Source organism: Mixophyes fleayi, chromosome 4 (assembly GCF_038048845.1).
Source record: "Mixophyes fleayi isolate aMixFle1 chromosome 4, aMixFle1.hap1, whole genome shotgun sequence".
Lineage (NCBI taxonomy): Eukaryota > Metazoa > Chordata > Amphibia > Anura > Limnodynastidae > Mixophyes > Mixophyes fleayi.
Window position 1 is genome coordinate 301,176,152 of NC_134405.1, and position 144,179 is coordinate 301,320,330.

A 144,179-nucleotide genomic window follows, 5' to 3' on the forward strand; every position below is an offset into this window, starting at 1 on the left:
TAAAGGTACTTCAAATATACCTCAGAACTACTCTATACGTGGTTAAATTGTGTTAAAGACTGCTGTAGATTGTGATTAGTCCTTTATGTCCAATGCATTCTTTTGTCCGTCCATTCTTTTTCTTCTTAAAACATCACCGCTTCCATAGTGTAAAATCAATTTCATTGTAAACATTACTTTTTAATCATGCCCTCTATTCTATGACTGAAACCTTGCATTTAGTAAAACAAAAATGGATGTGGAGACTTAAATAGCTCCCTTTAATCTGATGATAGAAACAAAGCCAAGGCATGATCAGAAAGCCAATAAACCATGTTTTCACTGAAAACTCTTCTGAGCAGTTTATCCAGTAGGTTCATACATGTACAGGTAATTATTAATTAGAGGTGAATTAATACTCATCGAAGCAGAACACATTAAAAAACAAAGATCGAGAAAGGGACTTGACGTAATTTTCAATTGCGACTTGTGTCTCAGTGTTTTTAAAGCGGCAATGACGCTTGTCATTCTACCTATTACACTTAAGCCTTTGTGTAATAGGTGGGATGAAAAGCGGCATTGCCACTTTAAAATTACTGAGAGACAAGTCACAATTGAAAATTATGTAGTACCAACATGCCAGTTAGTGAGGATCGTGATTTCTTATCAGACTGCCAGACACTTCATCTGTTATTCTTAAGGACAGTCCTCCTTTCTTGTAAGTCGGGTAAACATTTTTGTTTTGCTGCCTTCATGGTAGTCACTATCGTGTTATCAGCACCGTTAAAGTGACTACCACCGCTTGGCCCAGTTGGCTTCAACAATCAGTATTATAAATAACTTGTACCCACATTCAACACAATAGTAAAAGGTGTTTCTAGACCCACAAGTATTGACAGTGCACATCACACTAGTTCCCAAACCAAAGACCCAGCATACTGTTACCTCCCTATTTTCTCCCTAAACTGTGAAATAAAATGATTTCATACAGGCTTAAGTTATATTTCCCTTATCTAATCCACTGTGACCAAGTGTAGTTTGTAAACAAAACAATTTTCACCGCACCAAGCCTAACCCCTTATAGATTAGAGATACCTTATCATCTCATCATATGGGGAGGTGCTCCTACACAGTATAAACATGTATACTAGAAAAGGAAAAAGGGGAAGGGAAAAGGAAAGTGTGTATTAAGGGCACTCTTTTGGTTTAAACAACCAAAAGAGTGCCCTTAATACACACTTTCCTTTTCCCCTCCCCTTTTTCCTTTTCTAGTATACAAGTGTAGTTTGTCCCAGATATGGAGGGTAAGGAAAATTTGATAATGTACTATACACAGATCAGCCACATTAAAACCTGCCTAATATTGTGTAGGTTCCCCTGGAGCCCCCAAAACAGCTCTACCCCTTTGAGGTATGGACTCCACAAGACCTCTGAAGGTGTCATGTGGTATCTGGCACCAAGATGGTAGGAGCAGATCATTTAAATCCTGTAAATTGCAAGGTGGGGCCTCTATGGCTCGGACTTGTTTTTCCAGCACATCCCACAGATGCTCGATCAGATTGAGATCTGGGGAATTTGGAGGTCAAGTCAACATCTGCAACTCTTTGTCATGTTCCTCAAACTATTCTTGGACAGTTTTTGCAGTGTGTCAGGGCACATTATCACGCTGAAAGAGGCCATTGCTATCAGAGAAAATCGTTGCCATGAAGGGGTGTACTTAGTCTGCAACAATGTTTAGGTAGGTGGTACGTGTCAAAGTAACATCCAAATGAATGCCAGGACCCAAGGTTTCCCAGTTGAACTTTAACCAGAGCATCACACTGCCTCCGCAGCCTTGCTTTCTTCCCATAGTGCATCTTGGTGCCATCTCTTCCCCAGGTAAATGATGAAAATGTGATTCATCAATCCAGGCCATCTTCTTCCATTGATCCATGGTCCAGGTTTGACACTCATGTGGCATGCGCTTACAGCAGTTGATAGTTATCAGCTTGGACATTCTGACCAATCTGCGGCTACGAAGCCCCATACGCAGCAAGTTGCGATGGAATGTGTGTTCTGACACCTTTCTATCTTGGCCAGCATTACATTTTTTAGCAATTTGTTCTTAAGTAGCTATTCTGCAGGATAGGACCAGACAGACTAGCCTTCGCTCCCCGCGTGCATCAATGAGCCCGTTCACTGTTTGTTCCCTTGATTCACTTTTGGTAGATACTAACCACTGCATACTGGGACCACCCCTCAAGACCTGTCAAGTTGTAGATGCTATCACCCAGTAGTCCTGTAGCCATCAGAATTTGGCCCTTGTCAAAGTTGCTCAGATCCTTATGCTTGACCATTTTTTCTGCTTTCAACACCTTCAAGAACTGACTGTTCACTGCCTAATATATATATATATATATATATATATATATATATATATATACCACCCCTTCACATGTTCCATTGTAACAAGATAATCAACGTTATTCACTTCAATTGTTAGTGGTTTAATGTTGTGGATGACCAGTGTACATGTAGCATGCAAAATTCCATATGCAATGCATGTGCTGAAAAGGCTTTTGATAGGATACAATCAATTTATTGTGGCAGTTTGGAATAAATTGTAAATTTAACAACACATGCGCTTTCGTTTTTCAGAGCTCCTTCTGTCAGGATATGTGTAAGTGGTACTTTGTTAGATGGATTCAGCATCTATAATGGTACTAAACAGAGATGTCCTCTTTCACCATTGATCCTCAACCTCTGTATGGAGTCCATAGCAGCCTCCATCTGAATAAATCCAGATGTGATAGGCATTCATCAAGGCCATAAATAGAATACATTGATGTTATATGCATTGTGCTTGTTCTACAGACTCATACATATCTCCTGTGATATTGGAAATCCTGGGTCAGTTTAGCATCTAATATTAAGATTAACCAGTCCAAATCTAAAGATTTGCGTATTAATTTGTCTGCATTCAAGGTATTAAGATTCAACATTCACTGGAAAAGTAATAATATAAACCATTTAGGGCTAGTGATCCTGGTGAATCCTGCAGATCTGTAACAACACAATTATATCCCAAGCATGGTTTAAATTGAAAAAAGCGTAACATCCTGGAGATTGCCTCACAAATCTTGGGTTGGGAGAATCATTATTATTAAAATTAACATTGTATCCATGCTATTGTATTTCAAGTAATACTGATTTTAAGAAAAAATTTAACCAGTAATATTTGTAAAGGAAAAAAAAGCATAGGATTAGCTTTTGCACACTGTGCTCCACAATTAATAAAGGAGATGTATATGCTTCTGTTATACACTCATACTATCTACTGGCTCATATTATTATGATTCTCTATCTGCACCTTCATACCTCCACTAAAGTATTCCTGGAAATGGAACAGTCTTTTACCCCTGTACCGCTTCACCTCTGTGCGGGAAGACATCGCCAATGTACAGATCTGCACAGTTCTGTTCGCTTCATTGGTGTGAGTGGAGAGTTCACGTAGAAAAACATTTCCACAAATCTTGGAGAACCTCTTAGAATGGAGGACTTTGCATACCAAGAAACCTGCAACATTTAGGATGGTCTTGGAGAACACGTTAAAGCAGCAAGGCCTTCAAGGAAACAATTATTATTATTATTATTATCGTAGATTTGTAAGGAACAGTACAAACATAAAACAGGGACATACAAGGTAGACAAAATAAATGCAGACATGAAAACAAAGGGTATGAATGACCCTGCTCATTAGAAACCTTATATTCTAAGTGGAAGAGGACACAGCTGAAACAAGAGGAGCAAATGTGGTTCATAGTGCAGATTGGGACAGTTGTGAGGGTGTATTAGTGTGAATAGTGCTAACGGGGGTAAGGTCACCTCTAAAAAAGAGATGGGTTTTCAAAGAGCGGTTAAAGATTTGAAGGCTGTGCGAAAGTCTGATTGAGTGTGGTAGGGAATTCTATTAGTGGGGAGCAGCACAGGAGAAGTCTTGTAGGCAGAATGAGAGGTGGTTTCCAGAGACGAGAACAAGAGCAGCTCAGAGGTAGATCTAAGAGGGCAGCAGGGAGAGTATTTTGATATGAAATTTAAGATGTATGCAGGGGTAGCGTTGCTGAGGGCTTTGTAGGTAAGGGTGAGTAATTTGAAATTTGATTCTGGCAGACACAGGAATAGTCAGGGATTGTGCTAGCAAGGATCCTGACAACCTCCTCCCATGGATTCATCAATCCTTCTACAAGAATGAATCTCATCCATGTAATATCCCTACCATCAAAGTATGGACATTTCTCCTCCGTTACAATTTGCTATCATCTTTTCACTCCCTGGTTATTACGAAGACACACAATTCGGATATCATCTCACAGATCATGGGACTCAACAGGGGATTTACAAATACCACATATCATCAGAGTCACTTGCCTGACCCCTTTCCCAAACCTTCAGCAGACTTTACACCTTCCTTTTAAAGCACAGTAGCAATAATGCAAATTAAACATGTTCCCAATTTTGAGCATAAACATGTAATGTTCTACTCTCTGACTTTTATTTTTACAAGAATCTGATTCCGCTCATGCCAGATCCTCTGCTATATATTGTAAACAGATGCCCAACAAGTTACTTAAAAATGTATGTTTGTATGCTGTGCACCTATCCCCTTTTTAATATGTCCTATGAATATATTAGGGTCCAATTTGTCAGAAACCAATTAACCTACCAGTATGTATTTGGACTGTGGGAGGAAACCAGAAGATCCAGAAAAAAAACCCACAAGACAGGGAGAACATAAAAACTCCACACAGAGTTGGAAGCCAATTGTATCTTATTTTTAGTGTATCTAGCGTAACTGTTACCACGACCTAGCTGTACAACCTTATAGCTACATTAACCTTCCCCTGCTATTTTCTGAGTCAATTTTCCAATTTGTCAAAATCATCTTGTGTTTATAATCCTACAGAGTTTAGTGTTATCTGCAAATATGGATAATATCCATTGATAAGTCATCTACAAGATATAAATATAAAATATTAAAAATAGATCAAATCTTAACATGATCCATTACAAACAACCTTCTGTTGTCTATACATACTTTTCCCTCAGGTTTTCTTATTCTCATCTGATGTGAACCACATATTTATGAAAAAATCTAAGTATATCACATCCACTGAACTACCAAGATCCAGTCTACAATTTTCTTCCTCAAAAAAACTATAATCAGATTGGTTTGGCATGGCTGAGCCTTCATACTGACACCGTTATACGTTTACTTAGCTATTTGTATATTTCCGAATAGCATCCTCTATCAGGGCCATCTTAACAACATTATGGGCCCCCGGGCAAAGCAGTGCACCGGGGCCCCTAGATATAGATATATAGAGATAGATAGATGTACTTGCTCAGTGACCATTGTAGTTTTTTTTTGCAGGTTTTTTTATTTTGCAGGATTATTTATTCTTAATATGAGCCGTGCCTATGGGGCCCCCTTGCCTGTGGGACCCCCGGGCAGCTGCCCATCATGCCCAATGGAAAAGATGGCCCTATAATTCAGTAGCAGAACTACCACCACTGCAGGTGGCATGGCTGAAGCTTGTCCATGGAGGGTAGTTCTTTAATATGAGGAACTCTTCTAGGCTGTACTGCGCATGTGCCAGACTCATGCTCAGAAGAGGCCCTTACGCTGCTATTTTAGGAGCAGCATCACGTGCCTTTACCCAAATCTTACTATGGTGCCTGGCGATGCCCTGCTAGAATTCCTTTAAATATTTTACCTACAATTTACGTCAGGCTTTCCGGTCAATAATTTCATGGCACTTATTTTGGTCCCTGTTTAAATAGCAGTACCAAAACTTGCTTAGGCCAGTGATATGTTACAGAACCTGATATAAAAGAGTCTACAAATATCTCTTACAAAATACTAGTTTAGTAGATATAGGAAACACCAGCCCAACACGTTGCAAGCACTGATAAGCAGGCCATGCTGGTGCTTCCACATTCCCACAATTAATGAAAGAACAAGCAGGTGTGAGCCTCTATAGCAGGCCTGACCAACCTGAGGCTCTCTAGGTGTTATGAAACTACAAATCCCAGCATGCATTGCCAGCTATCAGCTAGCAAAGCATACATGGGGAGCCACAAGTTGGCCAGGCCTGCTCTATAGCATATAGCACCACATGGCTCCTGTGCCACGCTTTGCTACCACTTTCTCTATATCACTAACTTGTACTGTTTTTGGTTATGGGCTGTTCAGAAATATATAATCCGTCTTCCCTGCAGGACCTCATCCCTGTCCAATTTGGCAATACAAGTAGTAATGCAATAAGATTTTTATCGGGCATTGCAGTTGCTTTAGGCCACAGTTGCAGCGACATTTAATCAATGACCTGATATTTTTCTATGGGACCAACATTAGTATTGTAAACTTATTATGACCACTAGCCCAATATGCAGCATATGTTGTGTACAGTGCATTCAATCCATCTTCTGCCTTGGGGGACCTGCAGTAATGGTAGATTATATATTACTCCCCTACCACTTAACACCCTAGGATGTGAAGCAGCCCAGAGTAGACTTGTAGCCATGAATGTGACATATTGTATTTAAATGGTCTGTAACATGCAGTGGCAAATAGTGACATATAATGAAGGATAGCTGAAACAGAACATCGCTTTGCTTGACTATATGAAATATCTTCCAACTATCCCATTTTTTGGCCCAGATCTTTGTTCCTCTTTCGATCTAAATTGTGCTTTTAGATTTGATATATAAAACAGCATGGATAAACACCTGCATTCTATCCAACAAGTGCATGTTTTAAATGAGCAGCCAAGCACTTTTATGACCATTTGAGGTCAGCTGTGGTAAATGAACATGTCTGTAAAGACAGTGTCACAATATCACATTACTGGGAATATAAAAATTGCACTTGCTTATCTTGCAAGACATCATGTAGAGCTTATGAAGCTTGATGACCAGATAAAAGGATATTATAGTGTACTTTAAAAATGGGCCATATCCCGTAATCATTTTTGCTAAATAAAATTGAACATTCCTAAAATGGTAATAATTTTAGGTGCATTTGACAAGTGTCTGGCCTTGTATATTCAATCTTCATCTCCTGCTCATCCGGAATACCTATAGTTCATCACAATCAGATGATCAGAAAATTCACAGCCGCAGAGGATGAGTGTACTGATCTTGTGGGAGACAGTGACCTGTCCAGTCATTATGTTTTGGAGAACAGTGCTGCATGCGACAGGGGCAGCGCTAATATGTGATGAGAAGAATGATGGTAAGAAGGAAGTAGCAGTAGGTAGTGAAAGAAGCAGGGTTCCCCACCAGTGCAGTAGTGATGTGAAACTCCTGTCAAACTGCTGTATGAAAACGTTTTTTTTTTTTTTAAAGTTGCATCTTCTTCCAAAATAAATATAGCCGTAAAATGTACTTTAATATAAAATTTAACAAACATAAAACACTTTTTCCAATTCCTATGTCACTTTACTATACTGTATGACATTTAAACCACCTTTCCACAAGTCATCAAATGGGGAAAGTCTTTTTTGAATTGAGAGTTTGGTTAACAGTTTATCTAAGCAGCTCTGCAAAACCAAAACATTAGTATTTCATACAGTATTTCTGAGCAATGGTTAGGTGAGGGGTAGATAATTGGTGGTATATCAGCTGGCCACATTGAGACTTGTAGTTCCACAATTGCGAGAGAGCAATATATTGCCTACCTTTGGGTTAGGTGAGACTAGGAATGCAGCAATTGCAGTTTACACCAAGCAGCATAAAAATGACTTTGTCCAAATCTCACCCAATATTTGTCTGTATGATCAGTCAGGCAGAGTGGGAATGACAAATCACTGATGCAAATTCAACAGTACCAGGGCATAGTTACATTTATTGCAAACAATTACCAGATAACAATATACTTAACAACTGTGCAAATGTTGAAAGAACTTGAGATCCTGAAATTGCATCAATGTTGAGGAGTTGAAGTGCAGGATTCTTCTTTGTACCCCTAAAATGTCATGGAATGTTATCACAGATGTTGCTACTGCTGTCTAGTTTGTTATATCGGACAGTATTGTATAACATTAAATCACAATGAGGTGACATTCCCCATCTCACTTGGAAAACAACTTGTATATGTTCATAAATCCGTTGAGCATATTTATAAAGATAAAAGTAGCATACTATATTATACACAGTATAATTGAGAGAAATTATTTTATTTTCACAGTTCCACAAAGCTCTGAAGCAGAATATACAAATGTGTGCAGGTAAAGAAAAAACACTCCGCAAGCTGCTCTGTAGATTCCCCATAACCCAATTACTGTCCAAGAAATGAGGCCATTGGATCATCAGGCCTCTGTCTTTTCATTCTGTATGCCTCCATTTCTTCCTCTGTGGGCTCCCGTGTCTCATACATACTGTTGTATGCTCTCTTCCGCTCATCCATTTGCAGTACTTCTTGTACATGCTTAAGACGTGCTTCTTCAGCATTTAGTGCCTGGAGTGAGAAATTAGAAATTACGGGTGTGTTACAAACCACCAGATGTATTGTAAATAACCGGATTCAGAATCAATGAAGATTTTCAGATATAACCGACTGGGGGATATGAGGATTATGAAATATAGTTTCCCTCCCTGATTCAGATGACTTCCCTTTCCCCTGTATGTGATAACAATGTGAGAGATACTCAGAAAAGTGCATCTTATTAGATTTGGAATATGGAAGTAACAAGATTTCCCATATGATGAGCTATTGGTTCAAATGGTGCTTACAGGCAAATTACATGTGTATCCTTTTTAAAAAGGGGTTTACATCCATCTATTCCCTATTTTTAAATCAATAAGTGATAGTTGTGAAAAGCAGCATCGGCAATGGACAGCGTACAAGCCTTTTAAAAGTTTGGTAAACAACTAAAGCAATAATTGTCCCAGCTGATAGTAAAGACCTGATTCAACGAGTAATGTAATGGGTCCAGGAACCATACGAACAATTCCTAGCCTAAAAGACCAGTAACCCTAAATTTAAATTATTTTTATTTATTAGTGTTTAAATACCCCCCCTTCCTTCCTGTTCCCCTGTACCTTACTGAAGCCCTGCAAAGTGAGGGGGGTTAGATGTAGGGGAGACTTTTAAATACAAATAATTACTATTTCTATTTAATGCTGCCATTATCTGTGGGGTCAAGCGTGCATGTCCTCTGCAATCTACACTTTCTGAAAATAGAATCCATTTTGCGGCTAAATTATAAGCTACCAAACAAAACAGGCATTTAAAAAAATGGGTACTTCTCATTTGTACAAGTAGCTCACTCAAAACAGATTTGAAATTTCCAATTATTCAAATAACCCATACTATTTTTACATTACTAAAATGACTGCATATTTTCAATTTCAGAATACAGTAGTAATTTGAAAGGACACTGAAATAATCGTTGCTGCCACTAGGTGGCTGCTGCAGTTCATTCACACAATACATTGTCCCCTACATTGGCTTTGTGGAACACAAGACATAATTTAAATCATCTTTTTGTTACCTCACCACAAAAATTTAAGTTAATGCATAACTTAAATAATTACTTATCACACGAGGAAAATGTAAACACTATTGTCAGATACTGGACATAAGAAGTAATAGATGGGAGGTCAGTGTAATACAGAGAAGCCTGCCTTACCTTCTTTAGTTTGTCCTTTTTCTTCTCCTCACTGTCACTGTCAGAATCGCCACTTTTACGGTGCTTCTTCTTCTTTTTCTTTTTCAGCTTATCTTGATGAATCTGTAAACAACAACTCTAATGTCTAAACATGTATGTGCTTAATTGACATATGACTTGTCCAGTCGTTTCCCACCCCCAATGTCATAATATGGAGAGGATTATAACGACTTCCTACCACTACTACTTAAATACAAAATGGAAATTAAAATCAGGGCTTTAAAGAAATCAACCTAAACAACTAAAAATGTAGATTTAGGAGATTGCCTCCAAGATATGAATAGAATCAATTTGGAGTTACCCTGATCTGGCCAGTCTCCCAGATAGCTCACATAGCACTAAAGCTATCAACTCTACCACCAACAGTTGCCTCATTCAAAACTGGCAATTTAGTCAACGACCCCTTCTGTGAGCTTCCCATTTATGCAAATTGAAAGTTTTTGAAGAGGGGAGATCAGCAGTGGGCTGTTGGAGTCCCCCCCCCCCCTTTTTTTTTTTTTTTTTTTTAGGGAACTGCCAGAACCCCCCCCCCCCCCCCCCACACACACCAAAAAAACCCCAGCACATTCAACCCTCAAATTCTTGTATTCCTGCTTTTTCAAACAAAAAATACTTTTGAGTTTAGAGCTCTTCTTTGTTAGGAATCCCTAATTACACGTAAACATTTCCAATTAGTTACACCACATTTTACATACCTCAACTAAGGTCTTTGGTTTGGACAAATCTTCGGGCATGATCAACTCCTCTTCACAAAGGTCAATATTCTAACAAGAGATTAGATGTAACCATGAATATGCCAATTCATAATAATTCAGCTAGTTTTGGTGTGTTACAAATGCATTGATTTACATAGCACTTAAAAAAAATACACACATATATTTAAAGATATGGTGATGATAGCACAGATGTGCAGCACTCCATAGCAACCACTTAAGATATTAGTTGTCAGCAAGAGAGAAAGAACATGTGACTGGTTACAGCACATTTGAGATATTTACATCATTATTAAATAACATATAGTAAAACTTACATCAACGCTTTTACCAGCTTCCCCGGTGCAATAAGACATCTTGACAAAGGAGTGGCAACATTTATAGCCCCATCTTCCATCTTTCCAATACGAGCCCCATATACACTAAACAGAGGAGACATGACTTAGCTACTGACATGACTGGCAAGATATAAGGATCATAAAAAAGGCGTACTAAAGGGATACTCATGGAGGTTTTATACACAGTTATTTGTAATATGAAGACACTTACTGTGTGGTTATTAATGAGAACATCTTCCTCATACTTAGAACGTGCAGCTGCTTTCTCCTGGCCCTTAATGACCGTGCCATGTCTGGAGTACTCCACATAGTCCTCCGTCTGAGCTAGAAGCAGCTCCACAGGTGGGGTGTCCAAGTGCTCCTGTCCTCCGTACTGCAGAACACAGCAAACACAATTGCAGCCTTAAAATACATTCTATATTCTTTTGTATGTACATATTTTTTTTACATGTTTCCCTTATGTTTCTGCTTGCATCAAATAACTTACTCTTTCCAAGATGCTCTTTTTCTGATCTTCCTTAAAGTCCTCTTTCTTTACTTTGAATGACTTGCACAGAACTTCCAGTTTGGTGGGATCAGCCTGCAGGTGAACATCAGAGCCCTTCTCATAGGCTTCCCAGGCAAACACTGAGCAGGAGAAAAGAAGTTCTCTCAGATATACTCTAGCAAACAATGGACATTACTTGCAGTTTCTGGAAATTTTTTGCCATCAATGGTAGAATCATATTCTCTTGCTCTCTATGTGTTCAAGCAGTATACAAGCTTATAGTTCCATTTCCACAATTGTTAAATGGGAGGGCATGGGCATTATCTACTTATATATCTTTCCAGATAAACAAAATGATCTTTAGAAAATCTACGTATTCTTATATTACTTTGACGTGCACAACAGCAATGTTCTTTAAATATTAAACAACTAATAGACAGTTATTTGATTTAATTGATGAATTAAGGTGCAATGCCTCACATATTCAATCTGTTCACCATATTTATCTATAGAGTATAAAGACAAACTGTGGCCAATTAGCTACAACTCAGATAAAGGTCAGACAGACCCTAACTTTGGTAACAGACATTGCTCCCCTTGAATTTATAGATGCGCAATGGCCGATGTGGACAATGTAATGGGAATGTAAGTGAATGGAATATAATAGTTTTACAATGAAGGCAGTAGGAGAAGTGGTGGTATAGGATACCACTGTATACACTCCCACTTCCACCATTGTAGACGCTAAAGAACACCAAACAACCGAGTTGGTTTACTAATACAATATCCATAAATTGGTATGAAACACTAAGTTACTAAGAAATCTGGTGGAGATACTAATTACTAAATAAAACCCTCTCTACTTACACTGTGTCTGTGCCATAGTGATTGTGTCACCGGTATATCGGACAAAATTATCTCCAGCATAGCTGACACTGCAAAACAAAAAAGCCAACGTGAAAATAAATACTAATACACCTTTATTATAAACATCCACACAAATTTTTTCCAATTTATGAATCTATATTATGCAGGATACGACTATAGAGGACTCATTGCTTCACACCACACCTAGTCTGTTCACTGGTAATGCGGCCTAGTTAGATAAGAACGTCGCGTGCGGTCATTGTTCTGGTAGGATATGAGCACAATTGCGCCATTTGTAAATCAGACTGCGTGTTATAATCAATGAATCATGCTTTCACCGACTTTCACGAAGGTGGTAATTATTTAATTAAAGGGACGGACTGCATCATAAAGAGCTCCCTGACTCTCTTTCATAGATTGCGTTACCGGAATCAATAAGACCTTCAAGGATCTTGTGCATTTGAACACGCTTACCAATATTATCACTACAAAGGGGACTTTGGTGTACATTATAATAGTTACATGGAAATTATATACACAACAGATAGGAAACCTGCAATTCTCTAGCAATAGTGAAACCACAGTTCCAAGCATATCCGGCAAACATTTGGCTAGGACAAGAGGGCTCCTCTAGTTCTACAGATCCCATAGTCTGTCTTACACCATTAATACTGAAACTTGTTACATACTCATCAGGATTCTTTCCTGCATCAGAATATGGATTCTCCCTCATGGCTCTCGTTTTTGGATCGTAATATGCAGAGTTTGGATTCAAATTCCTTAAGTACTGCCAAGAAAACAATATTTCAGTGTGAGACCAATATACCAGAACAAAATAACTAGTGGAATATTGGCACATTTCAGTTAATATTGTCCTGAAATAATCCACAATACTCCACCATCCACATGAACTGCTCTCAGTCCATACAACCCTCCACACAATAATGCTAACAGACAATAGGATTCACATCTTACTTTGGCAGTGTCTTCTCGGATACGCAGGTTCCTGACTGTAATACGTCTTTTGGAGTCAAAGTTCTGTCCCGGCATATCAATGTCATCTGCATATTTATCTTCATCCTCGTCTTCGCTGTTGCGATCTCTCTCCTAAAAATCACAGTAAGCTTGCTTAGGGCTGTATATTATACTGTCAAGAAGCTATTTCTAATAGTTTAGCAAAAATTGCAGATATTTTGACTGATTGAATGGAACTTTTTACATGTACTATAAACAGAGACGAGGAAAAGAAAAAAAAAAAAAAAAGCTATACATCTCTTCAAAAGCCATCTGCGTTGACAACCTACCAATACACTTCTCTAAGCGGTTTTCCCTGTAAAAAGGACCACATGCAGGTGGGGAAATCTCCTAACCATGGTAGTGATTGCAGAGGTAAGGAGCTGCACGGGAAGGTTTTTGCCATTTCAGATACGATGCAGTAGCAACATAAATGTATTAGAGATACCCAATAATTTAATAGTTAATGCAATCAATACGACTACTATGGCCGTAATACGCCAAAATAAGAAGACAAGACACTATATTAACGTGCCAGTGTTAACATTAAGTACATGTCCACACTAGCGACACATGTTAAGTGCATGTCTGCCTTTGGATTACTGAACCTTATGGTCATTACATGTGCCCAACGAGCTGAGTGTTCTCAATGAACCAATCTTTGCGTGTTGGACAATGACCAAAGGAATCATTTTTCCATACAGATCACTCTTTTCATGCATTAGACATGCAGATACTATTAGATAATAATTATGTAAAGCACATTGAAAATATTTATGGCAACAAACCCAAAGGGGACCATATACATATATTTTAACTAATTGCTCATGGGCTGAATACCATTACAAAAAATGTAATACAATAGTGTTTATGGATATTGTTGGGAATAGTATAGTATACACTGCCAAATCAATTACCCTTTTCTACAATAGAGTCGACAGAAAATCAGGACATATACAAAACTTAAATATATAATTCTATAATAATATAATATTTTAGTGAATACTCCCTGTGCCTTCTGTCTGCTAATCCAGGGCAGGGTTCTTCTGAGCTGCAGTACCTAAGAAATCAGTACTTTGTAAGAGCTACAACTACATCCAAGGCCATATACAGGGCCCTTGGTTACTATGTTTCTTACATTTGTCATTTTGTATATTTACTTTCTAATTAATGCATACGCTATATTAGGATAACAAAACACATAAAAAGCACAATGCTCTTTTATGATCTCCATGACTTCACAGAACATGGCTATTCAATTGCAAATATACAGGCCAAAGCAGGTAAAGTGGTCTACAGATAAAAGCCGGGGGAAGAAAACCGCTTACTGTTTGGGCGTTCTGTTCGTCATCCCCCCACTGGTGCCTTGGGGAGCTCTGGAGTAAAGAAAGTAAGATAGGCGACAAACAAAAACAGATCAGTTTAAGTAAAAAAAAAAAAAGTGCACTTTCTGCTAAACGAATATGCTGTGGGACCAGGGTACAATAAATTGTATATAAACATTGTCCAGCTCTCTTAACTCTGCATGCTGAGGTGTTTCATGTTGCCAGTATTCACCACAAACCTGAATGCAATGCAGTAGCATTGCTGATATTAACAAACCTAGTTTATTTTTTACAAAGTGATTGCCACTATGTAAGTGAACCATAATCAGCTAGCATAAAGGCATTTCGACAATTAAAGTTTAATTGGCAAAAGGTTGGTTTGTAAGCTAATGCTTAGCAACCAAATTGTTTTAATGAGCAAAGGTAGCTGTGAGCAACTCACAAAGGCATCGATAAGGGATCTGGCAGTGCACAGTATTATTGCTTACCCAGATCCCACATTAGTTTAGCCAAAAAGTTCTTCAGATTTTTTTCCCCCAGAGGCAATTTAACCCCTTCACCACTGAGGCTTCTCATTAATGTGCTAAACCTTTTTGGGTTGTTCACATTCAAACATCGATTTCAGTCATTTGTTTATACAGTACCCACACACATTATAACCTGGTTTGTTCAGAAGGATTTGAGTTTACAGGGAATACTATTAGTATACTTATATCTCCTAACACGACAAAGATGATCTAACCAAAACATCCAGAAAAGGCAAAGTGAACTAAAAGAATTTACTTTCCCTGAAAACCACCAAAAAATACTTTGTAGTTATTGCTTTGGCATCAATCCACTTTTCAAAACATCAACAAGCAGGATTCTATACATAGGTTTTCATAATAAAATCTGCACTTGAAAATGTATTATTTTTGTGCTAGTTTGCATGGTCTTGAATTAAATGCATAAAACGTGTAAAAATGTTATGGGTAGCCAACCAACCACATCAAATAAGGGTACCCCAAGTTTATTGAGGCCAGTATCAAGGAGATCTAGGCATTATAAGCCACCACAGCTCTGGACTTTCTAGCTTTCTACAGCATAGGCTGTTATTGACTGGTGATCACCGGACAATAACTACTAAGTAAGGTACATCATTTGAAAGAGGGGACTATCCTATCAAATGACGGTTCCGCATTGTTTAAGAGAGAGGACACCCCCTCTCAAACGAGGGTGTCCCTGAATGTGGAGGTGTTAGGATAAGGGAGATACCCCATCCCCTGGCCCTGTATGTTTTTCTGTAGTGCAGAGGCCTGAGCGCCGGTGTGCTCAATGACGCTATCGTGCACTGGCAGAATTCTGTTGCTTCCTCCCCTGGTGGTTATTTATGTAGCGCCACTAATTCTGCAACGCTGTACAGAGAACTCAATCACATCAGTCCCTGCCCCATTGGAGCTTACAATCTAAATTCCCTAACATAGACACACACACAGACTAGGGTCAATTTTGAGTGTGGGAGGAAACCGGAGCACCCGGAGGAAACCCATGTAAACACAGGGAGAACATTAAAAACTCCACACAGATAAGGCCATGGTCGGGAATCGAACTCATGACCCCAGTGCTGTGAGGCAGAAGGGAGTAATACGCGTCTTTAGCACTAAAGGGGTTAAATGAACACCACAATAGATAACATAATTTGGCATTTATAGTGATATATAAGTGTTCGCCCCATAAAATTTTGCCAATCGGGTGCCATTAAGAAGTAGCCGGGTGGGGGGGCAGTGTAATACTTTGCAGTAATAAAAAATGTTGGTGGTTATTGCTCACACCTGCCAGGACTTGTCAGACTGGAGATCAGTGGTCTAACACACACTGCTGGCTGTAGTGTTCACATAGTGCATTTTCTAATTAGAGAAACAATATTGTATCATAATAGGACTCGGTTGGGTCCAAGAGCTGGGTGGCAAGTAAAAATAGCTGGGTGGAGTACTCGGAAAATAGGTGCTGGGGAGAACACTGCTTAGGATTATCCACCTTATGATCATACCAATATTTGCAGCGTGTTGGTTTTCCTGTACTGAAATCCATGTAGAATGTATACATGTTTCTCCTTTTTTGGGGGGGAGATAAAGCTTTTTTTCATTATCACAGGCAATAAAAATTGTTTTTAACTCATAGGTATTCGACAGGGAGAAAACAAGAACAAATGTAAAACATACACAATTCCTTAATTACTTCTGTGCAACTAGTTCATGAAATAGACACCCAATGTTATTCCGCTGCACTGATATATTACCAGGCAAGTCTGCCTACTGTGCAATGCTTTTACAGAGATATAGTGGACTTTCACATGCAGAAATACAATATCAGTTGTTAACATTGAATGCACCTATATTTGAAAACATACAACACAAAACATAAAAATAATAATAAAATACATATTTTCTCATGAAGAAAGACATTTCTCAACTGACAGAACATCTGTCAAAATTCCCAAAACATATATATTAATGAATGAATTAAAAAGGCATTGTTAGTCAGACATTATAGACTCAAAGTGTTAGCAGTATAGCATGCAGTGACAAACATGATCAATGGAGGTATGAGTCATTATCTTCCTTTTCTTACCACTTTTTCCAAAAGTTTCCCAGAAGCCAACTCTTCCTGCAGCTTCTGAGCCTTCAAGGTACGTTTTGCCTGGAAGAAGAAAGTCTACTTTCAGCCTGTATTATATGTATATGCTTTGTCAATCATGGAGTTACACATGAAGCTATTTAACAGTTGAAAGCACTATGTGATAATGGTTTTGAGGGCCACAACATTTGGACTAAAACTCAAGGCTATTTTGTGACACAAAACTACTGTGGCATATGATTCCATTAAAAAGCATCCATTTCTAAATGAAACCACTCCCATGAAAGGTCATAATATAAAAGTGTGGGCAGGTCCGAATTTGTTTAAAATATCTCAATATATCTAGAATGCCTGAAAACACAAACCACACACCAAGTCTACTTTGGCATGCTCCTCGACAATCCTCATGTGTTCTTCAGGGTTATAGCCATTCCACCGGTCTCTCTTCCCATCATAGTCCAACATAAGCGTGGGCTGTTCGTATTCATCAGGGGCTAGGTTAATGCCACTGAACTTTGCCGCAACTCTCCGGGGTCTCTGTAAAGAGTCCATTGTAAACCGGTAGTGCACAAAAACACATCATAAATCTTATAGTGAATGGATAAGTCCATAATCAAAATAAAACATATTAAAAGGGTGCTCACACTTAAAAGTTTCCATTTCAATCCTAAAAAATGAAAAAAGTGAGAAGCACATATAGAGCTTCTAAAATGGAAAAAAAAAATATATATATGGTGAACAATAGTAATATGAAGACTAAAGGAACTTTAATAAAGGAATGCATTAAGAAAAAAAAATTGGAACAAAAAACAATATGGATTCAATCATTTTCTAATTAGCGATACCACCAGGAACTTTTGATTTAAATTGAAGTCCAAAGGTGTCAAAGTTCAGTCCTCAAGGACTACCAGCTGTTCATGTTTTCGGGATTTCTTTAATTGTGCACAGATGAGTTAATCTATTTGGCTGGGTCAGTAATTATCCCATATGCTTTAAATCCTTTAAGTATAAGCACTGTTGCCTCCATGAGCTTGAGAACTAAATAACAAAAAGAGGACTCCTTCTGTAGGCCATACTCCCAGGCATGACACTAGCTAACCAGTCAATCCCATAATAAATTTAATAGGAGAGTAAGAATGACAACAAAACAACCAAATAAATAAGTAAAAAATCTTAATTGACCAAAGGACGTAAGCAAATGGCAAAGCCCAGTGTATCCCAAAGTACGTCACAAGAAAATCGATTCAATGCCAAGCACACAAATCCTCTTTTCTCATGTGTTACATTGGGCAACACAGGAATAAAGAGTCCTAAAGCAGCCAGCAAGAACCACTGAGTGGGAACTAGAAGAACAGAACAACACAGACAAGACACTGCCAACACACATTGGCATGCAGCACCTCACAACCAAAGTTGACGCCACAAGGAATTTTGTAAATGTTGCTAAGGGTGCGCATGGAAGACCATGCGGTCTCCTTACCCATCTTTTCAAAGCAGCTTGATTCACAAACGCCAAAGATGTGCTCGCAGCTTGGGCAGAGTGAGCTTTCAGCTGGAGGCGACCTATCCACTGACACTACTTAGAATTACTCACTTTGTTATGTTATGATGGAAGTTAAAATATTCATTTTTGTACTTAACATAAAATCTATTTCCCTAAACACAGTTGGAGGATACTGCTGAGCATTGGTAAAGAGGGCGCTGTGGAGTAAACACTACAAACTTATCTAGCCGACTCCTTCCTCTCTATGCCTGAGGCTGAAAGAGGGGCTGCGGGAAAGAGAACTCAGTAGCACGCTATGGGTGAGTTTATACTGGTGCTCCTATGCCATTCGATCAATGGTTCTCAGGGATGTTAAATGAACCAGGAAGATGGGTGCTTTATTCATCAAGGTTCTCCTCTACAGGGGGCCCAAAAACTGTATACAGCCTTATAATGAAGCCAGGGTAAAGTTAAGGGCAGATCTCTAGCAGAACTCTTCCAATCCAAAGCAGGGTACAAGTGCGGTGTAACGTAAAAGTAAAATAAAAGGTTTACTGGTACAACATCTAAATACATTACGCTAAAACTGGTTAGCTAATGTCAGACACAGGGTTGGAAGAAATGGGTGAATGAGGTATGGCCTGAATGAAAATAAATCTTATCCTTGGTGTCCATCCCCTGGAAACAACAGGGCTATACCTACCATACCTGTGTGTCTCAATGTAACAAATGAAAATAAGTCTTACCTCAAAACAATCTTTCTTCTTATGACTCATAGCACCACAGTTTTCACAAGCTCCTTCGCGATATTTTGTTGCAATTGTCCCCTACAGAAAAACACATAAAACATGTTGTTCCACTTGGTCTTAAGACACAACATATTTTCATTTTGTGGCCAGTTTGATAACTTATTGCACAACTGATTTTTTAATCTATCTGCACACCATGAAACACTTCTGACTAGCTAAGGGTAAAGCGTAGGCACACACATGAATGTGAGGTATACAGTCCATCTTGGAGAACCACTAAGGTATTTTAAAGCATCAAGTGAGCTTTGTAGATGATCTCTACAGAGTGGAGCCTCGAGTTGCAATACTCCACTCCTATCATCAGCTCTGTAATTACTGAACCATATTTTAATCATAAAATGTTGCTCTGTTCACCATGTAAAGTAAAAATAAACATAATATAATAATGTGTCCTCCCTCATCTCACTCTATGTGGCCAACCAGCTTGCAGTTAGAACATGTAATTACAATAATAAAGTGAATCAAGTTGCTAAATTAGCAAAAATAATGATTACTTTAAATATTCTAAATTACAGCATAAACTACCCTATATCAGTGTTGGCTAACCTGTGACACTCCAGGTTTTTGTGAAACTACAAGTCCCAGCATGCTTTGCCAATATATAGCAGCTTATTGCTGGAAGGGTATGCTGGGACTTGTAGTTTCACAAACACCTGGAGTGTTACAGGTTAGTCAACACTGCTTTATATTCACCTGTTTAACACCTTTCTTGTACCAATCTACCATCGAGGTGAACTCTCTCTGCTTCTCATCCTGTGGCCTTTGATGCTTTAAAGTAGGCCGCTTGGAAGGATCCACATACCATGGGACAGAGGAGATGTACTGAGGGATGTGAGGATTAATGTCCCTAGAAAACAAATCAGAAGTAATTGTAGCTTATTATGTAACAACTGCATTACAATAACTTTATTTCTACCAGAAACATTTCTCTTTTCTGTCCTGATGTACAAAAAGTGTAATGGTAAAGTCAGGAAACCAGGGATCAAAAGTGATCTTTCACAGTAAAATCCGCTCTATCCAAGTTTTAAAAAGCATTATAAGCATCCTAACACCAGCATGTATACAGATATTAGGTCAGGATTTAGAAGAAGAATTTCTGAGTGGAATAAGCAAAGACGTATTAATTTTTTTCTGCTTGTTGTGTTTTATTCCTATGCAAACCAAAGAAATACATATGTGTATACCAAAATATTTAATATTTCAACAATTTTCAAGAAGAAAATAATAAAAAACTATCAGAAAAAAAAAAAAAAAGATTAGCAAAAATGCAAGGATGATAATATTTTTGCACCTATTTTAAAATATGCAATTTGTTTTTTGCTGTGGTAAAACATTTTACTTCCATTGAACAATATTTTGGCAGTGAAAGAGTGTGCAGTTTTCTTGTGAGCAAAAAGTTTCACTTTTGTCCCATATATGTATTATACTTCGCTTGGCTTTACCTTTAAAATAGATTGATGAAGTAAATTCCATGCACAAATCCTGTATTAATTTCAGGAACTAAGAATGTTTACATTTGTATAGTTAAAATAGGTATTTCATATGAGCTCACTCATCACAAAAAGAGTGATACAAACTACCTTTATAACTATTACTAATGCTCTGCTGCTGTTTCAAACAGGTAGTTTTACATCTGGATGGTCAGGATACAGCACAGAAAATACGAAGAGCACTTGCAAAATAGTCCAGGAGTTTTTACCCTAAGTCTATGTTTTGCCTCAAAAGTAAAAACATTTCTAAGCTAAACAGGCTAAACCTTTTTAGTGACACACTGATTTACTGGGTTAATGACACTTACTTTCCTTCTTCATCCACTTCAGCTGGGGCATTACCCAATTTTCGTTGTTCTTCCAACTCCTTTTTCTTTCTCCAATCTTCCCTGGTCATCTTTTTCGGTTCATCCAATCCAGAAGGATCTCCCCCTGGAGTAACTGCCATTATATCGGTACCACCCGACATTTTAGAGTAATACTGTAAAACAAATATCAGTGATGTTTACTAATAATGTAACACATATAGATAGAATAAATGTGTAGATAAATGGAAAGGCTTCAACTTATAAGAATGTTTTGTGTCACTACTTATCTTTATTCACTACAATTATGTTTAGTCTACATACGAATGTATATGCACCAACAGATTATAAAGCAACACTCACATGACTTGGAAGAACACAAACACAGTACAGTGATTATTAAGCAACATTTCTGTAAACAGCTGTTTTAAGAAAGAGGTGGGATGCTGCACCACCATATTGTTATACCAATACAGTTAGCCTGCCACAGTCTACCCATTAAAACACCCATACCACCAGACTGCAACCTTCTGCTCCTAATATGTACCCATACCTCCAGTCTGTCACCTTCTACTCCCCAATATACCAACAGTATGTCACCTTCTAACCCCTATTACACCCATATGGCCAGCCTGCAACCTTTTACCCCCTAATATACCCATACCAGCAGCCTGCCACCTACTACTCCAATACACCCATACCAGCAGCCTGCCACCTACTACTCCAATACACCCATACCAGCAGCCTGCCACCTACTACTCCAATACACCCATACCACCTGCCTGCCACCTACTACTCCTATACACCCATACCAGCAGCCTGCCACCTACTACTCCAATACACCCATACCAGCAGCCTGCCACCTACTACTCCAATACACCCATGCCACCAGCCTGCCACCTACTACTCCAATACACCCATACCAGCAGCCTGCCACCTACTACTCCAATACACCCATACCAGCAGCCTGCCACCTACTACTCCAATACACCCATACCAGCAGCCTGCCACCTACTACTCCAATACACCCATACCAGCAGCCTGCCACCTACTACTCCAATACACCCATACCACCAGCCTGCCACCTACTACTCCAATACACCCATACCACCAGCCTGCCACCTACTACTCCAATACACCCATACCACCAGCCTGCCACCTACTACTCCAATACACCCATACCGCCAGCCTGCCACCTACTACTCCAATACATCCATACCGCCAGCCTGCCACCTACTACTCCAATACACCCATACCTCCAGCCTGCCACCTACTACTCTAATACACCCATACCACCAGCCTGCCACCTACTACTCCAATACACCCATACCACCAGCCTGCCACCTACTACTCTAATACACCCATACCACCAGCCTGCCACCTACTACTCCAATACACCCATACCACCAGCCTGCCACCTACTACTCCAATACACCCATACCACCAGCCTGCCACCTACTACTCCAATACACCCATACCACCAGTCTGCCACCTACTACTCCAATACACCCATACCAGCAGCCTGCCACCTACTACTCCAATACACCCATACCAGCAGCCTGCCACCTACTACTCCAATACACCCATACCACCAGCCTGCCACCTACTACTCCAATACACCCATACCACCAGCCTGCCACCTACTACTCCAATACACCCATACCACCAGCCTGCCACCTACTACTCCAATACACCCATACCTCCAGCCTGCCACCTACTACTCTAATACACCCATACCACCAGCCTGCCACCTACTACTCCAATACACCCATACCACCAGCCTGCCACCTACTACTCCAATACACCCATACCACCAGCCTGCCACCTACTACCCGCTAATATACACACAATTCTCCTGCCAGCTTCTCCTCCAGGTTACAGACTCCCAATAGACGGTATAAGGCAGCAGACTCACCGATCACACGATATCACACACTGGCCCACGACGAACGTAAACAAACCAGACTATAACGGACCCCGGAAGTAGATCAGTGACCCGGTTGTGACGACACAACGCATATTGTAACTAGCGTCACGTGGCCTGGGCCCCCGGACACTGCCAAGTGCGCGGTTTCCATGGTCGGGTCTATGGATTAGATAAGAGCTAGACAGCGCAGGTCCCTCCATAGATACCGGCCACCCCCCCTGCTGGTAGCCCCCGAGTGCCTATGTCTGCTCTGTTCTTACACTTCCAGACTGTAACCTGAGGCTGGAAACATGTTCTGTAGAATAATGTAAGAGAATTGAACACTCATACAAATGGTTGGCCCCTCTATAATTATGTCTGACTCAAACTAGTATCCTTTATTATATATATATATATATATATATATATATATATATATATATATATATATATATATATTTACACAGCAGTGTACTTTGAGGGTTTCATGATACAAATAACAAACCACTAATGTACAATGAACAATATTTATGAGGCTCTTGCACTGATAACTAAATAAAAAAAAATTGTGCATGAAAATAGTTCTAGAGATCAGTCATAGAAATCCTTTCACATGAATTACAGTAGCTGCACTTAGTGCAGTTACAGGGGTTTGCATACATCACTATACAGGTGTCCCATGCATGTCTACTTGCATTGTGACCTCACTAAGACATTACTCCCAACCGTCATGATTTGAAGGCTCTGTCCCACTATCCGGATCGGGACAGCTTTGTCTCGTGGGTGGGAAAGTTGGGAAGTATCCTGTTCACTGCAGTGTGCATGGCAATGAAGGTGTTTAGATGGGAGGAGAGATCAAGGCAGCCTATATCTTGAAAAGCACTAGGCACACCGTCCTCGTTGTGGCCACATCCCCAGCATGACATTTGCCTTTCCCAATGTCTGCTACCCGTATGTTGGTAGTTATGATAGTAGATGAAAGACGTGATAAAGTCAATTTATAGGGAAGTTAAGAGTATTGAAGGAAGCAAAGGTGTTATCAGTTAGGGGGACTAGCTACATTCACCCATTCACCTAATGGCCCTAAGCTACAGGTATGTAAAATTAATTACTGTGTGTCCACTGCAGGCAATTACTGGTAGAACTGAAAAGTCTTGTATAGGCACAATTTCCATCCACAATGCCCAGTAAAATACAAAGGGAAACCACACCAAACTGGTTACAGAAGCAGCAAATTAAATTAAAAATTATATGGCACATGATGTCATGGAGAAAACGTACTGTATTGTACTATATCTGCTCTGTCCACTCAATACAATGTGTGTATAAGTGGGGCAAGCATAAACAGACTCAACTTGTTTGACATAAACTTGCCCCATCTATGTATGTTTGGTGCCAATGTAATGCGAAGTGCACTTGCATTGATTTATGGAAACCATAACTAGTTAGTTATCTTTTTACTAAAGGTAAATATTGTTATACACTGTATCTTACATGACCTTTTTTTTCCAATGGTATATTACATCCACTCTAACCCTGATGCCCACCCCGAGTTACTCCTCTGTAGAATTAACTTACATTTTTTTGGAACAGATACATAGGGCTAGATTTACTATCAGGCGTGATGCATGGCGGCTTCAAACCGCCATGCATCGCGGCGGTTTTCCGGCGTGTTTGCATTGCAAACAGACGGATTTACTAATGGGCGCATTTCAGCTTCAATTTGAAGCCGCCGGCGATGTAACGGCGGGATGTAATGCTCAAAGCCGCCGGCGGCTTTGAATAGAACATGGCGCTTTTGCTTTAAATGACGGCGCTTTTGTGTAAAGGCGGTTTTTTTGAAAATTACACCTGTCTCCTGGCCTGTTACTATTGGCTATTTTAAAAATCAGGAGATTTGACATCACAAGCCCTATATAAACCACTGGCCTGACACTTTTTCTTTGATAGGGGTTTGAGGAGTTTTGTGAGAAGAGTTTGGAGGATAGTGGTTTGCTGAGAGTTGGAGTTTGGTGGATTGGTGGAGCGATATCTGTTTGAAGTGTGAGTAGTCCTGTGGTTTTTTCCTGTTTTGTACATTTATTTTCTCATTTATTTTCTGTCTTGTATTTTTTGTATTTGACTTGTCCTTTGTCTGTGTTACTTGTGTGTGACTGTGTGGAGAGTGTGTCTGTAGGTAGTGTAGTTTGTTCTTTGTGTTTGTAAGTCCTTCAGTGTTTTGTGTTTTTCTGTCTTCTGGGTAAAAATGTCCAGAGATAGGAGGGGAGAACAGGCTGAGGAGAGGGAGATGGAGGTTGAGGGGTCAGAGGAGGGAGAGGTTGAGGAGACAGGGCAGGAAGACCAAGACAGGGAGGAATGTGCGCTTCTCACATGATGAGAATTGTGTGTTGGTGCACAACATCATTCCCTGCTACGAGGTCATCCTAGGGAACCTGGCAGCCCGGACTCCTCTAAGGCGGCGTCACCAACTGTGGGGGAGAGTCTGTGATGCCGTGAACGCGGTGGGCCCACTGAAGCGGACAGTGGCACACTGCCGCAAGCGCTTCTCTGATATTAAGAGGAGGCTTAAAGAGAAGATGGCCCAGGAAAGGAGGTCGACAAGGCGCACGGGTGGTGGCCCCCCACTTCGTATGGAGTACACCACGTACGAGGAGGAGCTGCGCCAGATAATGCCGGCTGAAATTGTAGAGGGCATAAATGTCCAGGACACAGATTCGCCCTCTTTTGGCCAAGTAGTTGGTGAGTTATTTGTTTTTTTTACCCTAACAGTATTTTAACTGCTTTTCTCTTTGCAAAACTGCTTTTCTCTTTGCAAACGTTTTTTCTTAAACATTTTTTTTTTTTGTTTTTCAAAGTGTATTTTTGCCTCTAATAGTTTGTAAAGGTTTTTTTTTCTCATAGAAAAAAAAACAAAAATTGCAAACACATTTGTGCAATAAACAGTATATTTGGAAATTGTTTTTTTCTGGAAATACATTGTATGCTTTTTCTAATACATCCAGAATCGCCAGGACCGCAGTTCAGTCCCAGTGCCAGACCTACACCTCCACCTTCAGCGAGAGATTCGGGCACAGACGAGCAAGCAGGTGCGTGATTTCTGTTTAGGAGAGAAATAATGGAGTTACTTGATTTTCTGTGCAAATGTTGCTGTCAATGTTGTTTTTTTTTTTCTTTTTATTGTTTGCAATGAGAAGTTAGGGCTACATTTTACTCAACTGATATGTTGCCTATAGAAACCCATCAGAATATACCTTTACTTTATTTATTGCATTCAACAAAATGACAGCTAAAATCTGATTGGTTGCTATAGGCAACATCTCCACTTTTGATAGCATGCAGTTTAGTCAAAATAACCCAGCATGTACTACACAGTCCAAATGATAATGGGTATTAAAAGGATAATAAGTGCATCCGTAAGCAGGTAGCATAGGACTAGAAATCAGGAATGCAAACATTGTGAAAGAATCTGTAGTTGCTAAAGATTATTCTTTCCTATCCAGTGTTCAGAATGCAATATACAAACATATTATATACTATATACTTACCGTCATTTTTCATACACAGGGCCCTCTTCATACCAGCCACCTCAGGCGGAGTCCCTGGAAATGTCCCCTGAGCCAGAGGATCTAACAACCATCACCCTGGTAACAGTGGATGCCCCTGTGTCTGGCCTCCAGGAAGTTTCACCTGGCCCTGCTGAACCATCACACCACCAACCTGCACCTGCACCTATGGACCCAGCCAGAGAAATGGCGCTGTCTATTGGCGCATTCCAGCAGCAACAGACATTATTCATGGACAGGCAAACTCGTCACATGTCCCAAATTGCGGCCCAGTTGAGGCGGATACACCGCTCCAATAGTCAACTCCCTGCTGGAATCAACCGTCTGGCAACAGCTTTAGAACAGACCAATGTGCAGCTGGCCCAAATGACTGGGGCTGTGGAGGCCTTACATTACACAGTACGTGAGGGGAATGCCAATGTGACCCGGCTGGCAGGGCAACTACATTCAGAAATTGTAGCCCGTTTACCGGCACCTATGTCTTCAGCCACCACCAGTACCGCTAGTACGCCTAGCACATCTGTACAGAGTACTCCTCCAAGGAGAGGTGCTCGCACCAGGGGTGGGCGAGGGAGGGGAGAGAGTGGCACCAAGCATTGTGATATGCCTGCAAAAAGACGTCGGTAGTGCAATAATTATTATTGCTTCATGTTTTCACAAGTTTGCATAAGCATTATACGTTATTATTTATTGTGTTCTGCAATAAATGCAGTTAAATTTCTATGGTGTCAGTGTTTCTTTTCTGCTAATTAAACAAGAGTATACTGATGTTTTAAAAACTATGCACTAATTTCACTTAAACATTGACCTCTGACCGTCACAATCCAGGGATGTTCATATTTACCACATGAGGAGTACACACTATCCTGTTTTTAAAGGTTCCAATTTACAAAACATTTAAAATAAAATATAAAAATTGCACTCACATAAAACACATTTTTGAGCAAAAAATGTTTTTCATACTATGTACTTACATGTAAAGTAGTTTGCAATTAGACGGTCTCTAATCTCCCTTCCGCCCTCTGTGCTCTGCACATCACCAGATGTGACACGGACCCCTTCTTCTTCACTGTCTACTGCAATAATCGGTGGGGTAAGTTGATGTATTGCTAGATTATGTATCAAACAGCCAGCCAGGATAATATCAAACCCCTTTTCAGGTGCATACATAGCCACCCAACCAGATTATTCTAGTAACCTGAACCTAGTTTACCAAAGTACAAAGGTACGCTATAACACCCCTCTACTAAATCAGTAAATAAATTGCATGGTGGGAAGACACAAGAGAAAAAGAAACCAAAACAACACTGCAATTACAAGACACTGGCCTTTTAACATATACAATCCCAAAGGAAAAAACTTTGAACATGAAATGGCCCTTTTCCTTCTGTTCTGATTGCCCAAATATCTGAAACAGCACACTGTTTGAACAATCTCGCCGCTCACAAGCAGCGCTTTCATTTTGGTCTTTTGAATGGCGGTTTTCCGGCGGCTTTATAAACCCCCTAATAGTAAATCTGGCTGTTTGTATGTTGAACATTGTTGAAACCGTCATGGCGATGTATACAGAGGCGGGTTTGGAAACATCATTTATGGCCGTTTGGACGGCGGGTTTAGCCTTAGTAAATCCGGCGATGGCTAAACCGCCGCCAAATCCGCCGAAAGTCGGCGGGTTTACAAACACGCCTGATTGTAAATCTAGCCCATAGTGTCACTCACCGGACTGTGAGTGCTACTTGTAAGGTAGCTAGGAACCGTTTCCGTCCATTATAATGAGGTACTGTGCATGTGCAGTCCCTTCTAACCTTCAGTTCTGTTCCTTTAACTTAATTGGCTGATCAGGCAACACTCCCTATATTAAGCACCTTTGGTCAATACTACGTTGCCTGATCTTGGAGTCTCATTCCTCATGAGTCTCTGAAGGTGTTCCAGTGCCTCCTCGTGTGTTCAGCTTATGCTGATTCCTGTTAGCCGTTTGTAGTTTCCAGACCACTTCTACTCCTCATGTTCCTAGTGACTTCAGCAGCTGATTCCTATCCGCTGCCTCCGTGTATCTACAGTTACAGATTACTGCAAACTCTCCTGTGTTTCATCGTGACTCCAGCAGCTGATTCCTATCCGCTGCCTCCGTATATCTACAGTTACAGATTACTTCAAACTCTCCTGTGTTTCATCGTGACTCCAGCAGCTGATTCCTATCCGCTTCCTCCGTGTGTCTAACAAGTTACAGATCTCTCCAACTCTCCTGTGTTACATCGCTACTGTTCCAGCTGATTCCTGTTAGCTACTTCAGCGTGTCTACAGAGTCCTGCTCGTCTCAGCGCTCCAGTCTGCATTCTACCTGCCGTCAGCTGAACCGCCGCCTACTGCTTCTACAGTGTGTCCATTTGTGTCAACTTGCCTGTTAGCATCGAGTCTACGCTCCTCGGCTTCCAGCTCTGCTACATCGCTTCAGCTCTCCCGTGGTCTCCTGCTGTTCAATTCGATATACTACTGCTTCCTGAGTATTTTGTTTTCCTTGCTGGCCTACCTACAGTGCGCTGCACCTACCTGCCGCTTCCATTCTGCAAGGACTTCTCATCTCGTCAGTTCCCTGCCGCTCAGGTATCCCTGCAGCTATCTCTAACAGCCTGCTCATCTGAACCACGGTATGCATACTTCTCATTGACTGTGCTGGTGTATTGCATATCCATCTGGACTGAGTTGTTCTCCTCCGGAGTTTCCATCCTCTGAGACTATTGCTATTATTGACTGTGTTTCCTTTTGCTGGACTGTTCTAGTGACTTTGTTTATCTGTGCAGTGCTGTTCATTCATTATTATTATTGTGTGCAGTTCAACGTGGGATCAAGTTCAGTGTACCCGTGTAGACTCTGCATTGCATTTATCTCCTCGTGTCCTTCCTCACATATATATTCAGTGGTACAACTTGCTAGAGGCAGACCACTGATTCCTGTTTCCCTGTGTCACCAGTTGCATATATCCTCTCACATAAGCAGTGGTTCAACTTGCTACAGGCAGACCACTGACTTCCCTGTTACCTTCACCTGGATTCCATTCCTTCACTACAGACAGCGGTACAACTTGCTATACGCAGACCGCTGACTTCCACCTCCTTATTACTCCTGGACATTCTTTCTCACTATAGCAGTGGTACAACTTGCCGTGCGCAGACCACTGACTACCCTCACGTGTCCTTGTCCATCCAGATCCTCGTGTTCAGTTACCTATTGTTTACCAGTGCTGCTAGTCATAGACTTTCTGAGCATTCTCTAACCATCTGCTGTTTCCAGCTCCATTATCACCCTGCCACCGGAGTATCATATACCAACTCTACTGCTCTGATAAAACCATCAGCGGGTGATACTGGGTAAAGACTCCTAGTGCCCGTGACAGTAAGATCAGGCCATGACAGACCCAGATTCGGAACCCACAGCTAAAGAGATGCTGCAGCATCTGGTCACCCGTGTGGAACAACAGGATGTTCGTCAACAACTATTACTACAATGTTACCAGACGTTAGTCTCCCAAAGAACGTCTGGGCAGAATATTACAGCTTCTGTTGATGCTTCTGTGCTTTCCTCCGTTTCCCCAGTGCCATCCCAGGTGTCTACGGCTTCCACGCTTCACCTGCCAACTCCGTCAAAGTATGATGGATATCCCAAAACATGTAGAGGTTTCCTCAACCAATGCTCAGTACATTTTGAGCTCCAACCTCAAAACTTTTCTACTCATCGTTCCAGAGTGGCCTATCTCATTTCATTATTTTCCGGACAAGCTCTCGCATGGGCTTCCCCTCTGTGGGAAAGAAATGATCCGTTGTTACAGGATAGTACCAAATTTATTTCCATGTTTCGTAATGTATTCGATGAACCAGGTCGTGTTATTTCCGCTGCCTCTAGCATTCTTCGTTTACGACAGGGTTCTCGTACAGTAGGACAGTACGTCATTCAATTTAGGATCTTAGCCTCTGAGCTTCAGTGGAACACTGAAGCGTTAATTGCCGCCTTCTGGCAGGGGCTCTCGGATAAAATTAAAGATGCACTGACTACTCAAGAACTCCCTACGTCTTTAGAAGATTTGATTTCTCTTTGTCATTGTGTGGATCTCAGATTTCGTGAGAGGGACTCTGAGAGAACTACTTCAGCTAAAACATCTCTTCGTTCCACTTCTCAAATTCGTCCTGCTTCACCTCCGGTAATACCGATGGAGATTGGACGTTCCAAACTAACCTCTGCAGAGAGGAATCGAAGAATTAAGAATAGACTTTGTATCTATTGTGCTGATGCCACACATATGCTCCAGTCATGCCCCAAAAAATCGGGAAATGCCAGGCCCTAACTAGTTCTGGAGAGGTGAAGTTAGGGTCCCTGGAGTCCTCTCCATCTTCTACGAAATCAAAAATCTGTGCATTTGACGTTACCATTTCATTTGCTACTAAGTCTTTTGAGTCCCAAGCTCAGGAGCTGTGGGAAATTTCATTTCTGAATCCCTTGTAAATCAATGTCCCCTACCAGTTATTACCCTGAAGACTCCTATTACGGTGACTGCTATCGATGGATCACGTATTATCAACGGTCTCATCACCCAAAGTACGTCTTCAGTGACCCTTCAGATTGGTGTTCTACACCGAGAAGAAATTTCGTTTTTAATCCTTCCTGTTAGTACAAGTCCGATTGTTTTAGGCCTTCCATGGCTTCAATGTCATTCTCCCCAGATTGACTGGCGCACTCCTCAAGTTACGTCTTGGGGACCTGAATGTCACCAACATTGTCTTTCTCGTGTTGTTCCTCGTAAAATACAGCAAACCTCCATTTCACCTTCCTCACCGGGACTTCCTCCTCAGTATGCTTCATTTGCCGACGTCTTTGATAAAGCTCAGTCTGAACGTCTTCCCCCTTATCGTTCATGGGATTGTCCGATTGACCTGTTACCTGGCAAGACTCCACCTAGGGGTCGTGTGTATCCACTTTCATTACCTGAGACTCAGGCTACTGCTGAATACATCCAAGAGAATCTCCAGCGAGGATTTATTCGACCTTCTACTTCTCCCGCTGGAGCTGGGTTCTTCTTCGTGAAGAAGAAAGATGGATCATTACGCCCTTGCATAGATTTTCGTGGACTTAATGCTATCACTATCAAAAATCGGTATCCCATTCCTCTGATTACTGAGTTGTTTGATCGGATCAAGGGAGCCCGGATTTTTACTAAGTTGGATCTTCAAGGTGCCTACAACTTGATTAGAATCAGGTCCGGTGACGAATGGAAAACAGCTTTTAACACCAGAGATGGGCATTATGAATACTTAGTAATGCCCTTCGGGTTATGTAATGCCCCTGCTGTTTTCCAGGGCTTCATTAACGAGATCTTTCGGGACTTGTTATATGTATGTGTCGTAGTATATCTGGACGACATACTCATCTTTTCCCAAGACCTGCCTTCACATCACCAACAAGTGGCCGAAGTTCTTTCCAGACTCCGGAAAAATTCATTATTCTGTAAATTAGAAAAATGTTCATTTGAGTTGCCCCAGGTTCCATTTTTGGGTTATATTGTTTCCGGAGTTGGTCTACAAATGGATCCAGAAAAGGTGAATGCTGTGTTACTTTGGCCTCAGCCAACTACTCTTCGTGCCATTCAGCGTTTTTTAGGCTTTGCCAACTACTATAGACGCTTCATTCAAGACTTCTCTTCAATTGCATCTCCCATTGTGGCTTTAACTCGCAAAGGGGCCAATACTAAGCAATGGTCATCTGAGGCTCTCCAAGCCTTTCAATTTCTTAAAGAGTCCTTCTCCTCTGCTCCCATCCTTCGACAGCCTGATGTGACGCTTCCCTTCTTCCTAGAGGTAGACGCCTTTAATGTTGGTTTAGGAGCCATTCTCTCCCGGAAATCGGAGCAACAGGGATTCCATCCTTGTGCCTTTTACTCTCCGGGTCTTCTGCCTGCAGAGAAAAATTGCACCATCGGGGACAAGGAGTTGCTGGCTATTAAAGTAGCATTGGAGGAGTGGAGATATTTGTTAGAGGGAGCTCGTCATCCGGTGACAATTTTTACGGATCATAAAAATTTGTCATACCTACAGTCTGCTCAATGTTTTAATCCTCGTCGGGCAAGATGGTCTCTTTTCTTTTCCCGTTTTGATCTAATCATAACCTTCAAACCAGCTGCAAAGAATAAAAAAGCAGACGCTCTATCTCGAGCCTTTGTGGCGTCCTCAGACGTTGAAGAGATTCCTAACCACTTTATATTAGACCCCAAATGTGTTTCTCTGGCTGCTTCTTCCACTAAAGTGCTACCATTTGGGAAGACCCTCGTGCCTCCTGCTCTTAGGAAAAAAATCCTTTCATGGTTTCACTCTTCTCGTTTCTCTGGACACGCTGGTGAACGCAAGACCTTTGAAATCCTCTCTCGAAGTTATTGGTGGCCTTCTATGAGGAGAGATGTCAAAGAGTTTATCGCGGCATGCGATTTATGCTCCCAGTTTAAGACCCCCCGCAGAACTCCAGCGGGGTTGCTTCAGCCACTACCCATTCCATCCAAGCCTTGGACCCATATTAGTATGGACTTTGTTACTGAGCTTCCTCCTAGTAAGAATTGCAACACCATTTGGGTAGTGGTGGATAGATTTTCGAAGATGGCGCATTTCGTTCCCTTGTCTGGTTTACCTTCATCTTCTACCCTGGCTGAACATTTCATTAGAGAAATTTTCCGTATTCATGGATGTCCGTCCGAGATCGTGCCAGATAGAGGAGTACAATTCGTTTCCAGATTCTGGCGGGCCCTTTGCAAGACCTTGGGCATACGATTAGCACTCTCATCTTCCTACCATCCTCAATCGAACGGACAAACTGAAAGAGTCAACCAAGATCTTGAGACTTTCTTAAGGATGTTCTTGTCAGCCAATCAAGACATCTGGGTAGAATTACTTCCTTGGGCTGAATTCGCTCATAACAACATGTACCATGAGTCATCGTCTAAAACTCCATTCTTTGTGGTTTACGGTCACATCCGTCTTTCCCGGAATTTCCTGCCCTCCCGCCCACCCAAGTTCCTGCTGTTGAGACTTTGTGTCAAACCTTCAAAAATATTTGGGCTCAGGTAAAAACCTGTTTAAAGAAGACATCTGCCAGATATAAGTCTTTTGCGGACAAAAAGAGACGGGCTATTCCACCATTGAAAGTCGGAGACCGGGTGTGGCTATCTACTAAGAATATTCGTTTGAAGGTTCCATCCATGAAATTTGTTCCCCGTTTTATTGGTCCATATAGGATCATTCAAGTTATAAATCCAGTTTGCTTCAAACTTTTACTTCCCAAGAGTCTTCGTATTTCCAACGCCTTCCATGTTTCCTTGCTCAAACCTCTCATCATCAACCGTTTCTCGGTCCCTCCTTCAGCACCTCGGCCACTTCAAGTTCATCAGGAGGAAGACTTTGAGATTACTCAGGTTTTGGATGCTAAAATTTCGCGAGGAGTTCTTCGTTTCCCCGTGCATTGGAAAGGCTTTGGTCCTGATGAGCGTTCATGGATCAAAGCTGAAGATCTCAACGCTCCAGCCCTCTTGAAAAAATTCTATACCAAATTTCCGGACAAACCCGGTTCCAGGTGTTCTGTGCCCACCTTTAAAAGGGGGGGTACTGTCACTCACCGGACTGTGAGTGCTACTTCTAAGGTAGCTAGGAACCGTGTCCGTCCATTATAATGAGGTACTGCGCATGTGCAGTCCCTTCTAACCTTCAGTTCTGTTCCTTTAGCTTAATTGGCTGATCAGGCAACACTCCCTATATTAAGCACCTGTGGTCAATACCACGTTGCCTGATCTTGGAGTCTCATTCCTCATGAGTCTCTGAAGGTGTTCCAGTGCCTCCTCGTGTGTTCAGCTTATGCTGATTCCTGTTAGCCGTTTGTGGTTTCCAGACCACTTCTACTCCTCATGTTCCTAGTGACTTCAGCAGCTGATTCCTATCCGCTGCCTCCGTGTATCTACAGTTACAGATTACTGCAAACTCTCCTGTGTTTCATCGTGACTCCAGCAGCTGATTCCTATCCGCTGCCTCCGTATATCTACAGTTACAGATTACTTCAAACTCTCCTGTGTTTCATCGTGACTCCAGCAGCTGATTCCTATCCGCTGCCTCCGTGTGTCTAACAAGTTACAGATCTCTCCAACTCTCCTGTGTTACATCGCTACTGTTCCAGCTGATTCCTGTTAGCTACTTCAGCGTGTCTACAGAGCCCTGCTCGTCTCAGCGCTCCAGTCTGCATTCTACCTGCCGTCAGCTGACCCACTGCCTACTGCTTCTACAGTGTGTCCATTTGTGTCAACTTGCCTGTTAGCATCGAGTCTACGCTCCTCGGCTTCCAGCTCTGCTACATCGCTTCAGCTCTCCCGTGGTCTCCTGCTGTTCAATTCGATATACTACTGCTTCCTGAGTATTTTGTCGTCCTTGCTGGCCTACCTACAGTGCGCTGCACCTACCTGCCGCTTCCATTCTGCAAGGACTTCTCATCTCGTCAGTTCCCTGCCGCTCAGGTATCCCTGCAGCTATCTCTAACAGCCTGCTCATCTGAACCACGGTATGCATACTTCTCATTGACTGTGCTGGTGTATTGCATATCCATCTGGACTAAGTTGTTCTCCTCCGGAGTTTCCATCCTCTGAGACTATTGCTATTATTGACTGTGTTTCCTTTTGCTGGACTGTTCTAGTGACTTTGTTTATCTGTGCAGTGCTGTTCATTCATTATTATTATTGTGTGCAGTTCAACGTGGGATCAAGTTCAGTGTACCCGTGTAGACTCTGCATTGCATTTATCTCCTCGTGTCCTTCCTCACATATATATTCAGTGGTACAACTTGCTAGAGGCAGACCACTGATTCCTGTTTCCCTGTGTCACCAGTTGCATATATCCTCTCACATAAGCAGTGGTACAACTTGCTACAGGCAGACCACTGACTTCCCCGTTACCTTCACCTGGATTCCATTCCTTCACTACAGACAGCGGTACAACTTGCTATACACAGACCGCTGACTTCCACCTCCTTATTACTCCTGGACATTCTTTCTCACTATAGCAGTGGTACAACTTGCCGTGCGCAGACCACTGACTACCCTCACGTGTCCTTGTCCATCCAGATCCTCGTGTTCAGTTACCTATTGTTTACCAGTGCTGCTAGTCATAGACTTTCTGAGCATTCTCTAACCATCTGCTGTTTCCAGCTCCATTATCACCCTGCCACTGGAGTATCATATACCAACTCTACTGCTCTGATAAAACCATCAGCGGGTGATACTGTGTAAAGACTCCTAGTGCCTGTGACACATAGATTTGCCAGGACCTTTTTAATTTTACTGTTGATAGATGGTTAGATGTATTTAAAATAATGGAAAGTTAAAAGTTGATTTTTTTTTTGCAATTTAAATTATACTATCCAACTTTCATTAATCAAGACAGACAAAATATAAATTATATTGGGACATCCATTGTAACTATAGGATAGATAGCCAAAGGGCTTTGCTGTAAGGTTGGTCAGGCTGTGGAATTCCCTACCGAGGGAGTTTGTGACGACAGATACACTAACTTGATTTAAAAAAGTATTGATTGCCAAAAGATGATATAGCCATAATTAGTAGAAGGCAATATGGTAGTGATTGATGCAGCGAATACATCCTACTGAATAGGATCATAACTTGTTATGTAGCAATGTTGTCACACACCAGGCTCTCAGGTTTCAGGTCTCAGGTCACTTACCTCTTCACTGCCTTTCCAAGTTGTCCATGCGCTCTTCAGGCTCTGCTGGTTTCAGACCTCTCTATAAGATACTGTCCAGTCTGTCTCCACTCCGGAGATACCTCCAGAATCAGACTATGGGTGCAGCCATCTTGGATTTGGTCAGATGATTCCTCTCAGCCAATCAGGTGATAACAGTCTCCATTTCAGATTCCCTCCAAAACCAGTTCATGGTAGCTGCCATCTTGGATATAGTCACCTGATCCATCTCAGGAATTCAGAGTGCTGCTTCTGCCCAGCTGACTGTAGTCCCCAATCAGGAATCAACAACAACTATAAAAGGACTTCCGGGAGCCCATACCTGTTGGCAGTGCAACAATGTATTTCAGATGCCATCCTGGTTCCCAGCAGTCTTGCTATTAATCCAGCTCAGACAGTGCAGTCTGCATTCTGGCTCCAGTCCAATTTAATCCATTCTGGTTCCAGTGATCCACTTCCAGCATTTTGTTTACAGCATTCTGGTTCCTGTCCGGTCCAGCAGTCCAGTTCCTATTTGCTCTCCTCTGCTAGTGTAATCACCATCTGCACCAGTCCATTCACTACATGCAGAGGAACATTATCAGGCCACCCAGCTTTGTCCATGTAGTCACTGGTCCAGCTCCAGAGACACAACCCAGTCTGGGTACAGACAGATCCTCAGGCATGACAGTTTGCACTGGCCTAATGAATCCCGCTGGTGATCTGCTCCAAGGAGCGGGCTTAATGCAAAGCCTGGTGAATTGGCTTGTGAGCCAGGAAACCGCACAGGGACAAATCGTGCAGTTCCTTCAAGAATTGTCCTCCCTCCTGGATAGCATTCAATCTATTCTAAGTTCAGGTGACTCTTCTGTTTCTGTACAAGCTTCATCTGTTCAAGTTCCTGCCACAGCTTCTTGCCTTTATCTGCCAACTTCTGCCCAGTTTGATGGCGATCCAAAATTGTGCAGCGGGTTCTTGAATCAATGTGAGATCCATTTTGAGCTACAGCCCAGCAATTTCCCTACGGAGAAAGCAAGAGTTGCATTCATTATCTCCCTCCTATCGGGACAAGTATTAATCTGGGCATCTCCATTATTATTAATTTTATTATTAATTATTATTATTATTAATTTTTATTTATAGGGCGCCACTAAGTATCCGTAGCGCCGTACAGGGACAGACAGAAACACGATACAGGGTGAGACAGCACAGTACAGTTAACAGAAATCACAGTAACTCAGAAGCTCAATAAACAGCTAGATTAGAGGTGAGAGCCCCCAGCGGGGTAGAGACAGGGGCCGGAGGATCTCGCGGAGGAGACAAGGAGCTGAAATGCAGAGTTAAGGTGGTGGAGAACAGAAGGAGAGGAGGCCCTGCTCAGAGGAGCGTACAATCTAAGGGGAGGGTAGGACGGACAGAGACACAATGGTAGGAGGAGGGAATGGGGATAACGGAGGGGGGGAGAGAGGAGAATGAAAAGGAGGGAAGTAGGAGGGGGACAGGAGAGGGGGGTAGGGGGAGACTGGGAGGAGGTCAATGGGTGGGGGACTGAAGGGCTTTAAGGAAGAGGTGGGTTTTTAAGGCCCGTTTGAAGCTGGACAAGTTGGGGGAAGTTCTGATGGAGCGGGGGAGCTGGTTCCAGTGGAGGGGGGCAGCGCGGGAGAAGTCTTGGATGCGAGCATGGGAGGAGATAACCAGGGGGGAAGAGAGGCGGTGGTCGTTAGCCGAACGAAGAGGGTGGGATGGAGCGTGAATGGAGATGAGGTTGGATATGTAGGGAGCAGTGGAGTTGGAGAGGGCCTTAAAAGTAAGAGTGAGGAGCTTGAACACAATTCTGTAGGGGATAGGGAGCCAGTGGAGGGATTGGTAGAGGGGGGAGACAGAAGAGGAGCGGCGAAAAAGGAAAATGAGCCGAGCGGCTGCATTGAGTACGGAGCGAAGGGGAGCGAGATGAGAGCGGGGGAGGCCAGTAAGGAGGAGGTTACAGTAGTCCAAGCGGGAGATAATAAGAGAGTGGACAAGGGCTTTGGTGGCCTCTTGGGAGAGGAAGGGCCGAATGCGTGCGATGTTGCGCAGCTGGAAGCGGCAGGATTTGGCGAGAGAGAGGATGTGAGGGACAAAGGAGAGAGAGGAGTCCAGGGTGACGCCGAGGCAGCGAAGTTGAGAAACAGGGGAAATAGAGGAGTTGAGAGCGGTGATAGAAGGGTCGGAAGGGCAGGGGGAGTGAGTGGGGGGAAAGACAATAAGTTTGGTTTTTGTGAGATTGAGTTTGAGGAATCTAGAGGACATCCAGGAGGTGATGGCGGACACCCTGGAGAGGATCCGCATCTCCATTGTGGGAAAGAGCAGATCCCCTACTTTCCTCATGTTCTGGATTTACAGCAGCTCTCCGTCGGATCTTTGACCAGCCAGACAGAACCATTTCAACGTCCTTAGATAGACTAACGTCTTCGACAAGGCTCTCGTCCTGTTCGCCAATACCTGGTTCAGTTCCAAATATTGGCTTCTGAATTGAAGTGGAATGAAGAGGCCCTGATCGCAGCCTTCTGGAGTGGATTGTCTGATAAAATTAAGGACAAGCTATCTACTCGTAATCTGCCTTCTACACTTGATGAACTAATTTCCCTGTGTACTAAAGTTGATTTACGCTTTCAGGAGCGTGTCCTGGAGAATGAGCCCATGCAAGTGAGTCGCTCTCGTTTAACCAAAGAGGAGCGTCAGGGACGCTGACTGGCGAACTTATGCCTTTACTGTGCAGCATCGGGACACTTACTTGATTCCTGCCCCAAGTGTCCGGGAAACTCCCGCTCCTCACTGGTGATGGAGAAGCTAGGTTAGGAGTAGTCAATTGTTCTCCACAAAATACTGACTATGTACTAACAATCACTCTTGAACATGCTCAGTGAACCAAGAACCTCTCAGCTGTTCTTGATTCTGGTGCCACTGGAAACTTCATTACTGCCACAGTGGTTCAAGAGTTGCGGTTACCCACAGATTCGTTACCTCAACCTTTCTACATCATTGCAGTGGATGGAAGTCGCATCTCAAATAGTATTATCACCCACCCGCCTCAACCTCTGAAGATTAGAGTGGGGTTTCTGCACTGAGAATTGCTTAAGCTTTTTATCATTCCCAAAGCTTTACATTCCTTAATCCTAGGTTTACCTTGGCTCTGGTTACATAACCGCCAGATTGATTGGACTACGTGTCAGATTACATCATGCGGTGTATTTTGTAAGGACTCCTGCCTCCAGCGTGTCATACCACTTCAAACCACAGTCTCCTCTGGTCAAAAACTTCCACCCTTACCTTACAGGGACTTCTCCGATGACTTCAGTAAAGCTAGTGCTGACGCTTTACCACCACATGGAGAGTGGGATTGTACTATTGATTTGATGTCAAGGAAAACACCCCCTAGGGTGCGTACCTACCCGCTCTCTCTCCCTGGGACTAAATCAATGTCTGAATACATCCAGGAAAACCTTGAGAAGGGGTTTATCCGTCCATCTTCCTCACCTGCTGGAGCAGGTTTCTTTTTTGTTAAGAAAAAAGATGGTGGTCTCCGCCCCTGCACTGACTATAGAGGTTTGAACGATATTACCATCAATATTTGTTATCCATTGCCCCTAATCACTGAATTGTTTGATTGTGTCACAGGAGCCACCATTTTCACCAAATAAGATTTAAGAGGGGATTACAATTTAATTCGAATTCATGCAGGGGACGAATGGAAGACCGCTTTTAACACTCGGGATGGGCAATATGAGTACTTAGGCATGCCATTCGGATTAAGTAATGCCCCAGCAGTATTCCAGCATTATGTCAACTAAATTTTCCGTGACCACCTCTACAAAACAGTTGTCATCTACCTAGACGACATCCTTATCTTCTCCAATAATCTGGAATCACATTGTGCCCATGTCAAGGTGGTTGTCACGAAATCTGGAGAATTTAGTGAGTCCTGTATACCTGCAGATGATATCTGCTCGAACTGGGGCGCGGAGTCTAGCGGTAGGTGCTTTTCACCATGACCCTAGGAGAGGGCATGGGCTTAGAAACACCTATTACCGCAGGTCGCGGTTCCAAGAATGAGTGAGGCAGAAATATAGGTGGAGCCAGATATAAAAGGAATATGACAATAACAGGTAAAGTTCACTGAGGACAATAACAATGAGGAAGTTGATTAGTTGAGAAGAGCAGTCCAATGGAAACAGTATCAATGAAGAACCAGTAGATCTGTTCAGATGGTAACTCAGAGCAACAACAGCTGAATTACTTATACAGCGACAGTTCAATAGAAACAAATGTGATGAAGAACAAGCTGATCCGTTTAGATGGTAAACCAGAGCAACAGCAGATGAGTTACTGGCACAGCAGCAGTTCAATAGAAACAAATATGTAGAAGAACTAGTTGATCCCTTTAAGTGGTAACTCAGAACAGCGGTAGAACAATAGCTGGTATGGCAACAGTTCAGTAGAAACGGAAATGATAAAAGAGTTAGCTGATCCGTTTAAAAGATAACTCAAGCAACCACAGTTGGATTGCAGCAATAGTTCAGTAGAAACAGCAATAATGAAAGGCTTGGTTGATCCATTTAAGTGGTAACACGGGACAGCAATTGAGTACTGATACAGCTACAGTTCAGTAGAAACAGCAATAATGAAGACTTAGCTGATCCGTTAGCTGGTAGTTCAGTGCAGCAGGTGTAGGAGGTTCCTAGTGAAGTTTGGAGTACAATAGTTAAGCGGATAAGTCCAATGATTGAAGCTGTAGAAGAGGCACTGAATGCTTCAGTGGAGACTTGATAAAACAAAAGTTCCAATGAAGGGACCATAGATTAAACAGAGCAGATCTTGAAGCAATGATGCACAGCAACCATGGGAAAGTCACACAAGGAGAGCCCAATCCTGACAATAGTAAGTAACTTGAATAACAGGATCCAGAGAGCAGGAACTGGGAGGTTTAAATAGTGCTCCAAAAGCATCAAGGCCAATAGGAGCGAGTGGGAGGCAATGAGAGAATAATGATTGACATATGTGTAGAATAGAACCAGATGGAGACTAAGGTTAAACACTGGATCCAATATACCGTGGTCACCGTTTATGAGGCAGAGGTAACAACGCTGGTACTCGTCCACGGGGCCCGTGTGTGACAGTACCCCCCCTGGCCACTGGACACTTAGCAGAAATTTTGAGCGAAAATTTAGCATAACATTTTCGTAATAATACAGGTGCGTTGATATCAGAAGCATTTACCCAGGATCGCTCTTCAGGGCCAAAGCCCCTCCAATCTACTAAATACTTCACCACACCTCTGGAGGTCTTAACATCCAAAATTTGAGTAATTTCAAATTCCTCCTGTTGGATGAAACTGGGCGTAGTAGAGGAATGTTTAGCTGAAGAGAATCTATTGATAATCAGCGGTTTCATAAGAGATATATGGAAAGAATTAGAGATGCGGAGTGAAGAAGGAAGCTTCAATTTGAAAGAGACTGCGTTAATGACTTGCAGTATTTTATATGGTCCAATAAACCTGGGAGCAAATTTCATAGACGTACTCTAAGACGGATGTTCCGGGTAGACAACCATACTCTGTCTCCAATTTTAAGAGCAGGGACAGCCCGACGTCTTTTGTCCGCCACTGTTTTATAACGGACGGATACTTTCTTGAGCTGAGTAGCAATTTGAGACCAGATGGACGAAAAATCTCGTAGTAGCTCAGTAGCAGCAGGAACATGGGTGGTGGGAGGGCAGAAAACCTAGGAGGATTAGGATGAAGCCCATAAACTGAAAAAAGGAGTGGAGGAGGTAGATTCGTGAAACAAATTATTGTAGCCAAATTCTGCCCATGGTAACTGTCAAAGTCGTATAATTGGATGAACGAAAGTATATTGGTTTAATATTGGTTTGCCGTGCGTATTGCGAAGCGTACGCCACGTGTTACGTGACGTGGTGCGTTCACACGGTAAAATACGCACGCACACACTCGCATTACAACAGTTAGTTATTTATATAATTTCATAATGGTTCTGTTACACTGTAATTCAGGAGCAGATAGTATTCGGTTTATTATTAGTCTATATATATATATATATATAGAGATATATATATATATATATATGTGGTAGGTGCAACAGAAGGAGGGCGCAATAGTGATGTCAACAGATTATACTGAACAAAGTGGGTACAGAATAGGTTGGCATAAGGATGTGATACAAATCTCTGGGTTGGTATCCAACAATAATGTAGTTGAACCAGTTCACAAATCCAAACGCTAGACAGAATATTCAAGCATGACAGTCACTGATGTAAAGATAGTCAATTTCTAATGCCACAGTATGAGGTGTGCTAGCTAACCATATGGAGCTCGTTGAACAGAAGTAATACTGTTTGCGATTCAACAGATAGACAGGATTAAGTGGAATTGCGTGTAACGATACAGTTCACCAGATAACAAATCAAATAGGTGGGAGCGTACCAGAAAGTAAAATAAAACCAGCTTATCTGTATCAGGGTCTCCGACAGGAAATCTCAGCTCCGTCTGGTGTGTCAGGAACAGGCAAAACAGCAACTGCAGTATACAGTAGTTCTTAGCCTCAGGCAGCCGTCCCCATACAGTCACCGCTCACAGTCTTAGACAACTAATCACGTTCTTCGCAGCATCTTCAGTTGTACAGCATTTTTCGTAACTAATAACAGGAATGTAAACGTTGGAGAAGATAACACACTTTGACACGCTTTCAAGCTTGTCAGCTCCTCAACCTCACTCGGAACTGAAATTCTGTGCCGCAAATCTGGCAGGAGATGCGGACCGTTGGGCTGCGCGGGGAATGAAGTTAGTGAGCACGGACCGGAAGTGTCAGAGTTAGGCACGCGATGTTGGCATGAGAGCACTGGTGGGGAGGTGAGATATATATGTTGATTATATGTACATTGTAGTGTTATTAAAGGTTTAGGTAATAGGAAAGGTGTCATGCCTGATATCATATTGAAGCCCTATTCATCAGCAGCTGTCCGGTGCAGTCGGCGAAGAGATCGCACATTGCATACTTTAGTTATTGATATTAGAGAGTAAACCTTTGTATGATACTGTGTCACTCACCGGACCGTGAGTGCCTCTTCCCGGACATTTAGGAACCGTGGCCGTCCACCATCCTGGGGTCTGCGCATGCGCACCCCTTTTCTATACTTCAGTGTATACCCCTTTAACTTAATTGGCAGATCAGGCAACCTCCCTATATTAAGCACCTGTGGTCACCACCACGTTGCCTGATCTTGGAGTCTCATTCCTCATGAGTCTCTGAAGGTGTTCCTGTATTACTTGTGTATTCAGTGCTGCTGATTCCTGTGGTTTCCAAACCACTTCTACTACTGTGGTTCCATACCACTTCTACCATCAACTGTATCATCATGACTGTTTGCTGATTCCTATCCGCTGCCTCCGTGCACTACAGTCTTCTACACCACTTCAACGTTATTTTATATCTATGTGACTGTTTACTCATTTCTATCCGCTGCCTCCGTGCACTCCAGCTTTTACCTCACTCACCTGCTTCTCATCAAGTCTGTTTGCTGATTTCTATCCGCTGCCTCCGTGCACTACAGTCTCCTGCTTGCAACTCGCCTGTGTTCAACATCGTGACTGCCAGCTGACTACTATCCGCTGCCTCTGTGCACTACAGTCTCCTGCTTGCAACTCGCCTGTGTTCAACATCGTGACTGCCAGCTGACTACTATCCGCTGCCTCTGTGCACTACAGTCTCCTGCTTGCTACTCGCCTGTGTTCAACATCGTGACTGCCAGCTGATTACTATCCGCTGCCTCCGTGCACTACACTCTCATCTCATCTTTGCTGTGACTTCCTCGAGACTGCCGCTTTTCATTACCATCTGCTACACTTCGTGATCTACAGCTCCTGCCCTGCGCTGCACTCCTGTTTCCCATCGCTGTTGGTTCCTGTGGTTGCTACTGGTTACCTCCGTGTGCCGCTGAGTCCTGCCGCTGTGGTCAGCGCTATCGTCCATCTCCTGCTGATCCACTCTCCACGCCTTCACGTGTTCCACTGGCCTCTACCCTCCTGTCAGCATTGGATTTGTATCTCTTCTACTACCCTCTGCTGGATCATCTCCATTCTCCTGGGTTTCCTATGAGTCCAGTTCCACGTGTTGCTGACTCCTGTGGATTCGTGTCCCTGTCGGTCTACTCACCTGTGCGCTGCACCTGCTAGACCGCTGCTTCTCCTATCCAGGGACTTCCTATCCAGTCGGTCTCCAGCCGCTCAGGTACCGCGGCAATCCCATCTGACTGCTACTCCTGAACCACGGTATGCATACTTCTCATTGACTGTGCTGTGTATTGCATATCTTGCTGGACTGTGTTTGGTTCTCTCTGGAGTCTGCTATCCGCTGAGTCTATTGCCATCATTGACTGTGTTATCATTGTGCTGGACTACTTCAAGAGACTTTCTAGATTGCAGACCTGATCAGTCATTTACATATATATATACCTATATTGTGCATATTACTGTGGATCGTGTATAAGGTGCCTGTGTATATCCTGTGTTGCAGTCTTCCCCCGTGCACCTCCTCACATATATATGCAGTGGTACAACTTGCTGATGTCAGACCACTGATCCCTGTTTCCGGTATCACCTGTTCCATTATCCTCTCACATAGCAGTGGTACAACTTGCTACCGCAGACCACTGACTACCTGGATACCTCCACTTGGATTCCATTCCTTCACTCAGACAGCGGTACAACTTGCTACCCGCAGACCGCTGACTCTCATCACCTCCTTGTTTCTGTTGGACATTCCTCCTCACTATAGCAGTGGTACAACTTGCTATCGCAGACCACTGACTACCTTCACGTGTCCTTGTCCATACAGTTCCTTGTTTATCATTACCTCATTATTACCAGTGTTGCTAGTCATAGACTTTCCTGAGCATCTCATCGGCCATCATTTCATGTTCCGTGATCACCCAGCTACCAGAGTACCCTATTACCATCTACATTGCTCTGGTAAGCCTACCATCTGGTGATTCCTGGGTAAAGACTCCTAGTGCCCGTGACATACTGGCTATGAAAAGGAGCAGACCCCCTGGAGAGAAGACCCCCACCTTTGGATTCCTTAGATTGAATCAACCTATTACCTGTCTGGCCTGGACCCACCCAACGTCTGGACCTATAGAAACAATCTACGTCATCTCTTTTGTTCACAATGAAACACTGACTGTATATATATTAGCTGCATCTCACTGGGGCCTCAGTCAACTCTGACACAATATTCTATACAGAATATTGTCCATCGGGTCCGGTGGGTGCGCAGCGTGCGCAAGCGATTGCATTTGGTATGTACTTATCTTTTGGTATTGGCTGTGCTGTACTGTACTTTATCATGATATAATAATGTATTGAATTGTTGACTATTTACATCTGTTAAAAATAAATCACTTTGTGCTTTGGACACACATTCAATTAATTGGGCAATGCTTATTTTAAAACGATAAAATTACTTTAATAGTAACAAATCGATCCAATTGTCCTGGTTAGCGGAGGAGAATATTCGGATGAAGGTCTCGAGATCTTGATTCACCCTCTCCATCTGGCCGTTGGATTGGGGATGGTAATCGTAAGAAAAATTATGTTGTACACTAAGAGCCGTGCATAATGCTCGCCAGAATTTGGATGTAAACTGAACACCTCTGTCAGACACAATTTCCAGTGGACAGCCATGTATACAAAATATTTCTTTGATGAAATGTTGTGCTAAAATGGAGGAGAAAGGTAAACCTATTAAAGGTATAAAATGAGCCATCTTTGAGAAACGGTCCACCACCACCCAGATGGTGTTATATCCTTTGCAAGTTGGGAGGTCAGTCGAAAAATCCATACTGATATGGGTGCAAGGTCTAGATGTTATAGGAAGTGGTAACAACGGACCCATAGGAGCCAGGCGAGAGGATTTGTGCTGAGCACAAACACTACATGAAGCGACAAAGTCCTTGACATCAGAACGGAGAGATGGCCACCAATAAGAACGAGAAATCAATTCAAAAGTCTTGAAGCACCCAGAGCGCCCAGCGAATTTGGAAGCATGATGCCAGCGAAGGAGTTTTCTCCGATGGGCCTTGGAAACATAGGTCTTCCCTGGAGGGGGAGATGGAGACGTGAAAGTGGCAAAAAGGCATTTAGGGTCCAAAATAGGATGAGCAGCTGGTGGATCTAGATCCAAAGTAAAGTCAAAAGCTCGGGAGAGCGCATCTACTCTTTTATTCAATCGGCCTGGCTTAAAGGTCACATGGAGATTAAATCGAGAAGAAAAGCGACCAACGGGCCTGCCGAGGGTTAAAACATTGTGCAGTCTGTAAATACAGGAGGTTCTTGTGATCTGTAAATATTGTTACTACATGTTGGGCTCCCTCCAAAAGATAGCGCCATTCTGACAATGCCAATTTCATAGCCAATAGCTCCTTGTCACCGATGGTATAATTTTGTTCGGCTGGTAAGAACTTTTTGAGAAAAGAAGGCACAGGGTAACAATCGGTTAGATGATGAACGTTGAGAGAGGACAGCTCCGACGCCAATCGCTGAAGCGTCTACTTACAAAAAAAAAGGCAACGATAAGTCTGGTTGTCGAAGAATGGGAGCAGAAGAAAAAACTTTTTTGAGAAACGAAAAGACCCTCAAAGCTTCACCTGTCCAGTTTTTAGATTGGAACCTTTCTTAGTAAGGGCTGTGATGGGAGCAACGATGCTGGAGTAGTTAGAAATTAATTGACGATAATAATTTGCAAATCATAAAAAATGCAGGACCACCTTAAGTGTGGATGGAAGTGGCCAATCCAAAATAGCTTGAATCTTCTCAGGATCCATGTGAAGACCAGTTCCAGAAATGATGTAGCCCAGAATTGGCGTGGATGTAGTCTCAAAGGAACATTTCTCAAGCTTGCAATAAAGATGTTTTTTACGGAGTCTGAAAAGTACCTCAGCGACATGTCTTCTATGGGCATTGAGAGTTTGAGAAAAAATGAGGATATCGTCCAGATAAACGACTACACAAACATAGAGTAGATGCCGAAAGATTTCATTCACAAAACTTTGAAAAAACGCTGGGCATTACACAAACCGAAAGGCATCACTAAATATTCATAGTGCCCATTACGGGTATTGAAGGCAGTCTTCCATTCATCACCGGTCCAAATACGAATGAGATTATATGCGCCACGCAGGTCTAATTTTGTAAAAATAGTAGCGCCTTTAATCCGGTCAAATAACTCGGTGATGAGAGGGATAGGATAATTGTTTTTTACAGTTATTAATTAAGACCATGATAGTCGATGCAAGGCCGTAATGAGCCATCTTTTTTCTTTACGAAAAAGAAACCTGCGCCAGCCGGAGAAACTGATGGTCTGATGAAATCTCTCTGAAGGTTTTCTTTTACATACTGTGACATAGCCTGGGTCTCGGGTTGAGAGAGAGGGTAGACTCGACCCTTAGGCAGATTTTTCCCCGATATTAATTCTATAGGACAATCCCAAGGACGATGTGGTGGAAGTATCTCAGCACGTGCTTTATCAAAAACGTCCGCAAATGACTGGTATTGAGGTGGTAACAAAGGTGAGCTATCAGATGATTTAATGGAAGAACTCTGAAGAGGTCTAACTTTAATTAAGCATCCAGCATGACAATGAGAGCCCCAAGCCAGGGTATCAAAGGTATTCCAATCCACTTGAGAGTGTATTTGAAGCCATGGAAGACCTAAGATAATGGGAGTAGTAGTACAGGGCAATACTAAGAAAGAGATATGTTCAGAATGCAATGCTCCAACACGAACAGTAAGTGATTTAGTTTGAAGCCTAATGACACTTCCGGGAAGTTGGGATCCATCAATAGCAGTAATAACAATCGAAGATTTTAAAGGGGGCGTAGGAATAGACCATTGAGTCACCAAGGCTTCTGAAATAGTACAGCAGCGCTTGGGTTTCAATAACAGAAGATCCATAGAATAATGAGACAGGAATATTACAAACAGTAGACGGGAAGTCTCTGCTGGTCCCTAATCTTACCTCCCCAGTACAGATCAGGGTTTAGCAATTACCGGGTCTCATGACAGGAAATGACCAGACTCGCCATAATAGATGCACACGTTGTCTCGGCGTGTTTTATCACGTTCCTCAGGGGTTAAACGAGACCTCCCAATTTGCATGGGTTCATCGACAACACAGGCGTGTGAAGATGGTCGTGGAGTTGGTCTAGATGTAAAGCGCCGAGAACCCTCTTTCTCTGCCGATCTCTCCTTGAAACGTAAATCCACTCTATTACATAGGGAGATAATGGCATCCAAGGTGGTAGGTAGTACATGGGATGCTAATACATCTTTAATACGTTCTGAAAAACCCTGTAAGAAGGCAGCCACCAGGGCATCATTGTTCCAGGATAACTCTGAAGATAAGGTTTGGAACTCAATGACGTATTGCGCCACAGAATAGTTTCCTTGACGTAGTCTGAGAATACCAGCAGAAGCAGAGGTAATCCGACCAGGCTCATCAAATATCCGACGGAAGGTAATTAAAAATGATACATAGTTACTAAGCAACGGGTCATCTCTCTCCCAGAGTGGAGAGGCCAAGGCTTGGCCAGTTAATAGAGACATAATGTAAGCAATTTTAGTTCTATCCATAGGAAGGTTATGGGCCAATAACTCAAATTGAATAGAACATTGATTGAGAAATCCACGGCAAAATTTTGGGTCCCCATCAAATTTAGCAGGAGTAGGGAGTTTAAGTGCTGATACAGATGTAGAGGAAGATTGGTGACCAGGAAGTTGCTCAGGTGGAGAAACTGACACGACAGGCTGTGCAGCTTGAAAGGCATCCAAGCGACCAGCCAAGGTCTGAAAACATTGAAACAGCTGGCGATGAGTACTGTCTTGCTGTTCAGCCCAGGTAATAAGGTGTTGTAACATGTCCTTTGCAGAGGGCTCCATCGGGGGCTCAGACATTTTCGATCCTGTTCTTACTGTCACGAAATCTGGAGAATTTAGTAAATCCTGTATACCTGCAGATGATATCTGCTCGAACTGGGGCGCAGAGTCTAGCGGTAGGTGCTTTTCACCATGACCCTAGGAAAGGGCATGGGATTAGCAACACCTATTACCGCAGGTCACGGTTCCCAGAACGAGTGAGGCAGAAATATAGGTTATATGACAATAACAGGTAAAGTTCACTGAGGACAATAACAATGAGGAAGTAGTTGATTAGTTGAGAAGAGCAGTCCAATGGAAACAGTATCGATGAAGAACCAGTAGATCTGTTCAGATGGTAACTCAGAGCAACAACAGCTGAATTACTGATACAGCGACAGTTCAATAGAAACAAATGTGATGAAGAACAAGCTGTCCGTTGAGATGGTAACTCAGAGCAACTGCAGATGAGTTACTGGTACAGCAACAGTTCAATAGAATCAAATGTGATGAAGAACAAGCTGATCCGTTTATATGGTAATCCAGAGCAACCGCACATGAGTTACTGGCACAGCAGCAGTTCAATAGAAACAAATAGGTGGAAGAACTAGTTGATCCCTTTAAGTGGTAACGCAGAACAGCGGTAGAACAATAGCTGGTATGGCAACAGTTCAGTAGAAACGGAAATGATAAAAGAGTTAGCTGATCCGTTTAAAAGATAACTCAAGCAACCACAGTTGGATTGCAGCAATAGTTCAGTAGAAACCGCAATAATAAAAGGCTTGGTTGATTCATTTAAGTGGTAACACAGGTGACAGCAATTGAGTACTGATACAGTTCAGTGAAAACAGCAGTAAAGAGGACTTAGTTGATCCGTTTAAAGAGTAACTCAAGTAACAGTAGTTGATTTACGGATACAACAACAGTTCAGTAGAAACAGCAATAATGAAGACTTAGCTGATCCGTTAGCTGGTAGTTCAGTGCAGCAGGTGTAGGAGGTTCCTAGTGAAGTTTGGAGTACAATAGTGAAGCGGAGAAGTCCAATGAATGAAGCTGTAGATGAGACACTGAATGCAGCATTGGAGACTTGATAAAGCAAAAGTTCCAACAAAGGCAAAATAGATTAAACACAGCAGATCTTGAAGCAATGATGCACAGCAACCATGGGAAAGTCACACGAGGAGAGCCCAATCCTGACAATAGTAAGTAACTTGAAGAACAGGATCCAGAGAGCAGGAACTGGGAGGTTTAAATAGTGCTCCAAAAGCATCAAGGCCAATAGGAGCGAGTGGGAGGTAATGAGAGAATAATGACTGACACATGTGTAGAATAGAACCAGATGGAGACTAAGGCTAAAACACTGGATCCAATATACCGTGGTCACCGTTTATGAGGCAGAGGTAACAACACCGGTACTCGTCCACGGGGCCGGTGTGTGACAGAGGTTCTGTCACGACTCCGTGCCAACTGGCTATTTGGTAAATTGGAGAAATGCACCTTTGAAGTTCCACCCATCGCCTTCTTAGATTTATATTATTTCTAGTACTGACTTCCAGATGGACCCAGAGAAGCATAAGGTGATTCTGAACTGGCCTCTTCCAACCACTCTCAAGACGGTCCAACACTTTCTGGGTTTTGCAAACTATTTGTTAGGAACCCCTCTAGCCGGTACAGCACAACCCGGAGTCTGCCCTGCCAGTCAGGTGTTCACTGGAGCCCCTAGTGGTGGGGACAGACTTGGCCGCAGACTAGCAGAGGGTGGTGAAGTGCGTACCAACTAGGGAGAACCCAGGAAAGCGGAGTAGAGTCCAGGCAGTGGTCGAGGGCCAGCAGCAGACAGGGAATCCAATACACAAGCCGGGGTCAAGGGTCACAGGCACGGTAGCTAGGTCCAGTTACAGGCAAGAATGTCAGGGTCACGAGAAACACGAGCAAGGTCCAAATCCATACACAAGCAATCCAACACGATATCTAAAGGACAGAACAAGGCAGGAAACAGGTCAGCACACTGGCAAACAGGAACTATAACCGGCAGTGAGGCTACAGACCTCACTGCCCTAAATACTGGCTGCCACCAATCAAAGCCCAGATCTGTAAAGGCCCACAGGGGGTAGTAATCACTGGGCCAAGCCCCCTTCATCAATCAGCCCACAGGCTGCCTATTGCGCGCATGCGCCCGGCTTCCAGCACAACCGGGACGCAGCACTATAGAAGAAGCATCCGGCCGTTGCCTTGGCACGGCTGGGCAGGAAGCGGAGATGACGTCCCATTCATCAAGGTGACGGCCGGGACGCCAGGGGGAGCCAGAAGAGAGACGCGGCGGCTGTGAGAACCGCCGCGGCTCGTGACACTATTACAGAAAATTCATTAAAAATTTCTCCACTCATGTGGCTCATATCACAGCCCTTACCAAAAAGAAGTCCAATCCCTCCAATTGGTCTGAAGAAGCAAAAGCAGCATTCCATTGCATTAAACAACTTTTCATTTCAGCTCCAGTTCTTCGCCAGCCTGAATTATCCCAATCTTTCATCCTGGAAGTGGATGCCTCTGCAGTAGGTGTAGGTGCTGTTTTATCCTAATGTTTTGAAGATGGATATCTTCATCCCTGTGACTATTTTTCTCGCAAATTTCTGCTGGCAGAGAAAAACTACTCTATAGGAGATCAAGAATTATTAGCCATTAAGTTGGCTTTGGAAGAATGGAAACATTTGTTGGAAGGTGCCAAATATCCTATCTCTGTTGTCACAGATCATAAAAACCTTCTGTACCTAAAGTCAGCCTAGTGTCTCAATCCAAGAAAAGTGAGATGCGCCTTGTTCTTTTCCAGGTTTGACTTCAAAGTAACCTACCGGCCAGGATCCCAGTATTGTAAGGCCCATGCTTTTTCTCGTTCCATGGTTCAAGATAAGGATCTTTGACTCACTCAAAAAAGTCCCATCATCGATCCTGTGTCCTTTTCTACCACCAATATTGTTCCTACCCCGCCTCTGGGAAAAAAATTTGTAGCTCCAGCACTTCGCAAGAAATTGCTTCAATGTGCTGATGCCTCCCGATTTTCCAGACATTTTGGAGTTCAGAAGACTTTCAAATTTCTCCATAGATCCTATTGGATAGAAAGAGTTTCAAATTCTCAAGCACCGCAGAACGCTCATCACTGGATATAAGATAGTAATTTGGTTTCTATAAACAGGAGCAAGAGCCCCCACAAATCATGGAGTAATAGCAGAGATTGCTGAGTTCTTGTTTTAATATCCTATTAAACTCTACTGATATATTGCAGCACAGTGGCTAAGTGGTTAGCACTTTTTCCTTACAGAACTGGGGTCATGTCACTCACCGGACTGTGAGTGCTACTTCTAAGGTAGCTAGGAACCGTGTCCGTCCATTATAATGAGGTACTGCGCATGTGCAGTCCCTTCTAACCTTCAGTTCTGTTCCTTTAACTTAATTGGCTGATCAGGCAACACTCCCTATATTAAGCACCTGTGGTCAATACCACGTGGCCTGATCTTGGAGTCTCATTCCTCATGAGTCTCTGAAGGTGTTCCAGTGCCTCCTCGTGTGTTCAGCTTATGCTGATTCCTGTTTGCCGTTTGTGGTTTCCAGACCACTTCTACTCCTCATGTTCCTAGTGACTTCAGCAGCTGATTCCTATCCGCTGCCTCCGTGTATCTACAGTTACAGATTACTGCAAACTCTCCTGTGTTTCATCGTGACTCCAGCAGCTGATTCCTATCCGCTGCCTCCGTATATCTACAGTTACAGATTACTTCAAACTCTCCTGTGTTTCATCGTGACTCCAGCAGCTGGTTCCTATCCGCTGCCTCCGTGTGTCTAACAAGTTACAGATCTCTCCAACTCTCCTGTGTTACATCGCTACTGTTCCAGCTGATTCCTGTTAGCTACTTCAGCGTGTCTACAGAGTCCTGCTCGTCTCAGCGCTCCAGTCTGCATTCTACCTGCCGTCAGCTGACCCGCTGCCTACTGCTTCTACAGTGTGTCCATTTGTGTCAACTTGCCTGTTAGCATCGAGTCTACGCTCCTCGGCTTCCAGCTCTGCTACATCGCTTCAGCTCTCCCGTGGTCTCCTGCTGTTCAATTCGATATACTACTGCTTCCTGAGTATTTTGTCGTCCTTGCTGGCCTACCTACAGTGCACTGCACCTACCTGCCGCTTCCATTCTGCAAGGACTTCTCATCTCGTCAGTTCCCTGCCGCTCAGGTATCCCTGCAGCTATCTCTAACAGCCTGCTCATCTGAACCACGGTATGCATACTTCTCATTGACTGTGCTGGTGTATTGCATATCCATCTGGACTGAGTTGTTCTCCTCCGGAGTTTCCATCCTCTGAGACTATTGCTATTATTGACTGTGTTTCCTTTTGCTGGACTATTCTAGTGACTTTGTTTATCTGTGCAGTGCTGTTCATTCATTATTATTATTGTGTGCAGTTCAACGTGGGATCAAGTTCAGTGTACCCGTGTAGACTCTGCATTGCATTTATCTCCTCGTGTCCTTCCTCACATATATATTCAGTGGTACAACTTGCTAGAGGCAGACCACTGATTCCTGTTTCCCTGTGTCACCAGTTGCATATATCCTCTCACATAAGCAGTGGTACAACTTGCTACACGCAGACCACTGACTTCCCCGTTACCTTCACCTGGATTCCATTCCTTCACTACAGACAGCGGTACAACTTGCTATACGCAGACCGCTGACTTCCACCTCCTTATTACTCCTGGACATTCCTTCTCACTATAGCAGTGGTACAACTTGCCGTGCGCAGACCACTGACTACCCTCACGTGTCCTTGTCCATCCAGATCCTCGTGTTCAGTTACCTATTGTTTACCAGTGCTGCTAGTCATAGACTTTCTGAGCATTCTCTAACCATCTGCTGTTTCCAGTTCCATTATCACCCTGCCACCAGAGTATCATATACCAACTCTACTGCTCTGATAAGACCATCAGCGGGTGATACTGGGTAAAGACTCCTAGTGCCCGTGACAGGTCATGAGTTCGATTCCCGACCATGGCCTTATCTGTGGGGAGTTTGTGTGTACTCCCCGTGTTTGCGTGGGTTTCCTCCAGGTGCTCTCCTCCCACACTCCAAAAACATACTGATAGGTTAATTGACTGCTAACAAATTGACCCGAGTCTGTGTGTCTGTCTGTCTGTCTGTGTGTGTTTATTAGGGAGTATAGACTGTAAGCCCCAATGAGGCAGGGACTGATGTGAGTGAGTTCTCTGTACAGCGCTGCGGAATTAGTGGTGCTATATAAATAAATGATGATGATGATATTGACTAAGATACCAATTCTCTAAATGGTGGGCACCTCTACACCTACGCAATTTGATTTGAATTGAATATCTACACTATATATATATATATATATATATATATATATATATATATATATATATATATATATACTATATGGGCAAAAGTATTTGTCCACACCTGTTAATTATTGAATTGTGGTGTTTCAATCAGACCCGTTGCCAGAGGTATATAAAATCAAGCACCTAGCCATGCAGTCACGGCCAACTGTAAGTGATATTATTAGAAAGTGGAAGCATTTAGGAACAACAGCAACTCAGCCATGCAGTGGAAAACCACACAAAATCACAGAGCGGGGTGAACGGCTGCTAAGGCGCATGGTGCGTAAAAGTCTCAAACGCACTGCTGATTCCATTGCTGAAGAGTTCAGGACTTCTACTGGCATTAATGTAAGCACAAAAACTGTGTGGCAGAGGCATAATGGAACGGGTTTCCGAGGCCAAGCAGCTGCATGCAAGCCTCACATCAGACCAATGCCAAGTGTTGGATGGAGTGGTGTAAAGCACACCAACACTGGGCTGTGGAACAGTGGAAACGTGTTCTGTGGAGTGAAGAATCACGCTTCTCTGTTTGGCAGTCAGATGGGCAAATCAGGGAAGAACTTGACTGGCCCGCACAGAGCCCTGACCTCCATCGAACACCATCGAGATGAACTGGAACAGAGATTACGAGCCAGGCCTTGTTCAACATCAGTGCCTGACCTCATAAATGCTCTACAGAATGAATGGGCACAAATTCCCACAGAAACACTCCTAACATCTTGTGGAAAGCCTTTCAAGAAGAGTGGAAGCTGTTATCGCTGCAAAAGTGGGGCCATCTCCATATTAAAGTATATGCATTTAAATACAATGTCATTACAGTCCCTGTTGGTGTGATGTTCAAGTGTCTGAATACTTTTGTCAGTATAGTGTATATCTATATAGAGGGTCAAAGTGGGCTGGTATTCGGTCGTAGTCGTAGTCACTTTAACGATGTAAACACCAACAGTCTTTACAGCGACATAAATAATCCGAATGTAAACACGTAAATCTGTGTTTTTAACATGTCGCTGTGTTTACATTCTGATTATGTCGCTGTAAACACTTTCGGTGTTTACAGCATCATGAGCACGTACTACACCCATTGGTCTTATGCCATACCGCCACTTATATAGTGCCTATAGAAAATCGGCATACTGTGCCAATATCATTACCTTTGTCACATGTAATTACTAAAATACCTGGTTTGTATAAGTGATCACCAGTATAAACTTGCTCAGGTAAAGCCAATGGACTTCCAGATTACACAAGAGGCTAAATGGCCCCCACCTGACATCAATTATAGTGGCTCTGATTTCTTCAAAACCGTCCGTTCCTTGAGGATTCCACTACTAGTAGTGCATTGTAAGGCAAATTATTCTCCATGATTGGAAACGTGCTTTCAAAAGGTCTCTGGGATAATGTTGTGAAAAGGCACATGTTAGGAGAAGAATACAAAAAGATTTCAAAGGTTTTTACTCTCCCAACAACACCTTGCCTAGTTCGGGTTATCCCTGTAAACTGGATGATAGAGCCAGAAGGATATTGATCAGGGAAGGTACCAAGAGACCAGTGTCCACTTTGAAGGACTTACAAGTCTTTATGGCTGAGATGTCTGTGCATGTGACAACTATCTCACAAGATTTACACAAAGCTGCCCTGTATGGCAGGGTTAAAAGGAAGAATCCTCTTCTGAAAAGTGCCACAGTCAGCTTCATTTGCGCTTTGCAATAAAACACGAGATTGTGATGCCATGTAGCAAAAGTTTGTATGTTCAGATGAGACCAAGATACAACTTTTTGGACTGAACTCCAAGTGCTATGTTTGGGCCAAATCAAACACAGAACACCACCCAAAACACACCATACCTACTGTGCAGCATGATGGTCGCAACATTATGTTGTGGGGGTGTTCCTCTTCAGCAGGGACTGGGCAATTGGTCAAGATTAAAGGGAAGATGGATGCTGACAAGTACACCCAAAGTCTTGAGGAAAACCTGAGGCCCTCTGCTAGATAGCAACGACCCTAAAAATATTGCTTAGAAAACAACACAGTTTCTTAAGAATAGGTAGGTGAATGTCTTTTACTGGCCAAGTCAGAGCCCTGACCTTAATCCACTAAAAAATCTGTGGATGGACTTGAAGAGAGCAGTTCTTCGCCGCTCACTACTGAATTTGACTGAACAATTCTACAAGGTAGAGTGGGCAAATATTCCCCAATCTAGGTGCGCAGAGCTGGTAGAGACATATCCAACAGACTGTTGGCTATAATTACAGCAAAAGGTGGCTCTACAAAGTATTAAATCAGGGGACTGATCACTTCTCCGACCCTGTTATTCTAGTTTTTAATTTTTTATTAATTTTCAGAACTATTGCCTCTAATCTGATCTAACTTTTCAATCCAGTGCATTTGAGTCAACAATTCTTCCTTACATTTCTGTTACTTATTTGCATCAGTATTGTTGACCCCTGTCTTAATAAAGTACATGTTATTTTTACTATGTTTTATGGTCATACATTTACACTGTAGTTTGTTCTATAAATTAGTCTAATTTCCATTTATTGGATAAGTGAATATTCTTTTCCTTTTGAGGTTAAATTGGTAACTAAAGGTAACTGCCTTTTCTAAAATTAAAATTGTTTGACAGTATTAAATATGTTTAGATAATACATGATGCTTACTTAGGACAGGTCTGACAGAGTTTTATTGGAAACCCACCGTTGATTTAGAAGTCATAAACTGCATTCCATTACAGTAATAGCTTAACTCAACTGAAGGACTTTCAAGGTTCATGGAAATTAACTTGTGCTGCTTCTCATCAGCATCAGAATGATTACAAGATCCATATTCATATTTGTTTATTGGGTGTTCTGGAGTCCATCTAAATCAGGTTCATTTAAGGTCCACCGTTATTTAGGCTGATGTAATTTGGGAAATCCTCCATCCATGTTTAACCAATCGCTGGAAATAATTTCTGATATTTTTGTTTTCATTATTTTATCCTTTTGGATCCTTATACAAGACTAATCAGCCATCAGTTTTCTATTCAAGCTCTATATCCAAAGAGAACTGAAATGATAGTCTGAAAATTATGAGCCCAATGTCAAATTTTTTATTATGTAATGAGGATATGTTGTAAAGTCACCAGTAAAATAATGACACAGTCATAAACTTAATCTGGCAACACACACAATTATATTTTATGTTTTTTTGTCAAACAGTTGCATTTCTGTTCAGTAATGTTATTATATATTTGAGGCACACATATATTAGGGTCTTATCATTTGTAATCCTATTATTTCTACTCAGATTGTCAAAAACAAATGATTAATTCACACATTACAAGTTTAAAGCAGTGATCAACAAAGCTGCACCAACATACATCTCTCTTGTCACGAAATATTTCCCAACTCGGCAACTCCGTTCTGCACAAGATCTGCGTCTCTCATCCACACTCATTACATCCTCCCATTCCCGATTACAGGACTTTTTCCGGGTGCACCTACTCTATGGAATTCTCTCCCTCGCACAATAAGACTCTCCTCTAGTCTACAAGCTTTCAAGCGTTCTCTGAAAACCCACTTCTTCAGACAAGCTTATAATGTTCCTCAACCACCCTCTTAACCTCACTACATTACCCTATTGCTACCTATTATACAACTACCCCTTGATCACCATTGCTGTGTGACAGGATCATTAAGCTTATGAGTCACTTTTACCTTTGCAGTCTGGCTGCGCCGACTGCAAATGTAGACTTAACCTCATGTGTCAAACTCCCATTGTCCAATAGATTGTAAGCTTGCGAGCAGGGCCTTCTCACCTCTTTGTCTGTTTTACCCAGTTTGTTTATTAGTTTACTATGTTTCTCCCCAATTGTAAAGCACTAAGGAATATGTTGGCGCTATATAAATAAATGATGATGATGATGATGATCCAATGTAGAATATTTTTTCCTTTAAATAGCAAGTTAAATACTTTTATCTTAGCAATTCTTTTACAAATCATTATCTCTTTTCCAAAAGCTTTCTGGTTGACCATCAAAAATGGCTGCCAGGCACAGACGTTGTCAGTTTGCTACAGACACAGGCTCTCAGCTCTCATCATGTCATGTGATGGAAGAGGGGGGAGAATGAGGATTTCACAGTGCAGAAAGAGCTCAGAGTGGTGTTCCCAAACCTCTCTGCTCCCTACATCATGTGTCAAGTGACTGTGTTTGCCATGATAGTCCAGAATCATTAATAGCAGTCATAGTTTAAGTGGAGCAGAAAGACGTTTGCTGTGCATGTGCAATATTTTTAAAAGTCAATAAGGGGCCCGAGACGCCGTGACTCAATCTTCACTACCCGGCTACTTCCCGGCTGTCACCTAGGGAACATCACTTCTCCTTCCGTCCCAGCCATCACCTAGGGAATAGCCAAGGTGCTCTGCAGTTTGCGCAGCGTCCCAGCATTAGGTAGCAGCCTGGTGCCTGCGCAAAATAGACTAATTAATTAGGCTTAGACTCCCTAACGGTTATAGCCTTCTGTGCTGTGGATTGCTGACCTGATTTGTAAAGTCCTCTGACTTCTGATTGTTTTCTGTGTATGACCCTTGGCTTGTTTTGGACTCCGATTGTATGCTTATTTCCCTGACCTCTGGCTTGTTATTTGGATATTCCTGCTCACTGCCAGCGCTGATCTTTAGCCTGTTTCTGACAATGAGATTTGCTATGGACCCCTGACCTTGGCTTACTTCTGACTACCCATTATTATTCTGTCTACTAACTCCTATTTCCAGCTGTGCTACGACCACCAAGGATAAACTTTTACTACACTAGAGCTTATATGGCGATAGGGCTGATTGTCTAGAAATTCACTAAGCGTCATAAATTACTATTAAAATCTTGCAGAAGCAGTTGAGTGATGCTAGCCCAAGAGTTAACCTGCCGCTTCACCAGGCCAATTTGCGGTAATATGCTCATGTGTTGACCCGGCTGGCCGGTTCACGCGTACACAGTGGAATTGAAAGACCATACTTGGGCTTTCAGTTCCACTAATAAAAACAAAATAAAAAAATATATAGTAAAAATATTTTAAAATATCTTTATAATATATAACAAAATATTTGGCAATTGAAAACATGGTTTATCATAAGAATATTTTTTTTTTACATTCATTCTGTTATGTTCGTCTAGTCGCTATCAATAAAAATTGTCCGCTGCGATCAAAGTGGTTCCAACGCACAAAAAGATTTAATAGCAAGATGCAACAAATAACAATTCAATAAAATAAAGTACAGCCGATACATATGCAGCGCCCTGGATCCAGCATACAGTCATTCAAACCTGAAGTCTGTGGTCAAAGTGGACTGTATGATGATCTCAGTGCCTGGTTTATATACAGTTTGTGGTACATAAAAACAGTAGTGATGTCATGGCATTTTTCCATTGGTTCAGGATTCAGGACAGTCCAGTATAATGCAGGTCATAGGTCGGTTCAAACAATGCCCTCCAAGGGTGGGGGTCAACTCTCCAATAGCTGCCTATGTGTTTTACCTAAGAAAAGCTGGTTCAAATTGGTCTGTTAGCATTACAAACACAATATCATTTGACCATTTATCCTTTATCATTCATAACTTGTGTACACAAGGTACAATCGTTTAGCCAATAGTAGCGGATGTCTGATGGTAAAAAATGGATTAAAACGACACTAAACATGATAAGTTTTCTATATCCTGAACCTTAAATATCAATAAAGTGGTTTTAACATTATTATATTAAACTATTAAATCTATTACATTTGATTATAACAGACTCTGTGTTGGAACTTTATTAAGGTGAACTATTTACAAATGAATGTGTGAGTATAAATGTATGTAGAAGTGTTCGCACGTGTTATTGCTAAATACGCCCTTCTACGTCGTAGTGCGCTATTTGCATATTTTATGATAAAACCAAATTTAATTTAAAATGACTTCATCCAATTATTTGACTTCCACAATTCTCCTCTGTTATTGTCATCCTGAGAAGGCAATAATAGAAGGAGTGTATCACCACAATCCTTGTTATATAGGCTTCCCCGGGAAACTTTCACAGCGAGAACCACCCTATCTTACCACCGTTGGTGGCTACTTCAGTGACCCCTTGATGTATAGGGCCAGTAACAATACAGTGGGTATTTTCAAAATCATGGCTATTTCAGAGGCTGGTTATAGAAATTACCAGGGTACTATGCTGACTCTTCTTTAATTATTAAAATATTAATAACACTGGTCACATTAATGAAGTGACATTGGGGCTGATGGTGAGATGGAGTAGGTTTATGTCAGGCATACTTACAACCAGATACCCTTGAACTCAATTTAGGTCATAAGCACAAGGAAAGAAAGCACTATCAGCTTCAGAGATCAATCTGCAGTCAACTAGGCGGCTATCTGGTGCTGGCAACTGCCATCATTTATTGATCATAAGTGTGTATTTGCACCAGCCTTCAGGCACCCCTAAGTGATACAGCATCTAACAGGCATAGCTATGTTTCTGTGTGGGTCTACCTCAGTTTGCAATTATGTGAATACGCCCTTGCTGCACTGGGACTGCGATGTCATGCCTCTGCCCTCCCCCGTTCCGCCTCTTCAAACAAAAGGAGACGCAAGTGCCAGATCTGCATACGGACCTGGGCATGTACAGTACAAATTTGTGTATTTTACGCTAGGCAAGCGGGCATATGCCCAACTCCACCCCACTGTGTAGGTGAAACAAAGTTCCTCTATCCAACCTGTTAATTGTGTGCCAGTAAGAAATAAGCAACCCGTAAAACTCAAAAACTACTATTGAGAGACTATAAACACTGCTTTATGCTGTTATTAATGTTGGAATGTTTTACTATTCTATAGCATTGAAGGGGTCAACATGCTGTTCAACCATCTGTTTAGGAGTTAGATTTCCTTTGTGACGTAACGTGTAAAGAGAGCCCAAAGCCAATTACAACATTAGTAAAATATGCTTTGGCACAGGCAAATGAAAAAGTTCAGGCTGATGGAAAGAAGGAGAATAGGAGCGGATGGGTCTGACTCTCACATATCATACAGAAAACAGCCTGACAATGCAGGATGCGCTAATCAGTTGAGGAATTTCAGCAACTACACAAGTGAGTGACACTGAGAAAACTATCCAGCTGTTCATCTGAGTTTCTGTACTGTTAGAACGCTGATAAACGTGAGTACGACATGTTTTTGTATGCAGTATATAACTTTTATAAGTACTGGGGGCCTGCTTAGACTATGAGTCCCCTGTAGACTAGATAAGACATTGTGAAAGGAAGATCAGTACCACGTTGTAAGAATTTATATAAAAATACTAATATGATATATATTTAGCATTTTGTTAGTGAGTATATGTACTGCTATTATTGATCATGTAAATAAAATGTTAAACAAGGATATTATTTTTAAAAATCATTATTTATAGATTTTACTTTAACAATATTTATTTGATTTACTAAAAACATATAATTAAAATATGCAAACAAAGTGCTTTGTTGATCTCCCAGATTCTGCCTTGCTCCATGCATTATTTGGAAATGTCCACTGGATTTATATATTTTATTTTTATTTTATGCGATTGATTTGCCCACTACTCCGTAGTACGTTAGTACCAACTCACATTGTTTAAGGTACCCTAAAAATTTTGACTCATATTTGCATTCTACAATGATTAACTTTTTTTTCTCAATGCTAATTCCAGTTCTCAATATGCCTTATCAGATTATTATTTTTTTGTATATTAAGAAAGGGTTTAAAAAAATAGTTTTTAGTGTATAAACCAGCCTTTAACAATAAAGTAATGTAACTTTTTATCGTCATACTGGTTTATTATTTCTGTATTCAGTTAATGCCTAATCCATAGCGAATGTATAAACTCTAAAAAAGATCTATACTACATCATGTTCAGTCTTCAAGTCATGTTGAGGATGCATTGATTTATGTTAAACTTGCGTGTACTGTGTGTTAGATGAATGGCAGCAAATTATCCCTGGACATTGTATTGGAATGTTGCCAAGTCCTATGCTGACCATTGCTATTTATTTCATCAATATTTTCTGTAACACTGTACAATTGAAGGTCATACTGGATGCATGCATCTAATAGTACAAATCACTGGGCAGTTAATTTTTGAACATAATATACATGTACGTTTGATTTTTGTATCTTTTCTTGTTTTTCTATGTTGTCAACTCTATCGAACATGGGTTTCACTGCTTATGTTTTTATATCATCAGTGTATGTTTGCTATATTCCTCTATTATAAAGTGCTGATGAATATGTTGACAACATATAAATAAAAAATATTGATTGACTCCATTAATAAAACATATGGGTAAACTGAAGATTGGTTAAGGGAAACTTTTTTTTAAGGAAATGGGATTTTCATAAAAATTGGTGTTTTATGATAGACCATACTATATTTGGATTTATTATGTTTTTACACTCAGTGGTCACATTATTAGGTACACCTTTCTAATATTCAGCAGTATTCCCCTTTGCCCTCAGAAGAGCCTGAATTCTTTGTGACATGGATTCAAGGTGCTGGAGACATGCCTTAGAGATTCTGGTCCATGTTGACATGATAGAATTACGTAGTTAAAGTAAATCTCCAGTTCTACCACATCCCAAAGGTGCTCTATTGGATTGAGATCTGGTGACTGAGGAGGCCATTGGAGCACATTGAACTCTGTCATATTCAAGGAACCAGCTTGAGATGACATGTGCTTTGTGACATGGCACGTTATCCTGTTGGAAGTGCAACAATATTCAGGTAGGCTGTGGCATTTAAACCATGCTGAATTGGTATTAAGGGGCCCAATGAGTACCAAGAAAATATTCCACACACCATTACACCCCCACCACCAGCCTGCACCGTTAGCACAAGGCAGGACAGATCCATGGATTCATGTTGTTTGCGCCAATTTCTGACCCTATCATCTACAGGTTATAGCAGAAATTGAGATTCTTCAGACTAAGCAATGTTTTTCCAATCTTCATCAGACCAGAATTGATGAGCCTGTGCCCAGTGTAGCCTCAGTTTCCTGTTCCTAGCTGGCAGGAGTGGAACCCAGTGTGGTCTTCTGCTGCCATAGCCCATCTACTTCAAGGTTCCAATTGCTGTACATTCAGAGATGCTCTTCTCATAGCTCTGTTGTAACACATGGTTCTTTCACTTATTGTTACCTTCCTCTAAACTTAAACCAGTCTAGCCATTCTCCTCTGACCTCTCTCATTAACAAGGTGCTTTTGCCCACAGACCTGCCGCTCACTAGATATTTATTTTATTTTGCGCACCATTCTCTGTAAACTCTAGAGACTGTTGTGCATGAAATTTCCAGGAGATCAGCAGCTTCTGAGATACTCAAAATACCACGTCTGGCACCAACAATCATTCCACGGTCAAAGTCACTTAGATCACATTTCTTCCCCGTTCTGGTGTTTGGTCTTAACAACAACTGAATTCCTTGAATCTGCATGCTTTTAAGCATTGAGGTGCTCCCACATGATTGGCTGATTAGATGGAATTAGCGAGCAGGTGTACCTAACAAAGTGGCTACTGAGTGTATGTGTTTTGTATGCTTTCTGAATTTTACTTCTTATGTAATACTGCTAATTCATGGGTTTGTGGTTTTTCAGAATCTCTAAGAAGTGATTATAGTTATGAGCCACTGTACAAAGTGTGTTCCGATGTTTATATATTATGCCAAGCACTGACTTTCATCTGATAAAAAAGCTTGAGGTATGACTCATAACCAGAAAATCAGCTGAGAAATTATACAGATATGTATACTAAATGTTTGGAAAGTAGATTATTTATGCACATTTAATATAGGTTTATTTGCAGTAAGGAAATATATATTGAAATGACTGCTTCAGACTTTTTCTTGAGTGAATCAACTCTGAACTGTGGCCAAAATATGGTTTCCACATTTTCTAAAGAAAATCTATCTATCTATGTTATGTTTCTGCCCTTTTCATCATTGGCACAGGATTGTAAATAAAAGATCGGTGTCCCTGAATGACCCCTTTTGCAACTGTAACACCCGAGGCTATTTCAAAGATGTAACATCTGGTCAAACTAAGTAATAAACTTGTACACACCACAAACAGTCTATTTATAGAGATATATGCATGTCACACCATTACTATGCTATTTGTTATAATAGAGGCTGAGATTAAACATACAGATATCAAACTGGACCTCTCTGATGTATTTTAAGCTTATAATGAAACATATTACAGAATATGTAATGCATTATCAGATCTAAAGGAAAATAGTTTATGAGACACTTGCGAATTTTGTGACCCTGGGCAAATGCCCTATTTGCACTGATTTAAAAGTGGACCAAAATAAATCAAGAAAGGTATCTGTTTTAGCGTTCATTGTTATGGACAATTTTAATGACTATGCTGTAAAAACTACTTCACTTTTAAAGTGTACCACTCACCCAGGGGAGGGCTGGCAAATTTTAGCCCGGAGGGCAAGACTCGACTCAGCAGCCTATTAGTAACATTTTAAAGGAAAAAAATGCGGTGGCCCAGTGACCCAGCCCAACGTAGCCCACTATGGGACCGGGCTGGTGGGTCAGATGTCCCCCCAGCTCAGCCTGCCCCTACCCTCACCTAAATACAATGGGAGTGGCCACTTAATGGTCTGGAAAAGTATTCAGCCTATCAATTCACAAAGAATTAATGGCATCACTGAGAAAATTTGCTAGTTACCAGAACAGACAGAAGTGTCATGAATTATTATCAAGCCCTTAAAAGGACTGTTTACACTTTAAGTTCACACTAAGGGCTAGATTTACTAAGAATCAGTTTGAAACCGCCACACCACATGTTTAGTGGTCCAAACCGCCAGCGGTTTGCTTAAAACCACCAGCAGTTTGCTTAAAACCGCCATCAAAACCCCCATCCAAAAGATAGGTTTTCAAATATCTGCCTCTGATTGCAAACTGCATGCTGTTTGAGCTATTTTGCCATTCAGAACATAAGAGGAAGCATCAATCATATATAAATTATTGAGGCAATCATTATTTATTGATTAAGAGGAAAAATTTATGTATAATTTATGTCACTCACCGGACTGTGAGTGCTTCTTCTCGTGTATTTAGGAACCGTGGCCGTCCGCCATCCTGAGGGTCTGCGCATGTGCAGCCCTTTCAAGCCTTCAGTATCTGTTGCTTTTCATTAATTGGCTGATCAGGCAACACTCCCTATTTAAAGCATCTGTGGTTAATACCTCGTGGCCTGATCTTGGATCATTCCCATGAGCCTCTGAAGGTGTTCCTGTGTTTCCTCGTGTATTCAGCTCCTGCTGATTCCTGTTATTTCTATTGTGGTTTCCAGACCACTTCAACACTCCTGTGTTCATCGTGTCTGCACCAGCTGATTCCTATCCGCTGCCTCCGTTGTTTCTACAGAGTTCCTACTCACTTCAACTCTCCTGTGTTCATCGTGTCTGCACCAGCTGATTCCTATCCGCTGCCTCCGTTGTTTCTACAGAGTTCCTACTCACTTCAACTCTCCCGTGTTCATCGTGTCTGCACCAGCTGATTCCTATCTGCTGCCTCCGTTGTTTCTACAGAGTTCCTACTCACTTCAACTCTCCCGTGTTCATCGTGTCTGCACCAGCTGATTCCTATCCGCTGCCTCCGTTGTTTCTACAGAGTTCCTACTCACTTCAATTCTCCCGTGTTCATCGTGTCTGCACCAGCTGATTCCTATCCGCTGCCTCCGTTGTTTCTACAGAGTTCCTACTCACTTCAACTCTCCCATGTTCATCGTGTCTGCCCAGCTGATTCCTATCCGCTGCCTACGTTGCTTCTACAGAGTTCCTGCTCACCTCAACTCCCCGGTGTTCATCGTGTCTGCAGCCAGCTGATTCCTATCCGCTGCCTCCGTGGCTTCTACAGAGTTCCAGCTCATCTCAACTCTCCTGTGTTCATCGGGTCAGCGCTCCGCTGCTTCCATCTCTGCTACTGGAGTTCAGACCACCTCAACTCTCCCGTGTTCTTCATGTTCCAGTTCCATTTACTACTGCTTCCAGAGTATTGCCTCGTTCATGCTGGTTTACCTACCGTGCGCTGCACCAACTTGATTACCGCTTCCACCTTCCAGTGGTCTCTCCTCCTGCCGGCCTTCAGCCGTTCAGGTATTCCTGCACGTCTCTCTGACAGCCTGCTCTCCTGAACCGCGGTATGCATACTTCTCATTGACTTTGCTTGTGTATTGCATATCTAGCTGGACTGAGTTGTATTCTCCTCCGGAGTCCTCTATCCACTGAGACTATCGCTACCATTGACTTTGTTTCCTATTTGCCTGGATTGTTATTGTGACTTTGTATACTTTAGCAGTGCTGCTCTGTTATCATTGTATTGTGATATCATCGTGGGATCAAGTTCTGTGTGCCCGTGTATACTCTGCATAGCATTTATCTCCTCTTGCCCTCCTCACATATATATTGCAGTGGTACAACTTGCTATATGCAGACCACTGATTCCTGTTCCCTGTGACACCAGTTTCAAGTATCCTCTCACATAGCAGTGGTACAACTTGCTATACGCAGACCACTGACTTCCCTGTTATCTACCTTCACCTGGATTCCATTCCTTCACCTAGACAGTGGTACAACTTGCTATATGCAGACCGCTGACTCTCACTACCTCCTCGCTACCTCTGGACATTCCTCCTCACTATGGCAGTGGTACAACTTGCTATACACAGAGCACTGACTATCCTCACGTTTCCTTGTCCATCTAGTTCCTCGTGTACAGTTATATACTCATTACCAGTGCTGCTAGTCATAGACTTTCCCCGAGCATTCTCTCACCATCTGCTGTTCCTCCTGTTCCGTTGTCACCCTGCTACCAGAGTACCTATTACCATCTATATTACTCTGGTAAGCCATCATCTGGTGATTTCCTGGGTAAAGACTCCTAGTGCCCGTGACAGTAAGATCAGGCCATGACAGACCCAGATGCGGAACCTACAGCTAAAGAGATGCTGCAGCATCTGGTTACCCGTATGGAACAACAGGATGCTCGCCAACAACTGTTGCTGCAATGTTACCAGGCGTTAGCCTCCCAAGGAATGTCTGTGCAAAATATCACAGCTACTATTGATGCTCCTGTGCTTTCCTCCGTTTCCCCAGTGCCATCCCAGGTGTCTATGGCTTCCACGCTTCACCTGCTTACTCCGTCAAAATATGATGGAGACCCCAAAACATGCAGGGGTTTTCTAAATCAATGCTCAGTTCATTTTGAGCTCCAACCTCAAAATTTCTCTACTCATCGTTCTAGAGTGGCCTATCTCATTTCCTTTTTTTCCGGACAAGCTCTCGCATGGGCTTCCCCTCTGTGGGAAAGAAATGATCCATTATTACAGGATAGTGCCAAATTTATTTCCACGTTCCGAAGTGTATTTGATGAACCAGGTCGTGTTATTTCCGCTGCATCCAGCATCCTCCGTCTACGTCAGGGTTCTCGTACAGTAGGCCAGTACGTCATTCAATTTAGGATATTAGCCTCTGAACTTCAGTGGAACACTGAAGCGTTAATTGCCGACTTCTGGCAGGGGCTTTCTGATAAAATTAAAGATGCACTGACAACTCAAGAATTACCTACTTCTTTAGAAGATTTGATTTCTCTTTGCCACCGTGTAGACATGAGATTTCGTGAAAGAGAGTCTGAAAAAACAACTTCAGTTAAAGCATCTCTTCGCTCAAGTCCTCAACTTCGCCCAGCTTCATCTCCGGTGATACCCATGGAGATAGGTCGCTCCAAATTAACTTCAGAGGAGAGGGACCGAAGAGTAAAAAATAGACTTTGTATCTATTGTGCTGATTCCACACATATACTCAAATCATGCCCTAAAAAATCGGGAAATGCCAGGCCCTAACCAGTTCTGGAGAGGTGAAGTTAGGGTCCCTGGAGTCCTCTCCATGTTCTACGAAATTAAAAGTTTATGCTTTTGATGTTATAGTTTCCTTTGCTACCAAATCCTTTAAGTCCCAAGCACTTATTGACTCTGGAGCTGCGGGAAACTTTATTTCTAAATCCCTAGTGAATAAATGGTCTCTACCAGTGATTACTTTGAAGACACCTATTACTGTGACTGCTATCGATGGATCACGCATTATTAACGGTCTCATCACTCAGAGTACGTCTCCAGTAACCCTTCAAATTGGTGTATTACACCAAGAAGAAATTTCATTTTTAATTCTTCCTGTTACTACAAGTCCGATTGTATTAGGCCTTCCATGGCTTCAACGTCACTCTCCCCAGATTGACTGGCACACTCCTCAAGTTACGTCTTGGGGAACTGAATGTCATCATCGTAGTCTCTCTCAAGTCGTTCCTCTTAAAATACAGCAATCCTCCATTTCACCTTCCTCACCGGGACTTCCTCCTCAGTATGCTTCGTTTGCCGATGTATTTGATAAAACTCAGTCTGAACGTCTTCCTCCTCATCGTTCGTGGGACTGTCCGATTGATCTTCAACCTGGCAAGACTCCCCCCAGGGGTCGTGTGTATCCACTTTCGTTACCTGAAACTCAAGCTACATCTGAATACATTCAAGAGAATCTCCAGCGAGGATTTATTCGACCTTCTACCTCTCCCGCTGGAGCCGGGTTTTTCTTTGTAAAAAAAAAGGATGGATCATTACGCCCCTGCATTGATTTCCGTGGACTTAATGCCATAACTATCAAAAATCGGTATCCCATTCCAATTATTACTGAGTTATTTGATCGTATTAAGGGAGCTCGGATCTTTACCAAGTTGGATCTTCGTGGTGCCTACAATTTAATTAGAATCAGGTCCGGTGACGAATGGAAAACAGCTTTCAACACCAGAGATGGGCATTATGAATACTTAGTAATGCCCTTCGGCTTATGTAATGCCCCCGCTGTTTTCCAGGGTTTCATTAATGAGATCTTCCGGGACTTGTTATATGTTTGTGTCGTCGTCTATCTGGATGACATATTGATCTTTTCGCAGGACCTGCCTTCTCATCATCAACATGTGGCAGAGGTCCTTTCCAGACTCCGGAAAAATTCATTATTCTGCAAGTTAGAAAAGTGTTCATTCGAGTAGCCCCAGATTCCATTTCTGGGATATATTGTCTCCGGAGTTGGTCTTCAGATGGATCCAGAAAAGGTGAATGCTGTGTTACATTGGCCTCAGCCAACTACTCTTCGTGCAATTCAGCGTTTTTTAGGTTTTGCCAATTACTATCGACGCTTCATTCAAGATTTCTCCTCGATTGCATCTCCTATTGTGGCCTTAACTCGTAAAGGGGCCAATACTAAGCAATGGTTCTCTGAGGCCCTTCAAGCCTTCCAGTTTCTTAAAGAGTCCTTCTCCTCTGCTCCTATTCTTCGACAGCCTGATGTGATGCTTCCCTTCTTCCTAGAGGTAGATGCCTCTAATGTTGGTTTAGGAGCCATTCTCTCCCAAAGATCAGAGCAACAAAAATTCCATCCTTGTGCCTTTTACTCTCGGGGTCTTCTGCCTGCGGAGAAGAATTACACCATCGGGGACAAGGAGTTGCTGGCTATTAAAGTAGCATTAGAGGAGTGGAGATACTTGTTGGAGGGAGCTCGTCATCCTGTGACAATTTTTACTGATCATAAGAATTTGTCATATTTACAGTCTGCTCAATGTTTGAATCCTCGTCAAGCAAGATGGTCTCTTTTCTTTTCTCGTTTTGAACTAATCATAACCTTCAAACCAGCTGCAAAGAATAAAAAAGCAGACGCTCTATCTCGAGCTTTTGTGACGTCCTCAGACGTTGAAGATGGTCCCAACCACTCTATATTAGACCCCAAATGTGTTTCTCTGGCTGCTTCTTCCACTAAAGTGCTACCATTTGGGAAAACCCTCGTGCCACCTGCTCTTAGGAAGAAAATCCTTTCGTGGTTTCACTCTTCTCGTTTTTCTGGACACTCTGGTGAATGCAAGACCTTTGAAATTCTTTCTCGAAGTTACTGGTGGCCTTCTATGAGGAGAGATGTCAAAGATTTTGTGGCTGCATGGGAATTGTGTTCCCAGTTCAAGACTCCCCGCAGAACTCCAGCGGGTTTGCTTCAACCACTACCCATTCCGTCCAAGCCATGGACCCATATTAGTATGGACTTTGTTACTGATCTTCCTCCTAGTAAAAACTGCAATACTATTTGGGTAGTGGTGGACAGATTTTCGAAGATGGCGCATTTCGTTCCCTTGACTGGTTTGCCTTCTTCTACTCTGGCTGAGTATTTCATCAAAGAAATCTTCCGTATTCAAGGATGTCCGTCCGAGATTGTTTCAGATAGAGGAGTACAATTCGTTTCCAGATTCTGGCGGGCCCTCTGTAAGACCTTGGGCATACGATTATCACTCTCATCCTCCTACCATCCTCAATCAAACGGACAAACTGAAAGGGTCAATCAAGATCTTGAGACTTTTATAAGGATGTTCTCTTCAGCCAACCAAGACAACTGGGTAGAATTGCTTCCATGGGCTGAATTCGCTCATAACAACATGTACCATGAGTCATCTTCTAAAACTCCATTCTTTGTGGTCTACGGTCACCATCCGTCTTTTCCGGAATTTCCTGCCCTCCCTCCCACCCAAGTTCCTGCTGTAGAGACTGTTTGCCAAACCTTCAAAAATATTTGGTCACAGGTCAAAACCTGTTTAAAGAAGACATCTACCAGATATAAGTCTTTTGCAGATAAAAAGAGACGGGCTATTCCACCACTGAAAATCGGAGATCGTGTTTGGTTATCAACCAAAAATATTCATTTGAAGGTCCCATCTATGAAGTTCGCTCCTCGTTTTATTGGTCCATATAGGATCATTCAAGTGATAAATCCAGTTTGTTTCAAACTTCTACTTCCTAAGAACCTTCGTATTTCCAATGCCTTCCATGTGTCTTTGCTCAAACCTCTTATCATCAACCGTTTCTCGGTCCCTCCTTCAGCACCTCGGCCAGTTCAGATTCATCAAGAGGAGGACTTTGAGATTACTCACATATTGGATGCAAAAATTTCGCGAGGAGTTCTTCGTTTCCTCGTTCATTGGAAGGGCTTTGGTCCTGAGGAGCGTTCATGGATCAAAGCAGAAGATCTCAACGCTCCAGCTCTTCTTAAGAAGTTCTATTCCAAGTTTCCGGACAAACCCGGTTCCAGGTGTTCTGTGCCCACCTTTAAAAGGGGGGGTACTGTCACTCACCGGACTGTGAGTGCTTCTTCTCGTGTATTTAGGAACCGTGGCCGTCCGCCATCCTGAGGGTCTGCGCATGTGCAGCCCTTTCAAGCCTTCAGTATCTGTTGCTTTTCATTAATTGTCTGATCAGGCAACACTCCCTATTTAAAGCACCTGTGGTTAATACCTCGTGGCCTGATCTTGGAGTCTCATTCCCATGAGCCTCTGAAGGTGTTCCTGTGTTTCCTCGTGTATTCAGCTCCTGCTGATTCCTGCTATTTCTATTGTGGTTTCCAGACCACGTCAACACTCCTGTGTTCATCGTGTCTGCACCAGCTGATTCCTATCCGCTGCCTCCGTTGTTTCTACAGAGTTCCTACTCACTTCAACTCTCCTGTGTTCATCGTGTCTGCACCAGCTGATTCCTATCCGCTGCCTCCGTTGTTTCTACAGAGTTCCTACTCACTTCAACTCTCCCGTGTTCATCGTGTCTGCACCAGCTGATTCCTATCCGCTGCCTCCGTTGTTTCTACAGAGTTCCTATTCACTTCAACTCTCCCGTGTTCATCGTGTCTGCACCAGCTGATTCCTATCCGCTGCCTCCGTTGTTTCTACAGAGTTCCTACTCACTTCAACTCTCCCGTGTTCATCGTGTCTGCACCAGCTGATTCCTATCCGCTGCCTCCGTTGTTTCTACAGAGTTCCTACTCACTTCAACTCTCCCGTGTTCATCGTGTCTGCCCAGCTGATTCCTATCCGCTGCCTCCGTTGCTTCTACAGAGTTCCTGCTCACCTCAACTCCCCGGTGTTCATCGTGTCTGCAGCCAGCTGATTCCTATCCGCTGCCTCCGTGGCTTCTACAGAGGTCCAGCTCATCTCAACTCTCCTGTGTTCATCGGGTCAGCGCTCCGCTGCTTCCATCTATGCTACTGGAGTTCAGACCACCTCAACTCTCCCGTGTTCTTCATGTTCCAGTTCCATTTACTACTGCTTCCAGAGTATTGCCTCGTTCATGCTGGTTTACCTACCGTGCACTGCACCAACTTGATTACCGCTTCCACCTTCCAGTGGTCTCTCCTCCTGCCGGCCTTCAGCCATTCAGGTATTCCTGCACGTCTCTCTGACAGCCTGCTCTCCTGAACCGCGGGATGCATACTTCTCATTGACTTTGCTTGTGTATTGCATATCTAGCTGGACTGAGTTGTGTTCTCCTCCGGAGTCCTCTATCCACTGAGACTATCGCTACCATTGACTTTGTTTCCTATTTGCCTGGATTGTTATTGTGACTTTGTATACTTTAGCAGTGCTGCTCTGTTATCATTGTATTGTGATATCATCGTGGGATCAAGTTCTGTGTGCCCGTGTATACTCTGCATAGCATTTATCTCCTCGTGCCCTCCTCACATATATATTGCAGTGGTACAACTTGCTATATGCAGACCACTGATTCCTGTTCCCTGTGACACCAGTTTCAAGTATCCTCTCACATAGCAGTGGTACAACTTGCTATACGCAGACCACTGACTTCCCTGTTATCTACCTTCACCTGGATTCCATTCCTTCACCTAGACAGCGGTACAACTTGCTATACGCAGACCGCTGACTCTCAATACCTCCTCGCTACCTCTGGACATTCCTCCGCACTATAGCAGTGGTACAACTTGCTATATGCAGACCACTGACTATCCTCACGTTTCCTTGTCCATCTAGTTCCTCGTGTACAGTTATATACTCATTACCAGTGCTGCTAGTCATAGACTTTCCCCGAGCATTCTCTCACCATCTGCTGTTCCTCCTGTTCCGTTGTCACCCTGCTACCAGAGTACCTATTACCATCTATATTACTCTGGTAAGCCATCATCTGGTGATTTCCTGGGTAAAGACTCCTAGTGCCCGTGACAATTTATTTATGAGGAAACATTTTATTTACAATTTTAAGGGGGCAAAATTATTGAATTATTATATTAATCTGGCACTATGTAATGCCAATTTTTTTTATCTTATTCAAAACTAAAAAAATAAATTCTCTTTGTGTTCCAATAATGATGTATAGCCTGAAAAAGAGATTACTGGGTGGAAGTACAGCAACAAGAATGTGTCCCAGTATTTGATTGATATGTCAAATAACTTACACCCCACATTTTATAAGAAATTCCCCAATTCGCCCTCTTCTGTCTGTCATCTTGAGCAAAACAAGTAAAACTTGTAAAAATAGGAACAACTGCATTAATGCAATTGCCTGAAGCTAGCATGACCATTGCAGAACTCTTACACTGCACACACTGGGCCTGATTCATTAAGGCATGTAAAGCAAACGTATTGCGTGTTTTTTTAAGAACCGCATGTAAATCAGGCATACACACATCCATATTCAACTAGGAGTGGATTTAATGATACATCTGTTGATTAATACGGAGGTAGGTAAGCTCTGCTCTAACAGACAATACATTGCAGGACATCCATTACATATGTGAAATATAATGTCCCAAAAGCACAGGAAAAAAAAATATTTTCTCTTTCATCCACTCTGGGGACACTGCTACAATGGGGTTGTATAAAGGCGCAGAAGAGTTGGCACTTAAATAGTTAAACTAAACTTGCTGCTGACTTCTCTTCTCTGCAACCCCTACTAGCCTCAGTGTAGTTTAAGTGCCCAAGGAGTTGGGCTGTCTGAGTAGTGTTTCAGTACTTGCTGTTTAGATTAGGTTAGTTTTATTCTTATTTTTCCTATTTTATTTATTTCTTTAGAGTAAGGAGATGTAAGTGCTGCCGGCAGTGCTTGTTAAATAGCTGTTAAAAGGCCTGCTGTTAAATGGCGAGCTTCCGCTCGCCATTTAACAGCAGGCCGATCCTTTATTCCTTGGTCCTGGACTCTGGTTACCACAGATGCCAGTCTTTCAGGGTTGGGGAGCTGTGGTTCTGGGCGTCTGTGGACAAGCAGGGACCTCCTCCGTCAAATCAACATTCTCGAGTTAAAGGCGATGCCTCTGGCCCTTTGGGGAGCACAGTCTCTGTTACAGGGTACGTTCTCAATCAGACTGTGGTAGCGTATATAAACCGACAGGGAGGAGCAAAGAGTGCAGGGGCAATCAGATCTTCACCTGGTCCGCAGCCTTGTTCCAGCCATCTCGGTGGTGCTCATTCTGGGAGTCGAAAATTGGGAAGCGGAATTCCTGAGCAGACATTTGTTCCTTCCAGGAGAGTGGTCACTTCATCCTCAGGTGTTTCAGATGTTGGTTCAGAGATGGGGTCTGCCGGATGTGGATTTAATGGTATCCAGGCACAATTGTCAGGTTCCCAGGTTTTGCTCCAGAACCAGGGATCTTCGGGTGGTAGCAGTAGATGTCTTGACAATGGAATGGGACTTTCATCTGGGATATCTTTTTCTGCCAATTCGTATGATTCAGTTGGTTCTCAGATGGGTTAGTCTAGGGGGCCTTCCGGTAATCCTGGTGGCTCTGCAATAGGTTTGGTACGCTGATGTTCTACAGATGGCAGATGGTCCAGGTTGGGCCCTTCCTCGTCATCCCGACTTGCTACAACAAGGCCTGGATTTAATGGTGTGGCTGTCGAGGCCGGTCTTTGGGGGTCTAAGGGCTTCTCGCACAAGGTATTGCAAACCTTAATGCGAGCGCGCAAGCCTACCTTGGCACGCATATACTACGTGGTGTGGTTAGCTTACATTAGATGGTGTGAAATGTATTCTTCCAGAGCTGAACTTTTCAGGTTACCCCGTAAGTTGGCTTTCATAGAGACGGGTTTGGAGGCAGGGCTTCAACTGGCTTCACTTAGAGCTGGGTGCCATGTCATGCAGGGCCCCATATCTAGTTTTCCATGAAGACAGGGCAGTCCTATGAATGATTCTTTTGTTCTTGCCAAAGGTTGTGTCAGGTTTCCACATTAATCAAGATATTGTGGTTCCGGCTTTTAAGGGTGGTTCATCTTCCTCTGAGTCTTCTTTTCCGGCAACTTTAGATGTTGTTAGGGCATTTGCAAGTTTATGTGAATAGAGCATCATCTTCTAAAAAGACAAATTCCCTCTTTGTGCTTTATGATTACCAAAAGAGGGGTTGGCCAGGCCTCCAAGCAGACCATTGCGTGCTGGATCAAGTCGATTATTAGGCATGCTTATGTGAGCTCACACAAGCCTGTGCCTGCGAGGATCACTGCGCACCTCGCTCCATGGGGCTTCTGCGGGTCAACTGTGTTGGGCAGCCACCTGGTCATCTGTGCATATCTTCACAAAGTTTTATCAGGTTAATGTGTTTGCTCGGCTGACGCAGGATTTGTCCGCAATGTTTTGCGGATCGGGCTATCAGAGCGTTCCCTCCCTTAGGGTGCTGCTTTGGTATGTCCCCATTGTAGCAGTATCCCCCAGAGTGGATGAATGAGAAAAGGGGATTTATGTACTTACGTTAAATCTTTTTCTCTGAATCCATCTGGGGGACACTGCGTTCCCTCCATTTTGCTAATTTGTGACAGTCTGGTCATGCTGGTGCTTGTAGAACTACAAGCACCAGCATACCCATGGCAGCCAGAGCATACTGGTACTTGGAGAACCACAAGTGCAAGCATGCCCTGACACCCAGGGTCTGCTGAGCCATGTAATACCATGAAGTACAATTTAAATAAAAAACACACATCTTTCTTTCCACAATCCTAGTGATTAAATAAATTATATAAATGAAGCTAAATCAAGCATTATAGTAGGACAAAGACATAAAGGTTGAAATTATTGAAGGGGTGTACATATTCCAGTGTATTTGCAAATCCACAACTGAAGGCACATATTTTTTTACAGGATATTTTCTAAGAGATGTGCAATGTGGACAAATTGCTGTAGTTGTGAACATATAGCTGTTCGTAAAGAGTATGTTAAGGTATTCATGTATAGTATTATAATAGCATATTTAAATAAGCATGGGAATGGCCTAGTGAAGGATCCTCAGATGGGCTCCTCCACATATTCATCGTTGAGTAGAGAGTGAGTACAGAGCATGATAATTGAGGACACTCTACCTCCCTTTTACTAACTTTATTGCAAGTCTGCCAGAAAAACAAATGTATTATCAAAGTTAACCCAAGCAACTCTGTCCTTCTGATCGGCCAGAAGACAAATGTATGTTCACACAACGGACACGCAGACCACTCGGTCGTGGTCCGGTGAGCTTACCTGCCCGCTGCCTCCGGTCTCCTGATCGGCACTGAGCGCTGCAGCTGCTTGTGGCGACTGCCATCTTGCTTCGGGTCTGTGAATGCGCAGACCCGTTCTTTCATTTACTCCTTCCTATACTCATTGGATAATGAGTGACAGCTTTTCTACTATTAAGGCACCTGGTCCTTGGTTATGATGGCAGATCAGTCTCCCTGCCTGTGTGAACTTGTCTTTTAGTGGCTCCTGTTATTTCCTGCCTACAGTCTATTGCATCACCAGTGATCCAGACCCAGAGCTTCCCAGCTTACCTGAACCTCTGTGTACTCCTGCCTGCAGACTATTGCAACACCAGTGATCCAGACCCAGAGTTTCCCAGCTTACTTGGACCTCCCTGTACACCTGCCTACAGCATATTGCATCACCAGTGATTCAGACCTAGAGCTTTATAGCTTATGTGAACCTCCCTGTACACCTGTCTACAGCATATTGCATCACAAGTGAATTAGAACCAGACCTTCCCAGCTTATGTGAACCTCCCTGTACACCTGCCTACAGTCTATTGCATCACCAGTGATCCAGACCCAGAGCTTTCCAGCTTACTTGGACCTTTGTGTACTGCAGACTATTGCACCACCAGTGATCCAGACCCACAGCTTTCTAGCTTACCTGGACCTCCATGTACTTCTTACCAGCAGACTATCCCACGTCCTGTGGTTTAGACCTTGTGCTTCTTAGCTTACCTGGATCTTGGGTCTTTTTACCTTTCCCAGGTATCCTGATGTAGCAGCACCCCGGATTTCTATCACCTCTCAGTATCTTTTTTCCCAGCGCTCTCCACCTGGTCTCGCTTGGAACCTACTTATAGAACAGCGACCTGCAGCGCAGAAGCCGCAAAGTCCATACTTCCTTTCAGGGTCACTGGCGAACACCTTCTGCCTCGTTAGACTCCATGCCTCCCAGTGGGCAGTGTTAACACAAGCAGACCCGTTAAACCATGAAATGTATCACTAAAATTAACCTGAACACTCAACAATTTTATTAATTTTAATTTGTAGACATGCTGCAATCTAAATTTGATAAACTAGACATATTGGGCGTGATTCATTAATAAAAGTAAGGCAAGAAAAATTAATAAGTTTGCTCCTAGACACACCATGCCCTACCCCAAATATAAATCTGTCACCACATTATAAATTTACCCCCCCCCCCCCTAAAATGCAATATGGTTTTGCCAAGGTGCAAAGTTACTCGTTTTTTTTCTTCTTTACTTTCCTTAAGTAATCAGGCCCATTAAGTATTTGCATAAAAGTGAGCACTTAATTCTGATCATCCAATCTTGCCACACACAGCAGTACAATTGTTTGCATGTACCGACCTATGAAAAGGATGACATTTTATTCCTATTTGGAAACGTCTTTTCAATTAGATTGCATTGTTCATGATATTTGTGTACCACACACATAGTGATATTTTTATGATCTTGTCGAACATGATTGCATCACAAGAAAGTGTCAATACCCCTGTAATATTCTAGCATGATAAAATAAGAATTTGATAACGACAGATTGACAAAAATATACAGGTTCAATTAAGAATGCAGATGAATAAAAACAATAACTAATCTCTGCTTAGCCTGACCTGGTCTACACAGAACCCTTTCTAATGTCATTTCTTTGTCACAACTGTCTCACACTCAAAGATGGTGTTTGTCCAAGAGAGGGAACTAGCTTTGTTGTTTTTATTAAGTGTCAAAAACATGTTACTTTTAAATGCGGTCACAGTTTCCTCAGTACAAATGGATATGCATATTGTCTACATTTGTAGCTCTAGAATTTGAAGTTTTTCTTGGTGGCCATTATCATTTCCCCAGAGATGCTCTGCTTTGAGACTTGGAATCTGTAATGGAAAATGTCTTATTAAATCCAGACAGTCAAAGGCTCATATCCTGATAACTGTCATAAATAACTAACCTGGAGTTAAATTGTTGCTTACAATATGATCTACTCTCCTACTGGTAAAACAGAGCTTAAATATAATGGGCCTGATTCATTAAGGAAATGAAAGCAAGAAAAAAGAGTAACTTTGCACATTGGCAAAACCATGTTGCATTGGAGAAGGAGGCAAATTTAAAATGTGCTGGCCGATTTATAGTTGGGATAGGGCATGTCCTAGATCAAACTTTAAATAAAGCTATCAAGTATTTGTGTGCTAAATCAAAAAACAGATAAGAAACTAATTTGCACCACTTGCATTGTAACATGGTCTTGTCCAGGAGGAAACTTACTCATTTTTTTGCCTAACTTTCCTTATGAATCAGGCCTAATGTGTACAAAATGGAGGACCCATCAAATCTATTTATCTACACATTCTAGACTAAAGCAGTGGAAAACCATTTTATGTCATTGATTGTGACCAACATCCCACCCTACCTACTTTTAATTAAATATATATTTGGTCAGCACATACCAATAGGAAAAAAGATGATATGGGAGTAATTTCTATATAACATTACAGCACTAGACCTTACTTCATACTTGCCAACTTCTTGTAGTTGGCATCCGGGAGCCTCTCGGGGGTAGGTGGGCGTGACATAATGATGCAAGCGCGTCATTTTACAAGGGGGCGGGCCAAATGCCGCGATTCCAGGAGAATCGCTGCATTTTAGACCTAATTCTGCCCACTTCACTAGGAAGTGGGCAGATGCGGGAGACTGCCATACACTCCCAGGAGTCCAGGAGACCCACCCGAAATCCGGGAGTCTCCCGGACATTCCGGGAGAGTTGGCAAGTATGCCTTACTTGCTACATCCTTCATGGTACATAGAGTTAAATGTAGTCAGTGAAGAAATCATTATATCTGTTCAATCTGTTATTAATTACCATTATCCAGAAGATCTGGAATATATCTGACCTATGATGAATGGAGACATGCAGCCCTGACTCTGAGTGTTAAGCCTGTAGATGCACATACCTAGCATTCAAACACTGCCAGTTATGCATGTAATAAGTGTTAAAATTATTTACAGCACATGCAGCGACCTTTTTTTTTTTTTTTTTAAAGTAATACAATTGCAAAAAAACAACATAAAGAGAGAGAGACATGAATGTTAGAGCATATAATCTAAAGGAGATGTGGGAAATGAAATATAAGGCGCAGAGACATATTGTACATTTCAACAGCAACATATAAATCACACAACACACATGGACTCTGTCAGGGGCTAAATAATGATTATATGAAGCAGCCACTCAGTTCTACAGTATAGAAATTAAGGCCGCTATTAATCACAAGGGTGAAAAGCGCTATTACCAGCAAGGTGGAGATAACCCAGCCAGCGGAAAGTGGCACCAGCGAATGTTTACACATGTCTTTGAAAGAGGCAACCTATTTCATTACCCAGTGGGATTCGTTATGTCTCTTATGTTAACACCATCTCAGGGTGGCAATAACAGAACAAAAGCCTTATAAAATGCTTTGTTCTTTAAATAATGCATTTTAATGCATCAATGTTTTAAAAATATTTCTTTCATTTTTACAGTAAATAAAATGTATTTTTAGTTTTAGTTTTTATATTAGTGGAATTGAAGCCCAAATCTGGGCCTTCAGTTCCACTGTGCCCAATGAAGCATTAGGTAAACCTGGACACCCCAGGACAGTATTGCTCAGCTTACATTGGCAAGAGAGTACTGTGTTATAGAATACTTGTCCACATTCCGGGAGACTCCTGAATTCCAGGAGGTCTCCCGGACTACCAACAGAGCAGGTAATTCTCCAGCATCCTTCTCACTTCCTAGTGAAATGGGCAGGGCGGGAGCCTCAATGACGTGATTTGCGGTGAATTGTGTCGTTTTGGCCCCGCTGCAAAACAATTTGTTTGCGTCATTGCATCGCGAAGGCGGAGTCAAAATAACATGATTCACTGCGCCCCAACCCTTTCCACCGTCCCACTTCACACTCCCTCCAGAATCTCCCGAAGGTTGATGATGTTCAGTTTTATTATAGTGGTATTTGTGCCGATCTACTCCAACTACAAGGGCATGTGATATTAGGATATTTGAGGGTGGAAAGAGGCTCTCTGGCCACACACTGAAGTCACTGTAGGTAATAGAATGTGGGTTTATCTACTAAAACAAGGGATTAAAATACCAGACTACTTTGAGAATTTGAGAAGCTTCCCTGAAGAGAAAGGACACACTTAATACTTTGTAAATTCGCAGTTTGCAGAATGTAAAGACTATGGGCCTGATTCATCAAGGGACATAAACAGCGATTTTGTGCGTATCATCTGCCAAATCACTCTGCGCATACACAGGACCGGACTATACGCCATAGAACACAGCTACCTTCAATTGTGTGCCAATCGCGAGCGCACGCAGCAGTGTCCGATCCAATCCCTGGTGATCTCAAAAGTATTGTTTTTCAGCCATATCTCTTGCTACAGCTACAGGGCTAATTTAAGTGCAGAGTAATGACAGCCGAGTATGCATACTATAACGTGTTTGCAGGAGCAACTGTAAAAATTAATTTTATATACAGTAGACATTAATAGCATCATTATAAATGTATTTTATGGAAAAACTAAATTTTAAAAAAACTTTTTAATTTTTAATGTTTTTAATACCTATATTATTACCAGGTGACATTAATTCAATATTTTTTTTCTGTGCTTTCTTTTGAGAATGTACATTCCACATAGGTATTGGACCTAACTTGCACTGTCTTGTGTAGTAGAACAGAGCAGATCTACACCCAAATTCATCACCACACGTATCTTAACATCCGCTCCTTGTTGAATACGGACGTGCACAGACCTGAATTCCGTGAGTCTGAAACAAACGCACATTGCACTCAGTATGTGTGCCTTGTATCAGGCACCTTTAGTAGAGCTGGGACAATGACGGTCAGTTCAATCTGCTGTGTGGTGAGGTTATGATAGGACTGGAAACACTTATGTCAGCAAAACATGCAAAATTTCCTGGCCAACTGCAGAGCAGAGACAAATGTGCCGTGGAACAATTTTGAAATATTCACGTTTCTCTACTACAGAAGAGATGTAAGAAGATTCAGTATTGTGTATCACTTTGTCCAAACTGCGCAGTAAATAAATTAATACACTCATCAATAGAGATAATTTATTGGAATTAAGTGTTTTTGTTATTTTAATCATCTAATATATTATCACTGAGTGCTCTTTCTTCTTTAATTGTTACTGTTTTGCAGACAAGGTTAGTTCACTGTTCCGCAAAAACTAATTTCCTGTCGTGGGATTTCTGCCAAGAGCATTCCACATGTGTGCAGATCTACAAATATGAAACATTTCATTTTCTCAATAAGCTCTCCTTGAGTTCTACCACACATAGTATAACGAGGACACGTCTGTGTCTCTGCTTTCAATTTGCTTTCTGGAACATAGTGGAAACATGTTTTCAGTTATGACCAGTTCACGAAGCTTACGCAAGATTTTTTTTTATAACAAACTATATTCAAGCCAATTGACTTGGATGTAATAGCCAATGGTCTCTAAGGAATAACACAACACAAACATTTTATGTCCAGTGTCAAGTGTTTTAAACAAGTACTTCATTCTACCCTGCAAACACTGTTCAGCAGAGGTTATGAGAATCTCAGTTACTTCTGCAGGAAAAAGCAGACCTCAGCGAAATGTGCGTCGGCGTCTTTGCTGTCTGCACCACTTCATCTCATTTAACTGGCGGCTATCTTTCTAATAATAATACTCCAATAAACCCATATATAGTTGGAGCAATTATTTAGGCAGTTAGCAAGACACTCTACGTATAGCCTGAGGGCAAATTACTTGGTTATAATGAGATATTGTTACGATAGTGAGTGTCTTTATTTTGAAAAGGATTCTTCTGATATTCAGATAGCCTGATGTAATAATCTATGTAGGGATACTTCCTAGAACTATTTGCGATCTTAGGGAGGCAATATCAACAATACTATTATATATATATATATATATATATATATATATATATATATATATATTGTTGTGAACATAGAGAGCTTGCAGTTATTTATAAGGGATAATTCATAACTGCAGTGTAAATAGGTTGTATCAAATTAATCCATTGATAAGTTAGTGTGACATGGTTCTCTTCGAAGCTGTTAGATCAATGGGTTTTGTGTATGTTAAGCTACCCAGAGGGGGCTGGTAGATAAGGGTAGCACCTTATACCATTTATGGCAGGACGCAAATGTGAAAGTCTTTAAGGATGTCTCTTGCAAGACAATGAAATCTAACACCTGTTTGGGAGGCCCCAGACATGCCGACTGCAGAAACAGGGTTGTATGTTAATGACAGATTCAAGCTGAATAAGGTCACAGGAAAATATCATATCATTTTCTCCAATATCATACATACCAGAGGCATGTGGGGTATGCAAATGAAGGGAAACTTATGACCTGTTGTGTGGAGGCAAAACCAGGTTTGTAAGTCATATGAGTGAGAAGTTAGGATAGAGTGACAAAAACCTGTCTCTACAGCATAATCATAAAACCCTAATTTGCATTCTATAGTCCTGTTGGTTCTGACCTCCCAGGAAGGGGGGCTGTGGGCCCTGTAGCTTGATTTTAAAACTGTATTGAAAATGTAACTCGGGGTTCTCTCTGAGGGAGTCATTTGATTGAAGAGGTTCCATTTTTTCTGCTTCTCCCAGCACCAGAAACTTGATTCTAAGTATGGTATCAATTCTGTGTTTTATCCTTTTTATTTTATAAGAAACAATTGCACTATAATTGTCTTTTATTATCTTTTTATCTTAAGCATTGTGGATGTATTTTCCATATTAAATTCCACTTAATAAGTTCTAGTCTCTGTGTTCTTACGAATTCACACGACAGTTTGGTCCAGACGCTACCTAATTGAAACTGTGCAAACCTTGTTGTTTATGTGAACTCTGATTAAAGTAAATTGTGTTAGATTAATGCTAGGGAGAACCGAAGGCCTCCTAAATAAGAGTGTCAGCTCTTGTCCGAAAAACCTTGGTGGTGGTAATTAGTATCGCAAAGCTAGTGTGTGGCATAGATAGGGAAGGATTTAATCATTTTAGACAAACCAGGTGGTTGTTGTTTGGTTAACCCTGTGTCACATATGCATCACGCAGACTCAGGTGAGTGCTGTTCGTGACATATATGTACAAGGAAATTATAACAATTTGAAGTTTGTCCTTTATATTAATGCCTATAGCATAAGTCCATCTATAAATAGAGAATATTGTGTTGGTGCAGATAGCATTTTATCATTGTAAATAATATAATTGGTTTTATATTTCGCTTATTTTAAACTCTTTATTAAAAGTTATATTTTAATATTAGATTACCTCAGTAGAACATCAACAATTGGAGCTGGTAGTGCACCTTGTCAATAAACTTCTTCTCTTTTCCAAATACTTGTGCAGAATATGCCAACGTACAACGCATCTTTCTGAAATATATTGCACCAAGACTGTGTAAAAGGTGACCCATTCAGAGTATACGGTGATGATCTTCACCACCTTCGAGTTTGTATAAAACATCAGGCGGTATTGGGGAGAGGGGTAGGTACTACAGCCACTGGCTCAAAGCAGAGCCCCCCTAAATGTGCACTCTCCATCTCCGTCCCTTGAAATTCGTTTAAATATCTTGTCCCATGACACAAAATCAAATGTTTTGAACTTGAGGACAATACTAGGAACTCTTGAAAGAGCAACAAACAACACCCTGATCCACCCAGTTTCTCACAATCATGTGTACTTAGTGAGATGTCATTCATTTAGCATTTTGGATGCCCTCAAATCTTTGGCTCCCGAAGCGACAGCCTAAGTTTGCCTAGTGGTAGCGCTGGCACTGAGTCCTCTGAAATAAAGACTATCCCACCTAAATCGGGACAGTTGGGAGGTGTGATAATATGTATGGTATAAGTAGCCTCTTATTGCTAAGGCATTACTTTCCACTAGCAGGGAGTAAGGTTGGTCTCAGTCTGTGAAGGGACTATCTCTACAACAGATGGTCACTAGGTGTTTTGCACTGCAAGGGGTAATACTGGTTATGAACAGGCAATTAAAAAAAGGCAATACACAGTCTGTGCAAATGCGGTCACTGGAGGTTTTTGTCTGTACAAACATTATCACTGACCCTTAGAGAAGGGCATCACCTGGCAATAATACAATAGCTGTGGTGTTAAAACGTAAATTCCAGCAAAAGGCTCTTTCTCCACTCTTCCTTATGTAACGAAGGATTAACTCTGGCGAAATCAGATTTCTCTGGCATCAATCAGCTGTCCCCATAGACTTCCATGGGAACAGCAGCAAAGTAACGCCATCCCAGGATGGCATCATTGGCTTTTTTTCAATGTGATCCATCTGACGCTTCTTTGGCTTTGTTGGATCCATCCCGGGTGAAAGTGGTATTTGAATAGTACTTTCTCCATTCGCTGGCATTATTAGACTGCCATTGCAAGAAAAAAAAGTCTTTGTTGAGGTGGGGGGTCTTCACCGGGGTTCCTATAGCAGTCTCGGAATAGTAAATTGCAGTGGTACTCCATTATGTACCGATTCGATTTGCCGGGATCAAGAACTGTAAGTGTGAAGTGAGTGTTCAGGATAATATTGATATTAGAGGAGTTTATTATGTTCTATACAAACCTACAACACACTTACCAAACTTTTACTCTTTTCCTCCGGGAGGTCCCAGAGTGGAGGTGAAGTGTGAGGGTGGAGTGCGGTGAATCGCACCATTTTGGCCCTACTATCTCTATGCAATGATGCCAAATTGTCATTTTGCCACGTGTATGGGAAGGGGGGACCACAATTCACGTTATGGAGGCTCCCTAGCAAGTGGTAAAGATGTGAGTGAATGGACTGCTCTCTCGGGAGGCCAGGAGACCTACCATGAATTCGGGAGTCTCCCGGACATTCTGGAAGTGTGGGGAAATATAACCTACAAAGTGCATTTACATATATATTCAGAATGCAAAAAAGGATCTTTGGGTCTGGAAAATAAATGAGAAAATATTATTGAAACTGAAATAATTAGGGTTTGATGAACAGTATATTTAACATCTTATTTATCAAACTCCAACGTGACTATAACACAGTTTTTTCACAGAAAGTACAGGAATTTTTTGTTTACCAAAATAAAATGGGTTTCCTAATACAACTAAAGCACTACAGTTTTATTTGCCGTCCTAGATATATTTTATGTGCCCCGCGCCCCCCCCCCAAAAAAAAATAAATATATTGGGGTGCTGGAAGGAGTCTTAGTAATATGACATTGTAACAAAGTCATTAATAGACACAGAGAAACCTTTACTGTGCAGATATTATACAGGCATCTTTATTATGTCCTGTGACCACACAAGTCAGGATTTGAGAACGAAATATGGTTGCAGGCTATTGCTTACATTTTTTACAGCCTACGTAAGCGTTACATGATAAATGTAACAAAATAAAAGATGCAACCTGCACACACCAATATACAAAATATTTTGATGCATCCCTAGAGAGAGTGCCCACTTTCGGCTGCAGCCTTTTTACAAATATATTGTTATGACTCATAATATTACACTAGAGATAATGTTTGGACACTTTCCATGAGTCTTATTAAATATTTTGTATAACAGGATGTTCTGCCATTATTTCACCATCTGTGTTTACTTTATGTCATTTATCAGAATGCAGTAATTCCTTTGTTATTAAATACTCTAGGGCCAAGCAACTGGTAGGTCTGGTAATAATCCTAGCCCCTCAGACAAATATTAGTCGCTATAATTAAAATACCTGAGACAAAAGGCTCAGTGATGTCAAGGTTACACCTGAAAGATAGATTGCTAAAATTTGCAATTTCTTCAGGATATCACCGTGAGGAACAAAACTGCATGTACAAAGAGAGGGAAGTGTGACCAAATGGTAAAGGGAAACGGAAAGAATAGACAAGTGTAAACTGGTCACAAACAATATTGCAGCTGATATTGGACATTTGGAAATTGCTAAGATCGTTATCAAGCTTGGTGGCAAATGCGGTTGGAAGGTGATCATTATTGGCCTGTGTATATGATCCCATATCTACCAACCACACTAATAGGCTGCAGTGGAGCTGAAAGTGATCTGGCCCACTTAACCTTAACGGACTGAATCTCGTCCGACCTAGCCACGTATCAGGTCGAGCAGCAAGATTGGTCCATAGAATAATGGCTGAGAGGACACCACCAATAAACAAAAGATTATGAAAATATGGTACTTTTAAGGCACAAATCTTTTAATTGTCAATAAAAATATAGCTTGCATCAATAGTCAAAGTGGAAATTTAGAAATAGTGGTATGAAAAATGTAATGGGAATGGAAAGGAACGTAATTTAATAGTTTTACAATGAAGGCAGTAGGAGAAGTGTCAGTATGGCATACCACCGTATACCAACCACATTCCTTAAACTTGCAGAACTTCACCGGTAACTACCACTTCTCCATGGCTTGACACATTGAAAAACGGATATTGAACTAGATGCAGGCGTGATTTTCTCATGGACTGTGGGGTTCCCAGAAGACAACCCCTAAATTCTGTCAACTGGAGAGAGTGGGTTATTAAGTAAAAATAATAACTAAATTCTCATAACACATTCACCTTGTTATGGTGTTACGCAACCAATCGCCAGAGTGCCATTTTTCTGGTTTTCCACGTGTCAGTCTGCCTTTATTCTGGGTCTACACATGTCAGTCTGCCTTTATTCTGGTTTTCCACATGTCAGTCTGCCTTTATTCCACAAGTTAGTCTTTCATTATTCTAGGTTTCCACGTGTCAGTCTGTCTTTATTCTAGGTTTCCACATGTCAGACTGCCTTTATTCCACAACTTATTCTGTCATTATTCTGGGTTTCCACATGTCAGACTGCCTTTATTCTGGGTCTACACATGTCAGTCTGCCTTTATTCTGGGTCTACACATGTCAGTCTGCCTTTATTCTGGTTTTCCACATGTCAGTCTGCCTTTATTCCACAATTTAGTCTGTCATTATTCTAGGTTTCCACGTGTCAGTCTGTCTTTATTCTAGGTTTCCACATGTCAGACTGCCTTTATTCCACAAGTTATTCTGTCATTATTCTGGGTTACCACATGTCAGACTGTCATAAGGTCGTAAATATCGGTCCACATATCTACTTTTTCTGTTAATCCTGAGTTACCCATAAATACCAACTGATTTATTTATAGGTTAAATAGGCTTGATTCTAGCTATATCAAAATAGGCAATCATATGTTGCTGACCGCCTATTTATAAGCTCTCTGTGGTCATATATAGCTCTAGTTGATGCTATTGGACAAGCTGATTTATAATATAGGTTTCAGGTAGGCGGCTATATTACTAGTCCTTCAGTATGTGAGAAAAAACAAACATTCTTTGCTGACTGTCTAATAGCAAGCTATCTGTGGCCATAAATTGCTATTTCAGGGGAGCCTTAGCAGTACTACCTAACAAGATATAATTTCCATAATAAGAATATGGGCAGATCATGAGAAAAACAGAGCACATGCCGACGTGCGTTTCGCTTGTATGCTTTCTCATGGCAAGACGAGTCTATGGAATGACAGGTCCTTTATACTGTATAAGTCCACCCCTCATCATGACGTCAGCCATTTCAACCAATCAAAGTGTTATTTGTATTTGAATGATAGATAGTTGAAATTACCAATCCAAATGAAGGTCCCACCTATTTCATTTTTCTATTGCTCCAAAAGCGCTATCAATTCATTGCATGAAAACAAAGCTAGTTCTTATATTTATAATTACTTATTTACTCTAGTGTCAGAGATAATTAAGATTTGAAATAACCAAAATTATAGTAGTCTTAAAGGAAAAGAAAAACAAAATATTAAATGACTAATACATACAAATATGTCATGACTCGAAGATTACAACCTAGTATTCAGGAATTATTTCTGTAGGATAACATACATATTCCCAAATGGGGTAAGTATCAATTCAGGAATTAATCTTCCATTTTTTAGCTATAAAATCAGATTAACTATTATCAAACAGATCTTCATAATAGATGGAATTTATGACCATAGAGGAAACTAACGATAATCACAGATTGAAGGAAGTGACAAAGTGTATATAGACGTGAATTTTATATTTTTATTGGGGTGAAAAAATTAATTTATATAACACTAATGAAAGTTTCTATAATTAAGGAATTAGTGAGATAACAAAGCTATTGCAGCTGGTCTGCATTTTTATTTCACTATACACAGTTAATCACTACATGTTCACTTTTTTGTTTTTATTTCGCAATTCTGTATGAAACTGTTGAATCTTTTTTAATGCATATCAATAAATTAGATGTTTTTAATATAAGCTAATATACCAGAGCGCCTCAACGTATACTTCTTCTCTTCCCTCTTTTGCTTCCACATGTCTGCCAGCCTTTATTCTGGGGCTCCACATATTTGTCTGTCTTCATTCTGGGTTTCCACATGTCATTCTGCCATTATTCTGGGTTTCCACATGTCATTCTGCCCTTATTCTGGGTTTCCACATGTCATTCTGCCCTTATTCTGGGTTTCCATATGTCAGTCTGCCTTTATTCTGAGTTTCCCCATGTCAGTCTGAGTTTATTTTGGGTCTCCACTTGTCAAAACCAGAGAAAAATAAACCCGCGCTCAGTATATCCAACATTATATATGGTACCAGCTGCTTGGCAATAAGCCCACGTTCGGTATATCCCATATTGTATGTGGTACCAGCTGCGTGGCAATATAAATGCCCATATATGTATACAAAACAAAAAGACAGTTGTCAGCGCTTATCCTTTAAACCACATATCTGTGTGTGTCTAGCAAAATGAAAACATGAGGTATTAGTTCATATTTTGATCAAAAGATTTAAGCCTGCATCCCAACGTCAAGGGCACCTCATTATATGCAGGTCCTACACTGACCTATATGCTATAAACACCATTAAAATGCAGTTAAAATCAGATGCACTCACCTCCCAGGTATAGGGCTTTACATCTAGCAAGGGCTGGCTTGTGAGCCACTCCCAAATGTGCCTTAAATAGGCTTAATGGACAGCTGCTATGACAAAAAGGCAATATTTTAAAACAAAACCAGAGAAAAATAAGCGCGCACTCGGTATATCCCACTTTATATATGGTACAAGCTGCTTGGCAATAAGCCCACGCTCGGTATATCCCATATTGTATGTGGTACCAGCTGTGTGGCAATATAAATGCCAATATATGTATACAAAACAAAAAGACAGTTGTCAGCGCTTATCCTTTAAACTGCATATCTGTGTGTGTCTAGCAAAATGAAAACATGAGGTATTAGTTCATATTTTGATCAAAAGATTTAAGCCTGCATCCCAACATCAAGGGCACCTCATATGTTTCCATATGTCAGTCTGCCTTTATTCTGAGTTTCCCCATGTCAGTCTGAGTTTATTTTGGGTCTCCACTTGTCAAAACCAGAGAAAAATAAACCCGCGCTCAGTATATCCAACATTATATATGGTACCAGCTGCTTGGCAATAAGCCCACGCTCGGTATATCCCATATTGTATGTAGTTCTCTGGTTTTGTTTTAAAATATTGCCTTTTTGCCATAGCAGCTGTCCATTAAGCAGAGAGCGAGCGGCGCTGGAGCGTGGAAAGGTAAAATTATGACAATACCCCCAGCCATGAGGGAGGACTCCGGACATCCTAAAAGGTTTTTTGGGGAAATTGTTTGAGGGAGCGCGAAGATCAGAGACTCTAACCCAGGAGCGTTCCTCGGGCCCATATCCTTTCCAGTTCACAAGAAATTGTAAGGAACCTCTGGATATACGTGAGTCTCGAATTTGTTTTACTTCATATTCCAGTTGATCCTGATCCACAATTGGTGGTGGAGTTTTGGTGGAAGTGGAGAACTTATTGGTGACCACCGGTTTCAGAAGGGAGACATAAAAGATATTGGGTATACGTAGTGAGCGGTGAAGTCTTAACCTGAAGGTTACAGGATTAATAACCTCAGAGATTACAAAAGGCCCAATGAACCTTGCAGCTAATTTCTTACTGGGAGCCTTCAAACTAATGTTTTGGGTGGACAATCATACCCTATATCCAATAGCCAATTTAGGCCAGTTCTTCTCCTCTTGTCGTAGGACTCCTTGGAACTTGAACAAGCCGAGACAAACTCTTTAACGTCATTGTATAAAGACGGCCACCAATAATTTCAAGACAATAACTCCCAGGTCTTCCAAATGCCTGCATGGCCGGAAAAGGGAGACCGATGGACCCAGCGTAAAAGTTTATTACGAAGATGACGAAAATGAAAGTCTTGTCTGTAGGGCATTGTCTATTAATGATACGTGTAACCGCCAGAATACAGTTGGGGTCCAGGATAGGTTTATTCTCCTCAAAAGATTCCAAATCAGAAGGTGATGTTAAAGTCAAAATGAGAGAAGAATAAGGACCATCTTGATTGAGGTGGGTTTAAACAATGTGCTGAACTAAGATATAACAGATTTTTATGATTGGTATAAATGGTTATATGGAATTGTGCACCCTCCAAGAGATGTCTCCATTCGGAAAGAGCTAACTTAATGGTCAGGAGCTCCTTATCGCCTATTTCGTAACTCTTTTCCACTGGTAACAGGCGACGAGAGAAGAACCCACATGGATGGAGTTTACAAGAGAAATCCCGTTGGGACAACACAGCTCCAGTACCAACAGATGACGCATCCACTTCAAGGAAGAAGGGGCGTTGGCAATCAGGCTGTTGAAGAATGGTAGCAGAGGAGAAAAGAGACTTAAGTTTCTTAAAAGCCTCAATAACCTCTGGGGACCATACCTTGGCGTTGGCCATTTTGCAGGTTAATGCTGTGATGGGTGCTACCAGTGAGGAGTATTCTTTTATAAACTGGCGGTAATAGTTGGAGAACCCCAGAAAATGCTGAGTAGCTTTAAGACAAAAGGGTTGAGGCCAGTCGAGTATGGCTCTTAACTTGGTCGGCTCCATCGGGAGTCCGGTCCCAGAAATGATAGAACCCAAAAAGGGTAACTGCTTCTGTTCAAAGGTGCATTTTTCCAATTTGCAGAATAATCAATTCTCCCTAAGATGAGACAGAACCTATGCCACATGTTTACGATGAGACAGCAAGTCTTTGAAAAAAATGAGGATGTTGTCTAAGTAGATGACCATGAATTGATAGAGAAGATCTCGGAAGAGCTCATTCATAAAGCCTTGGAATAATAATGTTCCGCCGGAGCATTACATAGCCCAATGGGCATGACCAGATACTCAAAATGACCATCTCGAGTGTTAAAAGCCATTTTCCACTCATCCCCCTCCTTTATACGTATGAGATTATAAGCCCTTCTGTGATCAAGCTTGGAGAAGATGATAGCTACTTTAATGCGGTCGAACAATTCGGAAATCAGGGGCAGTGGGTATCGATTTTTCACCATGATAGCATTGAGCCCCCTATAGTCAATGCAAGGGCGAAGATCCCCGTCTTTCTTTTTCACAAAAAAGAAGTCTGCTCCAGCGGGAGAGGAAGATTTATGGATAAAGCCCCTCTTTAAATTTTCTTTGATATACTCTAGTGTCGGATTCAGGAGTAAATAGAGGGTATATACGACCCCTGGAAATGGGTTTTCCAGGTATGAGGTCAATGCTGCAATCCTAAATTCTATGAGGAGATATGGAGCAGGAAGAAGGGGAAGAGGAGTCTTCCTGGAACGATACGGTGAGGATCTGGGAACCACCTTCTGAAGACAGTGAGAGTGGCAATATTGCCCCCAGGATAATATTTGGTCGGACTGCAAGGTCAAAGTGGGAGAATGGAGGCTTAGCCAGGGAAGCCCTAGAAAGACCGGATTGGTGATCCTCTGGATCACCAGGAAGGAAATAGTCTTCTGATGTAGTAAACCGATCTGAAGGGTTATAGGAACTGTACGCAGCAAGATAAGTCCCTCAGAAATCTTACTCCCATCTATGGCCATAAGAGAAAAAGTAGAAGGGAGAGTATGTATTGAGGGGCACTCAGAGGATTGGGATAATAAAGTGTATGTACATAAAGTAAAAAATAATAAATCTTTATTGGTATTCATTAAAATGCAGAAATTCCATTTATGATCTCAATAGTAATTCGATGTCCACAAGATTAGCAAAATGATTAAAAAATGCAAGATTACTACTGAGATCATAAATGGAATGTTTGCATTTTAATGAATACCAATAAAGATTTATTATTTTTTACTTTATGTACATACACTTTATTATCCCAATCATCTGAGTGCCCCTCAATACATACTCTCCCTTCCACTTTTTCTGTTAACACATGTTGTTATATGTGAGGGTGCACCATTTCCAGAGACTCAATATATATATTAGTCATTATTCTTTATGACCTTATAAGTATCTCTGGTTTCCTTCATTAGGGTTTGCCCAGTGCGGTTCACAATTTTCTATGGCCATAAGAGAGACAGGTTGCCCCAGAGGTTGGGTGGAGATGGCATATTGCTTCACCAAAGCGGCCAAAATTATATTACCCGCTGCTCCAGAGTCCAAAAGAGCTGACAGGGATATAAGAGCTGACAGTGGAGGAACCTATCCGTAAGAGAATGGGAAGAACAAGGCTGTCTTTATATTGGTGGGTGAAGAGAGTCTGACCAGGGAGGCCCAACGATACCTCTCCAGTACTCGTTAGGCCTTATCATTTTCTGGGTGCTTTGGACAAGTCCCTAGGATATGAGCGCTCTCCCCACAGTATAAACACAATCTTTTCCGAAACCTCCTCTGCCTCTCTTCAGCCGCCAGGCGAGTTCTTCCTAATTATATAGGTTCTTCAGGTACTGGCGCCTGAAAATTGGGGGCCAAACGAATCAGGCTGCGACTGGACTGTTGTTTCTCAGAATTGCATTTCTTAAAACGCAGATCAATCTTGACACAGAGCGAAATCAGATCATCTAGGGTCATGGGGAGTTCCCATGAAACCAGCTCAACCTTTATACGATCTGAGAGACCTTGCCAGAAGGTAGCAACGAGGGCCTCGTTATTCCAATGGAGCTCTGATGCTGTCATTCTAAATTGTACGGCATACTGTCCCACAAACTGGTTTCCCTGGCGTAGGCGTAGAATACCAATAGCTGTGCTGGAAACCCTACCGGGTTCATTGAATATCTTTTTAAAAGTGGTCAGGAAGGTAGCATAATTGTGTAATACGGGATCATTCCTTTTCCGCAAGGGTGAAGCCCAAGCCAAGGCTTGACCAGACAGGAGCGAGATTACATAGGCTACCTTAGCCTTCTCAGAAGGGAAGTTCCCTGGAAGAAGTTCAAATTGTATTGAACATTGATTCAAAAACCCTCTACAGAGCTTGGGATCCCCATCAAAATTAGGGGGATTAGGTATACACAACTGGGAGGTAGTTGTAGCAACTGCTGGAGAGGGGTCTGGAGCAGATGCTGATGATCTAAAGGCTGTTAGGGTATTCTGGAGTGCATCCATATGAACAGATAAGCTCTGAAGACATTTTAGGAGCTGCTCTTGATTTGCTTCTTGCTTCTCCACTCCTACCAGGTGTTCTAAAATATCCCTTGGAGAGGGATTTTCCGCTTGATCCATGGTCAGAGCAAACTGTAATGGATTTTATAGGATCTGGTGCTAATCTAGGTTGGTGCTGGCCGACCAGAAGTACGGAGTCTAATGAGCTCCCCAGTATTCACCAAGAACCGCCTCAAGGCGAGATGGACTTAGCTGCCGGGAGCTCACAGGTCGCAGTCCACTGGCCTGCCTCTGGATGTACCACTTGGCGGAGGTGATGTTCAAGTAGTAGTTGAACGTAGAGACAAAGCACTCATAGTCAGACAACCGGATCTGGTACACAATCGGACGGCACAGTACAGAATCAGGAGACGGTCTCAGTGTGAAGGGATTCTGGGTTTGGTACACGGTCCGACTGCAGAAGCAAAATCAGCAGGCAGAATACAGGGTCAGACAAGCTGGGTCGGGACCACAAGATATCAGCGGAGGATGTTCAGCAAGCTGGGTCGGTACACATACGCAGGAGAATAAGAATAGTCAGACAGGCAGCACTGGTACACGAGAATCAGATCAGAGATCAAAAAAGCAGAAGGATCCACGAGGAATGGAGAGCCAGGAAGCATACAACTTGCTCTGACACTCTCTGTTCAAATAGTGCCAACACCTCCATGTACCTCATTACATGCTACTCGCTGTTCAAACAGTGACAACACATCTGTGTACTCCATTGCACGCTACACACTGTCCAGACAGTGCCTACAAACTCTGTGTACTCCGTTGCACATTACCAAGCTCTCACACTTCATGTACTCAGCAGTACCCTCAGCATTTTGCCTACAGTGTCAAACACCACAGTTTATGTCAGATGGGACAACGTCTCATTGTATCACATCAATTCATCTTCTGGTGTGTTTCCCCTGGGACACAAAATCCCGAATTGTGACATTGTCACTATTCTGTTACTCCACATGTCAGTGTGCCATTATTCTGTTACTCCACATGTCAGTGTGCCATTATTCTGTTACTCCACATGTCAGTGTGCCATTATTCTGTTACTCCACATGTCAGTCAGTCAGTCATTATTCTGTTACTCCACATGTCAGTGTGCCATTATTCTGTTACTCAACATGTCAGTCAGTCATTATTCTGTTACTCCACATGTTAGTGTGCCATTATTCTGTTACTCCACATGTCAGTGTGCCATTATTCTGTTACTCTCACATGTCAGTCAGTTATTATTCTGTTACTCTACATGAGGGCACTGTTCTGGGTTCCATAGAATTGTTCCACATGTCTGAGATACAGAATATCCCACGCTACTTGTGGATCTCAGAGCAGCAGAAATTTAGTTTTTCTTTTATCTTTCTGTTTTGCAAATACTATGGATAATATATTTCCAGAAAAGGATCCCATACCAGCACTAATAAATTATTATGTAATAATATACAGAACGGTTGCCAAAATGCCAACCATCACAGGGGCAAATACAGGATTTCTATAGATGGGTTTCCAAGCCACGCCGCCAATGGGCATGACCAGTATGCATGGGGGCATCATTTTAGACAGTGCTGGACTGCTCTCTGACTCTCCTCTATTCTCCATCATATACATGGGGCAAGCCACCTCAAACATATAGTGCCCCAGGCTGGGAGGTGGGTTTTCAGGCACCCCCCCCCCCCCCACTTTCCCCTGGTGCGCCCCTGCTTCAGTAAATTTGGTGACAACAATACTGACAGAGGTCAGTTAAAATCGGTGTGAAACATTGGGAGTCCTCACTGTCCCTGATCTCCCATATACTATAGGAAAAAATCGGCTTAACATTATATACAATTGCCAACATTTAAAAATAATTTACAGTGACACTTTGCTGCTGGGGCAGCGCATGTAAGCACAGACTACATGATGTTTTCAGTGTGGTCTATGAAATAATTGGTCTATGAAATAATTTCAATCGAATCATATTAACTGAATTTTATTACAATCTAGGATTTTTCAGATTTTAATTACTGTTTAGCAGCAAATATTAGATTATATAGCCTAGAACATAAGGATAGATAGTTAGAATTGCATCTAACTGGCAGAGCAATGTTAATTTTGGGGGGTAGGAGGGGTTCACATTTTCTCTCTCTGAATTACGTTTTTTGGTTTTTTTACCTGTATAAATGATTAAAATATATATATTTTTTCCTTCTCAGAATAAAATAGGTTCAGCGATGGTTTCTCTGATGCTCCTAGTTTGGGCTGTCCAGTGTGCAGCTGATAATCTACTCAGCAGTGCTGCTAAAGGAGAATCCCACTACCCAAAAGACAATTCTCAGCTTTTCTGCAGTTTACCAGGACCCCCGGGACCGCCTGGAATTCCAGGACATCCTGGGTCTACTGGCACCATAGGAAGGATGGGCTTTCCAGGAAAAGATGGGAAAGATGGAAAAGATGGGGGGAAAGGAGAACAAGGGGAAGAAGGTAATTGATCTGCATCTGAAGTGATTTTTTGTTCTCCACTAACAAAAATGAAGCATGAGTACATGACTTGTATCTTGTGAGGTATATTTGCCATCCAGACTTTGACTGTTCTGTGATTGTCACTTACATGCAATAGAGCCAGGCATGAGCCGAACATATTCATGAGACTGCGGCCTATGCATTCAGTAAAATAATTGCATCCATGAGGCACTGTGAGGCAGGGCCGGGATGACCTGAATTGCATTATCACCCGGACACTTGCCCCTTCGATCTCCCCTTATGTAGGTCTCAGAAGTAGGCATGCATTGGCTTAATTAAAATTCTTGAATGCCCCTTATCAAATCCCTAGGGACTACAATTCAACAGTGACATCAGTGAGACATGAGGCACTTCATCCCCCAACTGATGCCTCCACTGTGTTGGAACCTTCAATGCTTAAGATAAAAGTAGCCATCTTTTGGGGTAGATTTACTAAAACTTCTGGAGGTGTTGCCCATAGCAACCAATCAGATTCTAGATATAATTTTCTAGAACCTAATGGATAAATGATAGCTAAAATCTGAAGTTTTAGTAAATCTACCCCAAAAGATGGCTACTTTTTATCTTAAACATTGAAGGTTCCAACACAGTGAGGCATCAGTTGGGGGATGAAATAATTATTTTGAAATGTATGTGATTAGGTTACCAAAGAAGTTGCTGTATCATGGGCAGTTTATTTGCTTAAGCCAAGTAAGGGCTATGAGTGTATAATAGATTTTCCTGATAAGACATTTGGATAGAATTTCTATTTTCACTTTGAGTTGGGTAAACATTAAGGGGTAGAGGGAAGAGTGCCTGGGAGGTTAGTCCTGATCATATACACACCAAATCAATATGCTGAGTTGGCTGCTATTGGGAATGTCAGGTCACTCACTAGGATACTTCTAATAGCAACCTAAAGACCGACGGCTCCACCAAAAATGGGAACAGGAGTATAGTAAATGGCAGAGACTAGGAGCTGGTGCAAGAGGTTTAATTATTAGAAGGTAACCTGTTTCCAGTAGTGCGATGGTGATGAGGGGTTAGAAGAGGTGGTTGGCAGGTGAGTAAAATGAAGTGTCCATACACAGATCAGTTTTATGGCATCAAATGCTAGGAAGCATCCAAACCAAAATATGAAATTAATGATGTTTGAAGACCATTGTGATTATAGTGGGAATAACAGACGTGACTGGATGAAAGCTGTGACTAGGCAAATTATTTTGGAGGATAGAACCTGTTTAGGGAAGATGGGGAAAGAGGAAGATATTTGTATATATGTAAAAGCCAGTGTGAAGATAACTGAGGAGATTATGGGTAGAAAAAAAAATGCACAAGTAATGTACTGATTTGGGTTTGTATAAGGCAGTGTTGGCTAACTTGTGACACTCCAGGTGTTGTGAAACTACAAGCCCCAGCATGCTTTGCCAATATATAGCAGCTTATTGCTGGAAGGGTATGCTGGGACTTGTAGTTTCACAACACCTGAAGTGCCACAGGTTAACCAAGCCTGCCCTAGGGAATTGATAAAATGCATTCAAGAATTGTAATTAAGCCATACTTGCCTACTTCTGAGAAGGTTTAGTATATCTACCCCTAATTTTAAAAAATGATGGACTTGGGCAAATGCAGAGAGCACTTGATAATTTGGTTCCTGCAAAGGGAAGATGAATGTAGCATCTTTGTGTGATCTAGAAATTTGTGATGTTATAATGTCTAAAGCAGGTCTGGCCAACCTGTGGTTCTCCAAGTGTTGTGAAACTACAAGTCTCAGCACACCATGCACCCTAAAGTTCCATTAAGCACTGGAAATAAGGTGATGCATGGAAATCAAACTGCACTTATATTGGAGACTAAATAGAGCAAACACTTCCACTGCTTAAAGGACTTGGGTTGGAGGAATCACTGCATCCAGTTCTATTTCACATAGCTCCACAGAGCTCTATTGAAAATGACTGGATGGGTTGTAGGACTCATTTTCCAGCAGCCAAATGATCCACCTCCAGAGTCTCATGTGGACAACACCTTTAAATGTGAATGGATCTAATGGGCCATTTTTCATAAATAAATAATATATTTAACTGTTATTTGTTTCCTCCATTGAATATTCTCTCTAATAGATCTGAAGCTCAATAAGGTGTGTAAAACAATGTGGTGGTTTCTAGCGAAATCCACTAAACGTAGACTGTAAGGGGGAGATTCAATTCAGCGCGAGGTGTATAACAAAAATTCCCTTACATATAATAAATAATGAAATTTGGCCCACTAATTTATTCATGAAATAATTTGGCCCCCGTAACATAATTAATAATAATTTTGCCCCTCTAAAGAAGAAATCATGATTACCCTCATAATTAAAACTTGTATTGTGCCTCCTCCTGTTATGTTAACATTGGGCAGCAGTGGAAAGCTGATGTGTTCGCTATCTCGCCTAGCCAAAGCAGAGTGTTGATTCTGGCGACTTTTACAGTATTCTCGGTTGAGTTTGCATAATTGCAGCTTCATACATATTGCGACTTGTATTCTTAGTATGGCCAAAAGTAGGGGCAGCGATTTGTAGCGTGTTGATTTTGGTTACATCACTTTACTGGCAATGTACTATCAACTCGCACTTTCAAACTCGCCTGAGAAAATCATTGAAAAAAGCAAATCGCAGCTTGATACTTTTTGTCTTCAACTGACAAAGATAGGAGGGCTGCAGACCTAAACTGAGAAGAACCAGATGGCCTCAAACATCAGCATTTTTCCTATGCCTGTATTGCATAGGAACATTAGACTGTAATATATTAAGGATGGACACGAGTGTTAGAATTTCAATCTTCACAGATATTAGTTAATTGTAGCAATAATTTGTGCTACTTATTGAGTGATGTTAGAGAGCTTATTTCAAACTGTAAATATGTTTTAGGATGTCACACAGAAGCTTTTTAACAAGGTTAAATACAACTAAGGCATCAGCTCCAGAACTATATAAGCCATGCTAAAGGAAAGCACAACATGCAACACAAAACATTGTGGGCCTGGTTCATTAAGGAAAGGAAAGCCAAAAAAGGAGTAACTTTGCATCTTGTTAAAACCATGTTGTATTGCAGGGGAGGTAAATTTAAAATGTGGGGACAGATTTATAGTTGTGGTAGGGCAGGCTTGGCTAACCTGTGACACTCCAGGTGTTGTGAAACTACAAGCCCCAGCATGTTTTCTCAATATAAAGCAGCTTATTGCTGGAAGGGTATGCTAGGATTTGTAGTTTCACAACACTTGGAGTGCCACAGGTTAGCCAAGCCTGGGATAGGGCATGTCCTAGATCAACTTTAAATTTCAGTGTAAAATAAAGCAATCAAATATTTGCATGCTACATGAAAAAACAGCCAGTATTTATGGCTGGGTACACACTAAAGGTTTTTCATCAGATAATCGAGCCAAACAGCTGACGTGCGACTGTTCGGTCGGATGTCGCGGTAGTGTGCATACTGACATGATGGTCAAAAGTTGTCCCAAAGTGCTGATTGTCGGCTCATTAGGTTGGCCGCACTGTTTAATAATCACGTTCCAATCACCTTACGATCAAGTAGTGTGTATGCACTCCCGATCACGATCTCCATAGAGTTTACAGAGTTAAGGAATGTAGAGAGTGCTCTAGATGGAATAATTCATTTGTTTGTTCTGAGACTGAATACTGTGTTTCAGAGTCACAGAATCTAACAAAATTTGTTATGACATATGAATAGTTATAACAAGGCAGACCTTAAGTCACAGGTACAATCGTTATAAATAACATATCGGTCTGAAAATTATTAATTGTGTACCTAACCTAACTTATGTGCAAGTCATTTGCACCCCTTGCATTGTAACATGGTTTCGCCAGGAGACAATTTTCCCCTTTTTTGCCTCACTTTCCTTAATGAATTAGGCCCTGTGTGTGTATTTTTATACTTATATGGGTGTGGCTTTACATTACACAAATTCACCTAATGCAGCTCTTTTTAATAAACTGGACAAGAACTGGTACATGGAAAACATTACCCCGTATGTAAAAACATTTTTGATCATACCAAAAATTTGGACATTAATGCAATGGTAATAAAGTATAAATGCCCATACTGTTCCACATGAAGAAGTCCCAAAAGGCTTTAGTGATATCACTTATACAGTAATAATCCTAACTTTGAAAAGTTGATAATGACCACATAAGAGGTGTATTTGCACAAACTATATATGCCATTAGCATCAGGAGATCTAATGACTGATATATGGTTGAGATGTCACTGGTGAGGTAAATCAGTTTGAGTCAGGTTTATAGTAAAATTAATACTACTGAATTAGAATAGTCCTGTTCAGGCTATAAATATAATTGGAGTAAATATATATTCAACATGTGGATATATTTCTTTGTTCCATAGGTACACCTGGCAGAGTTGGAAATCCTGGAAAACAAGGTGGTAAAGGGAAGCAGGGTGCCATAGGAAGAGCGGGCCCCAGGGGCCCAAAAGGTATTCGTGGTGACTCTGGAAAGCCAGGGACAGAAGGAACTAAGGGACCAAAAGGAAAGAAGGGCGATACTGGAATGCCAGGGCCATGCAGTTGCGGTTCAAAAAAGGCAAAATCTGCATTCTCTGTAGCCATCACGAAAAGTTACCCCAAAGAACGCTTACCAATTAAATTTGACAAAGTCCTTATGAATGAAGGAAGACATTACAACACGTCAAGTGGGAAATATTTATGTAGCATACCCGGTATTTATTTCTTCACATATGATATCACGCTGGCCAACAAACACTTGGCCATTGGTCTGGTTCACAACGGTCAGTACAGGATAAAGACTTTTGACGCTAACACTGGGAATCATGACATTGCCTCAGGCTCCACCATTCTTCCTTTGAAAGCTGGAGATGAAGTGTGGCTGCAGATTTTTTACTCCGAACAGAACGGACTTTTTTACGATCCTTACTGGACAGACAGTATATTTACAGGGTTCCTCATCTACCCTGAGCAAGAGTACATCGATGAAATGAAGGTGAAGAAGATCAAGGTCAAGGAAACAACGGGTGTGAGCTGAGAAGTGTGGATTGGACATTCACTGAGCTCTAGAACTCTTGAGCTATGCTCAAAACTGACCTCCTATAAAGCAAAACAGCCTGGAGTATAATATAACATGCTGTCATTCTGTATGGCACGGCTACGCTACCTGTGGATCTCCAGCTGTTTTTAAACTACAACGTCCACCATGCACCTTGTAGTTCAAGAACCGTTAGACCTTCCATGAAGTTAAAATGGACCCTTCATCCCCATGTAAAACCACATTAGTGTCCAGATAATTGTATGCTAAAAACAAAAAGAAACTGTTTTGTTTACAACGTAATAATAATAAATAATTATACTGAGTTTGTTCTCCACTGCTATATTTTACCATTATCTCCAAGATCAGAAGCAACTGTGAGTCCACATAATATCTGCCCCATTGATTTTTTTTAATCTCAATATGGTTTTATACACCAGTAAGTGACTTGCATACACGGTAAATGCAATAAGTCTGTTTATTTTTTGGCTTCAATTTTAAAAGCACTCTTCTCCTCTTGTTTGCTTTTTTCTTTGTTTTTTTTAAATAATCTTTTTATTTTTGATTTCTTTAAGTAAAAAGAGATGAAGACAAAGACAACTCCAGGGAAGGGATAACAAGAAAAAATTAAACAAAATAATACCCACTGAGCTGTGTATCCCGCTACCCCAGATTATTTGAACTCAATCCCAAAACTTTTTTTCACCAGACTTCCATTTTCAACTCTTAGTAGGAGCTGGTCAATTACAATCCACCTAACTCATGAGAGGTGGCCTCAGGCGAATCGAGCCAGGGCGCCCATATCAGAAAAGCATAATTTATCCATTTTGATGAAGAGCATGTAGAGGAAGCTGCAGATCTTTTCTACAACTGTATCACAGATTTTCTGGCATAACAAAGTTAGGGGCATATTCAATTTGTCGCGGAGTGCTTGTTGAACGGTCGCGAGGGCACACTGTGGAGATGTAACATCGCGGTTCTCTCTTTGTCCCCCCCAGGGATGTTGAGGAAAACATGCACAGCCACGATGTTCTGAGGAACATTGCGGCTAATTGAATATGCCCCTTAAAGTCCAACTAAGATTCCTTCTACCTTGGAAGGCGCAAAATCCTCTGCTAAAACAAGTATGCATGTTACTCTACTTGGGTTAAGTTAGGAGCTTGTTTAACTTTTGCATGATACACCACGATAACCTGATTTGAGCTCAGTTGGAACGACATTCATACATCTTTTTGACATCTGATGAAGAGGTCTGTATGTAGCCAATTCATATTTTAACTATCACATAAAAGAGTTTCAGATGACCTTCATTTGTGGCCTTTATATACCCTCCTATATGTTTTATTGGTATATAGCTTTATCTTTATGGATTCTTCTGTGGATTTCTAACATTTAGCAAACCTCCTCTCTTCCCTATAATAGAACCTTCCATCAATACTTCCCACTAATATGGCATTGATATATAACCGATAAATCTGCCAATTACTTTTAGCACTGCTCTTCCAACCTCTAGCTGGTTTTCATTTATAGTCACTACGTTAGATATCTCCTGATCCAGAGAGACCAAAGCTGGGCCATGGATGATTGGCAGTGGTGTTGGCAATGGTGGTAGTAAGTACAACAATGGTGGTAGTCTTATCGTAGGGACCCCAGCTAAAATAGTCTTATAGATAAGATAGCTTTGTTAAATACAAATACAATACCTTATTCAAAGGTCCATCTAACGGTCTTTCAATTGAGGCATCCACTTCTGTCTTCTACTTTTTAGAATATTTTATTTACATGTTCTCTCCTCTTCACAAATCATTTAAACTTTTTAAACCAATGCAAAACATGTTGTATCTGTCCCTAAGCTGCTTGCATTAATATATCAGTGGCCTTAAGCAAGAAATGCCAGCATCATACATGGACAGTTTTTTCTAAACCATTAAATAAAAAATAAAAAAAGTAAATGTAAAAGGATATTTTCACTGAACTGTTACATTTTAATCACACTATGCTCACGGGTCACGTAGACAGAGGGAGGAAGATATTGATTAAAATGTAACCGGTGGAAACATCCTGTAAGTTTTTGCAGTTCATCACTGGTGTTACTGGTCAGTCTTCATCTAGATTTAAAAATAGATTAAAAATCTTGAGCTGAGCTATATGTGTATTTATTGAAGATGTATTACAGGACAAATAAAAACTATGCAGTTTACACAACTAATAGAAGTGAAAAGGGATAAAGACTCATGATTAAATCTACTTTTTAGCTGATTACACATTGGTGATGGCAACAGGCACAAGTGAGGTCAAGAGGGGGAATCTATGGAGGAGACTTGGTAAACACAAGTAAATGGAGCAAGTATCATCATCATCATCATCATCATCATCATCATTTATTTATATAGCGCCAACATATTCCGTAGCGCTTTACAATTGGGGACAAACGTAATAAACTAATAAACAAACTGGGTAAAACAGACAAAGAGGTGAGAAGGCCCTGCTCGCAAGCTTACAATCTATGGGACAATGGGAGATTGACACATGAGGTTAAGTATACATTTTGCATCTTGGCCCAGCCAGACTGCAAAGGTAAGGTGACTCATAAGCTAAATGATCCTGTCACACAACAATGTTGGTCCGGGGGTAGTTGTCTTGTGTGAAATTGTGTAACAGGCTAAAGGTAGTGAGGTTAAGATGGTGGTTGAGGAATATTATAAGCTTGTCTGAATAGGTAGGTTTTCAGAGAACGCTTGAAAGTTTGTAGAACAGAGGAGAGTCTTATTGTGCGAGGGAGAGAGTTCCATAGAGTGGGTGCAGCCCGAAAAAAGTCCTGTAACCGGGAATGGGAGGATGTAATGAGGGTGGATGAGAGACGCAGATCTTTTGCAGAACGGAGTTGCCGAGTTGGGAGATATTTTGAGACAAGAGAGGAGATGTATGTTGGTGCAGCTTTGTTGATGGCCTTGTAGGTTAGTAAAAGTATTTTATATTGGATTCGGTAGAAGACAGGCAGCCAGTGTAGAGACATACAGAGTGATTCAACAGAGGAATAGCTATTTGCAAGGAAAATCAGTCTTGCCGAAGCATGCAAAATAGATTTTAGGGGTTTGAGTCTGTTTTTGGGAAGACCAGTAAGGAGGGAATTGCAATAGTCAATGCGGGAGATGATTAGTGCATGAATTAAGGTTTTAGCAGTGTCTTGTGTGAGATATGTGCGGATTCTGGAAATGTTCTTTAGATGTATGCAACATGATTTAGATATAGAGTCAATGTGGGGAACAAAGGATAGGCGTGAATCAAGGATTACACCTAGGCAGCGAGCTTGTGGGGTGGGATTTATGGTCATGTTATCAACAGAGATAGAAATGTCAGGTATGCTCTTGTTGGCGGGTGGGAATATTATTAACTCTGTTTTAGAAAGATTAAGTTTGAGTTGACGAGAGGACATCCAAGATGAAATGGCAGAAAGACAGTCAGTTACACGGGACAACACAGATGTCGAGATATCAGGAGAGGATAGATAGATTTGGGTATCATCCGCATAGAGATGATACTGAAAGCCAAAGGAACTTATTAGATTTCCAAGAGAAGCGGTATAGATAGAGAACAGCAGAGGACCTAGCACCGAGCCTTGTGGTACTCCAACTGATAGGGGAAGCGGAGCAGAGGTGGCTCCAGAGAAATTAACAGTGAAAGAGCGATTAGAGAGGTAAGATGAGAACCAGGATAGAACTATGTCTTGAAGACCTAGGGATTGCAGCGTTTGTATGAGAAGAGAGTGGTCAACGGTGTCAAATGCAGCCGAGAGATCAAGGAGAATTAGGAGAGAGTAATGGCGTTCAGTCTTAGCAGTGATCAGATCATTAACAACCTTGGTCAGCGCAGTCTCTGTGGAGTGTTGAGAACGAAAGCCAGACTGAAGAGGATCCAACAGGTTGTTTGCGGAAAGAAAGCGTGTGAGGCGAGTGTAGGCAAGTCTCTCTAGAAGCTTGGAGGGGCAAGGGAGCTGAGAGATGGGACGGTAATTTGAGAGAGAGTTTGGGTCGGAGTTTTGTTTTTTTAGAATAGGAGTAATCACTGCATGCTTGTATAGTGATGGAAAGATGCCAGTAGAGAGTGAGAGATTACAGATTTGAGTTAGAGGTGAAATGAGCACAGAAGACAGGGATCTACCAATTTGCGAGGGAATAGGATCAAGAGGACAGGAGGTAGAGTAGGAAGATAAGAAGAGCGTAGAAATTTCCTCTTCATTTGTGGGGTCAAATGAAGAAAGGGTGTCAGAGGGTAGTGGGAAGGAAATGAGCTGATGGCTTGTTGAGGAAGAGGATACCATTTCTAGTCTGATCTTGTCAATCTTGTCCTTGAAGTAGGAAGCAAGATCCTGAGCACTGATAGTAGATGGAGGGTTCGGGGTGGGAGGATTGAGAAGATGATTAAATGTATTGAAAAGGCGTTTGGGGTTAGAAGCCTGAGCATAGATAAGAGATTGAAAGTATGTTTGTTTTGCAGTGTCCAGAGCATTTCGATAGGAGTGGTAGACAGAAGTATATGTGAAGAAGTCATTAGAGCTTCGAGATTTACGCCAGTGACGTTCTGCTTTACGGGACAGTTTTTGAAGATTTCGTGTTGCTTTGGTGTGCCACGGTTGACATCGAAGTCGACGTGTAGTATGAAGTGTCGCTGGAGCCACTTGATCAAGGGCCGTTGCTAAGGTTAGGTGAAAATGAGGTACTGCCATCTCAGGGGATGAGAATGTAGAGATAGGGGAGAGAAGGTGTTGGAGAGAGGTGGAAAATTGTTGAAGATTAATAGAATTAAGATTTCTACGAGTATGAGGAGGCTTGGTTGAGTTAGACAGTAGAGAGGTTAGAGCAGTGGGGGTGAGAGTGTAGCTGATAAGGTGATGATCCGAGAGGGGGAAGGGTGTATTAATAAAATTAGAAACTGAGCATAGTCTAGAGAAAACAAGATCAAGGCAGTGGCCATCCTTATGAGTAGATGATTCAATCCACTGGGAGAGGTCAAGTGAGGATGTTAGAGAGAGTAGTTTGGAAGCAGCTTTGGAAGGTGGGTTATCAATGGGGATGTTGAAGTCACCCATGATGATGGTGGGGATGTCTGAAGATAAGAAGTGAGGGAGCCATGCAGAGAAATCCTCAATAAATTGTTGGTGTGCTCCAGGGGGACGATAGATCACCGCAACACGTAGGGAGAATGGATTAAAAATGTGAATAGCATGTACTTCAAAAGATGTGAACGTGAGTGATGGGACATTTGGTAGAACTGTGTATGTGCACTGTGGGGAGAGAAGTAGTCCAACCCCACCTCCTTGTCTGCCTTCAGGTCTGGAGGTGTGGGTGAGATGGAGGCCACCATGTGAAAGTGCTGCAGGTGAGGCAGTGTCTGATTGCATGAGCCATGTTTCTGTTATTGCCAGAAGGTTGAGGTTTTTTGAGAGGAAGAGATCATGAACGGAGGTAAGTTTGTTACAAACAGATCGTGCATTCCAAAGGGCACATTTAAAGGACTTGGGAAGAGAGGGGAGACAGGTGATGTGTTTGAGGTTTGCTATAGAATGGTAGTGTTCTGATGTATGTGTGTGTGAGGAGTGTGGGGGACCTGGATTAGGTGATATATCACCAGCTAATAGAAGCAGAGTGAGTGAAAGATAGGCAAGGGGATTGTAAGATGTGTGGCCTTTTATTTTCTGGCGACAGGTGGAGGCTGTACTTGTTAGAGATAATAAATAGGATAACAGTTCATGGGTGTTAAATAGAGGTGAGTGGAGTAATGCAGGTGCAATATGAACAAATTTGTGTGTTGGTGGAGGGGTGAAAGATGACACAGTCCTAAAGATCATGCCATGAAATGAGACTAAGAAAAGCAATTTGTGAAACATTGTGATAAAAGGGGTAAAAGCAAAAAGCAAGGGTATTTTAAGAATTACCTCTTAGCAGTCTTCCATATAAATAGACAAGAAGTGCAGAAATAGGCTGTGGCAGATGCAGCTTATTGCTGGGAGTAAAATCAAGTCAAATGTAGTCCAATGTTTGGCCAACTGTGTTGTCTAACTGTGCATTTTCGTCCACTTTGTGAGAAAATCCCACTTAGTGTAGAAATCACACACGTCTAACCCCACATACGTCTCCCCATAGACGTAGCCAAAAAATGGTGTCAACACACAAAGTACATGGTCTATGGTCACTTCTCCATAATCATTCTCATGAACCTCTCTGTTGTTTTTGACAGTGTTGATCACCCCATTCTCCTGCACACCATTCACTCCATTGGCCTCTGTGATACAGTTCTTTCCTGGTTCACTTTTTACCTAATAAACCACTCATCTAGTGTCTCTTCCTCTAACACCTCCTCTCCTCCACTCCCACTATCTGTTGGGGTCCTACGAGTCTCTGTTCTTTTCCCTCTTTTTTTCTCACTATACACCTCTTTTCTTGGTGAACTAAGTTGTCCATTCAGTCCCTCCAGTACCACCTCTATGCTGATGACACCCAAATCATCCTCTCCTACCCTTGTCACTCTCATTTTGTACTATCTTGTGTAAGCAACTCCCTCTCTGCTATCTCCAAATAGAGGTCCCAACATTGCCTAAAGCTCAATATGTCCAAAACAGAGAGTCAAATCTGCCTCACTGTCAATAACACCAACAATTCCTCAGTCTCCCAAACCTCACCTACAAAGCCCTCAAAAACACCACCCCTGCATGCATCTAAAATCACATCTATAAATACTCTCCCTTTTGCCCTCTTAGATCTACCTCTGACCCGCACATTGCCTCATCTCTGGTAACCACAACTCACTCCCGCCTACAAAACTTCTCCCATGCTACTACCTACTTATGGATTTCTGCCATGCCTATTCAGACTCTCTTACAGTCTTCAAATCTTTAAGTGCTCTATGAAAACCTCTCTTTATTAGAGTTTACCCTACTCCCACCTATGCTATCCACACTAGTGCACCCTGACAACTTTCCGAATCTCCACTCTCAGCCGCACTCTCTCCTCTTGCCTATTCTGTGCCCTCTTCCAATTATAATGTAGACTCTTTCATGAGCGATACCCTCTCTAACCTTTGTTTACATGTCTGCATTTATTTAGTCTACCTTGTATGTCTCTGTTTTATGTCTTATTTTCCCCTTTGTGTGGCCCTGCAGAGTACTGTGGAGCCATACAAATAAACAACATTAATAATAATAATAATAATAATAACAAATGCTTCCAACCACAAGTAACAATGTTAGTGGGTATGGATTCCATTCCTAGACCCGTTTACATGATTTTAACTTAAACATCCTAGTAAAACCATATATTTTGAAGCCAGTGGGTAAGGGGCCTAAGGGATTCAGAAGATAAGCAAGTATTTTTCAGAAGACATTAAATTTAAAGGGCCATTATCTAAAACTAGTGGGGAAAGCTCAAAATATTAGAAATTAATTAAACTAATTTATTTTTGTAGCAATAACTGATACTATGAACAAGCTTTCAGCATATTTAAACAACTTGAAATGGTATCTCCATCCTAAATTTATTTTTACTAATTAGTGGGTGATGGATAGCTAAGTCAAACAAATTACCCTCCTCGCTCCTGCCACCTACAGTTTATCAGCTTCCCTTCTCTGCAGTAAGCTTGTCATTAATATGCAGCCTGGTGAGCTAGTCATTAATATGCAGAAACCTTGTCATTAATATGCAGCCTAATGCGCTTGTCATTAATATGCAGTAAGATTGTCATTAATATGTAGCCTGGTGAGCTTGTCATTAATATGCAGAATACCTGTCCTTAATATCCAGCCTGGTGAACTTGTCATTAATATTCAGAAAGCTTGTCATTAATATGCAGTGATCTTGTCATTAATATCCAGCCTGGTGAGCTTGTCATTAATATGCAGAAAGCTTGTCTTTAATATGTAGCCTGGTGAGCTTGTCCTTAATATGCAGAAAACTTGTCATTAATATCCAGCCTAGTGAACTTGTCATTCATATGCAGCCTGGTGAGCTTGTCATTACTATGCAGTGATCTTGTCATTAATATCCAGCCTGGTGAACTTGTCATTCATATGCAGCCTGGTGAGCTTTTCATTACTATGCAGTGATCTTGTCATTAATATCCAGCCTGGTGAACTTGTCATTCATATGCAGCCTGGTGAGCTTGTCATTACTATGCAATGATCTTGTCATTAATATGCAGAAAGCTTGTCATTAATATCCAGCCTGGTGAACTTGTCATTCATATGCAGCCTGGTGAGCTTGTCATTACTATGCAATGATCTTGTCATTAATATGCAGAAAGCTTGTCATTAATATCCAGCCTGGTGAACTTGTCATTCATATGCAGCCTGGTGAGCTTGTCATTACTATGCAGTGATCTTGTCATTAATATCCAGCCTGGTGAACTTGTCATTCATATGCAGCCTGGTGAGCTTGTCATTACTATGCAGTGATCTTGTCATTAATATGCAGAAAACTTGTCATTAATATCCAGTCTTGTGAGCTTGTCATTAATGTGCAGCCTGGTGAGCTTGTCATTACTATGCAGTGACCTTGTCATTAATATCCAGCCTGGTGAGCTTGTCATTACTATGCAGTGATCTTGTCATTAATATGCAGAAAACTTGTCATTAATATCCAGCCTTGTGAGCTTGTCATTAATGTGCAGCCTGGTGAGCTTGTCATTAATATGCAGTGATCTTGTCATTAATATCCAGCCTGGTGAGCTTGTCATTACTATGCAGTGATCTTGTCATTAATATGCAGAAAACTTGTCATTAATATGTAGCCTGGTTAATATGCAGGCGCAAATATAATGTCAGGATATTCCGCAGGTGAGTTTAATTTAGGTCAGGTTACTACGCAGGCATCTGTCTGCCATTATAGGCTCACCACGGCCATTCAGTAGTAAAAAAGAATAATTCAGAGTGGCAATACCATTTAAGTACTTGTTCATTTTCATTCAGGCATGAAAAATGTATTTTAAAGCAATTAAAATACAAGACAGCTGTCATTCTGATTTAAACTTCTCTGATTTCTACCTTCTGTAGAAGAGATCTAAAGTGAACCCCCACCAAAAATGAGGCGTGCTGAATTGAAAAGGAAATAAATGTATTGCATACACATGGGGCAAAACAAGAGGAAATATGTCCCATTAACTTTCTTGTGTTGTATTTATAGCGAGTTTTGATGTTTATTCTGGCAAATTACATTTGATCTGGATGGCAGATGCTAATGCATGTGCAAGCCTAAAGCAAAAAGTAACTAGCTGCTGGTGAACTACATGGCAAGCTGAGACATAGTTTCTCAACAGCTAGAAAGCCACAGGTTGCTTAAAGTGTGTCCAAAAGGAATGTAAGCATGCGTGCAATCATAGGTCTCTCCTGAGAATCAACCAATAATATGTGGGCTAACTAGATGGACCAATTAGTCTCCTGTCCTTTATTTTCATTGTATGGTTGAAATGGCATCAGAAATATATACATTGTCTTTTCCAAAGAAAATTTTAAAATTGTAGTATAGTTACTACATACTAGATATTTACTACTTGTTAAAATAGAACAGTATATTTAAAATGTTATAAAATAAAGTGAAATTGGAACCAGGGCAGATTGCCCATAAGCCTCACTGTGAGTTTTTTCCATGACATCATGGGATCATCTGAATCATTTTTTAAACTTTTATTTTTGTTATTGGAAAGGTGAAGGAACCAGGTACCCTGGAGCCTGATCTTGGCTTCCTGGTGGCATAAGTGTGCTTTGTCGTGGCTGGCTCCTTCCACCCCTATTGTTAGTGATGATTGTTGGGCTGATCAGCTCCTCCTTTCTGTGTGGGCCTATCCACCCTCCAGCCCCCTTCCCCGCCGTCAGCCGTGAACACAAAAGGTGTCAGCGATCAGCAGCAGGGGGGTAAAGCTCCCTTCTTTATGACAACCAACATGGAACCTGCTGAGAGGGAAAGAAACACTCATGCTCCCTTCCTCTCTGAGCAAGTTTTAGGACTTTGTTTCTATTTGGTATTAGGCTGCAGTACCTCTGTGTTACCAGAGGTGTTGCTGTTATGACCTTGGACATTTTCACCTGCAGGAGTAAATCTTCCCCTGTTGGATCACCTGCACTTACTTCCCTGACTATAAATCATACTTGCCAACTCCGGAAATCTGGGCAAGTCTCTGGCATCCCGCAATTCCCTGGCCAAAATAACGCTATTCGCGGCGAATCTTGTCATTTTGGCCCTGCCCGTGCGACAAAACGGCAATTTCATCACGGAGGGTGGGGGGGGTGAGCAGGTTCAAAATTACGCAATTGACCATGCCGCGACCCTCCCGCCCTCTAGTCATGCCCCTCTCCTGGACTGCACTGCCTGAAAGTAGGTAAGTTTTGTTGCTGTGTCTTGTACATCCTACTGCCAGTGTTCTCCTGCCATCCTGTACTTTATTCCAGTGATTTGTTCCCATGTGTCTTTGAACCTGTCTGTTACTATTATTCAGCTCTCAGTTTGTCTACTTATTCCCTGCATTTGTAAGTCTCCATGTTATTTTATTATGAATATCCTGCCATACATGTGATCGTTTTGTATCCTATTATATTGCACAAAACTCTGCTTATTTGTTTGTTTGTTTTTGCTGTGCTTTATATTCAGTACAATATACCTGGGCTTCCATCATTTTTTTGTCAATGCTATTAATTTAATAGCATTGACAATAGCACCAATGCCAATTAATTTAATGCCTAGGCTGGTTGGGGGAGTAGACCTATTTAGTAAATGCAGGGCTCTGTGAATTATGTCATTTGGTGCGTGAATTGCGTCCTAAGCGACTTAATTAATGAAGTGGCAAGGAATCGGGAGGTGGCCCTGCTTTCCTGTGAGTTCAGGGGGACTCCCAGAAATTTGGTAATCTCCTGAAATGTGCGGGAGATTACTGAATAGGCAACTATGGTGTGTGTGTGTATGTCGTCATGGGATATGAAGGATAGAATCCATTTTAGTTATAACCGACATCATAGTGTGCGGTTAGCTTTATTTCTGTATGACTATGGAGTGATCTTCTCTGCATGTCAATTTAAAGGTTTTCTCAATGTGTCCATTTGACTGCGGGTTGAAAGGGCTATAAATTGTGTGCAAATCATGGGCATGGGTAAATCATGCAAACTCTGCTGAAGTATTCTGAGGATGGTTGTCTGATACAAACTCTTCTGGAATTCTATGCCTAAAATATATTGCCTTTAGTTTATTTAGCCTATTTTTAGTTTATGTTCAAGGACACTGGAGGTCAATCAGAGGCTGTCTTTACAAAAATCAATCAGTGACAAAATACCTGCAACATGCTCAAAAAATTTCTCCTTGATTTCAGAATCTATTGCCGCAATTTTATCTGAATCTGGTTTTAAGTACTTGAGCTGGAGCTCACCAAGTTGCCCTCTGTATTGTGCTGTGGTCATCAGGTTGCCCTCTGTATTGTGCGGCGGGCATCAGGTTGCCCTCTGTATTCTGTGGCGGTCATCAGGTTGTCCTCTGTATTGTGTGTCAGGCACAAGGGTGCTTCTGTATTGTGTGGCAAGCACAAGAGGGTGCTCTCTTTATTCACTGTATCCTCTGTGATCACTTGTTGCTTGGATTGTCATATTTGATGTACCTATACATTTTCAAAACAGGCCCCAACATTCCAGGATCCATACAAGTAACCAGCAGCGGGTGTGAAAGCTGCTATAACAAGTAGGAGAGAACAACACAGTCCACCCCCAACCTTGTCATTTAGCCCTCCTAATTTTGTATTTCTAAATTCACTTGCTCTCCTCTTTTTCTCCCTCTATCTCTCATCTTTCTCTATGTCCTGTCCACCCTGCCTTGTTTCTACATTCTCACTAGAGCTTGCAATCTAAAGGAAAACTTCAGATTTAGATGCCTACTGTGACAGGCTCTGCCTACTGCGAAAAACTCCTTCTTGCATTGCTGTGATTTCACTTACCATTATGTATGGCATTATCCTTGTCTACCACCGACAAGGGTATGATAACCCAATCTAATTTTGTTGGCCCCACCTACAATTGATTAGGCCCTGCCCACATGAGGCCACTCTCAGATTTTTTCTTCCAGGACCACTTTTAGTTCCCAATCCGCCCCTGATGCTCTGTATTGTGTGGCAGTCACAAGGGTGCTGTGTGGTCTTCTGCTGTTGTAGCACATCCACTTCAACGTTGGAAGTGCTGTGTATTCAGAGATGCTCATCTGCATACCACCCATGGTTAATTAGTAACTGTCACCTTCCTGTCAGCTGGAACCAGGCTGACCATTCTCTTCTGACGTTTTTCATTAACAAGGTGGTCCACCCACAAACTGCCGCTCACTGAATGTTTTTTGTTTTCAACACCGTTCTATGTAAACTCCAGAGACTGTTGGTTATAAAAATCCCAAGAGATCAGCAGTTTCTGAGTTACTCAAACAACCCGTCCAGCACAAACAATCTGTTAGAAACTGCCCTCGGCTGCCAAGCAGCTTTTATATATGCTCTTCACTTTTTATACATACTATGTGAACCAGTTACTGGTGCACTCTTTATATAACGGAAGATGTAAGGTAGATGTAGGTGACTGGAGGGAAGTGCAAGCTTTGCCCTCCATGGTGCTGGCCATGCCCACACACAACTGGCCACACACACACACATCACTGGGCACATCTCCGGCAGTTCTCATAATAGGCCCTTAATAATTTTAAGCCCTAGGCCCATGTGTACCTTAATCTGGCCTTGGAAGTGGAAGTAGGTCCACCTCTAAATGAGACCCTAAATATGCTACTATTTGAATACCTATCACATACATGGTGCACACTCACTTTACGCTATTGATGCTTTATCACGTGCTCACTTTCCAGACTCAGGTGTCCCTGATGCTGACGATGATATATATGTTATAGAGTTATAGAGTTTGATGTTCTCTCCACCTGGCGCATGGAAGAGCTGCCTGATGTTACACTCAGGGATGACCTTTGCCAACGGTTGTCACATGTCGTCCTGCATGGTTGGCCATCTTCCTCCATGGAATTGCCTCGTGACCTCAAGTCATTCTTTGCTATCTGGGATGAGTTAACTATCTCAGAGGGCATCCTGTTGCATGGTCAGCAGTTTGTAATCCCATATGCTCTCCAAGGATTTTATGCCCTGCAGGCTTATTAGGGGCACCCCGGGCGGGAGGCCACTTTGCAACGAAGCCTAAACCCCCCTGCAGGAGTTCCTGGCAAAAACCGAGGGTTCGTTAGACTCATCTAACAGATCACCAGTGGTTGGTGAAACAGATCACCAGTGGTTGGTGATCTGTTTCAACCACCACTGGATGTCCATAGATGAATTCACGGAACTTTTGACAGGCAAAGACAAGGGCAATCTGAGCATATCGTAACTAAGTGTTGCAGTGCAAACAGACAGCACCAAGACCATGCTGGGAAGCATCAGCAGAGATAACCACAGGAACATGTACATCAATGACTGGAGCGCGCATGTAGAGGTGCATGACATGTTCCTCCATGGTGCGACCCCACACAAGGACGTCATCAATGATGATTTCACAAGGGTAACCCTCAAAGAGGTGTTCTATGCTGCGTTGGAATACTTCACTGCCAGTACAGATGCCATAGGGCATTTGGAGGAAGGCATGTCTGCCCAGAGGTGTCATAAATGTAGTGAGTAAGGATGTCTTGTCTAATGTGATCTGCCAGAACCCACAACTGACATCCAGAGTGGTGAATATCTTTGCAGTTGACATGTCGGCAATGACTTGCTCCACGGTCCTGAAGGGGTGATGCGGTCTCATCAGTGCTTTACTCAGATGCTCAGGGTCAATGCAGATGTGTACTGAACCATATTTTTTATCTGCAGCAACCATGGCCGATACCCACGCAGCGGCTTCTACCACTGGAACAAAGACACCTAATGAAGTCATATGAATTATTTCTGCTATTACCTTATCTTTTATGGCCAAAGGCACCCTTCTGGGAGCATACACTGTAGGAGGAACAGTCTCATCAAGACGCATGTGATATGTGACAGGGAGTTTTCCAATGGTCTCGAACAGATCAGCAAAGTCTCTTAATTCTGGAATATCCTGTTGCAGCATGTGCACGTCAGCACTTAACGTTATTAACCCGTTTTACACTGTCTGCAGACCTAGCAAAGGTTTGACATTACTATCCACAATATGAAACTGCAGTGGGACACCTGTGGACTGAAACCATACCCACAGTCTTGATTATCTGGCCATCGTAAGCAATTAGATTCACTGTGTGAGAACAGTCAATAGGTGTCTTGGGGTTTGTGCGCTGGAGGAGTTCACGTGACATGTGTCGAAGTCAGCAAATTGGATAAAGTCATTTCAATTAAAGTCTAGCAAACTTGGTTGTCTTTGTCTGAAAAGATGCGTACGGTACGCTATGACGTACAAGGGCACGCTACGGCGTGAAAGGGCGTACGCATCCACTACACGTGGCAGCAACAGTAATCGGTCTTTTACCATACATTTGCACAAACACGCATACTTATAAAATAGTACACATTAATGATAGTTGCAACACATAGTCAGTTATGTCGAAATATAGTAGTATTTATATGTTATATCAGAGTTACATGCATATTAGTGAAATACACGGAATGGGTTAAAGGAATAACATCATGAGGGGTATCATAATGAACCTTATTACATATCCTACTGTTTGGATCACTCTGCGAGGGAATCGCAGAGTGCATACGCAAGTTATGAATGATAGGGAATTATGAACTACTTAAGACTAAGGAATCCGGGCGGGAAGAGCAGAGCATACCCCCTGCAGAGATGACCCCCTCCTTTGGATTCCTTAGGATGAACCAGCCAATGATTGACGACCCCTTGGACATTCCTGAGACCCGGACCAATAGATGCAAGCTATACCATCTTCATTGTATTACTGTATTTGATTGTGTATATAAGCAGCAGCTTGTGATCCAGAGTGCAGACTTCTTGTCCCCAGACTTCAGGATTGAATGACTGCACTGGATCCAGAGCGCCTGCGATAAGTAACGGCTGTATTTACTATTACTTCGCTTGAGCATATTTTTCCACTTATTGCGAATAAATCTTTGTGCGTTGGAAACACAAATCGAGGTTCGACAATCGTTATTGGTTAGCGACAATACGCACATAACAATTGGGGGCTCGTGAGCTTTGGAGGTTTCGTTGCCGATGATACGCAAGACCAACGGATTTCGGTTCCTCAACAAAGGGTGGAGACGCGTCATAAACGGGTAAGAACGCATGGTGTTCAAAACCTGAATTTTACTCTGTGTTGCGAAACCGAATGTCCGTTTTGCATTATCTAGGGCACGCTAACTAGAACCTAGGGACAAAAAAGAAAACTGTTTCTTTTTTCTGTCATTGTGCGTTTTAACTGTATTGCATTGTTTAGCGTATGTGTACTTCCTGCTGTGCGTACGCGAACTTCCGGTAAACTTGCCACGTGGTTAAACAATCGTTTTGATAGTTATTATACATGCATAGTATAATTACTTGTGAAAGCCTCTGAGACATTATTACTATTGTTGGGAACTTTTGATTTTCTGCGCAGAAAAGGTGTATAGTGTGTGATGTTGTAACGTAGATACACTGTTTTATTGTGGAGTGTGCTCAGTTGCTGTCTGACGAGGCGGATTGCCCAACTGAAGGACGGTATACAGGGCAGGTATACCGAATGCGAAAACTGGGTTTTCGCAAAGCGCTACCAATAGATCGCAAGGTTTGCTAATAATTAGTATTGGTAGGCAGTGCGATCCGGTCGCACCGTTAGTGCGAATTGGTGAAGCAGCTAGGAGGAATTATACTGGAAAGGCAAGTTGATTGTATCGACTTTGCTCTCCCAGCGATAATAAACTCAGCAGATTTTTGTGGTTGAGCCAGGGTATCGAGGAGCTGATAGCCCTTGGGGCCCACAGTGATATTTCTGTATTAGGGACCCTCGCCAGGGGCGAGAAAAGCGAGTGAGGGCGGCTAAAGGAAATACGTTCACCGAGTATTATAGATCTCTAGCGGTGAGTATAGCAACAGAGTTGAAATTATTAGGTGGAAAGAACAGAGCATTGCGGTGTGTCTGTATTTCACATTTGGCCGGAAGGAACAGAGCATTGCGGTGTGTCTGTGTTCCGGGTAGAAGGTATATTGTTCAACATGGGTGCTAAGCATACGCTAGAGATGGTCAGTGTACTGCCTAAGGAAGGCCCTATTGGTTCAGCGAGGTTTCTCATGTGTAAGAAATATGGTGTATATGCAACTGTGTATTGTGACACGTGGGTCGGGATGACCAAAGCTTGTGATAGGCCTTTCCCAACAATAGGGAGTTTTAATGCAGAGGTACTAGATACTGTAAAAGATAAAATATGGTTGATCAAGTCAACGAAAAAGAGAAATAGACATAATGATTGTTTAAAATTGTGGCAAATGGAAGGTAACACGTGGCAGAGCAGCGAATGCAAACCGGAAATAGGCATGGCGAAAAGCGCGCGCGAGGCGGATGTAACCATTGAGAAGCGTGGCGAACTCAGCGCAAGCGCGCCCCCGCCACCTTATGTGGCAGGAGGGGTAAGTACAGCCGTTGTTAAAACTGAAAATAGAAAAATTACTAAGTTGTACCCTGTTTTAAATCAGTTTCAATCAAGTGTATCTGAAAATGAAGATGAACCCACTGTGATTTCGGCCATTGCCCATGCTGTTAATGTACTAGAGGCTCAGCGCAAATATGAGAAAATGGCTGAGATAGGTGAGAGTAGCGTGATCACTAGGAGTGAAAGTGTTCTAAATCCAGGGCCTGTAAATCCTGTAGCGTCCCCTGAAGTTAGTGTACCAGAGGGTGTGTTCCCGGTCCGCACAATATCAGTTCCCAATGGGAAACCGGATAAGGATGGTGTAGTTCCTTTAAGAAATGTTACAATGCATTGTCCCTGGACTAGATCAGAATTACGTTCCATTATGACTGAATTCCCAGATCCTAGAAAAGAGTTAGCTAAATGTCAGAAATTTGTTAAAGACTTAGGAAATGCTCACGAACCAACCAGTAAGGATTGGCGGGTAGTGTTGAGGGCGTGTCTTCCTCCCAATACTAACATACAAAAATTTATTGGAGATTGTTTGTTGGAGGAAGATGACACCCTGACTGATGAGATTAACCAACGGAATATAGAACAAATTGTCAAACACTTAGCCATCTGTTTTCCAGTAGTAGTAAATTGGAGTAAGATTTTCACCATTAAACAAAAGGATAGTGAAACTGCCTCAGATTACTTTGCTAGAGCTATAACAGCGATCGCACGATTTACTGGGATATCCAACATAAGTGAGGACCCACATCACAGAGAGGTAGCTGTAGGGGTACTGATGGATGGCCTTAGGGAAAATTTAAAGACGAGAGTACAAACCACATTACCTAATTGGAGAGGCGTCACGGTAGACTTCCTTAGGGAGTCTGCTGTGGAGCATGACAAGAACCTTTTTAGAAAAAGGGAAGAGAAAAGTGATAAGTTAATGACGGTAAGTATACAGGCTCTAGAAGGGGTGCATACACGACCACCAGCATACAACCCATATAACAGGAAACCTAAAGTGATCAGGTGTTTCAACTGTAACGAGGAAGGACATTACGCTAGAGAGTGTAATAAAGAAAGACTCAATACACATAGGGGTGGGTCACATAGATATCCTCAAAGAAAGGATTCACATAGACTAGGAGACTCACATCTACCCGCGCATATTACGGCAGCAAATGCTGCGCGGGAAACAATTGTCAGCGCTAGGGGTCAGGTCATACCTGTAGTCTACAGCCAGTGAGGTTAACTGAGAGTCAGAGTAAAGAACCAACAATGATAGTTGACATAGCTGGCAGGAAACAAACTTTTCTTGTAGATACAGGGGCGGCCCGATCTGTGATAACCTCTCCTTTCAATCTACAGGTGACCAGCAAAACTATTCCAGCTATGGGGGTGACGGGAAAAGTGTTACATTATCCTCTAACTAAACCCGCCGAAGTTACTATCGGGCCTCTGCATACTAAGCATTCGTTTCTCTTGGCTGCAGCGGCTCCTACTAACTTGCTAGGGAGAGACTTGTTATGTAAAATGGGATGTGTCATATACTGTACTTCAGATGGTGTGTTCCTAGATATACCCGAGAAGGTTGCACATGAGGTACAGGACATATTGGACACCCCTCAAAGGTTAATGTTACACTCTCCTGTTATAGAACAAAGTCCATCTCAAGTAAAGGGGATGTTGCTGGAAATACCAGGTTCCCTATGGACCAGAGATGGACAGGACACTGGACTGATGGCAAACGTAGCCCCTGTCATGGTCAATCTAAAAAGTGGTAGGATAGCTCCAAAAATCCCACAGTATCCATTAAAACCAGAGGTGGAACTAGGGGTATATCCTGTTATTGAGAGGCTGTTACAACAAGGGATTTTAATTCGTACAGCCAGTACAGCAAATAGTCCCATTTTCCCTGTGAAGAAGAGTGGGGGGAGGGGCTATAGATTAGTCCAGGACTTAAGGGGAATTAACAAAGTTGTTGAGAGCCAATTCCCCGTAGTGCCGAATCCAGCTGTCATCCTCATGCAGATTCCACCGTCTGCCAGTCATTTTACTGTCATTGATCTATGTTCTGCTTTCTTCTCAGTCCCTCTTCACCCTGACTGCCAATACCTTTTTACATTCTCCTACAGGGGAGTGCAATACACATGGACCAGACTACCCCAGGGGTTCATTGACAGCCCCAGTATTTTCTCCCAAGCCTTACATGACTGTTTGCAATCCTTTCAACCCCACAATGGGTCTGTTCTAATTCAATATGTGGACGATTTGTTGTTGTGCTCTGATTCTTTTATGTCATGTTTACATGATACTAAATTGTTGTTGCTTCATCTTTCACAAACAGGGCACAAGGTGGCAAAGGATAAATTACAGCCATGTCAGACTAAGGTCAAATACTTAGGACACTGCCTCACTAAGGGGCTAAGACACCTGACAACCGACAGAATTGAGGCCATACAACACATGACCCTGCCACAGAGCCAGAAGCAGATTCGTACTTTCTTGGGGATGTGTGGATACTGTAGGTCCTGGATCCCAGGTTTTTCTGTTCTGGCATTACCATTGCAGGAGCTAGTCTCTTCCTCAAAACCAGAACGTGTCGTACACACAGAAGAGTCAGAGCAAGCGTTCTTTAACCTTAAAGATAGTCTGACAAGAGCACCTGCATTGGGAATACCTGATTATGAAAAGCCTTTTGAGCTATTTTGTACAGAAGCTGATGGCTGTGCAGCAGGTGTCCTCGCACAGAAACATGGTGACGCTAGCAGACCGGTAGCATACTACAGTGCACAATTAGACAATGTGGCAAGGTCACTCCCAACATGTCTCAGAAGTGTAGCAGCAACGGCCCTTCTAGTAAGTAAGAGCGAGGATGTAGTATTAGGACATAATTCAACCATCTATACACCCCATGCTGTATCAGCTCTGTTAAATTCAGCCCAAACCAGACATGTTTCTTCAGCTAGATTCACAAAGTGGGAACTAGCCCTGATGGCACCCTCAAACATCACCATCAAACGATGTAGCACCCTAAATCCAGCTACATACCTTCCGTATGTGTCTCAAGAGACACAAAGGGTGGGAGGTGAGGAGACCCTGGTTGATGATGAGTTAGGCAAGAATACTGACACGCATGACTGTATGGAACACCTGAATCAGACCTTTACTGCAAGGCCCGACATACGTGACACCCCCTTAGAAAATGTAGATTTTACGTTTTATACAGATGGAAGTTGCCATAGACAGACAGAGACAGGAGAGCTATGTACTGGTTACGCTGTTGTAGACGATCAGGATGTGGTAGAAGCTGAACCCCTTGGTCCACCTCACTCAGCCCAGGTGGCGGAACTAGTAGCACTAAAGAGAGCGTGTGAACTGGCAGAGGGTAAATCAGCCAATATATATACTGACTCTAGGTACGCCTTCGGGGTAGTGCACGATTTTGGGGCCCTTTGGCGTCTTAGAAACTTTACGACAGCAGCAGGTACACCAGTGGCACACTCACAACACATAAAAGGACTTCTGACAGCGATACAGTTACCCAGAACAGTAGCCGTCATAAAGTGCAAAGCCCATACCTTTGAAGAAGACCCAGTGTCATTGGGCAACAACAGGGCAGACGAAGCTGCTAAATGGGCAGCAGGGCAACCTATGATTGTATCGACCGAAACTATGATGGTTTTTCAGACATTAGACACGCAGAAATTAATTGAAATGCAAGATTTGTGTTCCCTGCAGGAGAAGGCGGTCTGGAAGGCGAAGGGATGTGGTCAAGAGTCCTCAGGACTCTGGAGGGATGGACAAGGTAAGCCTGTAGCTCCCCGAACATACTATCCAAGCCTGGCTGAAGCAGCACACGGCCTGACTCACCTGGGTAAAGAAGGTATGTGCAAACTGGTGAGAGCATACTGGTGTGCTCCCGGATTTTCCTCTCAAGCTGGTAAGAAAGCAATGTCATGTCTTACTTGTTTGAGGAAAAATGTTGGGAAAACTATTCCAACTGAGCCATCCCACATCCCTCCTACAGACGGACCTTTTCAGGTAATACAAATTGACTATATCCAACTACCACCGTGCAGGAATCTAAAGTATGTGTTAGTGTGTATTGATGTGTTTTCCGGTTGGGTAGAAGCATATCCGGCAGCCACTAATACTGCTGTGTTCACTGCAAAGAAAATTGTACAAGACTTTGTGTGTAGGTTCGGTATCCCTAGAATCATTGAAAGTGATAGGGGTACCCATTTTACTGGTGATGTCTTCCAAAATATGTGTAAACTCATGGGAATCAGTAGCAGACTTCACACCCCTTACCGACCACAAGCCAGTGGTAAGGTGGAGAGAGTAAACGGTACTATCAAGAACAAACTAGGTAAGATAATGGCTGAAACTGAGTTGGCATGGCCTGAGGCTTTGCCGTTGGTCCTCCACAGCATTCGAACCACTCCTAGACCTCCTCTTAATCTGTCCCCCTTTGAGATACTGTTCGGACGACAACCTCATTTGATCGTGAGTCCACAAGACGACTTAAAGTGTAATAATGAAGTGACTGTACAATATCTTATAAGAATGAGTAGACAGCTGAAACAACAACAACAAAAACTAAAAATGCTGTCACCTGGTATGCCAGAGACGAACTGTCATGATGTTGAACCTGGAGACTATGTTATGATCCGTAATTTCTTACGTTCAGGTTGTTTAACAGACCGTTGGGAAGGCCCGTACCAAGTGCTGCTGACCAGTACTACATCACTGAAGGTTGCAGAGAGAGACACTTGGGTCCATTCCACCCACTGCAGGAGAGTCCATAATCCGGAGAAAGTGCGAGACAAGACTCAGACCGACGACATAGAACTGTCACTTGTGAACCTGTTCCGGGAGACCTAAAGCCTGCAGTTGAGACACCTGAACCAGAGACGTTGCCTCAGAACTATCTTTCCAGCGATGGAGTGGCGGTTTTTGTTTTTCTTTTGTTCCAGGATTTTCCTTGTTTTTACTTTTTCTAGGACATTCTATTTTTGTGAAGGAGGATGGAGGACGGAGGAGAGTTCTGGGAGTGATACGGATGAAATAGAGGCCGAAGAAAAGTTAATAGGATATCCTGAGCAGCCCATTATCAAACTTGGTCCAGGGGTTATGAAAAGGTCTGCTAGCTCAGGAACTCGGAGGCAGTGTGAGGGGCTATTGTCTGATGAGTATTGTATCTGCAAGTTCTGCAACTCCCTAGTTGAAGAGAGATGCATCCAACGATGCCAGTCCCCCAGTACTCTGAATATAGGCGGGCATCCTTTGGAGGATTATCACTCCCTGGTGGGTAAGGTACTAAACCAAACCGAGTGTTGGGTGTGCTCTCATGTGCCTCAAGGGCAGCATAACATAGGACTAGTGCCATTCCCTCTAAACATATCCGAAGTACTCGAATTAAGGGGTGGGAGGCCCATAGAAGGGAGGTACAATAACACTAGGTCCCCTAGTCTGACGCTTCGACAATACTCCATAGGCAGATCTTTGCTGTGCCTAAACATATCTCATGCAAAGCGCCTGGAGAATTGGGAGGCTGACCTATCAGATCAGACAATGGCTCGCCACACTCATTTTAGAAAGAGACTCACAAGGTCACTACTAGGCAGGAATGCTGATGGAAGTCACCAGTTAGGGCGTATAACCAAACATAAGAAGGTATCTATTGGAAAAGTCTCTACAGATAAATGTGAAAATGTCATTAATGCCGACACATGTCTAGAGCAGATGGAGACACTAGGCATGGGTAGTTTTATCAAAACTCTGTGTGACATAATTCATGGGCATACTAATATATTCACAAGACTACATCACCACCATACATACACACACAGTATGAACACCGTGGCAAGAGAAATATGATTCCTGGTGAGGAACCCATAGCTACAAAATTGATTAGTGAAACTGCTGGTTTCCAAGTTATGGTTGCTCTAGATCTCACCAGGACCGCTCGGGGAACATTAAACTTTAAATATATCCAAGACCTAGCTAAATTAATGGATAATATCACCGAGATGTATGATGACACTTTCAGGTATACTGGAAGGGAGCTACAAGCGTACAAGAAGGAGTTGGTGCAACATAGACTGGTACTAAATTATCTCACCTCTATTACTGGTGGGTACTGTGTGACACTGGCCACCCAGTTCGGTGTCAAATGTTGCACGTACATTACTAATAATACGGAAGACCCTAAAGAGGTTATAGACCGGAAGATGGATGAAATTTTGCAGCTGAAATGGGAATTTCGAAAGAGCCATAATTCTTCGTTATATGAGGTCGGGGAAAAGGTGGCGGGTTGGTTCTCATGGTTGAACCCAGCAAAATGGTTCTCCGGTCTGGGGGAGTGGGTACAGGAAATGATTGCGAGTGTAGGTAAGCTCCTTCTCCTTATACTGGGTGTCATCTTAGCAATTGGTTTAGTTGTCAAATGTGTTCCTACTGTGTTGAAGTGTGGAAAACGGTCTCATGGGAGTAACACTGAGAAAGAGACTGAAAGGGTGGTACCAGATACTGAGATCATGGTCTGTGAAGAAGTATTGTATAATCCTGAACTTGAAACGGTGATTGGGTGATAGTTTATTACACTATCAAAGGGTGGAACTGTCGAAGTCAGCAAATTGGATAAAGTCATTTCAATTAAAGTCTAGCAAACTTGGTTGTCTTTGTCTGAAAAGATGCGTACGGTACGCTATGACGTACAAGGGCACGCTACGGCGTGAAAGGGCATACGCATCCACTACACGTGGCAGCAACAGTAATCGGTCTTTTACCATACATTCGCACAAACACGCATACTTATTAAATAGTACACATTAATGGTAGTTGCAACACATAGTCAGTTATGTCGAAATATAGTAGTATTTATATGTTATATCAGAGTTACATGCATATTAGTGAAATACACGGAATGGGTTAAAGGAATAACATCATGAGTGGTATCATAATGAACCTTATTACATATCCTACTGTTTGGATCACTCTGCGAGGGAATCGCAGAGTGCATACGCAAGTTATGAATGATAGGGAATTATGAACTACTTAAGACTAAGGAATCCGGGCGGGAAGAGCAGAGCATACCCCCTGCAGAGATGACCCCCTCCTTTGGATTCCTTAGGATGAACCAGCCAATGATTGACGACCCCTTGGACATTCCTGAGACCCGGACCAATAGATGCAAGCTATACCATCTTCATTGTATTACTGTATTTGATTGTGTATATAAGCAGCAGCTTGTGATCCAGAGTGCAGACTTCTTGTCCCCAGACTTCAGGATTGAATGACTGCACTGGATCCAGAGCGCCTGCGATAAGTAACAGCTGTATTTACTATTACTTCGCTTGAGTATATTTTTCCACTTATTGCGAATAAATCTTTGTGCGTTGGAAACACAAATCGAGGTTCGACAATCGTTATTGGTTAGCGACAATACGCACATAACACATGACATTGCATTTGGTGCCACTGTCAATTTTAATTTTGATGCCATTATTTGTCTCCTTATCAACTATGGTAGTAATTATTTTACCCTTTGCAGCCCTAAGGTCAACACTCTCATAGTGAAGACTGGTGTCAGGATTATTTTCTGGTGGTGTATCTACCATATGGATTCGGCGGGCTGCTGGAACGTGCATGTGTTGTCTGTCATCAGCTTTGGGCTTGGACCTGCACCAGCAAACAAAGTGATTTTGTTTACCACAGGCATTGCAGCGTTTATTGAAAGCAGGACATTTGTGACGTTCATAGGAATGGCAACCACCGCAATTCACACAGCATCTTTGTTGCAGGAGGTCACATATATCAGCTTTATCTACAGCTTCAGCACCAGCTAAATTGAGCAGGGTGTATGCCTGTACCTTTTTTGATTTGTCTGAGAGTCCAGCACAGCAGTATACTATACTTGCCAACTCTCCCTGAAATAGAGGTGATCTCCCTCACTCCCTGAAGAGTCTGGCATTCTCCCTGATGCTGAGCCAGTACAAGACGTGGTTGGCTTCACCATCTGTGGCATGATGACACAGTTCAAAAATTGTGTCCTATGTCCATGTATTGATGCCTATGGAGGTGGTCATTTCAATGGAGACCAAGATTTAATCAAAGACTGACAGGTAAGACAACATGACTTCAGTAACGGAGACAGAAATGATTCATTAGCTGCTTTTCTTTAATGCATAGTTGCCTACTCTGCCGCAATGTCCAGGAGACTCCCGCATTTCTGTGAGACCTCCCGGTTATCGCCCCCGCAATAGATAAGTGGTGGGGGGGGCTTAATTATGCAAATATTGTGATGCGATTCGTCAAACCCCACCCCTGCATGCCCACCTCCCCTGGGATCTCCCTGAAGCCAATGAGGAAAAGTTGGAAAGTATGCAGTATACATGCCATTTCTTCATGAATTTGAGCCATGCGTCTGTTATGGCGTTGTCAAAAACAAGTGGATCTTGTGCCATCGCAGCCATGACACCATGTAGAACTATCTGAGTTCAAATCAAGAAGAAGAGGATGGAGAGCTGTAAAAACATGTCTTTACTATGTGGTATGAACTGAGAACTGAAAATGGCTGCCAGATATTTCCTGTCAGCCAGCACTTCTTGGTTGGCAAATGGATGCCAGTGATGTCACTTCCATCAAACACATATAGCATACATCTACAAGGTCCACATCACAGAATTCACAGAAATCAGCCACAAGATGTACAGGAACACTGGACTAAAAGTTTGGAGTCTAATACTCTGGCAAAGGCCTGTGCACAGAGCTGGTTTAAATAGCTGAGCTGATAAATAGGGTGGGCCTGAAGTCAGCAGTCAAATGACCACAGGTTCAGAGCCCTTAAATGACCATGTGCCTTCTGTAGTACAGTGTAGGATTAAGGCACAGGATTCAGTGCCTGTAGCAGAGGGGAGAGCAGATAAAGAGTGCGCTGGACACCAATATGTGACAGCAATGCACATGGTGGGTAAAAACACCACATTAAAGTCCTTCCTACTATTACTTTAAGACCATTTCCTGAATTTCAACTTCTACAAAATTGCTCATTCAAGCCTCATTTGTGTCCTAATAAGTAATTGTGTGAGTAAAGTGATATTGAAACTATCTTTGTTTTTTGTGTGTCATATCTCTAGTTTTTAATGTGTTTATTACCTTGGTGGAAATGCTGCTATAAGTGCATCTTCCTATATAAATTATATCTGGGTAGTGCAAAAAGTAACCTATTGAAAGCAACAAGAGACAATTACTGGCACCTCCACGGACATGTTTAAACAAAAAAAAAAAAAAAAAAAAGGATTTTTTTTACTCATAGTAAAATCCATTTCTCTGAGTCCATTGGGGATACTGTGACAATGGGGTAGAGTAGGTGGACTTGGAGCTAGGACACTGTTAAAGGATAGCTCCTCCCCTATTTTTCCCCTCCCATCTGGTGCCCCAATTTTGCCGCTGCGTAAATGATCCTTATTTGGGATGTGTCCTTACATGCCCAACAAAAAGCAGTAATTCACAACAACTGATCAAAATTATTTTGATATTTCCATAGCAAGTTAAACTAATGAAACAAATGTCTGATTAGCTGTTAAGGGTTACTGGACATCCAACTTTCAGATTCATCAATCCTATTTGGAGTTAGCCCAGAAATGCTTTTTAAGTAATTTAAGTTTTTATCTGCAAATGTCATTGCTTTTTCCACTGGCACGGACATGAAATGCTGTAATAAATCAGCAGGCATTTTCTTATTTAAAAAGATTGTCTCAGTCACTTTGGATTCAGAGAGGAAATAAAGGATAATTACAATTAACTCTACTTTAATTATTTAAAGAACAATGATATATGTGTACGTGAAATCTCCACGTTTGATTGTAAAACTAGGCATCAGATGTTCCATATACAGGGCTGCCTGCACACTATAACCTGTTACCTCTTAAACATCAATATCCAACAAACTGTGGTCTTCACCACTAGCAGCCCCTTTTCTCTTAGAGCAAGCTGGCTCATTGGACTATCTTGTCCCCAAGACATTAGTACAGTTATGGGTGTGATTACCAGGGGTGCCGAGAAAGGGGAAGGCGGGTACTGATTACCGGGCCTGGGTATGCCAGGGGGCCTGGGCCCGCACTGCCCGTACTGTTTGTCCGGACGGATTTTGCTGGTGCGCACCACACAAGACTCAGCCTGGACCTACTAGCTGCTCATGCGGCGGGACCGGTACTTGGACTTGTATCCCCAATGCGCGTAAGCCCTCTATGTTTACCTACTGCTGGCTTCATTAGTACATTGGCCGTATTAATATTACATACGGCGGACAAGTCTCATATACCTACATTCCGCTGTTGACTAATGAACTAGATGTAGCTAATACTATGGAGTTACATATTTAACCACTTTTTACTGTTCCATCTATTATAATTGTCATCTGAAGCTATCGGCCTGAATCAGGTGAAACTGAGCTTTTCGTGTATATTTCTACTTAGAACATCTACTCTTTTGGCTGCAGATACTTTTGGAAGCATTGAGATCTCTTTTGAACACAGAGAGTTATCTGCTGAATTTCTTCCATACATAGGTCACAGGGGCGAACGCAGGATTTAGAAGGGGGGGTTTCCGCAGCAGCTCCATTTCGGCGAGTCTGAATTCTACATCACCCGCAGCGCTGTCAAGCAGCATACGCGGCAGTGCTGTATTATACTACAATACAGAACGGCCGCGGACGCTTCTTTGACAGCGCCGCGGCTGCTGTACAGTACGTTGGTTCACGGAGGGGAGGGGTTTCTGGCAACCAGTGCGGCATAAACTTATAGAACTTTAGTAGAAGAGGTCTTCACCTTTAGCAGCCGCTTTTCCCGTAGAGACTGGTTATGCTCACAGGTACTCGGATGCCCCCAGGACTTATGCTCAGTATAGTACAAGTTTATGCTCACCCGGCGGCGCACAGGAACAGGAGGTAATACACAGAGTGGAGACAGGCCAGAGATCTGCGGATTGGACAGAGCACCGGTGGAGATGTCAGATACTAGCAGGGTCAGGATCACAAGCAATGATTCGGAGTCCGGGTACAGGCAGAAGGTCAGAGTCACAGGCAATGGTTCAGAGTCCAGAAACAGGCAGAGTTCATACACGGAGAAAGCAGTTTGAGGTTTAACACCAATACAGCACAGAAGCAGGCAGCAATACTGAGCACAGAACGCTATAACGGCGGGTGTTTAAGCCCTCCCTGCCTTAAATACTGGAACCAGCCAATCAGGGCTTTGCCCTGTAGACATCCATAGGCCAGAACTAACTAAATAATGAAGCCTAATTAGCCCGCAGGCTGTAGCGTGCGCACCCGGCTGCTCTGAGTGGCCGGGACATGATAGCAGTAATTTCGGCATCTGGCCGTTGCCCTGGCAACGGTCGGGGCCGAGAAACAGGATGTGACATCCCGGTCGTCATGGACGTCAACAGGATGTGACGTCTCAGCGTGGAGACGCCTCTGTGGTATCCAACACCGCTCTTCTGGGCCGTAACCATTCCAGTTCACTAAGAACTGGACCTGACCTTGAACTTTTCTTGAGTCCAAAATTCTCTCCACGATGAACTCATGGTCGCCATTCACAAGCAGAGGCCGAGGCCTATTTAAACTGATTTATTGAGCTTGCTAGGGAACACAGCTTTTTTTTAGAAGAGAGCAATGGAAGGTACAGGGAATTTTCAAAGAAGGTGGTAGCTTAAGCCTGAAGGCCACTGGGTTGATCTTTTTCTCAATCGTAAAGGGTCCAATGAATCGGGGTCCTAGTTTCCTACAAGATTGCCTCAATTTGATGTTCCGTGTAGACAACCAAACTAGATCCCCCACTTTCAATAAACACGGACAACGATGACGGTCAGCAAAGGTTTTAGACTTGTAAGAAGCTTGACGTAGTGCGGAGCGCACCTTTTTCCAGATGGACTTTAGCCGAGATGTGAAGGCAGGAGTACCGGAATCACCAGTGGAAACAACAGAGAAGGAGTTCGCTTTTGGGTGGAACCCGAGGTTACAAAAGAACGGGGTTGTACGTGTTGCAGAATGGCAGGAATTGTTAAATGAAAACTCCGCCCAAGGTAAGAGAGAGGACCAGTTGTCATGAAACTTGGAAACATATATGCGCAGGAACTGTTCCAGGGATTGGTTTATTCCTTTATTTAGACTGTAAGCTCCAATGGGGCAGGGACTGATGTGAATGAGTTCTCTGTACAGCGCTGCGGAATCAGTGGTGCTATATAAATAAATGATGATGACGATGGCCATTTGATTGCGGGTGGTAAACTGAAGACAAACTGATTTTGATCCCGAGTGAGTTGCAAAAAGACCTCCAAAATTGTGCAATAAACTGGGACCCCTCAGTCCGAGATGATGTCTTTCGGAAAGCCGTGGAGACGGAAGATATGAGTAATGAATAAGGTGGCCAAGCTTCTGGCATCCGGCAGTTTGGGTAAAGGTAAGAAGTGTGCTATTTTGCTGAATCGGTCAACGACCACCCAAATGGCGTTATGACCCGAAGACAATGGGAGGTCGACAATAAAGTCCATTGAAAGATGGGTCCAAGGCCTGCTTGGAGTCGATAAGGGTAGCAGTTGACCAGGAGGACGTTTCTAGAAGTTTTATTTCTGGCGCATTCTGGGCAGGCACGTATGTACTTTTCCACATCGGAAGATAAGGTGGGTGTCACGGGCACTAGGAGTCTTTACCCAGGGATCACCAGATGGTAGGCTTACCAGAGCAATGTAGATGGTAATAGAGTACTCTGGCAGCTGGGTGATCACGGAACATGAAATGATGGCTGATGAGATGCTCAGGAAAGTCTATGACTAGCAACACTGGTAATAATGAGGTAATAATACACAAGGAACTGTATGGACAAGGACACGTGAAGGTAGTCAGTGGTCTGCGATAGCAAGTTGTACCACTGCTATAGTGAGTAAGAATGTCCAACAGAAACAAGGAGGTGATGAGAGTCAGCGGTCTGCGGGTAGCAAGTTGCACCGCTGTCTGAGTGAAGGAATGGAATCCAAGTGGAGGTATCCAGGTAGTCAGTGGTCTGCGGTAGCAAGTTGTACCACTGCTATGTGAGAGGATGATGGAACAGGTGATACCGGAAACAGGGATCAGTGGTCTGACATCAGCAAGTTGTACCACTGAATATATATGTGAGGAGGTGCACAGGGGAAGACAGCAACACAGGATATACACAGGCACCTTATACACGATCCACAGTAATATGCACAATATAGATATATATATGGATATAAATGACTGAGCAGGTCTGCAACCTAGAAAGTCTCTTGAAGTAGTCCAGCACAATGATAACACAGTCAATGATGGCAATAGACTCAGCGGATAGCAGACTCCAGAGAGAACCAAACACAGTCCAGCAAGATATGCAATACACAGCACAGTCAATGAGAAGTATGCATACCGTGGTTCAGCAGTAGCAGTCAGATGGGATTGCAGCGGTACCTGAGCGGCTGGAGACCGACTGGATAGGAAGTCCCTGGATAGGTGAGGCAGCGGTCTAGCAGGTGCAGCGCACAGATGAGTAGACCGGCAGGGACACGAATCCAAAGGAGTCAGCAACACGTGGAACTGGACTCATAGGAAACCCAGGAGAATGGAGATGATCCAGCAGAGGGTAGTAGAAGAGATACAAATCCAATGCTGACAGGAGGGTAGAGGCCAGTGGAACACGTGAAGGCGTGGAGAGTGGATCAGCAGGAGATGGACGATAGCGCTGACCACAGCGGCAGGACTCAGCGGCACACGGAGGTAACCAGTAGCAACCACAGGAACCAACAGCGATGGGAAACAGGAGTGCAGCGCAGGGCAGGAGCTGTAGATCACGAAGTGTAGCAGATGGTAATGAAAGCGGCAGTCTCGAGGAAGTCACAGCAAAGATGAGATGAGACTGTAGTGCACGGAGGCAGCGGATAGTAATCAGCTGGCAGTCACGATGTTGAACACAGGCGAGTTGCAAGCAGGAGGCTGTAGTGCACGGAGGCAGCGGATAGTAGTCAGCTGGCAGTCACGATGATGAACACAGGCGAGTTGCCAGCAGGAGACTGTAGTGCACGAAGGCAGCGGATAGAAATCAGCAGACAGACTTGATGAGAAGCAGGTGAGTGAAGTAAAAGCTGGAGTGCACGGAGGCAGCGGATAGCAATGAGCAAACAGTCACATTGATATAAAATAACGTTGAAGTGGTTTAGAAGACTGTAGTGCACGGAGGCAGCGGATAGGAATCAGCAACAGTCATGATGATACAGTTGATGGTAGAAGTGGTATGGGAACCACAGTAGTAGAAGTGGTTTGGAAACCACAGGAATCAGCAGCACTGAATACACAAGAAATACAGGAACACCTTCAGAGACTCATGAGGAATGAGACTCCAAGATCAGGCCACGTGGTAGTGACCACAGGTGCTTAATATAGGGAGGTTGCCTGATCTGCCAATTAAGTTAAAGGGGTATACACTGAAGTATAGAAAAGGGCTGCGCATGCGCAGACCCTCAGGATGGTGGACGGCCACGGTTCCTAAATGTCCGGGAAGAGGCACTCACTGTCCGGTGAGTGACAGTGGGCCAGCGGGAAAGTATTTCAATGGTCCTATGGATTCCGGGATAGCCTGCTGAGCGGTTGTCGTGGCATTCAATGAGGACAGACTTTCTCAGAGGAATTGGAACAAACAATTTATTTAAGGGTGTCTAAGCTGGGGCAATTTTCTGGAACTGGCGGAGTGTGGCCCCAAGATCTTGGGTTAGACTGATATGAATGGAGGTCGGAGGAATAATAGGTTGCGGGTCAGGAGGCTGAGGATGGCATGCCATAAAGCTCCGAGACAGAGAGTCAGCCTTGGTATTCTTTGATCCTGGACGGTAAATGATGAGAAAGTTGAACCGGGTGAAAGACAAAGCCCAGCGGGCCTGCCGGGGACTTAAAGTTTTGGCGGTGTGAATTTTCAGGGCCAGAGCCGGATTTAGACCTCATGGGGCCCTGGGGCAGCACGGAGCTTTTGGAGAAGAAAGAAGACATCTTTGGTGAGTATTTGGGGTGTTTTTATTTTTATTAAATAGATGTGGTGTAAATGAGTTTGATCTCTGGCGATTTTGCAAATAGCGATTTTGACAGAAGCAGAACTCTGGCGATTTTGCATGAAATCTCAGCTTCATACATCTGCGACTTTCAACTCTCCCGAGAAAATCGCTGGAGTTGCAAAATCGCACTTTGATACATTTACCCCCTAGTGTTAAATCAAAATCACCCATATTTAATGATAAGGCCTCCCTCCAACCCCAACATTACAATACTAGCATTCACATTGAATAAATAAACCTCCCTCCAAGAGCCCCAGCAATAAATTAATAGCATTTACATTTAATATAACCATTTCCCACAACTATCCCGGCATTAAATAATTCATATTCACATTAAGTAAATAACCCTCCTTCCCAAACTCATCCCCACATTCAATTAATAGCCCCAAACAACACCACCATTAAATTAAAGGTCCTATCACCTCAAATTAAATTAATAGGCCCCATTATTAAATTAAATAGCCCCATCATCACCCTACAAATAAAATAATAGCATCTACCATTAAATAATTAGTTCCAACCCAAAGTCCACCTTTAAATTAATAGCCCACCTCCCACCCAAATTACAGTAGAGACCAACCGGCAATAAATTAATAGCATTTACGTATAAAAATATACCTATTTCCCGCAACCATCACTGCCATTAAATAATTCATATTCACATTTAATAAATAGACCTCATTCTCCCCAAACTCACCCCCACATTCAATTAATATCCCCAAAACCACCCCATCTTAAATTAATAGTCCCCACTATTAAATTAAATCACCCCATTATCACAACGGTCAGGGCCGAGAAACAGGATGTGACGTCCCGGTCGTCATGGAGACGGCCAGGACACCAGAGCTAGAGGAAAGTTAGACGCGGCAGTGCCCGCGGCCCCTGACAGATAGGTTACTTTTTCTTTGATTAAATGTGTTATTTAAACTTATTACTGAGATGTGGGTTATGTGCAGCGCTTCTGAGCTTAGAAGGTTGTCCACGTGACCCCTAAAGTGTAACCGGTTGCCTATCATTGATCTAAGAGGATGAAAGAACTCCTGTGTTCGAAAGTTATTTTGTTACATTGTTTACTATCTGCTTTCAATTAAAAAAAAAAAAAAAAAAGAAGATTGGTGTACCGCAGGGATCAGTATTGAGCCCTGTCCGCTTTACCTTAGTCCAGTTTAAATATATTCCATGTATAACTACCCTTTGTCTTCTATACTTTAACCAGTTCTCCTGTATCAGACTCTTGCAACATCACATGGATTGCCCTACTAAGATCCAGGGATAAATGCATCAAGCTGAGAGTTTTCCGGCGTGTTTGAAAAACTAGAGTCTAGCTATCATTTATTTAGTACATTCTACAAAATGACAGCTAGAATCTGATTGGTTGCTATAGGAAACATCTCCACTTTTCAAACCCACCAGAAATCTCTCAGCTGGATACATTTACCCCCCAGTGTGTAACTTAACTCCTCATAAAAACAAATGATATTCGTTAGGCGTTACTGGCTCTTCTCGAAACCATGCCGAGACTGTGCTAACAAATTTTTTTTTTGCAACAACTGGATCAAGGAATGGACGCAGGATTGGTTTTCAATAAACCCCTCAGGAGTGTCTTTAATCTGGAAAGGTAAAGCAGCATGATGTTTAAGGGGCATGGCCCCTTCCTCAGATGCCCCAAAACACCAGGCAGCTTCGCCTTCTCTGAATAGAGACACTTCTAAGGGAGGTTTACAGAAGACAGAATCAAGGAATGTACTCAGACTATTGCTGCAACTGAGGAGTGAGCTGGGAGATCGTGTCTTAGATTTGTATCATGTATAAATTGATACGTATACTGAAGTGCACAGTGATTTGTAGATTTAGTACATTATTTTCTACAATACATTTTAGAATAGAATCTCTTAGAATACCTTTAAATAATTTACCCATGACTCAAGTCAGTCATACAGTCTTTGATTTCCTGTTTCCAATTTTGTTCCCTTTTAAGACTGGTACAACATCAGCTTCTAACCAATGTTGTGGTAGTGACCCAGTTACAAGAGACTCCATAAACAAAAGAAAAAGTGGTCTAACAATGACCGATCTTCGTTCTTTTAGCACGATTGGCTGGATGCCATCTAGGCCAATAATTTTTTCTTATTTGTGAATAAAAAACAAGAAACAAAAACATATTTAAAAGATTAGCTTTCTCTTCACCTTCAATTATTTCCTAGTTTCTGATTTTTAGTGACCAATATTATCAGTTTTATTTTTGTTGCTGTTTCAGCCCTTTAAAAACATTTTGGTTTATAGTTCCCATTTTTTGTACCCCCTTTTTCAGCATCAATGTTTGCGGATGACCTTTCTTGGAAATTCAAGAAATGTAGCAAAATATGAAGAAATATTCTTTTTTTCCTTTATCATTTCAAATACTTTTCTATGGAGCCACACTGGCTGACATTTCTTCCTAGTCATTTTATTGACATGCGGTATGCACTTTTTAAAAAAACAAAACAAAACATTTTTAAATAAATATTCTTAAAAACTCAAGTCAAATATTACCATGTGGTGATTACTATTCCCTGAATGCTCCCTCACCTGGTTATTAAATATAAATGAGCCAGATTCATTAAGACAAGCAAAACAAAAGTATTGTGTCTTTTTAAATCAGGCATACGCATGTTCGCATATCAACAAGGAGCAGATGTAATGATGCGTCTGTTGATGAAGCCAGATCTAGGTACCTTCTGCTCTAACATACAATGCACTGCAGGACACGTACAATCCATATGTGGAATTTAAAGTCCCATAAGAACGCAGAAAAAATATTTAATTAATGTCACCTGTTAGTAATATAGTCATTAATGACAAAACATTAAAAGAAAAATAAAAGTTTTGTTTTTTGGTCCATAAAATACATTAGGATGTTACTAATGTCTACTGTACATAAGCTGCATTTTTATAGTTGCTCCTGACTGCAAATATATGTTCTAGCATGCATAAGAGATTCTCATCACTACCCCTTACACCTGCCCTGTTGCAAGTGATACGACTGCGTTCTCTGGTGTATGGTTTGTTTCTGGGTATGCGTAGAGCGATTTTACGCAAAATACTGCATTTATGTTCCTAAATGATTCAGGACCAGTATCTGTTCTCTTGTTGGCTAACCTGTGACACTCCAGGTGTTGTGAAACTACAAGTCCCAGCATACCCTTCCAGCAATAAGCTGCTATATATTGGCAAAGCATGCTGGGTCTTGTAGTTTCAGAACACCTGGAGTGTCACAAGTTAGCCAACACTGCCTTATACAAACCCAAATCAGTACATTACTTGTGCATTTTTTTCTCTACCCATAATCTCCTCAGTTATCTTCCTCTTTTCCTATCTTCCCTAAACAGGTTATATCCTCCAAAATAATTTGCCTAGTCACAGCTTTCATCCAGTCACATCTATTTCCACTATCATCACAATGGTCTTCAAACATCATTAATTTCATATTTTGGTTTGGATGCCTCCTTGCATTTAATACCATAAATCTGATCTGTGTATGGACACTTCATTTTACTCACCTGCCAACCACCTCTTCTAACCCCTCATCACCATGTGCCAAAACAGTAGACAGCAATGTGTTCAGCACTCACACTACTGGAAACAGGTTACCACCGAATAATTGAACCTCTTGCACCTAGTCTCTGCCATTTACTATACTCCTGTTCCCATTTTTGGTGGAGCCGTCGGTCTTTAGGTTGCTATTAGAAGTATCCTAGTGAGTGACCTGACATTCCCAATAGCAGCCAACTCAGCATATTGATTTGGTGTGTATATGATCAGGACTAACCTCTCAGGCACTCTTCCCTCTACCCCCTAATGTTTACCCAACTCAAAGTGAAAATAGAAATTCTATCCAAATGTCTTATCAGGAAAATCTATTATACACTCATAGCCCTTATTTGGCTTAAGCAAATAAACTGCCCATGATACAGCAACTTCTTTGGTAACCTAATCACATACATTTCAAAATAAAAATGGAAAACTTAATTTTTCATATTTTTTCTTTAACAGATAATTTCCTTTACTCTTCATTAACAGCAGCATCATATTATCCAAGCATGTGGAAATATTGTGATATATATACATCACATTTATTACTATCAAAAGGCATGATTAACTGCTGCTTACGTGTAGAACGATATACACATAAGACGTATCATCATATTACTAAAAAGAACTAAGGGGTAAATATATCAAACTGAGAGTTTTCCGGTGGGTTTGAAAAGTGGAGATGTTGCCTATAGCAACCAATCAGATTCTAGTTATCATTTTGTAGAATGTACTAAATACATGATAGCTAGAATCCGATTGGTTTTTCAAACCCGCCAGAAAACTCTCAGCTTGATACATTTACCCCTTAGTCTGCTAAAAATATATATAACAGCTGCCCATAGACAATATTTACCATGCCCAAGTTGGTAAGGTTACCAGAAAAATGTAAATAATTTGAACATTAAATTGCTTGGGCCACTATCATAGAAGCCATAGTCATAGATAAAATGGTTTGTCATTGGGTAAGAAGCTTTTCACTTTGCAGCCCCCTTCTTGCTTTTGTCTACAGGTCAGTGCATTATCTTTTCTTTTTTTTCATAAATTAAATAATCTACTAAAACAAGTACAAAATGTCGAACAAAATGTTTAAACTTGTAACCAAATTTATTTAAAAATAACAGAATATTCCAATAAAATAAAGGCATGGTTTGCCACAATAAAAGGGATACAAACTCTCAGACAATTGTGATAAATATTCTGATGGTGCCACAAGTTTCACTTAATCAACCCCAAGATTTTAGTGCTTTCAAAAGACTATAAAAAGTTAGCCACCACGAATATCAGATTCCTGTGAAAAAAATTAAACATTTTAATGTATTGCCTACTAGAAACAATGATGGACTTTCTCTTCATTGCCATTAGCGGCTCAGAAAGTATTGAGATGCCATTTTGTCCCATAGGTCTGTAGCAGCAAAGAGTAAACATAATAAAGTGCAGACTGGAGGCAGCCATTTTGTTAGCTGAACCACCACATGCCACAAAAAGCTTCAGCTAACAAAATGTCTGCCTCTAATGTGTGTATGTTATAGGTGCAAGTTAACAAAGTTAATATGTCTTAATCCAGAGAGAGGAAAAGCGATGAAGGAATCGTAAAAAACCACAGCAGATTGATAGTCGGCAAATGGAGTAATTTGATACTATGTACTAGCTGCATAGCAATCCTTAATACCACTTATAAAAACGGTTTCCTAACACTCCTGGTTAACACTGTCTTCGGTGTGGTCTGTTGGCGTTTCAGCGTTTGTAAGAGAAGTATCCTGAGGTAAGTTTCTAGCTTCTGCAATTAAACGTTTTACTCCCACCATCCACTGGCTGACTTCATTGACGTGATCTACCATAAGAGACCTGTGAATCTCGTCAGCAGAATCCCAGTTCTGACATTTCAGCTCTGAAAAATAAGGAGTTATTTAATGGAAAGCTACATACACACAGGAAAAAGCGCTTTTGCCACCCCCAAGACAAAAGAAAAAAGACAAAAGTGTCCCCCCACCTCTTTTCCTATTCCAACCATTACCTTTTTTTTTGTGGTTGTTGTTTATTAGTATGAAAGTAGCCGTAGGTTGATTTCACGTTCAATGAGACACATATGACAGGATCATTTAGCTTATGAGTCACTTTTACCTTTGCAGTCTGGCTGGGCCAAGATGCAAAATGTAGACTTAACCTCATGTGTCAATCTCCCATTGTCCCATAGATTGTAAGCTTACGAGCAGGGCCTTCTCACCTCTTTGACTGTTTTACCCAGTTTGTTTATTAGTTTATTATGTTTGTCCCCAATTGTAAAGCGCTACGTAATATGTTGGCGCTATATAAATAAATGATGATGATATGTTGCATAATGAGGGATCTATTAAACTAAAGTGATTGAATACACCGATTCGCTAGGGATCACTATACGAGAAGGACTGTGAGGAGACTCCACTATGCTTTGGAGAAAGTTTGCTTCAGAACGAAACGCATCAGAAACTGCTAGTGGAAGTGAATTGGGGGAGAAGCCGGCTCGTTTAACGGTACATTTGCCTTTATCGTTGCAAGCTGGAAGAGACACATGCAGCTTGTATCAGTGTTGTGCTGATCTCTCCTTAGCAGAGAGGTTATGAGAAAGGGTGGGTGGCGTAGTGGTTAGCACAATTGCCTTACAGCACTGGGGTCATGAGTTCAATTCCCGACCATGGCCTTATCTGTGTGGTGTTTGTATGTTCTTCCTGTGTTTGCGTGGGTTTCCTCCGGGTGCTCCGGTTTCCTCCCACACAACAAACTGGTAGGTTAATTGGCTGCTAACAAAATGACCCTAGTCTGTCTGTCTTTTTGTCTCTGTCTGTGTGTGTCTGTGTGCGTTAGGGAATTTACACTGTAAGCTCCAATGGGGCAGGGACTGACGTGAGCGAGTTCTCTGTACAGTGCTGCGGAATCAGTGGAGCTATATAAATAAATGGTGATGAAGATGAAGGGTGGCCACATGTTTTCAGAGAGGATTTTTTCTCGTTGCTGCACTGAAGATTTTGATGCCAAGATCTGGGGAACTAATTAAGCAGCAGAGACAGACACAGCCATTACTTATTGAACTTCTATCTGATTGCAGACATCAGTCTCATGAACTTCTTCTTCTTCTCATCTGGACTTGGGAAAAATTAATAAGCAATTTTCTTTTGAATCGCTAAGAATAATATATTGTATGCCACATTGTGGTGAAATAGTATTGGATAGTGTTCACATAATAAACATTGTATAAATAGAAGGAGCAGTTACATTACTAGAAGTTAAAACTGAAGAGCTGCGAGTGTCCTTAAACTGTCTCATTTGCTTCCGCTTTATTGCTATTGACTGTTTTTTGGAAAGTATTAATTTTCTCCTGGTTTATAGTTTTCATTTTAACAAAAGAGGAGACACATTAGTAAACAGGAGAATGCTCCTTGAAATGCAAAAAACTATGTATTAAGTGATCACTTGTATAAATGTGCTGTGGGGTTTCCCCAGCTATCTTTAAATGTGGCTGATATTAATGAAAGTTTTTTTTTATATTATTGGTATTTTATGATGTTATATATCTGTTAGGTATTGTCAACCTAATTAAATTTAAATTATTTCTGCCTTCTTTGCTCTATATATTATGAATAGGATTTAGATCGCTATTTATTAATAATCAAGTAGTTTTCTATATAAAGGGGGTAAGTGGCAATCCCCTATTCTAACAGCAGCCTTTTTCAGTTCAATTATCACTTTATTTTATATTGATTTTATTGCTTATATATAATATCCATCCTGTGCCCAAGCAGTTAGTTGTATTTTACATACACACAGTGCTGGAAAAATATGCTTTTGCCACCCAAGACAAAAAACAAAAATGTTCCCACTATTACTATTCTGCACACAGAAGTGTGTCCGCATACAATACCCTACCAGAAAGAGTCCATTCTCTGGTGACCAAGTGTATGATACATTACAGAGCTCAGGGTCTTGGAGAACAAGTGTCAAATATAGATCCAGGGTCCCTGGAGACAGAATGTATGTATAATATATGACACAGGTGTGGTATATAGTTCCCAGATCCCGATGGCCAAGTGTACGATCCGGTCACCTGTGAGCTCATCCAAGGGGCTCGAGCACCAGGGACGGCTGACTGACCCTTCAGTAGTCTCCTGTCATGTGACAGGAAGCACTATTAATATGGGGTGGATTGCATAGCACTCAATGCCGACAGCCATCTCCAAAACCGCAAAGGATGGGACTTTTTTGACGTCTCCTGTTTCTTGCGCATGCGGTGTGGCAGTCAAAATGCAAAGTGTGATTCATTTAATTCCCGCAGTGCTTCTTATGCACATCACATGAAACGCATCACGCAGAACACTCTCTCCAACTGTAAGTGCAGGAGTCAAGCCAAGAAGCACTCTGCTGATTCATACAGTACAATAGTTAAAACAAAACCCTAAAATTAAATCAATGCATTATTCTTTTCATCCCTTCCCAAATTCACATCTAACTACGCCCAAATAAGTCACAACTTTACTTTATTCTGTAATGTAGGATGGATATATATAAATCCATCTATATCTGTAAATCTATCTAATCTATATCTATATACACACACACTTATTTTATGTTTCCTCAAACTGTTCAGTAAAAGACAAACCAAGCAATTGCTCTAATCATGACATACAGGTTTCTTACCTCTCACCAATATGCTCATTCTCTTGCACACAGAATTAGACAGCTTCCCGCTGTTCCACATTTCTTCCAACATGTTCATCCTCCTTCCAATGTCAATAAACACTTGTTTCTAAAAAAGAAAACCCATTCAAACACAGTCACTAAAAGCAGAGCGTGGGAACAAAACCACTGTAACATTTATGACGACTAACTGGTGGTTACCCAATGCCATTCTAGAATGATAGTGTTTCATTGTCCCCTCCTAGATTGATTTTTATGTGTCTTATGCCAAAGGTAAGAGTCTCCTTGTTTGCTTGTCCAGTTAATCTGTACTCAATGCAAAGGCACCGGCCATCTGCCATCACTATGAATAGTGCAGTGGAAGGCATAGGGAGTCAGTAAATGTGTACTACTAACATATGTAATATGTGAGAATCACATCCATAACCACTTGCTATACACAAGACATGACTTGTCAGACTTAGGGTACAGCAGTTCCCCAACGCACATAGGCTTTCAAGACCCCAAAGACCACATAGAAGTAATAATGTACAAAACTATCAAAATAAACCAAAACATCTCCATTGCAGCTTTACATTAAGACACTTTGGGGCCAATTCAATTCATCCGTGTGATTCTGAGAATAACATGGCCTGCGCGTTATTACTCTTACTACAATAAAAGTGCGCAGTATTACCGTTAGTATGGTAATTTTAACGCTGATTTTAGCTCGCTGTCCTCGGGGCCGGAAGCAAAAATACAGGTTAAAATTACCGTATTAACGGTAATACTATTAGCGCTGCATTATTCCTAGACTGACGTGGCTGAATTGAAATTAGCCCCATTTAATTTTGACCTGCCCTTGGTCAAAACAAACAAGAAGAATGCCTTGGTGCTTTACAAACGGTGGAAAATAAGAAAAAAAAGTACATTTATTTACTACATACTTGCCTACTCTCCCGGAATTCCCGAAGTTCGGAGGGGGCGGGGTTTAATCTTATAATTATGCCCCGCCCCCTCCATTCAATGCCGTGAATTTCGGCCTCCTCCTACCCCATGTCACATGACTTCTTAAAAGTTGGCATGTATGATTTACGATAACATTATATGGTAAGCGGACCTTTGAAGTTGGCAACAGCATAGAGATGGTGCAACTGATATACTGTATACAAATAGTCAAGTGTAACACATCAGTTTTCTCAGGTTTATTATTATTTATTTGTCCTGTAGCTGTTTAACTGGCTACCATGTTTTGTCTCTTTAGAATCACATAATTTATGGAAATTCTTTGTAATTAACCTCTTCCCAAAACTCTACAAAGACTGTCCTTGTCATTATAGAGGGGTTGCCAGAAAAAGGAAAGGAAACGGACAATAGTTTATTATTAATAATGATAATAATATATTTATTACTATTTATACAATAAAAAATAATAAAAAGATCCACTTCAACAGAATTACCTTGATTAAATCTTTGCAGGCCTCTAAGGTTTGATTGAGTGGAGTTAAAATGTCCATTATATCAACAGGAATCTCAGATTCTGTTTGGCTGGAACACTTCTTGGAGCCATCTGTTGTGAGAGAAGAGGTAACTTGTCCTAGAGGAGAAAGGCCAATGCTACTCGTAGAAGACAATGGCGGCATCTTTGGTGGGGTGGAAGATGAAAGGGACTGTGCAGGAGGAACTAAAATGAAAAAGGAACATTTTGCAAAGACAAATAAAACAAATACAAGTGCACAAATAGACATGCATACATAGCCCTTCTGGCAGGGATACTGCCATATGCACATCACCACCTGTACTGACCACCTGAAAAAACTAAGCATCGCTCAGTGCAATGCGGCATTTGGTTGGACAATGGTCATGAGAATGCAGTCTATCATGCTTGAATGTTGAGGACCGACTTGGCTCCTTGATGGGTAATTTTAGTCAACTAGCACCAACAGCATCCGTAAACAAGCTTCAGACAAGCAGTTCAGCACAGTCCAAGTTGAGGAGGATGGGGGTACCAAGAGCCAGGATAGCGCAGTGGACAATCCATTTGAATGCTTAAGATTCCAGAAATCAGGGTTTTTTTGTTACTATATTGACAGGATTAATGTAACTTTAGATCATGTGTTATGGTTTTCTGTTTCACAATTATGTAAGCCCTTGTCTTAT

At 42.0% G+C, this 144,179-nt stretch overlaps 3 protein-coding genes across 5 annotated transcripts in view; 1 reads left to right on the forward strand and 2 right to left on the reverse strand.

Annotated features, from left to right (window-relative positions):
• Window positions 1-7,844: 7,844 nt before the first annotated feature.
• On the reverse strand, window positions 7,845-23,155 carry SLU7 (spliceosome associated SLU7). The gene is made up of 16 exons (XM_075209883.1): window positions 23,052-23,155; window positions 21,140-21,312; window positions 20,035-20,188; window positions 19,279-19,359; window positions 17,422-17,586; window positions 17,044-17,112; window positions 14,437-14,484; window positions 13,070-13,201; window positions 12,784-12,881; window positions 12,095-12,162; window positions 11,228-11,367; window positions 10,952-11,113; window positions 10,720-10,824; window positions 10,385-10,453; window positions 9,651-9,752; window positions 7,845-8,476 (listed from the first exon to the last, which is right to left on the reverse strand). The coding sequence occupies exons 2-16, from the start codon at window positions 21,298-21,300 to the stop codon at window positions 8,297-8,299; spliced, it is 1,734 nt and encodes a 577-aa protein (XP_075065984.1). The 5' UTR covers window positions 21,301-21,312; window positions 23,052-23,155; the 3' UTR covers window positions 7,845-8,296.
• A 12-nt stretch (window positions 23,156-23,167) lies between these two features.
• C1QTNF2 (C1q and TNF related 2) lies at window positions 23,168-102,423 on the forward strand. Of its 3 annotated transcripts, none has more exons than XM_075209884.1 (4): window positions 23,168-23,370; window positions 61,669-61,870; window positions 96,757-97,024; window positions 101,443-102,423. In XM_075209884.1, exons 3-4 carry the CDS (start codon window positions 96,775-96,777, stop codon window positions 102,096-102,098), a joined length of 906 nt encoding a protein of 301 aa, XP_075065985.1. In that variant the 5' UTR covers window positions 23,168-23,370; window positions 61,669-61,870; window positions 96,757-96,774; the 3' UTR covers window positions 102,099-102,423. The 3 variants fall into 3 exon arrangements, with proteins under 3 accessions (XP_075065985.1, XP_075065986.1, XP_075065987.1); XM_075209885.1 differs by having other exon boundaries at window positions 61,669-61,802; XM_075209886.1 differs by lacking the exon at window positions 61,669-61,870.
• A 36,034-nt stretch (window positions 102,424-138,457) lies between these two features.
• The window catches only part of SRA1 (steroid receptor RNA activator 1), a 7,990-nt gene continuing 2,268 nt past the window's right edge, over window positions 138,458-144,179 (reverse strand). Inside the window, exons 3-5 of the mRNA XM_075209887.1 lie at window positions 143,480-143,703; window positions 142,041-142,149; window positions 138,458-139,260 (exon numbers count right to left, since the gene is read on the reverse strand). Of these exons, the coding sequence (XP_075065988.1) occupies window positions 139,061-139,260; window positions 142,041-142,149; window positions 143,480-143,703 (533 nt within the window). The 3' untranslated portion in view covers window positions 138,458-139,060. The remainder of the gene's footprint in view (window positions 139,261-142,040; window positions 142,150-143,479; window positions 143,704-144,179) is intronic.

Coding starts and splice junctions, on each gene's coding strand:
- SLU7 (XM_075209883.1), bottom strand. CDS start 21,300: ATGTCGGGTGGTACCGATATAATGGCAGTTACTCCAGGGGGAGATCCT. Junction 19,360..20,034: donor ACAAGAAAGGTGTTAAACAG/GTGAATATAAAG, acceptor GTTTTTCTGTAG/GGGACAATTGCAACAAAATA. Junction 17,113..17,421: donor AGCATGCCAAAGTAGACTTG/GTGTGTGGTTTG, acceptor TTCTTCTTCCAG/GCAAAACGTACCTTGAAGGC.
- C1QTNF2 (XM_075209884.1), top strand. CDS start 96,775: ATGGTTTCTCTGATGCTCCTAGTTTGGGCTGTCCAGTGTGCAGCTGAT. Junction 97,025..101,442: donor AGGAGAACAAGGGGAAGAAG/GTAATTGATCTG, acceptor TTTGTTCCATAG/GTACACCTGGCAGAGTTGGA.